At 45.8% G+C, this 144,179-nt stretch overlaps 2 protein-coding genes across 2 annotated transcripts; both read left to right on the forward strand.

Moving 5' to 3' along the window:
• The first annotated feature begins 13,317 nt into the window (after positions 1-13,317).
• LOC144095670 (uncharacterized) lies at positions 13,318-17,149 on the forward strand. Its single transcript, XM_077629339.1, has 3 exons — positions 13,318-13,854; positions 14,435-14,674; positions 17,006-17,149. Exons 1-3 carry the CDS (start codon positions 13,318-13,320, stop codon positions 17,147-17,149), a joined length of 921 nt encoding a protein of 306 aa, XP_077485465.1.
• A 7,615-nt stretch (positions 17,150-24,764) lies between these two features.
• Positions 24,765-100,553, forward strand: LOC144095149 (scoloptoxin SSD976-like). Its single transcript, XM_077628945.1, has 2 exons — positions 24,765-24,854; positions 99,526-100,553. Exon 2 carries the CDS (start codon positions 99,552-99,554, stop codon positions 100,446-100,448), a length of 897 nt encoding a protein of 298 aa, XP_077485071.1. The 5' UTR covers positions 24,765-24,854; positions 99,526-99,551; the 3' UTR covers positions 100,449-100,553.
• The last annotated feature ends 43,626 nt before the right edge of the window (positions 100,554-144,179 follow it).

Below are 144,179 nucleotides of genomic sequence, written 5' to 3' on the forward strand. Positions count from 1 at the left end.
ATGAACCGCGACTTGGCGCTGGCGTTGCTTTGGTGGAAGCGACGAAAGAGAGCCAGGTGGAATTAGGAGTGGAGAAAACTGCAGGAAGACGATGGTGGTCTCCAGTCCAGAGCCTGAAGAACTTGGCAGCGGCAGGAAGCACGTAGCCAGGTCTCGTCGACGGCGTCACGAAACGCCGGTGGCCTAAAGCAGGCTATCCAATAGTGCCTCTCGGCAGCACGGACCCTCAGTCCGTTCGGCTGCCATCTTCACGCTTGCAAGTAACGCAGTAGGCTCGCGTCGGTGATCCAATGGAGGTCACGGCAGCACGGACCCAACGTCTGACGGCCCCCACCTACGCGCTTGAATCACACGATCTCCGCTGCGCTGTCTTCCTTTACATCTCGGTGTTCGGACACGTCAGCCCTCCGCTCCTTGTGCTCGCCACGCTCTTTGTCGCCGTTTCCTCGCACACACCTTTCGCACGGACACACGCGCAACGCTGGGCTGGCACGCGCAGCGCTCTGCTGTCCGACGCAACACTGTCGACAGACCGCGCTCACAAATCCTCCGAGGATCTTTTGTGCACCTCAGTATGCCCCCCCCCCTTCGAAATAGTTTTTTTCACATTAAAAAAAAACTGCCGTTGTTGCACACAACACTAATGTTCACGTGGTAAACGTACAAGTTAGACGTCGTTGATGTCACTGAAGGCACTTTACACCGTGACACATAGAGGCACATAGTGACGTACCAAGAGAGAACATGGGGCCCAAGATTCTACATATGGCACAAGAGAAAATATAGAAACCTTACACATCATTGGACACACACTTTCTACACGTCCGTACCATAAAGTTTAAATTTACACAATAAACAATCCATAACAGAAAAACGAAGAGAATTAAAAAACTCTTAGACACTCCTAGACTACATTTGCACAGGTAACCATTGCAAACACACGGGATAGCAGCACTGTACATTGGGCATCACCCTCCGGTTATTCACAAACAACTCATGCATTTGGCGCCTACGTTTTCGGTGCCCTTGATGTACTCTACACGAAAAGTATACTCTTGTAATGCTAAGATCCAACGTACTACCCTGCTTTTCAAGTGTTTTGCCTTTGTTAAATATTGCCAGGCTTGGTGGTCAGTCTGAATGACGAAAAACGTCCCGTACAAGAATATGTAGAATTTCTCAACAGCGAGGCTATCGCCAAGCTCTCGCGTTTAATCGCTGAGTAGCGAGATTTGCGAGGTAACCACTGTCGACTCGCATATGATACCGGATGGAGGATTCTATCACGCTCCTGCAGAAGAACGGCGCCCATGCTGACCTCGGAAGCATCTGTGCGAAGCACGAACTGCTTACTGATAACACGAGCTCTTAATAGGAGCCTTGAATTTAACGCGTACTTGAGCTCGTCAAAAGCGGTTTGCCGCGGTTGTGTCCAAGAGACAAGGTTGCGTTCATTTTTGCATGTCATCTCCGTGAGCTGTTGGACTGTGTCGGCATATCCAGGGATGAAATCGCGGTAGTATCCGGCAAGTGCTAAGAAGGAACGCATTTGTCTCTTGGTCTTTGAAAACGGTACGTTGACAAGCTTTTCCACCACCATTTCAAACGATCGGATGGTTCCTTCTCCAAGCCAGTGTCCAAGAACGGAGACGTTAGTGGCTCCAATTTCACTCCTCTGCGGCTTGATCGTGGCGCCGGCCAAAGTGTTCCAAAGGCGTTCGTCCCAAGAAGAAGTCGCTAAGAGAAGATCGCAGATGTAATTAACGACGTTGTCCATGAATTGTAATAGAATGCTCAACAGGCACGTAAAGATAGCCGATGCTGTCATAATGCCGAAGGGCATATAGACAAACTGATAATGAACGAACTGGGTAGAAACCAATATTTTCGGTCTCGAAGCTTCCTTCAAGGGTACTTGCTAGTATCCTTTTGCAAGTTCAAATTTTTAAAAGTATACATTGGTTCCGACCTCAGTAAATATTACATCTGTCCTTGGAATGGGCTCTGGATCAGACAAAAGAACCTCATTGATGCGTGAAAGGTCTATGCAAGTCCGATAGATGTTGTCTTTCTCTTCAATCAGAACGAGAAGGGAGTTGTATGAAGATTTGGAACGCTCAATGATCCCTAATTTGATCATCTCGTCTATTTCCTTTTTGACCACGTCCATGCGAAAAGGCAACGGGCATTGCGGGGTATTCACAACTTCAGAAGTCGAGGGCCTAAGTTGACACTACCCTAGATTAGTCTTCCCGAGAATCATGAAAAATATGTCTGCATACGTGTCAAAAAAGCTCCCAGTGTCCTGCTGTTTGTCGTCATCGAGCTTGGTGGAGATCTGCACAGCTTCAATTCGTTTACCATGGTCCATGCTGAGCGTAGGCAGTTGTTCTTCTGAGCCACCTTCTTCGATTACGACAAAAGATGATGCCTGCAAGGTATCTCGGGTCACATACTCTTCGTGCCGTTTGAGCATATTGATGTAGTATAGCTTCTTAGTGTGGCCCAAGGCGATTTAATTATCCACGTCGTTCTTTTTGCCAAGAACCACGAATGGGCCTCTCCAATGCATCAGGAGTTTATTGTGGCTACTCAGTAAAATAATGAGGGCCCGATCTCCAACCCTCACCTGCCGCTTCTTGTTGTTTATGTCATAGTATCTCTTCGGAGACTGTTGGGCACGCCGCTGATTTTGATGAGTCGCTCTCACAGTTTGCTCGAGACGTTCTCTTAGATCGAGAACGTAACCATATCTTGTCTTCGTGTCTTCTCCGAGCTCTTCCTTTGTCCAGAGCGCTCTGAGGACTGCGAGCGGTCCTCGTACATGTCTTCCAAATATCAGATCAAACAGATAAAACCTTAAACTCACCTGCGGTACCTTTCTGTATGCGAACAGAAGCAGGGCGATATAATGATCCAAAGCTTTGGGCTGCTCCTGACTGAACTTCCGCAGGATCTCCTTAAGTGTTCCGTTAAATTTCTCCACCATTCCATTCCACATTGAATGGTAAGCGGTCGTGCTGAGATGCTTCACCGCGAAGAGATCGTCGAGCTCTCTCGTCATTTCGGAAGTGATACTGGAGCCCTGGTCACAAAGGATCTCTCTCGGAAAACCTATTCGCGAAAATATCTCCACCAAACCCTCTGCCACAGTCACTGAATCTACCTTTGGTAGAGCCACGGCGTCTGGATACAGCGTGGAAAAATCTACGAGAGTGGCAATATATCTATTTCCTTTCACCGATGTGCTCGACAGTGGACCGACAATATCAACAGCGACCTTTTCAAATGGAATGTCGATAAGAGGCATGCGTCCCAACGGAGCTTTCCCTACTTTGCCTTTAGGGCGCGTCCATTGACAAGTCTCACGACCTTACATACCTCTTAATCTCCTACTGCACCTCTCAGCCAGAAGAATTCTTCCAGAACTCAATCTCTAGTCTTCTTAATGCCCTGATGCCCCGCCAACGGGCTATCGCGGGCAAGCTTTAACACCTGTGATCGGCAAGGCTTGGGAAGTACTACCTGTCGAACCTCTCTGCCAAAGGCGAGATGATAGAAGCGGTACAGCAAACCCTTTGCGACAGAAAACGAGTGCGAAGTGCCGTGCTTGCCAAGGAACACTTTCCCTACTTTCACCCAACAGGCCTTCAATGACTCATCGTCTCTTTTCTCTGCTTCTAACATTTCCTTGGATAAGCTCATAGGACCAACACTTAAAGCAGTACTTTCCATTCTTCGTCCAGAAACTTCCTTCCCAGCCAACACCAATTTTGGGCCCTCGCTCTCTACATTTTCACTGGCTACCCTGTCATTGACTATGTCAGAACATAATTTAGCAACGTCCTCCTATTTTTTCCAATTAATATCTGGATTTGGCGGCTTACGGGCTTCTGGTATATTTCCTATTATGACATCGTACAATGGCGTCTCCATGCACTTTACCAGGGCTGTGCCAGTGAAATAAGGGGAAGCGATATAGACTTCTTCCTCGGGAATTTCCAGACTACGGCCATCAACCAGGAACACCGTAGATCTCGAACCAGTGAGAGCTGAATCAGGAACTAAGGCTCTGCGCACCACCACTGTATTGCTCCCCGTGTCCCGTAACACACGTACAAGTAAGCTCGGAGCTCGCCCTCTAGTACAGGCAGCTGTTGGGCGTCTGCAGGCTTTTTCCGGCCAAGTCCAACCGCCACCTTATCCTCAGCTGGTTCAATTCTATCTGCTGTTGTGGACGCAGTTTCAGGCGCCACACTCTGGCTGAACAGAACAGGATGACAGCTTCTGTTTTGCGTGATTTCTTGAGCAGGAGCTTATATCGTGCCCTATTTTTCCACAATAAACGCAATAAAGCTGTTTTGGCTTAGAGCGACAGTCGGGAGCCTTATGTACAGGTTGATTACAAATGAGGCACCTTCCTAAATATCTTCTTGATGGAACATCCTTCTCCCTCAATATACCCACCTCAAACGATTCTATGAACAAGGACAAGTTTCTTTGTCGCTGGGCCTCTAGAAGGTTGTCTGCTGCCTCAGCCATTTTGTCCAGCATCTTCCACTCTCTTTCTCGAAGAAAAATCGCCAGACGACTATGACAGTTCCTGTTCGGCCACCACCAAGTCACGTAAAATCACTGTGCGTTGTGGCTGTTCCCGACATTTTGACCCATCGATCAAAAAGACTGTGCAAACGTCCTCCGTATTGTTTTTCTGTTTCTTTACCTAGCGGCGTACTTTTATAATAATAATAATTGGATTTCGGAGAGAGGAAATTGCGCAGTATCTGTCTCCATATATCGTTGGACACCTGAACCGCGCAATTAAGGGAAGGGATAAAGGAGGGAGTGAAAGAAAAAAAAGGAAGAAAAAGGTGGCGTAGTGGAGGGCTCCGGAATAATTTCGACCACCTGGGGATCTTTGACGTGCACTGACATCGCAGAGCACACAGGTGGTTTAGCGCTTTTCCCCCATAAAAACGCAGCCACCGCGGTCGGGTTCGTGCCCGGGAGCTCCGGATCAGCAGCCGAGCGCCCTAACCACTCAGCCAACGTGGCGGGTGGTGTAAGATGCCACAACGGTAGGGTATTGGTCAAAGTTTTGTGAAGACTCAAAGAAGAAGGCCTCAGAGCGGCTTACTTTCACGAAACTTTTCGCGATAACCTTCTGCTGTAAACCGAAAATGTTGGAGCACGGCTAATTTTGCCTTATCTTAGTCTATTGAATCTGTTGGAGACAATCGACCGAACACACTCAGAGCCTCCCCAGTCAAAGACATACTCAGAGCTGTAGCCTATTTTTCCCTAGTGCAGGTGTGCCCTTCTGCGATACGCTCAAAACGTTTGAGGTATGCGTCCAAATCATCCCTACAATCGTCGTAAGGCTTCATCAATTTGTGCGGGCTAACTACTGCTGATGGCCCCGATGAGGATTCACGATTACCCTCATCAGCTTCTGCGAGCCTAAATTGGAGCTGCAATCTATGCTCTTCAGCCTCTGCAAGCGATTTTGCATGCTCGCGTTCGGCTTGTGCTTTACGCTCCTGATCCTCTGCTTGTGCCTTGGTGTGCTCGCGTTCGGCTTGCGCTTTACGCTTTTTAGCCTCTTCTTGCGCCTTGGCGCGCTCGCGTTCGGCTTCTGCTAGTGCTTTTGTAGCGGAAGCTACACTAGGCTACCAGTCGAGCATTTCGCGGTACATGGGAGAGGCCAGTTGAGGGCATGCGCTGTAACCATGGCAGCTGAAGAGGAGCAGAGGGTGCGCCGCGCGCTTGCGCGCTTCGCCGTCGCCGCGGCCGCCCGCCCGCTCCACCGTCGAAGGTGAATGTGACGTCACGCGGATGAGCAGTTATGCACATGCGCCGATACTATCGTAATCAGAGAGACCCTACAGCTGTGCCGCGTTCGTCACCGCCGCCTTGCCACACGCCGGTCTATCACCCGAACCGCGCGTCGTCGCATGCGCAGCACTGCGTATGAAAGGTGGAGATGTAATCGGCGGCTGTATCGCAACGCTTGATATGGATGCACTGAAGGGGAGTCCAGCCGCTGCTAAAAGGCGGTAGAGACAAGAGAGCATTAACTTTTCGAATCATTAGATTGTCGCCTGGCAGTTGGCTTGAACCAAATGAGAAAGCAGAGTCTGGATGTACGTTGAACAAGATATCACCGCTGTCAGACATCTCCCTTCATTCCATGTGAATAGTGGTGAAGCCTGTGTTCGGCCTCTGGAAAGCGGCATTATCATTCAAGGAGACTACGTGGCACTGGGAACATCTGTCAAGCAGAATATTCATGTAGCTGATACGTGTATACCAGCCTACAGCACAGTTCCATATTTGTGTGCGACATTGGGAGATTTCAACAGGAAACAGGGCTCTCTTAGTCAGTGTATGCGAGAAAAGCTTGACTTTAATTTAGCTTCCGACCAACAAGGGCGGACTACACAATCGGAAACTACTGTAGACCTTGTATATCAAAGACACTACCAAATCGAAATACTGTATAAACAAAATTGTGACCGCTGCATGTTACTTCACAGATCATCGGGCAGTTTTCGTCTCTGTCAAGCAAGATGAATACAAGAGGTGTATACCCAATGTCTCTCATTGCTAAACATAGAATGACAACAACAAGCTCAACCAGGGAAACGTACATCCCGCTGTATATCCTAGTATAGCGAAGTTAAGCCACTGTAAATTTTTTCATGCTCGCGTTGAGCCTGCTGTTCGGCTGCACGTGCTGCGCGTTCCTTGTCTTGCTCGGCAGCCACCCACATGCGCATCTCGGCGTCTTTCAACCCCACGTGTTCACCCAACTCGACCAAATCCTTTTGTGTCGCCATCATTTCTTTTTACGGACCCAGGAAAGGAAAAAAAACAGCTTCGTCCTGTCGCGCAGACGCCAGTTGTCGCGAATTGGTAGCCCGTCCCCGACTTCACAAAAGGGAACGCTGTCGCGTGCAGGTTCGAACAAGAGACCAACACAACAAAGAGATTAAAGAAAACAAAACGAAGCAGTATTTATAAATTAGAGGAAAAGGGGCCAGTAAGAAACGAACAAGAAAACAATTAAAACGCACTCAACAAGCGGACAACACTACAGAATAATGGAAAGAGTTCTCCCGGTACTGACCGTCCCAGGTGATGCCCGCGAAGCGGGCATACCTTGTAGACAAGACGGAACGCTGGTTGATGTACTGCGACGGGTCGCTGGCGTAGCGTCGGCGGAAGCGGCGAAAGAGAGCCAGGCGGAATTAGAAGTGGAGAAAACTGCAGGAAGACGCCGGTGGTCTCCAGTCCAGAGCCTGAAGAACTTGGCAGCGGCAGGAAACACGTAGCCAGGTCTCGTCGAAGGCGTCACGAAACGCCGGTGGATTAACGCAGGCTGTCCAAGAGTGCCTCTCGGCAGCACGGACCCTCAGTCCATCGGCTGCCACCTCCACGCCTGCAAGGAACGCAGTAGGCTCGCATCGGTAATCCAGGGGGGGGGGGGGGGGGGGGGGGTGACGGCAGCACGGACCCAACGTCCGAGGGCTGCCACCTCCGCTCTTGAATGACACGAGCTCCGCTGCGCTGTCTTCGTTTACACCTCGGTGTTGTGACACGGCATCTCTCCGCTCCTCGCGCTCGCCACGCTCTTTATCGCCGTCGTCTCGCACACACCCTTCGCACGCGCACCCGCGCAACGCTGAGCTGGCAAGCGCAGCGCTCCGTTGCCCGACGCAACACTGTCGACGGCGCGTGTTCCCAAATCCTGCGAGGACCTTTTATGCAGCTCACTCATAGCAACAGTTTCCTCCTTCCTTTTGCAGTAATTCGTCCTTCGTTGCGGTGTAGCTCGGGAACTGCTTAGAGACAGCGGACACGTATTTTTTCCGATGTCGTCAAAGCCCTGCTCACCCAGTGCACAATCGAACGACCGCCGCCTACCATCCGCAAACCAACGGCCTCACCGAGCGATTAAACCCACCCTCGACGATATTCTCCCTATGTATTTCACATCCAGCCAATCTAATCGGGATCTCGTGATTCCTTATGTAACTTTAGTATACAACACCGCTCAGCAGTACACTTACGGCTTCTCTCTCTTCTTCCTTATTTACGGTCGCCATCCGTCTGCTACAATGCACACTATTCTACCCTACCAACCTGACGCCTGCGTGTACACCCTGTTTCCGAAGCCACGCAACACGAATAAGATTGTCGCCAAATCGCACGGTCATTCACTGAAACCCGGCATCGCCAGAAAGTCCGCAACAATGACCCTCACACCACATCGCATTTCTCTCCTGCCACGCTTGTGTGGTTCTGGATACCATCAAGTAATCCTGGACTACTCGAAATTCCTCGCCAAGTACCACTGCCCCTACCGCGTCCAGGAGCGCACATCTCCTGTTAATTACACCGTCGAACCCCTCATGCCATCTCCCAATCTCCGCTGCCGCTGCCCCGAGACAGTTCGCATCCAGCGTCTCTCAGCGTTGCTACAAACCCACCATATTACAGTCGCTGTAGGTCGCCAGGATGGCTCCTCTTCTCCCCGCGGACGGTTGTAAAGAAGATGACAAAGACGCCCCGAATGTCTATGCCCAGCCTGGCTGCCCTCAGACCGTTTTAACGCGATAGTGTTGTAGCCCGAGTCTCAGAAAAGCCAATGTCGTCGGCGGCGTTGGCCGTGAGCGGAAAAATTCGTCACTGGCTTAGCTCAGCTATGCCAGGAGATACGTAGCGAGAGCTGCAGTTGCCCATGGCCACGCATGTTGTCGAGGTGTTTGTTAATTGTTACTGTAATGTAAAGAAGTGCAGACGTATTCGGTGAAGCACGTTGATTATTTATCTAATTGTTTTGACATAGATAAACAGTGGCCGATGATCGTTAAGGTAACACGCAGTTGTCTCAATGCTGCTACACAGTATTGATACCCCCTGGAGACCGACACTCGAACCGCGGCCGTAAGCGAAGGAAAATGAAAGGGAAATGGATCTTAAGGAACGGAAATTAGAGGTTTTTCGCAGAGGTCAAAGTGGAATAGCTTGCACAGGTCATGAAAGTGGGCTCTGCCGTGGTGGCCCAGTGATTAGGGTGCTCGCCTACTGATGTGGAGTTCCCGGGTTTGAACCCGACCGCGGCGGCGGTGTTTCGATGGAGCGAAACGCTAAGGCGCCCATGTGCTTTTAGATGTCAGTGCACGTTAAATATCTCAGGTGGTCGAAATTATTCCGGAGCCAACCACTATGACACCTCTTTTTTCCTTTCTTCTTTCACTCCCTTTTTATCCCCTCGCCTACGGCGCGGTTCAGGTGTCCGCCGATATGTGAGACAGCTACTGCGCAAATTCATTTTCCCCGAAACAAAATTTTCATGAAACGTCAGTGAACTTTGATGGGTCCAGCGGAACGCTAGGTGTGATCCATGCGACACCTGCCGTGGAGACTGACACTCGGACCGCGGCCGTAAGGAAAGGAAAATGAAATGGATATTGGTTTTAAGGAAAGGAAATTAAAAATGTCCCACCTGTCTCACATATCCCGGTGGACATCCGAACTTCGCTGTAAGGGAAGGAAGGTGAAATGAAGGTTGGTTTTAAGGAAAGGAAATTACACCTGTCTCACATATCTCGGTGGACACATCAACACGTATAAGCTAAGAAAAATGAAGTCGTGCGCCGCGCACGTGCTGCTTCTCTCTGGTTTCGCGCATGCGCGCTATTGACCTCCCAGGCTCACGACGAAATGCTCGACTGGGTAGCGTAGTGTAGCTCTCGCTACAAAATCTCAGAGGCATTAATAGATAGAGCCGAGTAGGAAATTGGACGAGATGAGGAATCGAACCAGGGCCTCCGGAGTGCGAGACGTGCACGATAACCTCTGCGCCACGCCTGCTCTTTTTTTTTCTTTATAGCATGGAAATTGTGCCCAAAAAAAAGTCTAAGCACGCTTACGCCAGAAAACACCAGGCCACGCCAGCTCAATGGTTTGGAATGAAAAAAGGCGCTTTTACTGAATACAGTGTTTTCTTAGAAGGGTGCTTTAGAGAAATGTACTGTGGTTTGTATTAGTAAATAGGAGCACGAAAATTACAGGAGTCGTAGGTAAGCGAGTAACAAAGCACGTTTCCGCAACTTTTTCCATCTTCGCTTGGCGCGCACGTAGCGCCATCAGGCGGCGCCCAAAAACCACTCCCTCCTCCTCATCCTCGCAATGTACGTCACTGCCCCAACAGATAGCGCGCGACGGCAGCGCTTCCCGCTCGTCTCGTTCGGGCGCAGTGTGGCCATGCGGACACGCAGGAATCACGCGGTGAGCGGCGAAAAACGCAGCGCACATCCAAGGCATCCAAGGCGCGTTCACCACGAAGCTTGAGGCTTGCTTCCCGTTCGTTCGGCGCGGAAGCTGTGCTGGCGTTCGTGGCATCGGGTTTGTCAAGAACGATGTGCCGACGAACTACGAGTGCAACTTCAGTAACGCGCGTTTCGCCAAGGCGCTTGGCAGCGCTTCTGCGTGGTTCGTGGCTCCGCGCGTCCGTTTCATCGTCCGTTTTACTTTCACTTTCGAATAAGAGACACATGGTACAGGAAAGATGATAACACAAAGGAGTGCCTTGCGGCTGGTTACAATCATCTTCACTACACTTGCCTTAAATAACAAATATCACTACATGGCATTTGCGGCCCCAAAAGACGACGCTTGTGTTGTTACGAGAACATTCTGCAAGAAACTGATCAAGGTGAAAGTCAAATGCAGATCCTGTGACCTGCACCTGTTTAATGATGTCTTCATATACAACGTGTTCATAATTATATTTTAAAGATCTTTCAAGAAAATGTACGCTGTACGCTAATGCCGCTTTTGCATGTTGGTAATGCGGCCAGGCAGACACGAATTGGGGTAATCATTGTCCCCGTAAAATCAGAAATTAACTAAAATTCATTAATTCACTTTTTATTGGCTAAAGTTAGCGTGCATGTTTATATTTGAAACTTGGAGGCAGTTGCTTTTGAGATCTATTCCATTTTGCACAATTTTATTAACGCGATTGTGTCCTGAGAAGCGCATGTCTAAAATTTCGTCCCAGTTAGTCTAATTACGCATGCCAGACGGCGGCTCTCAGCGTGAAGCGCCTCCCTCGTGTGACGCAGCTGTTGCGTATGGCACACCCCCTTGCAAGAGTGGGCAGCGAGTGGCATCGCGTCTTTCTACCGGCTGTAGATGCGATCGCTTAAAGAAATAGCTCTACCTTATCGCCGACTCAACACTGTTTCATCGGTTTCGATAACCACGGAAGAAAATGCTGGTCCAGAACGAAAAGTCATCCGTGTCGCCGCTCGCTGCACGATCTTGTAAGGTGGAGTACCACACGCAACAGCTGCGTCTTGCGAGGGAGGTGCTTCACGCCGAGAGCCGCTGTCTCGCAGGCGTAATTAGACGAATTGGGACGAAATTTTAGACGTGCCCATCTCAGGACACAGGCGCGTTACTAAAATTGTACAAATTGGAATAGCCCTCAAAAGCAACTACCTCCAAGTTCTCAATATAATCATGCACGCTAACTTCGCGCAATAAAAAGTTAATAATGAATTTTAGTTAATCACTACATATATGGGAACTGTTATTACCCCAATCTGTGTCCGCCTGGCGGCATTACTAACGTTGAAGAGTGGCATTAGCGTACGGCGTTTCACATTTAAAAAAAAATCAGTAAAATCTAATTTTGAACACGCTGCGTATGTAAACACACACACATATATATATATATATATATATATATATATATATATATATATATATGTATGTGTGTGTGTGTGTGTGTGTGTGTGTGTGTGTGTGTGTGTGTGTGTGTGTGTGTGTGTGTGTGTGTGTGTGTGTGTGTGTGTGTGTGTGTGTGTGTGTGTGTGTGTGTGTGTGTGTGTGTGTGTGTGTGTGTGTGTGTGTGTGTGTGTGTGTGTGTGTGTGTGTGTGTGTGTGTGTGTGTGTGTGTGTGTGTGTGTGTGTGTGTGTGTGTGTGTGTGTGTGTGTGTGTGTGTGTGTGTGTGTGTGTGTGTGTGTGTGTGTGTGTGTGTGTGTGTGTGTGTGTGTGTGTGTGTGTGTGTGTGTGTGTGTGTGTGTGTGTGTGTGTGTGTGTGTGTGTGTGTGTGTGTGTGTGGAAGCAATGAGGGGGAGTTTGCTGTCCCCACGCCCTGCAGACTTCGTCCTCTACAGTGCTCCCCGTCACTGGGTTTCACAAAACTTTACGCTCCTGGTGCAACTTTTCAGCGCTTGTAAATTTTGTGCGGGTTCAGGAGCTTTCAGCCGTTTGTGACAAACTTGGAGTAAACAAACGTACGGCGATGAATAGGCAGGTGGTTTTGTCTCGTTAAAAGACACTTTACTGCAAGTTTAGCAAAGGGCTTTCTAGGTGCATGGAATATAAATGTGCCGACGGCCGGTCCTAATGTAAATCTAGATATGGGATATGTACGGCGGAAATACACCCTCCGGCTGTGCATGGGTGGTGGTGGCGATAGATGTTTTATTAAAATAACAGTAAAAAGGAAGGAAAAGATTTTTGCTAGTCTCGGCATCTGCCATCAATACTGACGCACCTGAGCTGGGGCAGCGGAAATAAAGGATAGCAGGCAGAATGGAGAAATGAAATGAAAGAGGTGAGGGGACAGGAAGAGAGGATAGGGGGAGAAGTATTATGTACAAACTATTTACACAATAAGAAATGTGTCCTGGTTGTGCCCGTGATTAGTTCATTTTAGAGGAATTAAAACACACGCGCACAGCACTGTATTGGCTACAACTAGAGTGGGACGTCCAGTTATTAATCGTTCAAGGTAGAACTCGCGGAGTGTTCGGTCATTGCCTGTAACTACCTGACCGAGAACAGACGGGACGTCAAGCCCGTGTGTTCGAGGAATGCACAGAGGTTCACCAAAGGTGCAGTGGAAACACTTGAACACCTGCTCCTTCACAGTGCTGCGTTCGCCGATGCTCGTCGCTATATGCTCGCGACCTATAGGGCGCAGGGCATACTACTAGACTCCATCAAGACGCTACTGTGGCCACAGGGTAGTGCGCGCACTCGTGAACGAAATTTGGTGACCCTGTGCATGGGTTCGATATCGGTGGCGTGTGTTATTTAGAGCATCCTGTGGTATACTGATAGCGCATGTTTTAAACTGCATTTTCATGTATCGCTTATCAGCCACGCAAGCAGTCGTCGGCAGATCACATGTTCATCGGCCTATAAAAAGGCACTGTCTCAATAAACGTTTGTTCAGTTCCAGCCTGGCGTCCGTCTGATACACAACAGTTGGCGACGAGGCAGCGACGGCGATGGCCGTCGGCAGGATCGGCGAGTATCGTCTCGGCACGAACGCGTCATGGGACGAATACGTCGAGCGCCTGGAAATGTTCTGCGAAGCGAACCAGATAACGAAAGAAGAGCAGAAAAGAGCAGTCCTGTTGAGCAGCTGCGGCGAAGAAGTGTACGGGCTCATCGTAACTTTGGTGAAGCCAGAAAGACCGACAGCAGCAACCTACGAAGAAATCAAGACTGCCGTTCGCAAGCACATGCATCCAAAGCCTTCGGAGCTGTATGCAAGGTTTTTGTTCTACAGGCGAAACCAGGCTGCCGAGGAATCGGTTGCGGACTACGTCACGGCGCTTCGGAAGCTAGCCGAAGACTGCGGTTTTGGCAGCGCCCAACTCCCGTTGGACGTCATGATCGAAGGGGTTCAACAGCGACTTCTCGCAGAACACAGCCTTACGTTTAAGGTTGCGTATGACTTGGCCACAACTGCAGAAGCAACCGCTAAGCAACAGCGAGACATACGCAAACACGGTCGATACGAGACGGACTGCCAGGAAATGGTACAAGCAACCCGTGCGAAGCAAGACACCCCAGCGGAGGGGTCCAGCTGTTACCGGTGCAACGGTAAGCACGCTCCACATTTGTGCCACATGCTTCAACTGCAAAAGGGTTGGACATATAGCTAAGGCTTGTCGGTCGAAAGACGACAGTAGAACTGCTCGGAAGACAGCGTATGAGCAAAAGAAGAAAAGAGATAAGAGCAAGGGCGTGTACGAAATGAGTGCGTTGTTTTCCCTGTGCGAAGTGAATGAGCAAGAACAGAAGTTCATGGTTCAAGTAACGATTGAAGGGCAAGAAGTTCCGATGGAGGTTGATTCTGGCGCATCGTGCTCAATTGTGAGTGAAGATACGTTCAGGGTTGTTGAAAGGAATCACGGTAAAATACCACTGCAAGATTCTGGAACAATTATCGTAACCTGGTCAAAGGAGGCGTTACCCGTGCTGGGTCAAGCAAGTGTCTTGGTGGAATTCAAAGGCAGGAAGGCAAAGCTACCTTTGCTCGTAGTACAGAAGCAAGGCAACAGCCTGATTGGGAGAAACTGGTTTAACCCGTTAGGTATTGGCTTGCGGGGTATACAGCAAGTAAACGTGGAGGACGTGCCTTCGCGATTTCCCGAGGTGTTTCGCAGAGACCTTCCTGGCTTCAACGGACCGCCAGTTCACATCGAACTGAAAGATGACGCCCAACCGGTGTTCCTCAAAAGTCGACCAGTTCCATTGGCCCTCAAGGACGACGTGGCCAACGAAGTGGACCGCTTGGTGCAACAAGGTGTATGGGAGCCCGTCAGCTACTCCAACTGGGCAACACCACTGGTAGTGGTAAGAAAGAAAGATGGAACTTTACGTCTTTGCGGCGACTATCGCAGTACCGTAAACAAAGCTATTAAGAGCAGTGGATACCCCTTGCCCACTACAACGGAAATGCTCACAGCTCTAAGTTCAAGCAAGTTTTTTACCAAGTTGGATCTAGCCCAAGCTTATCAGCAGCTTACGCTAGACGACGAGACGGCTGAGGTGCTCACAGTTAACACGATAAAGGGACTGTACAAGGTTAAGCGGCTGCCGTTTGGCATTTCGGTCGCACCTTGGGTTTTTCAACGAGTCATCGACACGCTGTTAGCGGGCGTTCCCGGAGTGAAAGCTTATCTGGATGACATATTAATTTCTGGATGTAACGCCGAAGAGCACGCCGAGAGATTAGAGACTGTGCTATCGCGTCTGCAGAAGGCACAGCTACGAGTAAACAAGGACAAGTGTGAATTTAACCAGACGAGCATCGAATTCTTGGGACACAGGATTGATGACTCAGGAGTACATCCCAGCCGAAGCAAGACGGACGCCATCCAGCAAGCGCCTGCGCCCGCAAGCAAAAAGGAGCTGCAAGCCTTTTTGGGATTGCTGAATTTCTACAGCAGTTTCCTCAAGGGCAGGACGGAAGCGGCCGAACCGCTTTATCGACTGCTAGACCGTGACCACGAATGGAAGTGGACAGGTGAGCATCAGCGGGCTTTTGAGAGACTGAAAAATTTACTCAGCTCAGACGCCGTACTTGTGCCCTACGATTGCAAGCGTCCTTTAATTTTGTGCTGCGACGCATCGCCTGTGGGGGTGGGGGCAGTGCTAGCCCATCGTGCGGATGACGGGAAGGAGCAGCCCATAGCTTATGCTTCTCGCACTCTTGGCGTCAGTGAACGCAACTATGCTCAGATTGATAGAGAGGGTTTGGCTGTGGTCTTTGGCGTAAAAAAGTTCCACCAGTACCTAGCTGGGCGAGAATTTACAGTGATAACAGACCACAAGCCGTTACTCGGCCTGTTTAACACGGACAAGCGAGTGCCCGAAGTTGTGTCACCCAGAATGCTGCGTTGGATTTTACTGTTGTCTGCGTATAACTACCACCTTGAGTACAGACGAGGCCAAGACAACTCCAACGCCGATGCACTCAGTCGTCTACCAGCCCCGGGAGACGAGGACGAGCCAAGACCGCCTGGGGACGTGCTCTTGTTGGAAGCGGTCGACTTCGCACCGCTGCAAGCGGCGGACATTGCTGCGCTGATCAAAAAGGACTCGGTTCTATCCCGGGTAAAGGAATGGCTACTCAGTGGCTGGCCGTCAACACAAGTGGACAGCAAGTTTGCGCCTTATGAGGTGAGACGGTCGGAGTTGTCATTGCATCGTGATTGCATACTGTGGGGGAATCGCGTCATAATTCCAACCGCAGCAAGAGAGAATGTGCTGCAACTCCTGCATGCAAATCATCCAGGGATGAGTGCCATGAAAGCATCAGCTAGAGGGCTCATGTGGTGGCCGAAGATGGACCACGAAATTGAGGAGTTTGTTCGGCACTGTCATCCGTGCCAGAATAACCGGCAAAGTGATGCCAAGGCTCCAGTGCATTTTTGGATCAAGCCAGATCAGCCTTGGAGTCGACTGCACATTGATTTCGCTGGCCCAGTCAAAGGAGACGTTTTCTTAGTCGTGGTAGACGCGTACAGCAATTGGGCTGAAGTCGAAATCATGCCATCCATGAAAGCTACGGCTGTCGTCAACAGCTTAAGGAAGATGTTTGCGACACATGGTGTACCGGACGTTATCGTTTCAGATAACGGCACAGCTTTCACTAGCACAGAGTTGCAAATGTTTTTGAAGTGTAATGGCGTGCGTGCAATTTTCACTGCACCTTATCATCCAGCCAGCAATGGTAGGGCGGAGAGGATGGTAAGAGAAGTTAAAGAAGCATTGAAGAAGCAGCAGGAAGGTTCGACACAGTGCAAGATTTCCCGGTTTCTGTTTAAGCAACACACGACGCCACATTCGGTCACGGGAAAATCGCCAGCAGAGTTAATGTTCGGACGAAGACTGAGGTCAGCGTTAGACAGACTCCATCCGGACCGGCAACACGCGCCTGAGTTACAACGGAGACTAAGAGGTTTCGTGTCGGTGACGCGGTCTACGCTAAAAGCTTTTGCCCAGGTCCAAGGTGGAAGGCTGCCAGTGTTGTGGCAGTCAGAGGTCCGGTGTCGTACGTGGTACAGCTAAACAACGGCGAGCGTCATCACAGGCACCGCAACCAGTTGAGGAGCGCCTGGACGCGGCTCGTAGTTGACCCAGTCACAAGTGAGGACTACCACGTCAGGCTTCCTCCTACAGCCAGGCAGCCACAGCCGCTGTCTGCTAGCCCAGAAGCAACCCCTGGGGCGAGTCCAGGCCAAGCCACCCAAGTACCGGTCGAGCCGCGAAGATCAACGCGTGTTCGACGGCCTGTCCTGCGTTATGGCATTAATGGCTAGCTAGTCCGTTTTGGATTGTGCAAATCTTAGGAGAAAGGAGTGTGGTATACTGATAGCGCATGTTTTAAACTGCATTTTCATGTATCGCTTATCAGCCACGCAAGCAGTCGTCGGCAGATCACATGTTCATCGGCCTATAAAAAGGCACTGTCTCAATAAACGTTTGTTCAGTTCCAGCCTGGCGTCCGTCTGATACACAACACATCCTAAATCACTTGAGAAAGGACTCTCACCTGAAGACACTTTGTGTAACTTGGCGTACTGCTCTGAAGCTTAACTCCGCAGATACAGCGCGTTGAAGACGCGGGCATTCTCCTGAAAAAGCCAAAATCACAAGTGGTCATATCGCAAATCAAGCGCATGCGCGTCGCATTTAGGCATTTAGTGAGAATGCTTTGAGGTTTATTATAGGTGACGCCAAAGCGCTGCAAGATTTAAAACACAGGGCTAAGCTCTAGAAACCGCCTTTTATCTATATATTTCTGCTTCCTTAGCCTGCACTAATCAATTTCGAACATACTGCCGCCAATATTTGCAGTGTTTGTTCGTTTTTCAAATCTGCCGCGACACCACCTTATCGCTTTGTTTGCGACACAAGACGCGGCTAGATTTATCTCGATTGATCGCAGCCAGGCACAGCTGATTCTACCTTGTTCCGGAATGTTCTAGTAACTTTGCGCCCTTTATCTCGAATGTTCGCTATCAGCTTTAAATTGAGCACGGCCGACAGCGGCGGGCATTCTGTTCGACGACCGCCGAGCACGCTTGTCGCTTCGCCGCCGCCGAGTGATTCAGTCCATTTTGGGTGCAAGTCAGCCCCATAAACTGTTCTTTTAGAAGATCCTTTCGTCCGTCTTCATCGCTGCTTCGACTGCCGTCACCACTACGTGACATCTGGTGGAGGTGCGGGGTAGCCTTCCATGTTCCGGACGCCCCCTTCAAGTCGTGAAGCCAGCCCTGAGCGCTTCGCACCTGAGGACGAGCCAGCAGCTCAGCGAGCCAGCCGACGTCTCCAGGGAGAGGAGCCTGAGTTCGGGAAACTGCCGGACCGCACCAGACAGCGAAAAGACGCGGCTACGAGCACCGCAACCTCACCGAAGATGTCGACACCGATCATACTGCAGCAGCCGCGGGTGCCGCCAACATTCAATGGATCCCTAGGCGAAGACCCTGAAGAATGGTTGGACCAATTTGAGCGCGTGGCGTCATTCAACAAGTGGGATGATGCGGCAAAGATTGGACACGTTTTTTTCTCATTGGATGGCTCCGCACGCACGTGGTACGAAAACTACGAGTCGTCCCTTACGACATGGGAGCTATTCAAGAGAGAACTATTGAAGGTATTCACCAGTGTCGTCAGGAAAGAAAGAGCCGAACGACTCCTCGAGTCCAGGATTCAGCTTCCGAATGAGCCCGTCCGCAGTTACGTCGAGGAGATGAAGCGCCTATTTCGCCGCGCCGATCCCGGGATGACCGAGGAAAAGAAAGTTCAGTTTTTAATGCGCGGCGTAAAAGAACAACTCTTTGCAAGCCTCGTCCGCCAGCCGCCAAAAACAGTCGAGGAGTTTATGCAAGAAGCACGCACGATTGAGAATACCCTCGACGTTCGAGCTCGGCGGTACAATCGCCCTTCCTCTGCCTGTGCAATCCGTTCGGACACGCCGGCCACCACCAGCGACAGCTTGCGGGAAGTTATCCGCGAAATCGTCCGAGAGGAGCTACGCCGATTACTGCCATCTTCCCCACAGCCACAAGCAGCGACTCTGATGGATGTGGTACGGGAAGAAGTGCAACAGGCACTTGGCACCTCGACGGCCACAGAACCCCAGGCCATGACATACGCCGCTGCAGTATGTACTGCTCAGCCCCAGCGACAACCCTCACGTCCTCCCCGAGATGAGCCAATCGTTCCACAACGCCGCCTCCCAGCCCCCGCCCGCCCAGCCTATGACCGACGCTCAAGCCCCAGGAAATGCGACGCCTGGAGGACTTCCGACAACCGGCCGTTGTGCTTCCATTGCGGTGAGGCCGGCCATATTCTTCGTCACTGCCCGTACCGACGTATTGGTCTTCGAGGATTTGCCGCTAACGCCCCACGACCACGCTTCGGACAACGTCCGCACGAAATCGACGAGTACCTGCGTCAATAAGAGTACACGCCGAACCGCTTTTCGCGCTCACCATCGCCGTCAACCTCGCGCTTTGCGTCGCCACGCCGCAGCTACGCAGCCGCGGTACGAGGAAGGTCGCCCAGCCCCCGTAGGGGAAACTAAAGGCAGCAACCTCTGGAGGTGAGGTTGCTCACGAGCTAAATGCCGAAGATCCTCCACCTACCACGCCCCATGAAGACGCTGCACCCGCGACGCCGCATGAAGAACCGACACTCGCTGCACCGACGCCGCACACAATGAGAACCTCGACCACGACGCAAGCTACCTTGAAATCGACGCCGCCACCCAGAGGAGCTTCGACCACACGCCCAACCCGTGACTCGCATACGCGACGAAGCCGTGACCCGACACCGAGAGCGACATGCAATGCAAGAGCCAGGACCTCCGACTTAGAAGGGACTATCGGCGGCCGGAAAGTTACTGCTCTAGTCGACACAGGAGCCGATTACTTGGTGATGAATGGAACATTCGCTGCGCATCTGAGAAAAGTCACAACGGCTTGGGACGGCCCACAAATTCGCACCGCTGGGGGCCACCTCATTACGCCATCAGGACGATGCACAGCGCGAGTGACTGTCAAAGGACATACCTATCCTGCGACCTTTGTTGTGCTACCGCAATGCTCCCGCTCTTGGGTATGGATTTCCTTAATGAGCATCAGGCGATCATCGACCTGCGATCCAAGCTGATCACGATTTCGACGGACGAAGACATCGCTTCGATGAAAACTCGGGAAAATCACGTTGCCTTAAGTGTCCTGGAGGAAGAAGTGAGCGTCCCACCCCGTTCAAGCGTTATCGTGACCGTAGGCGCCACGAAAGCCATAAACACTGAAGCCATCATCGAGGGGAACATGCAGTTGCTACTAGACCGAGGAATCAGCATCGCAAGAGGCATCGCACATTTCCGCAATGGCCAGGCCGAAGTACTGCTGACTAACTTCAGCGAAGAATACCGGCATATTAACAGAGGAACGACGATTGCTTTCTACGACGAAATATCTGACGTACGAGATTCCTTCGCCCTCTCCGACCCCTCCGCAGAAGATCCGCCTGACCAAGAGAACTCGCCCACTTTCGACATCAACCCAGCCCTGCACCGGAACAGACAAGACCAGATCCGCAATCTGCTTCAAAACTACAGTGAGTGCTTTTCGACATCGCCGAAGGTGCGACAGACGCCAATTGCCAAGCATCGCATTATAACGGATCAACACGTCCGACCTCTCCGTCAAAGCCCCTACCGTGTGTCTCCGCGAGAACGACAAGCCATCCGGGACCAAGTCGAAGAAATGCTTCGCGACGACGTCATCCAGCCTTCAAACAGCCCATGGGCGGCACCGGTTGTTCTAGTGAGAAAGAAAGACGGCGCACTTCGATTCTGCGTGGATTACCGCCGCTTGAACAACATAACAAAGAAGGACGTCTACCCCCTCCCCCGCATCGACGACACACTGGACCGCCTCTGCAACGCCAAATATTTCTCATCGATGGACCTCAAGAGCGGCTACTGGCAAATTGAGGTCGACGAAAGAGATCGCGAGAAGGCAGCATTCATAACTCCGGATGGGTTGTTTGAGTTCAAGGTGATGCCATTTGGTCTCTGTTCCGCACCAGCGACGTTTCAGCGAGTAATGGATACAGTGCTGGCAGGCCTGAAGTGGCAGATTTGTCTGGTATATTTAGATGACGTCGTTGTCTTCGCCTCGAACTTTGAAGAGCACCTCAAAAGACTTCGAACAGTACTAGACGCAATCAAGTCGTCTGGCCTAACCCTGAAAGCAGAGAAATGCCACTTTGCCTACGAAGAGCTGCTGTTTCTAGGCCACATCGTTAGCAAGGAAGGAGTACGCCCAGACCCGCAGAAAACAGCTGCTATTGAACAGTTTCAACCGCCGGCCGATAAGAAAGCAGTGCGCAGATTTCTCGGACTATGCGCATATTACCGACGATTTGTGAAAAACTTTTCGCGCATCGCCGAGCCCCTGACCCAACTGACGAAGGCAGACGTGCCGTTTAAATGGGAAGCGCCGCAAGCAGAAGCCTTCAAGGAACTTAAGCGTCGTTAAGTCCCCACCGATCCTTGCGCATTTTGATGAAAACGCTGATACTGAAGTTCATACCGACGCAAGCAGCGTGGGACTAGGCGCCGTTCTCGTTCAAAAAAGTGACGGGCTGGAGAAGGTCATCGCATACGCTAGCCGTTCCCTTTCCAAGGCCGAGGCTAACTATTCGACCACTGAGAAGGAGTGCCTTGCCATCATCTGGGCTACGTCGAAATTCCGCCCCTACCTCTACGGACGGCCGTTCAAGGTGGTCAGCAATCACCACGTGCTCTGCTGGCTTGCCAATTTGAAGGATCCCTCTGGCCGACTCGCTCGATGGAGTCTGCGTCTCCAGGAGTTTGACGTCACCGTCATTTACAAGTCCGGACGCAAGCACACTGACGCCGATTGCCTCTCACGAGCCCCTGTAGATGCACCGCCGCTGGACGACGATGAGGACGCCTTCCTGGGACCCATCAGCGCAAGCTCTTTTGCTCAGCAGCAACACTCGGACCCCAACCTAAAACTCCTCATCGAGTACCTGGAAGGCAAAGTTTCTTCACCCCCCGCTTCATTCTAGCGAAGACTGTCTCCTTTCTGTGTGCAGAATGAGGTCCTTGTGAAGAACTTTACAGCGAACAAAACAGCCTACCTCCTTGTTGTACCTACTTGTCTCCGCGAAGAAATTCTACAGGCTTCACACGACGAGCCGACAGCTGGACATCTCGGGTTTACTCGCACCCTCCGCCGCATTCAAGACAAGTATTACTGGCCCCGACTGTCTGCCGATGTCGCACACTATGTGAAAACATGCCGAGATTGTCAGCGACGAAAGACTCCTCCCACACGACCAGCAGGATTTCTGAACCCCATTGAACCTCCCGCAAGACCCTTTCAGCAGATTGGCATGGACTTGCTTGGCCCTTTTCCAACGTCAACATCTGGAAATAAGTGGATCATCATAGCGACCGACTACCTGACCCGCTTCGCCGAGGCGAAAGCCCTACCGAACGGAACAGCAGCAGAAGTGGCCAAATTTTTCGTGGAGTGCATTCTTCTTCGACACGGCGCCCCCGATGTGCTCATCACGGACAGAGGAACATCATTTACGGCGGAAGTCACGCAAGCCATCCTGCGCTACAGCCAAACCAGCCACCGGAGGACAACTGCATACCATCCGAACCAACGGACTGACCGAGCGCCTGAACAAAACCATCGCCGATATGCTCGCTATGTATGTCGATGCCGAACATAAAACCTGGGATGTCATCCTGCCTTACATCGTCTTCGCCTACAGCACCGCAGTGCAGGAGACCACCCAGATGACGCCTTTTAGGCTCGTCCATGGCAGGGATGCCACGACCACGCTAGACGCCATGCTGCCCAACGTTACAGAAGAAGAGAACGTCGACGTTGCCGCCTACCTTCAACACGCAGAAGAAGCTCGAAGGCTTGCCCGATTACGGATCAAAGATCAGCAGCGGTCCGACGCCAGACGCTACAACCTACGAAGAGACCAAGTCTGGGTGTGGACGCCCATTCGCCGCCGTGGATTGAGTGAAAAGCTTTTGCGCCGCTATTTCGGCCCGTACAAGGTTCTTCGTCGGCTGGGTGAACTGGATTATGAAGTCATCCCTGACGCAATGACTGCATCCCAGCGACGCCGTGTACGACCAGAAGTTGTTCATGTAGTCCGTCTGAAGCCGTATTATGCGCGCTAAAGGCCGCTGCATTTCAATGCTCTATTTTCGCAAGATCCCTTTTTTTCCCCTACTAGTCGCATTATTTGTTTTAATGCATCGGGTCGATGCTTCTTTGAGAGGGGAGTAATGCCGCCAATATTTGCAGTGTTTGTTCGTTTTTCAAATCTGCCGCGACACCACCTTATCGCTTTGTTTGCGACGCAAGACGCGACTAGATTTATATCGATTGATCGCAGCCAGGCAAATCTGATTCTACGTTCTTCCGGAATGTTCTAGTAACTTTGCGCCCTTTATCTCGAATGTTCGCTATCAGCTTTAAATTGAGCACGGCCGACAGCGGCGGGCATTCTGTTCGACGACCGCCGAGCACGCTTGTCGCTTCGCCGCCGCCGAGTGATTCAGTCCATTTTGGGTGCAAGTCAGCCCAATAAACAGTTCTTTTAGAAGACTCCTTTCGTCCGTCTTCATCGCTGCTTCGACTGCCGTCACCACTACGTGACAATACTATCCCGTAGGCAAACATCAATGAGTTCAAGCATATTTTCCAAGTTGATTAATCCATCTGACTTCCAACTGATCTTAATAATGTTTTAATTCTTTAAGTATGTGCTCTAGCACTCTAGATGCAAACGAATTGCACGTCCTCGGCAAAGTGTACACCGCTTTTTAAATCCTCTGAAATATTATAAGCTTCTGCTTCGTCTCTATAGACGCTGCTTTGATGCTCTTCAAATCCGAAAAAATTTACGGAGGCACTTAAACTCCGCTTTAAGGGTATGACGCGATAGCGTGGTGGGTGAAGTTTTATATATGCAGAAGGTCAGCCTCTACTTTACATTCATACATCCATAGAAGTCGTTGTGCCCCTCCTGGCGCTGTGGTGCACTGGTTAAGCAATTCGCTGCCGGCATTGTTCTGGCGGCAGGTATTCCATGTGTAAACTGCAGGAACTGAAGTGATTTCGCTACGAAAGTGGTTGAATTAAACTTGTAAGTAGAGAGTTCAAGGTAGTGTTGCGGTTATTAGCGGAATGCACTTTGGTGCATATCATGCCAGATTTTGTTAACCTACGGCGACGTTGATCAGCAGGCTCTGTGATTCATAATAACCTCACTCACTGCCCACTTCATTACTCAGCCATTTCAATGTGTTCCCTTTCTTCTACCGAGAGGGGGAGTGCACTAATCTTTCACTTGATCACGGGTAATTTTCTGGGGTGATGCGCCTTTTGCAGGTTGAGAAGGTTTCATAACGGTGCACAGTTAGGAATTGACGGAACTGAGTCCCTCGACTACGTAATCTAAGGATTGCACTAATCTTTCACTTGATCAGGGGTAATTTTCTGGGGTGATGCGCCTTTTGCAGGTTGAGAAGGTTTCATAACGGTGCACAGTTAGGAATTGACGGAACTGAGACCCTCGACTACGTAATCTAAGGATTGCGATAGGAATTTGACAAGGCTATACAAGCGTCGCACTGCCTTGATAATTACATTAAATAATCTTTTCAAGTTGTCCAAAAGAGCTACATTTTTAGCTATAGACAGTATGATCTTTCCTGCAGGCTGTGCTCATCTTCACTGAAGAGCAAGAAGAAGAACGCCCTGTAAGAATTACTTGAGGAGAAGAAGAAGAAGAAGAAGAAAAGGAAGAAGAAGAAGAAGAAGAAGAAGAAGAAGAAGAAGAAGAAGAAGAAGAAGAAGAAGAAGAAGAAGAAGAAGAAGAAGAAGAAGAACAATTGCGCCACGTGCAGGAACGCAAGGGACAAACAAACGGCTTTTTGTCGTATGAGGTAAGAACGCCTTTTTTTATTCCCTCAACAGTCTTTCGCCAGCAACTTCCACGCATAGCACCTTAACGCGTACATCCCATCGGTGGTTTTTCTGCGGCGCACTGCTTGTGCATCAGCTCACGGAGAGCAATCCAACGCTGCTTGTTACGGCGCAGAAATATAGGTGCTTGTTTTAAGCCTTTGACATACTCGCCTAGTCTTAAGGCTATGTGCTTTTGTTTTCTCCACTAACAATGAGTTCTAGTGGTCTAGGTGTAGTCAAACTAACTAAAAATTGGTGTAGATGTACAATCACATGCACCTGCAGAATTTAAAACAGAATTTAGACGCTTCAGTGAATATATCACCAATTGGTGTGGTGTTGGCTAGTGTGACAAAAGCTTAAGAAGGTAGTTTTCAATTTAGAAACTTCAGTGAAGATTGATTTTCTAAACAGCTTGTTCAGCAGAGCAGGACCGGTGGCTTGGCTTTTCGCTGAGAGGTCACAACGCTGAGCATTGCGCGTCATTTTTTCGATATGGAAGACAATCACAGGCATCAGAAGCATAAGTAGCGTATATATATGTCTTCTTAAGGACTGTAGTGCTCTCGCGTCAGATGGACGTTTTAAGTTTGTGAGCTCAAGAGGAGGGAGAAAGGAGTGTAACACGCAAATAGCAACAAGGGATAAAAATTGAAAAAAAAATAAAGATGGGGGTGCGGGGAGCAGACAGGGACAATATTGGGGGAGGAAGCAAAAAAATAGAAATAAAAGAAAACCTGGAGGAAAACTAGTATATTAAGGAAGGGTGCGGTACAAAAGGAGATGGCGAAACGAGAGAAAGGGAGAGGAAGACGGTGCGGGGGACATGGGCAGCACGGCAACCACAGGCGTACGGAAGCAAAACGTGCAAACAAAACACACAAACAAAATGCACAAACACAAAGGGCGCCGCTGCAGATGCGTGGCCAAAGAGGAGCCGCTGCGCAAATGACGCTGGCAGTGACGAACAGGCCAAACCAGGCGCCTTTTGGGGGTCTCACTGATTTCCGGTGAGCCGAGGGCTATAACGTTAAGGAAGGAGTGGGCTGCGTTAATGAGCACATGTCTAAGAACTTACTCACGGGGTCTGGGTTTCACTGAACGGTGCACCCCTCTCCGTGGGTGGGTCGTTGAACCGACCTCGCCGGGAATACTTGTTTTTAGGGGAGGAGGGCTGGGCTAGCTGTGTGCAAAGATATCAAATTGTCGGAAAATGTAAGGAAAGAACGTCAAAAGCTTATCAATACTGCACGAGGCAGGATAGTGTAAGTAAGGAGGGGTATGATTGCTTGGGATATACACTAGGAGTTATAAAAGGTATATCTGAGTTAGCCAATTAACGAGAAGTGTAGTATTAATTCGTTTGGAGGTCGTGAATAAAAGAAAGGGTACCAGGCTTTTGGTTAAGACCTTCATTCAAGAAGGTCTCATCAAACATTATTTACTTTCTTGAATGCACTTTGTGTAACCAGCAATACATAGGACAAACTCTGCATTCCGCATTCGATTTAACAATCACCGCGCACACGCCAAGTCTCTCCCAAACCTTCCCCTATCCAAGCAAGTAAACGCAGAAGGACACCCATTTGACCAACTAAAAGTAACAAATATATTCAAGGGGCATTCAAAAACAGGCGAGAACGTGTACAGCGTGAATCTTATATTATCCACAAGTTTAATACTATTCAAGAAGGTCTTAACGAAAAGCCTGGTACTCTTTCTTTTATTCACGACCTCCAAACAAAATAATACTACACTTCTCGTTAAATGGCTAACTCAGATATACCTTTCATAACTCCTAGTGTATATCCCAAGCAATCGTACCCCTCCTTACTTACACTATCCTGCCTCGTGCAGTATTGATAAGCTTTTGACGTTATTTCCTTACATTTTCCGACAATTTGATATCTTTGCACACAGCTAGCCCAGCCCTCCTCCCCTAAAAACAAGTATTCCCGGCGAGGTCGGTTCAACGACCCACCCACGGAGAGGGGTGCACCGTTCAGTGAAACCCAGACCCCGTGAGTAAGTTCTTAGACATGTGCTCGTTAACGTAGCCCACTCCTTCCTTAACGTTCTAGCTCTCGGCTCACCGGAAATCAGTGAGACCCCCAAAAGGCGCCTGGTTTGGCCTGTTCGTCACTGCCAGTGTGATTTGCGCAGTGGCTCCTCTTTGGCCACGCATCTGCAGCGGCGCCCTTTGTGTTTGTGCATTTTGTTTGCGTGTTTTGTTTGCACGTTTTGCTTTCGTACGCCTGTGGTTGCCGTGCTGCCCATGTCCCCCGCACCGTCTTCCTCTCCCTTTCTCTCGTTTAGCCATCTCCTTTTGTACCCCACCCTTCCTTACTATACTAGTTTTCCTCTTTTCTTTTTCTTTTTTTTCTATTTTTTTCTTCCTCCCCGAATATTGTCCCTGTCTGCTCTCCGCACCCCCATCTTTATTTTTAATTTTTTCTCAATTTTTTGAACCGTTGTTGCTATTTGCGTGTTACACTCCTTTCTCACTCCTCTTGAGCTCACATACTTAAAACGTCCATCTGACGCGAGACCACTACAGTCCTGAAGAAGACCGCACCGCGGTCGAAACGTTGATAAATAAAAGTGTCTTTGTAGAAGTGCCCACTTCTCTTAAATCTTTATTCTGCGGAGCCAACGCAACCTACGTTCGTAACACACACACACACACACACACACACACACGCACACGCACACACACACACACACACACACACACACACACACACACACACACACACACACACACACGCACGCGCACACACACACACACACACACACACACACACACACACACACACACACACACACACACACACACACACACACACACACACACACACACACACACACACACACACACACACACACACACATATATATATATATATATATTAAAAAGCAGAAAGTAGCAGTTTGCCACTTTATGGAAGGTTTAACATTTTTTACAAAAGCAACAGATTATCGACAATTAGTTCCATATTGTGCACACGCGGTTAAAGCTTCATGGCGGATTTCCCACCAAATTGTCTTGCCATCAACGGTATGAAAAGAAAGATTGCTTTGTAACCTTTTCACGCGTAATGAATAAACATATTGAACAGCTGCTTTGTATATTGTGTTAAGAAAAGTTATAACCTACAACAATTTATTTTTAAGGAGCATTGCGGTATTTTGCAGCGCGTTTCATTTATGTTCCTAAATGGAAGCAATAGCGTAAACCTGTAGCACGCGTGCCGCTTTAGCAGTGGATGGCACTAAGTTTTTAATGGACAATCTGACAAAAAAGACGGCTCGCCATAAGTTTTTGGCGCTCAAGGAAGCGGTTAAAATGGTCCTTAACGTTGATTTGTCGAGAAAAGTAGATATTGTAATCGTGCTGGCGAAAAATGCGGATGCTATACTTACAGATAAAGAAGAGAGATGCTGACCACAAACTGTTCGTTTATATTGTTTTGAGAGATGAACAGATGACCCTGAGGGCAATCTGCATTTAGAGGAGAACGGGGTGACACGAGGAAAATTGAATTGTACGGAAGCGAAAAGCAGGCTGTTCAGACTCAGAGTGGTGTGGCCCATTGTATTTATGGCGCCGCATGGCTACACTCAATGGGTAATGCGTTGTTTCGAAGGAGCTTTTTGCCTCGTGACCTTATTTTACCCTCACGTCATGAAAACTGGTCGCTGTCGGTGTGGACATATGGACATGAACGGCGGACGCTTTCTGACGAATGCGGTTTGTAAACTTTTGACATCAGCACAGCGTCGTATGGTCCTGTCGCGTACTAAGCCGCTAATCAATTTGAAGATAAAAGACGTTCTTGTGATGATATTCGGTAACTCTCTACAATTTATAAATTTTTTTCTTAATTATTATAAGAACTTACAGGTGCTTTCAGCGTGACTTATCAAGATTCAGGATACCAGCACCGGGTACACAATTGTTGCAAAGATTTCGATATAGTGTTTCGAATGTTAGCTTGCATTTTGGATGAGCTTCACTTTCACCCGCGTTATCGGTTAAGTAACGAGAAGCAAGATTCAATTCGTTGTAGTGCCTTTCACGGCGTGAGCTTATGAGTTTGAACATCGAAGGGTTCTACTTGTGAGGCCAGTTTTAACAACTGTGAACTTCAATATCATTTACGTAATTTAATGTGTACAATAAACTGTGTTCATATTTATTTTTGCATCTCCGTATTTATTATTTTGTTAATTTATCAAAACTTTCTCTTAAATCAGATTTCGATTTCGATTTATGGGGGTTTAACGTCCCAAAGCGACTCAGGCTATCAGGAACGTCGTACGTTAAGGCACCGGAAATTTCGACCACCTGGGGTTCTTTAACGTCCACTGACGTCGTACAGTACACGGAAATCTAGAATTTAGCCTCCATCGAAATTCGACTGCCGCAGCCAGGATCGAACCCGCGTCTTTCGGGTCAGCAGCCGAGAGGCGTAACCACGGAGCCACCGCGGAGGCTACTCTCTTAAATTCAAAAAAAGTTGTCCGCAGTTACTTTTCTGCACTTATTTCGTACTGCAGGGTGATATTTTCTCCTACTTCATAAAATGACCTGATTCTAAAACAAGAGATGGCACAGAATAGGACCAGGCATAACGTAAAGATGACTGAATTGGGACAGCTTGACAAAGTAAACAATTTTGTGGAGGTAAGCAAAGGGGCTTAGCGCTTTTGTCAGCGTTAGCTAATTGCCATTAGCAGCAGAAAGGCCTTGAATAGCAGACACTACGACCGCCTAATGCTTGCCCACAACTATGGTGGGAACAGAGGCGGCTGGTTTTGTCCCTTCCGCACGCTATCTTCAGACGTCTTCCGCATGACGTCTTCAAAACCCAGCGCACACCACGTAGAGCAACCTTGCCGAAAGCGCCCACACTGCAGTCCGGCTGCTAAATCCCGCGTTCGTTCAACAGATTCGAGGTCCCTGGTTCTTCAGGCATCCGCTTCTATCCACCCACAAGGCACGTGGCGCTTACTCGGCCTGGCCAGGGAAGAAGGCGCTCAACAAAACACAGCCGCGGTGGTTACGTCGCTCGGCTTCTAACCCGAAAGACGCGGCTTTGATCCAAACCGCGGCGGTCGAATTTCGATGGAGGCGAAAGTCTAGAGACCCGTGTACTGTACACGTTAAAGAACCCCATGTGGACGAAATTTCCGGAGACCTTCACTATGACGCCTCCCGTACCCCGAGTCGATTTCGGACTCCAAGCGCTCTAAACAAAGTGTCGCGGTAACGCAGCCACTGGCACGCAATTGTTGTAGTATTCGGGGCGTGGGAAAAAATTGTGGCTCCAGTCAACGCTATGAAGGTGGTTGGACAACGAAGCTATACTGTTTTCATTCAATTTTTAGCATGGCGTCTTTTGCTTACCGCAACCACACGACAACGCAACCGCAATCATTACCGGGAAACATACGCGCGGAGAAGGAATGTCCTTCGCATTGTTTGCAGGCGCCGCTATAATACATTATGCGGTTTGCACGTCACACGAGGGCATCGAATGACGTCAACCCCTTTCGAAGCAACTGCCAACCCATAGTTTTAAAAAAGCCTAATGTTTACCGGAACACGCAGTTATAATTGTCGGCACCGCGCGTCAAAAATATTCGCTCCCTTACAGCGTGGTTTGAGTGTCCACTGAGATATGTTAGTCAGTTCAATTCCTTTCCTTAAATCCAATTTTCATGTCATTTTCCTTGCCTTACGGGGCGGTTTGGTTGCCCACCTAGATATGTGCGACAGGAGTCATTTCCTTTCCGTAAATTGCCCTACGGGCCTGGCGTCGCGCCAAATGGATGATGGCGCTTCGTGCGCTCCTGACAACGATGCTTTTGAAAGTTTTTAGCTTGTTTTAATTTGATTTTTTATTTCCTTTTTATTTTCGTTATTTTACACTTTTTTGATTGTTTCTACATTGCGACTCCTTTATGATAAGTCTTTAACAGCGGGACGCGACAGCGTGTGGCGGCATTGCCAAGGAGTCCACGGAACGCAATCGTCTGCCCGGCGCAACACCTAGCCGTTGTGACAATTTAGGGAAAGGAAAAATACCCGCCGCGGTGGCTCGTTAAAGATCCCCAGGTGGTCTAAATTATTCCCGAGCCCTCCACTGTGGCACCTCTTTCTTCTCTTAGTCGTTCCTTTATCCCTTCCCTTACAGCCCGGTTCGGTTGTCCGCCAAGATGCAAGACACACTGCGCCGCTTCCCTCCCCCAAAATCCAATTTACAGGGAAAGCTTTTTTTTGCCTCCACTATGGCACCTCGTCTTTCACTCCCTCCTTTATCCCTTCCCTTAAGACGTGGTTCAGGTGTCCACCGTTATGTGAGACTGACACTGCGCCATTTCCTTTCTCCAAAAAACAATTTTCAAGGGAAATATTCGGTTTTGTTTGATGGGAGTTTAAAGTCCTAAAGCGACTCAGGCTATGAGAGACGCCGTATAGAAGGGCTCCGGAAATTTCGACCACCTTGGGGCCTATTCTCGACAATTCGCCATTTTGTTCAAATTGTGACGTAGGCGTGACGTAACCATCCAGGTGGTGCCAGGATACGTACCCACAGAATCTGATTACGTGAGAGGGAGAAAAAAAGTAAAAATTGATCTAGAAATAAATGCCATCGTCTGCTACTATTGGCGCCAAGTACGGAACAGAACGCCGCTCCGGAAGCTTGCGCTGAGCTTCTGCGTTGCAATCTTCGGTGCATACGCGTCGAGGGGCAGTGCGAAGGAGTGAAATATCTTGCGACCTCTTGCGTATCATGTCGGATGCCCGGCAGCAGCTAAGGGCAGGCTACTCAGTGCGAAAAACTCGCACCTCGGTTGTCAAAGGATTCATCGAGTTCGATGCTGTGTTGCGAGCGAGGGCACAGCCTAGACGACTTTTCAGTCGAGGTGAACTGATGGCATACCCGCGTGTCACGAGCGGCGTCACACGCGTGCGTACTGTTGCGCAGAGAAGCTGCCGAACATTAGGAAGGGGGCCAGGGTATTCCGTGCCGAATGGTATTCCGTGCCAGGGTATTCCGTGCCGAACCTGCCGAATGGGAGCGGAAAGTGAAAGCTTTGGCCGGCATGATGCCTTCATGGAATTGCTCCTCATAACAATCTACGACAGCTCCGCACATTCGCTTACCAGCCAAAGTTGAATGCAGGAACTGAGACTAAGGCAGTTTTCGGGGGGAAAAGTCATCTCGTCCGGGACAGGAAAGGAAGCAACGAGAGCTATATTTTTAGAGTGTTGGCGCGCCACTGCTGAAAAGGCGCCCGAAGCGGCACCTAAATCCGCGCAGGCCAGCATTCCCTGCCCGAGGACAACGCTCGCATACTGCTTAGCGTTGTAAACTCTGCGGAAACCCACTGTTTCCTAGGCGCCGCGTCAGCTACCGTCATGTCAGCAAGGGTGCTAAAGCTTTTAATCGCTACGTATCGGCTTTAACAGAGAGCGGGGTGCAGCGGAGTTGTATCTATGTGCGCTTGGAAGGCCTCCAAGATGTGTTTAGTGCTGAAATGCATGCTTGGCAAGGCAAGCCGATGTGTACATTTTATGCAACGCGTTGCAGCAGACTCTGTTGTTAGTCAAGTTTGCATGCACCCGCGAACGAAACGAAAGTGCAAAGCGCGGAATATCGGAGTAAATCTCGTCAAGGAGAACGCACTGAGTGCGCATCCCTTATTATCAACTTAAATGTGCAAAACCGGGGAAAAAATTCTTTTCTTGCATTAATAAAAAACAACATAAAACAAAGCGAACGCCCCCCCCCCCCCCTCACACACACACGCACAACATAATTTGAATAAAGCGTAACTTCACAAAATTCAGTGATGTACTCATATTTTGCTTCGTAAGCCTGCACGCATGCACTTTTGTGATGTAAGTGGCACATATATTACTTCATAAAAATGACAAATGCTGTCAGCAAATTTGCTTGCTTCTCCCTTCCTAGAAAGGCAAATTTTTTCAACTTGTTCAAGTGAATGCGTAACACTTACTACCACCACACAGAAGCAGCTACACTATATGTGCGATGCAAGTGCGCACAACACTCTGTGGGGTGGGGCAAAATTATTTTCTTGAGCACTTACAGGCCGCCTCACCTTCCTTGCTGTCCACACAAGCAACAGGAGTCAGGCAGCGTCTTGAAGTTTCTTCGTTGTAGAATAACAGTTATGCAACTACCATAAAATCAAGCAGCTCCTTTAGATGCCTGATCAAGTACAGTAAAGCAAGCTTCCTTGTAAGAGAGAAAGATATATGCCAGAAAAGGTGGAGAGGTCGGATAAGGAAAAGTTCCTTCACCTGTTATTCCACGAAGGGGCAGGGGAGTAACATAGATGTAGAGAGTAAATATCGGTGGCGACACCATATTACGGTAAGACACGTGCACTGTGCAAGATACTTGCTTTATTTGCTTGGTTTTATGGGGTTTATGATCTCAAAGCGACTCAAGCTATGAGAGATGCTGTAGTAGAGAGCTCTCGATAAATTCGACACCCTCGGGTTTTTTACCGTGAACTGGCATCGCACAGTACACGGGCCTCTACCGCTGCGGCCGGGATTGAACCTGCGTCTTTCGGGTCAGCAGTCAACCACCATAACCACTGAGCCACCGCGGCAGCTTTATTTGTGTGATGCAAGAAACTTAATTTAATGTTCATGTCTGCACACTCATTACCTAGTACACGTCACACAAATCCCGAACATGTGTTTTGGGGCCAAGCATTCAAGTTGGTCTTGCACGCAGTGTTTAAAGAGACAACTAAGTGGCACCATGAGCCGAAGAGCTGAAGAAGAAAACACATTACAGTAAAGTTAATATCACTACAGACAAGGAGGAAATTAATTTATTTCCATACTCTGAAGGCCCGTAGGCATACAAAGAACAGTGGGGGACACATAAAATTGGTAACCGCTTTTTCGAATTTAATACCGCCAGATATTGTAGCAATAGAGGCAGGAACATGGCAGGAAAAACAAAAGCATAAGATTAGACAGAAAATAGGCAAGACATTCAATGTTGATGTCGCCCACAGGACAACATATGGGAGGCACCAATACAGACAGCGGTAGTGTTCTGGTTAGGGTACTATTAAGATAAAGGTCTCCAGGATGCACAATAAGCTATCTAGCCAGCGACGGTATCCACTGGCTTTCGGTAGGTTTTTTTAATGTGTGGACCACGTAGGATGTATTCATGATAATTAATAAACCACAGGAGATTGTTCAACACGACATAAATTATCCTCACAGGACCATACAATACACAGCTAAAAGGAGAAGTCAGCAGTAGGAATTGCAACGATACCATGCATGTACACCCTTACGTGAAGGCTTCACGCCACAGGGTTCACTTTTTAGCTGTGTAGTGGGGTATTCAAGGCACCCACCATGCTGTAAAATTCTGCAAGGTGAGGAAAACCCTTGTTTTAGCCTTTCAAGGCCCTTTAAGTTTCAAGAACACTGAGTGTTGCACTTAGGGGATCAAAAGTAGACCATGTGGCCTGAAGACTTTTGATTATAACCCTGCAAATCATTACAGTTAAAGACAGCTGGCGCACCATTAAAAACCAAAACAGAAATGCCAAATACGAAGCAGAACAAGCATTGCAATTTTTGATCTAGGTATTGTTTGCAAACATACATACTGGAGCAGTTGCTATGCTGTTGTATTCTGCCAGAAAAATATGTGCTGCAACCATAAAATGCACCCTATTTAGAGGGCGATGGATGCTAAATTGGATTGAAATAAATAAATCAGTGACAATTAAAGCAAACCCCGAGAAAAATGAGTTCGTAATGTACGCTGTTGAGTACAAAGTGCCATAAAGGGTTGAACGCAATTTTCTCGTGCATTTAGTCATTTGCATCTTTTTTTTTTTGCCGAACATCAATATAGCCACGCATGCACAGATAACTTTACACAGAGGTGGGATTAGACATTGGTGCACTGACACAGTTAATCGCAAGGGAAGGCCTGAGTACTGGTAAAGTAGACGGTAAACTGGTGATCAGGATAGATGTAAGTGAAACTGGTGCATTTTATTGACTGAACAAATCAGCTGTAATACAAAGGCAGAGAAAACTGCAATATGTTAGTGGAAATTGAGTGCACTGGAAAATATATTGCGCAAAATTTGAGCCCCCTGAAATATTAGCTTGTTCTAGAAAAAATAAATGCTTTGCGGCCAGTTTCTTTTGAAGCTCAAGCAAAATTCCGGAGCAAGTCAGCTGTAGCACAAACTTCCTTTCTGCAAAGTATCACAACAAACACATTTGTTTTTGATGCACAAGATTTCATGACTGCTGCAGGACATGTGATGGCAATGACAGTAATGAGCCGACTGCTGCTGCCACACAGCAAAAGTGGCAAACTCCCGCACACTTCAGGGTCACAGAGGCATTTTTCTCCGGTAACAAGACAAGTTGCAATGTGTGAAAGAAGGGTGATGCGGTATATGTGCTCATTGATAATGTCCATTTCACGAAGTGCCAAATCCAGCAGATTCCTGTGTTGAATCAAAAAATAGCAATGCGTCCAGTGATGCCCCAGTGATACCAAAGAAACATATGGTGAACAGATTGTCTGGAATTTTTGGCAAATTCGCCTAACAGCATTAGCAGCAGCCAAGAACCAAAGTGCAAGTAACAAGGCTGGTAAAAGCAGGGCCTTACAGAGCGAAACTGGTCGAACCAGCAGACAGCCGCCTTGTCTTTCATTCGTACAAGCTTGGCAGATGGAAAACATGAGAGAGTTGCCTCACTTTTTGCTCACAGGAAAACTAGTGTATTGCTGTATCACTACACATAGCATTTAAAAGCAACAGTAGAAAACAGACACAGAGGCAAAGAAATGTCAGGAGACAAATCTTGCTTTGCTGTGTGAGCACACACAAATGACACATTAGGGACCTCCCATCGGACGAACAGTTGCCTACAAAATCAGACTGCGCCCTGAGCAAGGTGTGATAAATGACTGCATACACATCCCCATGTTTTGTGCATATCAAGAAATTTCAGTGAAGCAGTAATCATGTCATGGATCACAAACTTTTAACAGAAATCAGAGAAGTACTGGTTCAAAGCTCTGCTGGCAGGAGAAAAATATTTTCGTGACTTCCTCTGTTCCACTGCACTAAAGCACCAACATGCACATTATGCGTAAAGAGAGCACACAGCACTTCAGTACATCAAGATTTAGCAACTGTTCCGTAGCGTTAAAACATGTGTTTAAGCACACATTCGGCCAATTTGCAGATGGTATGAGAAAAGTTCCTTGGACGCTTCCTGTCACGTGAATAACTGCAGCACTAGAGAAAAGCCTAGACTACACCTCAAACGCACCTGTCATTACACACTCTAGTGACAAACTGAAAGTAAAATTTGGTCCTGTTTAAAGAGCAGCACAAAAATCATAGACTTGAACAGCTTTCTTGCTGTGTGCAATGAAACTTGCAGCATAAAAAATGTTCACATAGGCTGATCATAGCATGACTACATGTGAAAGCTATGGCAGTGAGTCCTGTAGCTAAGTGCGGATGCATGGAATGTGTCGCACAGTGCAAGTTGGTATCGCCTTTGAAAAGAATCCTGTTCCATATGTACAGCACTTGACACCTGTGAAGACATCCAATGCAACCCTTCCAAAGAATGATTCTTTGCTTGAGAAGCACTCTAGCTGAGAGGTGGACGATGTTGAACCTTGAAGCAGCATTCCCCGGCACATGCCTTCCTAGGATAGGAATGATGCATCGAAGAGGCACAATATACACATGTCGCCTGGAAGGCAATCAACACTGTCTTCAGTGCGTGAGATTGAGTTCAATGCAAGTTTCATACACACAAGAGAAAAGGCTTTCAAATACGTGACATCACAGGGCTGTAATTACCAAATTAAAGTTTCACGTATGACTGTAACTACTACTCAAATAAAGTGCTTTTGTAACAGTTATATTTTATTGGTCATCTCTATCAAAATGATGGAGGAAGTAGAACAGAACTGTGAAAACAGCTTGACTACGGCCAAACTGATGGGTATAAATAATTATTACATATTCATTTTGTTGTGTTGCAGTGAAGGCAACTGCTACAAGGCACATTTTAGGGGAAAGCCCAAGGTTAACTTTACCTCAGAATATTTAGCTGCATTAAAATCTCACTACACGAATGCTTTTGCAACTGCATTTATCAAAAGGCAGATTCCAAGCCATTGTGTTTGTGTGCAACGAAATAAAACCATAGATATGCAGACGCCCTACGAGCCACCCACATCCGCATATTGTGGTAATCTGAAAACTCGTTGTGTGTTTTGCCTTACAGACAAGACTATTTTTAAATGCTGTTTTTATTTGCACAAGGCTTCTTCTCTTAATACGCTACTCATAAATGTGCCATGTGATTCATAGCTTTTAGCAAGTGATAAAAAAGGGTAGGAACATAAGGGACTTGTTATGACACACCCGAAGAAAGCTACCAGCCATCAATATGAATAACCGTGCATGCAGCCATCTGAAGAAAGTCAACAGCAATTTTTCGTTGCTGTTTCCCTTACCTCATCGATGCTCGAGACGATGTACCCGGCATATGTACGCTATTTTGCTGACACCGCTGTCTTCAGAAACTGCCCTTATGCACACAGACACTAATGCACACAAATTATGCACATAGATGATGCACTGATGAGCACAGTCCCGCCGACAAGCCGAACACATTCTGGAAGCATGTTGCTCAGCCGGCAGACAACCTTTTGTGCCACCCTCTCATCACTCACGCAGTTGAATATCAGGTCAGCGACAGCGTGTAAATAGAGGCAAACACTGGACTAATTGGTGTCCAGACGTTCACAGCTACCGATCGCGCCTTGAAACACACAGGATCAGAGTAACGGCCGGAGCACCTACAATCCCATGTTTAAGGCAGACCAAGGTACACACGCGCTGCCTCTTGCCGCAAAGCTTCTTGCACAGCCACCACACCATATATCTCTGGCCAGGCCGTCAAACTCACGAACCGTGCAGTCCTTCGAAAACACTGAGGCGCACTCACGAATGCCTCGCTTCTCGCAGCGCGTGCCAACGAACGACAGCTACGGACGCCGCCATATCCGCGCTACAGTGCTCTAGAACCTTGGGTTCTAGAGCATGGTTTCTAGAGCACTGTATCCGCGTTGTAGCAACTGCGACCGCGCGGACTGATAATTTCTTAGCATGAGAGAAGCGTTTGAAACGGGAGAGCAGTTAGTCCTCACGCGGATGTAAAATTACGCTGTGATAATTAATGCTCTAAAGGGTTGCTTAATTAAGAGGAACCACTGTAACGCCGTTTCAATGCTTCTACATTCAAAACAATCATGTTTCTGAACATTTTATTACTTCACTTAAGCGCCTACCAAGCTACGGGGAGCTAACAGCCGTATGAATCAGTGTGGTCATAATTCGACTATGTCCACCATAATTCGACCGTCTTGCGGCCGTCCCAAAATACGGCGGCCAAATGTGGCATTTTCCAGCAATGGCAGCATTTCATTGCGTCACGAAACGTCATTTTGACTTCACTGAATTATGCTTGCGTATCACGTGATTCTCGTGACATTCCCCCAGCCAATCACATTCTAGGAGGCAACCCTTCACACTACGAAGTTTATTTTCTCAAAATTGCTAAAACGAGTCAAGTGCTTTCTTTCCTGCCTGCTGTAGCTTCGGATCCCCTCTACAGACACATAAATTTACCAACCTGGCACCAAGTATAACTGTGCTAAAAATCAGTCTTCAAGGACACGTCTTTTTGACGTCACAGCAGAAAGCGATTTCGAAGCCTGACGGTTTCACGCCACAAATTTGAAACTCGTGACTAGCACGTGATCGCCCTATGAGCCAATCAGAGAGACAATATGGCGCCGAACGGCGGCCATGCGTGTCGAGAATAGGCCCCCTGTTGTTCTTTAACGTGCACTGACATCGCACAGTAAAATTTGACACCCACAGCCGGTTGCATGGAAAGGTAATGACGCCTGTCACACGAATATTGGTGAACACCCAAACCGCGCCGTAAGGGAAGGAATATGAACTGGTGGTGGTAGTGGTTTTTTATCAGAATAACAGTAAAAGGGAAGGAAAAAATTTTTGCTAGCCCCTGCATCTGCCATCGATACTGAAGCACCTGAGCTGGGGCAGCGGAAAGGAAGGATAGCAGGCAGAATGTAAAAATGAAATGAAAGAGGTGAGAAGACAGGAAGTGAGGATAGAAGGAGAAGTAATATATACACACTATTTACACATTCACAAATGTGTCCAAATTACGCGCGTGATTAGTTCACGTTGCAAGAATAAAAACACACGTGCACAGCACTCTGTTGGCGACAACTGGAGTGAGGCGTCCAGTTATTATTAGTTTAAGGTAGAACTGGCGGAGCGTTCTGTCAATGCGTGTAACTACCTGGCGGAGAACAGACGGGACGTCAAGCCTGTCTGTTCGAAGAATGCACAGAGGCTCACAAAGGTTCGCTCATGAGTGCGCGCCCTGCCCTGCGGCCACAATAGCGTCTTGAGGGAGTCTGGTAGTATGCCCAGCGCCCTATAGGCCGCAAGCATATTGCGACGAGCATATATATGAACTGGAAATTGGTTTTAATGAAAGGAGACGACGCCTGTCTCAAACACATATCTTGGTGCTTTTCCACTCCTGGGTTTTGCCTACGACACCAAAATTTAGGTGGGCGGTAGAGGTATTTCGTATACTGCTTCGCTGCAAAAATGAAGTAAATAAATATCAAATAACGAGAAACAGCTAAATAAAGCGTCGTCAAGGGTCCCACGCAACGTCATCGTCCGTTCGGTGTGACGCCAGGCCCGTAGTACAATTTAAGGAATGGAAATAACGCCTGTCGCACAGCATATTTGGGTGGACACACAAACCGCGCCACAAGGCAAGGAAAATGAAATGAAAATTGGTTTTAAAAAAAGGAAGCGACGCCTGACTCACATATCTCAGTGAATACCCTAACCGCGCTATAAGGGAAAGAATGAAAAACTTTATTGGTTCCTTTAGGAAGTAGTAGCGGTAGAGGACGAAGTCTTCGTCTTGAAGCTTGGGTCCTCCTTGGCCGTGGGTGGGCCCCTAGTCTAGGGCTCCACTGAGTCGGGCCACCTCGCTTGCATGTGCTATGAGAGCCCTTTGGACCCCTAGCTCTCAGCTGGTGAGCCGGCTCTCCCATTGCTCCGCACTTGGTGTTTTGTGTTTGTGGAATGCTTGATTTCTTCCGCACTCCCATGTGACATGATATAGTGTTGGTTTTGCTCCGCACCACGGACAGTTGGCGCTAAACTGTGTGGGGAACATCCTGTTTAATATGTATAAGTTTGGGAAGGAGCCTGTTTGCCGTCTTCGCCATCCTGTGGCTTCCTCCTTGGATAATGCTTTATGTGGGGGGGGGGGGGGGGGGGTATTGGAATCTTAGCCCCTTATATAGGTTTAATAATTCCGAATAGCTGTCCCCGCAATTAATCTGGGGCCTCTCCGGGGTTAATGACGTTCCTGCTCGGCTGGTCATTCCTCGAGCTAGGTTGTCTGCCCCTTCGTTGCCCTTGATCCCTGCGTGACTCGGTATCCAGATTATGTTGTGTATTGGTCGCCCCTCAGGGAGCAGAGCTTTACTGAGGATCTTGAGTGCCGTGCTGCTAATTCTGCCTCTAGTATAGTTCCGGCACGCCTCTTGTGAATCCGTTAAGATGTTAAGGGACCTCCCTGTCCTATATCCTTCATTCGCTGCCAGGGCGACAGCAATCTCCTCTGCCTCCGTTATGTTAGATACTTCGGCTGTGAGGCTTGTGATGTGTTCTCCGTGGTAATTTACAACTACTGCTACCGCGCTATTTTTGTGTGTTTGGGGGTATAGGGAGGCATAAGTGTAGACTGTGTTGTCCCGATGCCCCTTGTTCCTCTCATAAAATTCTGCCCTAACCTGGCTCCTGTTAGCATGGAGGTTTGGATCCATGTTTCGGGGGATAGGTTGTATGCATAGCTTCTTTTTTAGCGGGTCTGGTATTGCGACCCTGCTATATTATGGGTTTTCTATTTCCCGACCTAGCTTTGTCCGAAGCGCCCTTCCAGTCGTTGTGTTGCTAAGTATTCGTATTTGTGCCTTGAGCTGGCATTCTCTTAATTCTCTTACTTCGCCTTGAGTTCTTCAGCCGGGGTCCCCGGGTCCACTCCATGGATGACCCCGCGCAGCGTTCTCTCCGGCGCCGCTACGTGTGCGTTGATTCCGTAGCTATGCTCTCCAAACTTCAGTTGCGTGATAAGCCTGATTTTTGAGCAGCGCTTTCGTTATCGGTACTGATTATTATGATATTCGAGCCGGTGCGCAGTCGGATGATGAGATCGTCTGCCTTGCATCCGTGTCCGGTAGCCGCGACCACCGCCCGCGCCACTTGGTGCGTCTGCAGGTTCTTCACTGCCAGTCCTTTCGGCCGAAGGACTACTTTTAAATCATCCCTGGGAAGCGGAGGCAGCCTTCTCCTCGGCGCTCCTCTCTCTCCTTGTTTAGGTGCAGCTGGCGTGCCACCTGTGCTCTTCGCCGCGCCTAGGGAATTTTCTTTCCCTAGCGCTTTTCCCGCCAAATCTCCTGCTTGACTTCCACGTTGGCGTTTCCTTTGCCGCTTGGACATGGCTATCTCCCAGTCCGCGTCCAAAACCTTGTTCTGACTTGCCTGTAGCGTTGTTGTCGCTGGGGTGCTGCTTTTTAGGGCTTGAAAGGCTGTCGCTGGTCCGTAGGCGAGGGTCTCCACGGTAGCGTCTTGATAGTCCTCGTCCATATTTTCTTGGGTTTCCGTCATAAAATTCGTCTGGTCTTTTAGCGGTGCGCGTTCTACGCTGGGATTTAGTGCATGGGTCATCGCTCCGTCGCCTCTACCGCTGGCCGAGGCAGGGAGGGCCGCAGATCCCCGCAACTGTGTTAGGCCTAATAGGCCTAACTTCTGTCGGCCACGCGGGAGATCTTCAAAACCGTATATATCCAAAAATATTGGACCCACCGGATTGAAAGAGGTGTCCTCGTGGCCAGCTTTGCTTTCGGCGTCGCCTCCCACCAAAATTTTGGCAGTCCAGTCGAGTTAACCGGTTCAAAAGTCCCGAAAACTGCAGAGCGCATGTGAAGTGCGTCCGCTCTCCTCGGCTGCCCGCAGAGCCCTCTCCTATAAGGGAACGAATATTTTTGACGCGCGGTGCCGACAATTATAACTGCGTGTTCCGGTAAACATTACGCTTCTTTAAAGCTATGGGTTGGCAGTTTCTTCGAAAGGGGTTGACGTCATTCGATGCCCTCGTGTGACGTGCAAACCGCATAATGTATTATAGCGGCGACTGCAAACAATGCGAAGGACATTCTTTCTCCGCGCGTATGTTTCCCGGTAAAGATTACGATTGCGTTTTCGTGTGGTTGTGGTAAGCAAAAAACGACAGGCCAGAAATTAAATGAAAACAGCATAGCTTCGCGGCCAAACCACCTTCACAGCGTGTATTGGAGCCACAATTTTTTTATCCCACCTTTAGTCGCAGCACCACCACCATCACGTACATATCTCAAAGCGCGACTGAGATGCCCACTGACCCAGGAAGCCACTTTTGCGCCACTCTTTTCCTTAAATTCATGGGAGTATGGAACGCTGTCAACGCCAACGCCGATGAACACAACGAATGCCGAACGCTCATAATTTGTTTTTCAAGTTTTTACGGAAAGCAAAAGGCGCAGTATCTGCCACATATCGGCGGACACCTGAACTGCACCATAAGAGAAGGGATAAAGGAGGGACTAAGAGAAGAAAGAGGTGCCGTATTGGAGGGCTCCTGAATAATTTCGACCACCTGAGGATTTTTAACTTGCACGGACATTGCACAGCACACGGGCGCCTTAGCGTTTCGCCTCCATCGAAACGCGGCCGCCGCGGTCGGGTTCAAACCCGTGTACTCCACATCGGCAGCCGAGCGGCTTGACCACTGAGCCACCGCGGCGGGTGCTTATAGATTCAGTGCAGCGTTTCAGCCACAATGCTGTCAATGCTATTAATATCGATGCTATTAATATTGTCGCAACACGCTTTCCTTCATCCACATTATTGTTATTGTTCTAGTAGTAGTAAGTGTTTAATGTAAAATAAAAACGAAAGGTAGGTAAAAGATTTTTGCTAACCCCGGCATCTGCCATCACTACGGCAGGGGTACCTGACCTGTGGCAGCGGAAATAAAGGACAGCAGGCAGTTTGAAGTGAAATCATAGAGGTGAGGGGAAGTAAGCAAGGATAGAGGGAGAGGTTATAAATACGCTACTCACATAACAATACATGTTTACAAGTTGAGCGCGAGCAGAATAACTATTCTCATGTGCAGATTTCAGTTTTTTGCGATTTGAATTTTTCGAACATAACATGAAATACCAACGGAACCCGTGTGCTGTGCGATGTCAGTGCCCGTTAAAGATCCCCAGGTGGTCAAAATTATTCCGGAGCCCTGCACTACGGCACCTTTCTTCCACTCTTCTTTCACTGCCTCCCTTATCCCTTCCCGTACTGCGCGGTTCAGGTGTCCAACGATATATGAGACAGATACTGCGCCATTTCCTTTCCCGAAAAACCAATTACTATTATTATTATTATTATCGCTTCAAGCTCGCGGGTTTTTAGATGTCAGCTCAGTATTATCGCTACTGCAATTGTGTCCACAAGCAACTAGAATAACAGACAGCGCGGCTAATACACTAGATTTATTCTTGACAAATGATCTTCCTTTTATTTATTTTATTTATATACAATACTGCCAGTCTCAGAGACCGTAGCAGGTGGGCGACCAGTACAATATAATGTTCAAAACACAAAAGAGAATTTACAAGCAGATCAACAAAAAGAGGACTCTTACAATACGTGTTACATAACTACTAGTAGACAGGTTACTAAAGAATACCTTTAAGAATCAGAACTGTAACAAAAAGAAAACAAGTACAGCAGTAGTCATTCATGCCATCAAGCATGCTAGTATTCGAAATATTTAACAATAGGAACTTGAAGAAAGCGAAAAAAAGGTAACGGGTGGCAATAGACAATGCAATCATCCTTAAAAGTAACATAATATCAAGAGATGTAATTGTTGGGCAGTCATCTGGTGAGATGTGGGACTATTGTCACATTACTGATTCTTGTTACATTCTACTAATCTTGAAGTGAAGGAAGATAGTGAGTCCGACATGGTAATCGATGGATCGAGTCGATTCCATTCGCTGATGGCTAATGGAAAGAAAGAATGCTTGAGAGTGTTCGTTCGGCATGAGTATTCAGTTAGCGTGTGCGCATGTTTGTGCCGGGATTGTCGTGACTGTGAGAAGCATGCGTATTTAAACACATCTATACTGTAGTTGTTGTGTAGTAATTGATATAAAAACTTCAGGCGGGATTCTTTTGCCCTAGATGATAGTGATGGAGGGCCAGATGATGCGGCAAGATCGGTAGGTGAGTCAGAGGGTTTGCATTTGTTATGAATGAACCTTACAGATTTTCGTTGCACCTTGTCAAGCCGAGTGATGTTAGTGATTGATTGTGGGAACCAAACAGTGCTTGCGTATTCTAAAATTGGCCTTACGAGGGTAGTGTAGGCATTAAAAAGGCGTTCGATTTCATACAATACAACATCTTACTGCACAAATTATCTATGTACGGTGTACGTGGCGTTGCCCTGCAACTTCTATCTTCTTATCTTTATGATCGATATCAAATAGTACTCATTAATGGCTCAAGTTCATCACAGTTAAAACTAACTCAGGGTGTCCCGCAGGGAGCGATATTAGGACCGTTGCTCTTCCTCGCGTATATTAATGATATTGTGAAAATACCTGAATCACCAGAGATCATTATGTATGCAGATGACACTAATATTTTTTTCACATCGCATGAGATAACAGCACTCGAAACCAAAGTAAATAACTATCTAGTGCACTTGTCCAGCTGGCTGAAGGAAAATATGCTAGAACTGAATTTAAAAAAGACAACATTTATCGTATTTCGCCCAGTTAACAAACCACTGCACAAAAGAATAACACTTAAGTTTGATGACCAATGTCTTTCCTTGGTTAAAGAACAAAAATTCCTTGGCGTATGGTTCCAGGAAGAATTGTCATGGACGCCACATGTGAATCATGTAACAAACGAACTAGCACGAACCGTGGGATGTTTATACAAAGTAGGGCACATAATTCCTCTATGGCTAAAACAATTGTTGTACAACTCCCTGTTCTATTCAAAACTAATATATGGGATGACTGTGTGGGGAACCACAACAAAGGGCAATTACAATAAGCTCATAATACTGCAGAAAAGGATATTACGTTGTTATGAAAATTATTATGGACGTTACCAGCTCCTACAAACTTCTCCTTTGTTCTTAAAATATAAAATGCTGAGGACTGACCAGCTATACTACTATAAACTACTTCAGTTCGTACAACTCCGGAAGCTGCACATTTGTGACAGGGAAGAAAACTCCACTTATCCTTTCCGACACAATAAAAGACGCATACCAAAAACTAGAACCAATTACGGTAAACAAACAGTTCCTTATCAAATGGCTTCGATTCTTAATAAACTGGAAGGTAACTTGAATTTCGCATCTAATATTAGCACATTCAAAAAGCACATTAAAGATGTCCTAATAATATCAGGTGTTTTGTACGGGGAGCGACGAGTACATATGACATGCATACTCAGGATGTATTCTTCTTTTGTACTATGGTTTTTCACTTTATTTTTGTAATAAGTGTCCTTCAATGTATTGTCTACTGAACAAAATCTCTGTATAATATCCTTGCATTTTTTTTGTACTTATCATATTGTGTTAATGTTGTGGTTATAATAGCATAATTTACTCACATTTGTTTTAATTATGTGACTTACCTTCTTGTTATGCTCAAATTTGTATTGCACTTCCGTCGACTGCAGAGGGACAGAGGCCTCGTCAGGCGCCACAGCCTTTAGCCTCTGCCCCTGCAGCAGATGCTGTAACTGCTCTGCTGAAATAAATCTTTCTTTCTTCTTTAAAAAAAACAGTTTGGTGTTTTGAGGGGCCAGACGTAGGCATCTTCTAAGAAAGAACAGCTTTCGCAAGGCAGCAGAGGTAACATTGGCTATATGTGCGTCCCATCTTAGGTCAGAAGTTAGAGTTAACCCTAGGTATTTATGTTCAGAAACCCTTGAAAGCGTTGATTCCTTGATTCTCTAGGCATAGTTATATGGCTGTTTTTTCCTGGTGACTGTCATGCAAACGGATTTTTTATTGTTTAATGTCCTCTGCCAAGTTTTACACCATTCAACAATTGTGTTAAGAGAGCTACTTAGCATAAAGTGGTCTTCAGGATTTTTTATCGTTTTGTACAGAATGCCATCATCGGCGAAAAGTTTTGTGTTACACTCAATATTGTTGCTATATCATTGATGAAAACTAAGAACAACACTGGTCCTAGGACAGATCCCTGCGGGACTACTGATGTAACGGGAACTGGTCTTGATTGAACTTGTTCGAAAGTTACAAATTGTGAGCGGTTCGTCAAAAAATCTGTGATCCAGTGTAACACTTGGCCATCTCGAATTGTGATGCGTAGTTTTGTTATTATTTTGTTGTGGCTTACACTGTCGAATGTTTTAGAGAAGTCTAGTAGTATTATATTTGTTTTGACTGCAGTCGTCGATACTAAGGGCTAGGTCATGCACAACCTCTGTTAGTTGGGTGACAGTTGATAAGCCACGACGAATGCCATGTTGATGGGGTGATAATAGGTTTTCCGTCTCCAGAAAGTGCTTTAAGTGTTTTGCTATAATGTGCTCCATGATTTTGCACCACGTACTGGTGAGGGAAATGGGTCGATAGTTAGAGGGTGAGTTTGTATCTCCGGATATATGAATGGGTAGAACCTTTGCTTTTTTCCAATCGTCGGGTAGCTTCGAACTTGATAAAGACTTGCTAAAAATGATACCGAGATATTTACTGCACCATTCTGCATATCTTTTAAGGAACTGATTTGAGATGTCGTCTGGACCACTTGCTTTCTTTATGTCTAGGTTTAGCAGCAAGTTAAGAACACCTTCATCTGATATGTGGACAACACCAACACATGGCGTAGGTGTGCAGGAACTGTTAGGGAGAATGCCGTCATCTTTTGTAAAAACAGATTTAAAGAAATCGTTTTGCATGTTAGCTTTCGTCTGTTTTTCCTCCATGGACAGGTTGGATGTGGCTGTTTTATCTTTGCGAAAATATTTTCAGAATCTATGAGGATTATTCTTAAAAAGTGTAGGGAAGGTCACGTTAAAGTACTGTTCCTTTGCATTCTTTGATACTCCTTTTAGCCTTGCGACTGCACTGGTTAGTTTCAATGATTTGGTAGCATTTTGCCCCTTTTCTTTAATTGATCTGCGGAGCCGCTTGACTTGCCGTTGTGCATGAATGACGTCCCTTGTAATCCACGGGTTGTTTTTCTTAGGCTGTTTTATTTTTCGCGGAACGAATGCACCTACACAGTACGTTACCGCATTTCTAAACTGCTCCCGCAACGTGTTCACTTCAGTGGTCTCACGCGAATCAGTGTCGAAAAATGATTGTAATTCGTGCGCTAGGTATGTTACAATACTAGTGTCGTCCGCTTTAGCAAAATTAGTTACGATTTGTATGCTTTTCTGATATATTATACTGCTCTGTAACGGTAATCGGTAGGTAGGTATACTGCAGTCCAAGAGGCCTTCTATGACGTCAACCTGAGCACATGTTTCAGGAAAGTGATCACTGGTTAGTATCAAATCTAGGATATTACCAGTTGTTCCTTGTGTACGTGTGGATGTTGAAACAATTTGATGAAGATTAAATTTGAATATTAAATCTATGAGGGCCTCTGCAGCTGTTGATGTATATTGCATTGGTGTCCAATTTATGTCGGGGAGTTGGAAATCACCCATGATAATAATTCGTGAATTTCGGGAATGGTACTGAAGGAATTCCTGAATTGCAGTTATGGCTTCATGTCCGGTAGAAGGACTTCTATAAATGCAGCCGGTAATTATGTCTGTACATTTACAAATAATCTTGCAGAAAACAGCTTCTGCGCAGGGAACTTCAGGGAGAATAACAAAAGGTAGCTGCCTCCTAATCAGTATCGCCACGCCCTCTCCTCGTGAACCACGGTCTTTTCTGATGACGGAGTAGTTTGGTGGAGCGATTTCGTACTTGAAATTTCCGGTGAAAGCCATGTTTCGGTGATTCCAATTACGTCTGGTTCATGACAAAGTAAGAGACTTTAGAGTGACTGCGTTTTGTTCTTTATGCTTCTTGCATTTATATTTATGATGTACAATTCTTTAACTGAGTTTTCTGACGAGTCACTCGAGGGCTGAATTCTGTGTCCTTTTTTTGCATAGGAACTCTGCTATTTCTTTTTTCGTCCCAAAAATAAACGCGCTTATTTATGATCAGTTTGTCAAAGGACAGCGCAACCTTTTCTTTACTTTCTCGTTCTTGTTTGGCGCTCGCCCACAGTTTCTTTCTAACATCTCGAACTCTGGCAGAAATATCTTCACTGATAGCGTATTTTGTGTCTTTTAGTTTGAATCCGTTTTTCAGTATTAGCCCTTTTTGTCTCGAATCTAGCAACTTCGTAATTACTGGCCTAGTCTTGTTTTTTTCCTGTCTACCTAGCCTGTGAATTCGCTCAATGGCGATAGCTTCTAGTTCGAGGGTATCTTGTACTATAATTTTGTTCACTCTTTGGTCAAGACTTTCATTAGTTCCTTCTTCCTCCTCCGGCAGTCCGTATATAATAAAGTTGGACCGTCTGCCTCGATTTTCAAGCTCATCGATTTTCTTTTCCATTGTTTCAATTACGCGATCCATGCGTGAAATTTCGTTTTGGCAGGTGGCCAGTTTCTTTTCAAGCTGTGATAGGGCATTAAGCTTCTGTCTTTATCAACGAGGCGTACTTCCTTTTTGTCTTTTATGTAGCTAGCGATATCTTTGAGTTGTTTGGCAATATCGGTTAGATCCGGACCTTGATTAGTTTCAATATCTCCTCCTAGGAGCAACAACCTGCGCAATACCACAGCGATAAAGACAATTGCTGCGGGCACGGCAGCACGAACAAGAAGGGGTCACTTGAGCTGACACATTTACCAAATAGTTTTCTCACCTGCACAATATAGAGGAACGGGTTATTGCTCCGCATCCTGGTAGTGCTGCCGTGCCCGATACTACCAGATTCTTCGTAGCGCGTATATATATGCCAGTTTGGTGGCGCTTGCAGCAGGTCATGTGCTCCGATGAACACACTTGTAGCTGTTGGCCACTGGAACGGGTAATCTTGTGCTGTCAGCGATGGCAGATTGCGCACGTGGAAGCTGGTGGTTCCGGCTGACTGTGCTATAATCTTCACGGGTCCTTCGTGGCTGGGGGTGCTGACTGGAAGCAGTGCACCGAAAACGATCTGCACAATATAGAGGAACGGATTATTGCTCCGCATCCTGGTAGGGCTGCCGTGCCCAATACTCTTGACGTACGAATAGAAAGAAAAAATTATACGAGACTACAACAAAGCAAAATTTCAGGCGCTAAATAATGAACAGTCTTCTTTTCTCGATTTTTCCTTGAGAGCTTTGATAACCGAAACTAACTGGATCATGTTCACAACTAAAACTCATTGAACAATACATTCCTCAACGCACTGTTACCACCCACTCAGACGCTTTCTGGTACAATTATCACAGTAAGCGATTATCTAACGAAAAGAAATGCCTCTACCTTATCGCAGAGCTCTCGTCAACTAGTGAGTGATGGGCTTCGTATACGGCTGCTTCCAACACGTATGTTCAGGCGCGGATTTTTAGATGTCTGCTCAGTATTCTCGTTACTGTACATGTGCCCACAAGCAACTAGAATAACAGACAGCGGGAGATTTAATCTTGCCAAATTCATCTTCCTTTTGACATGCAAATAGAAAGAAAAAATTATACGGGACTAGAACAAAGCAAATTTTCAGGCGATAAATAATGAACTGTCGTCTTTTCTCGATGTTTTCGTTGATAGGTTTGATAACCACAGTGTACATACTAACTGAATCATGTCCACAGCTAAAGTCTCCCAACTCACAAAAAATACATTCCTCACCGCACTGTTACTAGCAACTGACACACTCTCTGGTACAATAATTACAATAAGCGTTTAGCTAACACAATGAAACACCTCCACCTCATCGCAAAGCTCTCGTGAACTAGTGAGCGATGGGCTTCGTATACGGCGGCTTCCAGCACGTATGTTGAGCCGCTCAAAGACGCTAAAAAGCATTCCCACTCGCATGCTCTGCCTTCTACGTTAACAACCAATGTAAAAAATTCTGAAAGGTCATTAATCCGTTCACCAATGATAGCATCGCTTTATCTTACCCATCGGGCGACTCCATTCCTTCCGACACTTTGCCGCAATTCTACACCCTACATTCATTGATAACTTTGGAGTCATGTCTTATGTAGATATACCTATAACCCACAACTTTAACCATGTTTTTATGCCTCCTATAGCTGTTGTTACTCCTCGTGTCCATAAACTTATTGATGGACTCAGTGTTCATTCCGCTCCAAGTTATGACTGCATTAGCCCAAAGTTCTTAAAAAGCACCTCATCTTATTCTTCCATTATACTTGACCAATCAACGCTACCTTCTGTGTGGAAAATGGGAAGGTGGTTCCAGTCTACAAACCCGGCAGCAAAGCATCCCCTAGTAATTATCGTCCCATGTTTTATACCAGTACTTGTTTCAAAATGCTTGAAGATATAATATTCACCAACGTTGTTGATTACCTCGAATCTACCTTTCTTTTTTACGACTGCGCAACGTTTTTTTTTCGAAAATTTTACTCATGCAAAACACAGTTAATATGGTTTACACATGCATTGCATCGTATTCTAGAACTATAATCAGTAGCTGACTGTATATTTCAGATCTTCAAAGGCTTTCGACAACGTATGCCACCAAGTTTTACTTCTTGACCTAAAACAACTGATTATTGACTCATAACTTACTGAAACGGATTGAATGTTTTCTACTTAATCGCTCATGATTTGTTTTTGCTAGCGGTTATAACTCCAGTTTTACCGAGGTGTCGTCCGGGCTTCCACAAGGTTAAGTTCTTCGACTCCCCCCCCCCCCCTGTTTCTAATTTACATTATTGATCTTTCCTTACCTGTGAACTCTCATCTTCACCTATTCGCTGATGATTGCGTCACTTTAGAGAAATAACCAACGCTGACGACTTAACACTGCTTCAGTTAGATCTCAATACAATAGGGAACTGATGCAAACATTGGTTGATGCAGCTAAATATTAAAAAGTGCAAATTCGTTCCTGTACCTAGAAAAACTTCCGCCCCCCCCTCACTACTACATCAATAACATTTCGTTGGAGTCAATCCCGAAATACAAATACCTAGGCGTTCACATTTCTCCAAATCTTAACTGGTCTCTTCATACCGAGAACATAATTATACTAATCGCATGCTAGACTACTTACGTGCCAACTTTTTAATGTTCTTTCGAATTCGAAATTATTGCTTTATAACACACTAATTCGATCTAAACTCGAGTATGCAACACCTGTATGGGAACCTGCTCATAAGAACTTAATGATCTTGAGATGGTGCAAAATAACTCAGTAGGTTTCATCCTTACTAACTACGCCGTACAGCAAGTATAACTGCTATGAAGTCTAATCTCTGCCTCGCAACGCTCACATCGCGTAGAAAAGTTTTGTATAGCCCTATTCCGCAAGCTTTATCATAATCCCGCTCGACGTGATCACCTCATCCTCCAGGCAATTTATGTATCCCGCCGCACCTGAAGGCCGCCCGCAATGCTTCTGCGTAAATTTAATTAATTTAGGCCTTCACAGCAATAAAAACATTTCACTAACACATTCATTAGCTGCATAGGCCCATGATGAATAAGTGGGCAAGCTATAACTGGGCTTGCGCTTCTTGATGCTACAGAGGCCGCATATTGGCGCTGCTAGGGCTAACGCAGGCCACTTTCCTGCATTCAGGCGCTGTCGATCTCTTGTTGGGAACTTGAGGGCAGGTATTTTGTTTGAAATGAAATAACGCAGAAAAACATACGAAAAGGCTGAGGAAGACAAGGTCACGCGCTATGATTAGCCTACATTGGCAGCCAGGCAGCAAATATATGTTATAGGAAAATCATGAAAACAAAGATATTCGCTTTACTGAAAATTCTGGGTGTACTTAAGTCAGGTTACATGGAGGAATGCAAAAGCACGTGTTTTGAGGAAAAGAAAGGACGCAGTAGCTCTCACACCTAGACATCTCAGTGGACACCTCAACTGCGCCTTAAAGAAACGGTGACTCCCATCCACACTGTGAGGGTGGTTGGACAGCGAAGCCGTAAAACTACTTGCGACGTGACTTGAATATTCACACATGGCGCTATAGAGAGTGAATCCAGAGAAAAGTGAAATACAAAGTTGAGCTCTATTCTGTATGCCTAATTTCAAAAAAAACATATGCTGTTTGCATTCAATTTTGGCGTTTTTTGCTCGTAACAACGGCAAGAAAGCGCAACCGTAACCTTTACCGGCAAACACACGCGGGGAGAAGGAGCGTGCTTCATTTTGTTTCCAGGCGCCGTTATATAGGATATGCGGTGTGCACTTCACACGAGGGCTTGGAATGAAGTTCGAAGCAGCTGCAAACCTAATGTTTACTGGAACGCGTCGGACAGTGTTCCCATTGTTCACACGCGCCCTATCATCCATCATGTGCTTTTGGTGCTTGTTTTGGGGTATTTGTTATCCTGTTTATTTTTTCATTGTTTATTTTTGTTTTTAATTTTATTTTTTAGGCACCTTTATTTTTATATACCTTTCATTTTTCATTCCTTTGTAACCCTTTGCACTGATTTTTTTCATATTTTTCATTTTCTAATTTTTATGTGAATTTGTATTTTACAATCTTTTTTATTTTTGGTTTGTTATGTAATTTGTTTTTTGGCGCTGTTCATTACTTTTCTACTTAGAGTAGCATTGAATTTATAGCCTGGTGTTTCTTACTCGCGACCACAGGATTTTGCTTATGAGGACTCGAAGAGAGAGAGAGAAAAAAAACGTTATTGGCGCCAAAAATTGGTCGATTCAGCGGGACCCGGGTGTCTTAATGTTGAAGTTCCGTGTCTTCCAGGGGTGGTGCCATTATTCCAGGACCCCACTGAGTCTTGCTACCTCATCCGCATGTAGAAGTAGTCCTTTTTGGACCGCCAGGACTCGAAAATTTCCTTGGATGGCAGAGGTATACAGCTTCGCTGTAATATGCAACTGAAGGTTCATGTCGCCTGCCCGTACCCTTGTCGCAAGCTAACCTCTAACTTGACTAAAAAAATTAAGCTATGCTCAGAGAGAGTTGCTACGACGCCACCCGGAATGCTGTACGACGGACGGTCACTCAAAATTTTGATGCGAATGTAATCGGCAATGCCGCCACGAATTTGACGTCAGCCAGTGATGCCGACCCTGAGATTTGATATAATGAAAATTTGTTCTTGAGCAAGGAAATGGCGCAGTAAAAGTATCCTATATCTCGATGGACACACGAACCGCGCCATAAGAGAGGGATAAAGGAGGGAGCCAGAGAAAAAGGGAAGAGGTGCCGTAGTGGAGGGCTCCGGAATAATTTAGACCACCTGGGACCACCTTCATGGATTGTGGGGTAGGGATAGGGGCAGGTGGGGCCTTGGTATGACATTACATTCCATCTTTGTCTCGCGACTTAGTATGGCGTCATTTTGCGTCGTTGTCACCTGACATGGTATGAATTGATGCTCATTTGAAGTTATCACTTATTATACAAATAAGTCTCAGCGTTAAGTAATTACATATTGCCGCATGCAAGAAGACGCCAAAGATGGACTTGGTCAACGAGCGCGAGGCAAGAAGAAGAAGAAGCTGAAGTGCGCAGGGACTTTTTCTGGTTAACCAGTAAACCGTTTTACCTTCAGCTCTCCTCGGGGTTCTACCGAGTCTTAACACTGGTGGAGCAAGTCCCGGACATAGACACGCCTGTCCATCGCGCTAGCCGCCGACGTCTAGGCCTTTCCCCGGAGTACAACCATCTACCGGGCGACTCTTCAAACGTCAAAGTTCGCCGGGTCTTCCAGGCCATGGCACCTCCCACCCCTACGTCGGTGACTCTTCACAACACCAAGGTACCCGAGTGCTTCCGCGGGAACGCGTTTGAAGATGTGGAAGACTGGCTCGACCAGTTTGAACGAGTGGCTAAGTTCAACCAGTGGAGCGCGGACCAGAAGCTTTGCAATGTTTATTTTGCACTTCAGGATACTGCTAGAACTTGGTATGAAAACCACGAGGCCAGCTTGTCCACATGAAATGACTTCCGCCGCCAGCTGGTGGACACTTTTGCCACTACTGATCGACGAGAGAATGCGCTGCGCCTGCTTGAAGTGCGCGTCCAGAAGCCGAATGAAAGCGTAGCTATGTTTGCGGAAGACATGGCTCGACTTTTTCGCCCTGCCGACCCCGATATGACTGAGCAAAGGAAGCTACGACATCTCATGCATGGCGTCAAGGAGCAGGTGTTTGCCGGCTTGGTGCGCAACCCGCCTCAAACCGTCAGTGAGTACGTCAAGGACGCTACAGCTATAGAGCGAGCCCTCCAAGAACGGTGCCGCCAGTACGACTGACCCTTCATCGGTGTTCCAACGACTCCGGCGGCACTCACTCCAACCGATGGGAACACTATTCGAGACCTCATTCGAGAAATTGTCCTTGAGGAGCTGCAGCGAATTACTGCTACGAGCTTTCAGTCACCAGAGGCCGTCGAAGCAGCCGTTAGGAAAGAGCTCCGGCATGCTCTGTCACCGTCTGCACCATACCACGAGTCTCATCCAGTTGACAGCGCGGCAGCCGTTTGCGAACCATACCACGTGCCCCAACCCAACAGCAACACGGCCGTCCACACGGTGCATTACTATGAGCCGGAGCCGCAACCCGCGAGCTATGCGGAAATGCTTCGTCGTCCGCCGCCAGACCACGCCCCACCGAGCTAAGCGAGCCGTCAGCAGACGCGGTTCTTCCAGGAGCCTCAGTGGGCACGTCCCGGCCGCCCTCAGCCGCGCCTAACTGACCTGTGGCGCTCTTATGACAGCCGACCACTCTGCTTCTTCTGCGTACAACCTGGCCATGTGTATTGGTACTGCCGCTACCTCCAAGAGGGGCAGGCCTTTCCGCCTGGTTCTGCTCGACGCCATTTCGACGCTGGCCGTGCCCAACTCGAGGACCCGCCGCTCAGCAGGGAAGCCGACTCACCGGGCTTCCGCCGCCGCTCCCCATCTCCACGGCGTTATTCTTCACCGACGCGTCGTAGCGATGCCGACGTTAGCAGACGGCGGACCCCGAGCCCTCGCCGGGGAAACTAACCACCGCAACCTCGCGAGGGGAGGTTGCAACTAGTCGAAAAGTTTCAAAGCCCTCACTACCGCCGCAACTGCCGACCGCAACCCATAACTGTGACGCCTCTGTTCACATTGACGCTGCCGCACCACCACCGAAAATGCCGCCTACATTAGCGCCGAACATGCCGAACCAGATAAGCAGCCCCGTCGACGAAAATGACAGCGCCGACCTTACCGCACTTCCGCCGCAAATGCCGAGAGAGACGAGCAACCCAGACGACGTTGTTAGCGCTGACCTCGCCGTTTGCATTGATGGGCTGGAGGTACACGCTGTGGTGGATACCGGGCGGATTTTTCAATCATTAGTCGAAAACTGGCTGACAAGCTGCGCAAAGTAAAACCGAATGAACTGGGCCAGTAATAAGTGCTGGGGGTCAGCTACTGGCACCGACTGGGAAGTGCACTGTTGTTGTTGTTAGCCTATTACCCGCAGAGGAATTGGTAACTCAGTGTTCGTTGGCAGCTTCGTTATCCTCTCAGACTGTTGCAAAGACCTCATCTTGGACATGGACTTTCTGCGACTTCATGGCGCTGTGATCAGCTTTCGAGACAACGTCGTTGCCTTCACCAAAAATTATGGATTCCTTGGTTTTGCGCAAGTACCACTGATGCCCTTAAGAGTTGCCAATGTGGGGGTGACATTACCTCCGCGATCGTGCTCTCTTGTTGAAGTGAAGTGCGACGTGGCGCATACCGGCGATAGCGTCGCCGAACGGGCCGTCACCCTGATACTCAGCCGAGGTGTTTCTATAGCTCGAGGACTAGTCAGTTTGGCCAATGGGCACGCCGAAGTGCTGCTGACAAACTTCAGCGACGAGCGTCGGCAAATTCCGAAAGGCACAACTGTGGCCTTCTTCGATAGCGTCCCAAGTGACCAAGACTATTTCGTGCTGCAACTGGAAGCATCAGTGAGCAAGGCGCCCGCACCCATAGTCGATGTGAGCACAAATCTGTCGTCTTCAGAACGGGAACGTCTTTTGGATCTTATAGATCACTTTCGAGACTGTTTTGCTTCAGAATCGCGGGTTGACCAAACACCTTTGACCAAACATCGCATTATCACGGATGACGCAATTCGCCCGATTCAACAAAATCCTTACCGTGTGGCTCCGAAAGAGCGCGAGGCTATTCAGCGTCAGGTGGCCGAAATGCTTCGAGACGACGTTATCCCGCCGTCACAGAGTCCTTGGGCTTCCCCCGTGGTACTTGTTAAAAAAAAGGACGGCAGCTTACGATTTTGCATTGACTACCGCAAGCTCAATCAAGTGACCAAAAAAGACGTGTACCCCCTCCCTCGCATCGATGATTCCCTTGATCGGCTACGTAATGGACGTTACTTCTCTTCAATGGATTTTAAAAGTGGATATTGGCAAATTGAAGTCGATTAGAGGGATCGGGAGAAGACAGCATTCATCACTCCTGACGGATTGTATGAGTTTAGGGTTCTTCCATTCAGTTTATGCTCGGCACCAGCAACATTTCAGAGGCTGATGGACACTGCGCTCTCAGGACTCAAGTGGCAAATATGCCTGGTGTATCTTGACGACGTGATCGTGTCTTCGGCAACCTTCGAGGAGCATCTAGGCCGTTTGGTAGCTGTTTTTCAGGCCATACGATCTGCGGGCCTCACACTAAAACCCGAGAAGTGCCACGTTGGTTACGAGGAGCTGCAATTCTTAGGACACGTTGTTAGCCAAGAAGGTGTCCGGCCTGATCCCGAAAAGCTCTCCGCAGTCGCCAAGTTCCCAACACCTACGGATAAAAAGACGCTTAGGCGCTTCCTGGGGCTTTGCGCCTATTACCGTCGATATATTGCTGGCTTCTCACGAATTGCCTGGCCATTACCATCACTGACACGCGACAACGCTGTCTTTCGCTGGGGTGAAGAAGAGCACCAAGCTTTTAATGAACTCCGGAGACGCCTACAGATGCCACCTGTCCTGGCGCACTTTGATGACGACGCCCCTACCCTGCTTCATACCGATGCAAGCAATGCGGGTTTAGGTGCTGTATTGGTGCAGCGCCAGGATGGTGTGGAAAAAGTGATTGCTTATGCCAGCAGGACTCTGTCTAAAGCTGACGCGAACTACTCGGCAACAGAAAAAGAATGCCTTGCAGTTGTATGGGCGGTTATGAAATTCCGCCCTTACTTGTACGCTCGCCCCTTTCAAGTCGTTAGCGACCATCACTCTCTCTGTTGGCTGACGAACTTAAAGGACCCTTCAGGGAGAGTCGCGCGCTGGAGCCTTCGGTTACAAGAGTTCAACATGACGGATATTTACAAATCCGGAAAGAAGCATGCGGATGCTGACTGCCTTTCGCGAGCACCAGTCGGACCCTCCACAATGACCGATGAAGACACTGCTTGTTTAGGAGTCATAGATGACGCAACTCTTGCCCAACAGTACAGAGAGAACCAGGAATTTTTCCCTCTTATTGGTTTCTTAGAGAAGCGAACTACGGATGTGCCTAAGATTTTCGCCCGCAGCCTCTCGTCATTCTTTCTTCGCAACGACGTAATTTACAAGAAGAACTTCCGTCCTGGGGGGAGCAGTCAACTACTCGTCGTCCCAACAGCTCTTCGCACGGAAATCTTGCAAGCGTGTCATGACGAGCCAACCGCCGGCCACCTAGGCTACACCCGCACGTTGGCTAGAGTACAGTGCGGATACTACTACCGGCGACAGTGAAGCACTATGTACGGATGTGCGTAGACTGCCAACGTCGTAAATCACCTCCTGAAAAACCAGCCGGTCTACTCTACCCTCTTCAAGTGCCAAAGACACCTTTCAAGCAAATTGGCATGGACCTCCTGGGACCATTTCCGACGTCTACTGCCGGGAATAAATGGATAATTGTCGCCACCGATTATTTAACTCTCTACGCGGAGACAAAGGCTCTGCCCAGGGGTACCGCCGCCGAAGCAGCTCGGTTCTTCGTTGAGAACATTGTCCTCAGGCATGGCCCTCCGGTACTCAATATATCTGACCGAAGAACTGCCTTTACGGCCGAGCTTTTGGAAACCGTTCTCCGCCTCAGCGGTACCAGTCATCGTAAAGCGACGGCTTATCACCCCCAGACCAATGGATTCACGGAACGCCTCAACAAGACAATCGCAGACATGCTCTGCATGTACGGGGACGTAGACCACAATAATTGGGACGAAATTCTTCCCTACGTCACGTTCGCCTACAATACGGCACAACAAGACACCACTCGCATGACGCCTTTCAGCCATCTTCATGGCCGACCAGACACAACTATGCTAGATGCCATGCTGCTCCCGAATGCCGACGGCGACGATGTCGACCAGGACGCCGAGGAATTCGCACAGCGCGCAGAGGAAGCTCGCCAACTAGCGCGTGTGCGCTTCAGAACTCAGCAGGAGGCTGACGCACGACGCTACAATCTTCGCCACAGACATGCCATGTATGAACCTGGCGACAGTGTGGGTCTGGACGCCTATTCGCCGTCGTGGACTCTCCGAAAAATTATTACGGCGGTACTTCGGGCCCTATGTTGTGCTGCAACGTTTAACCGACGTCACGTATGAGGTGGTGCCGGACGGGTTATCGACATCCAAGCGACGCCAGCAACAAGTCGACGTCGTCCATGTTGTACGTATGAAGCCGTACTACTCGGACCGATCTTGACCTCCTACTTCCTTTTGTTTCTACTTCCATCGAGACGATGTTTCCTGAGGAGGGGGGCAAATGCCGCATGCATACAAAAGCTAGGTATGTCAATTAGCATCCATGAAACAATTATGTGATGTCATCATCTCCATAACGTGCCTCGCCGTCTTACGGCGCCATATGGTGCTATTTCTTGCAGAAACTTTTTTCGGAGATCAACTTGAGAGTGAGCCGTCTTAATTGATAGAGCAACTTTTATTGCCATTAGAAACGACGTTTTCCCCGCCCCTGGCACGTAGGCCTAGAAGACGGGGGCTTGGGTGTCCGCGGTTAGAGGCTCGCTGCTATGAGAATTTTGCTTTCGAATAAAAAACATCGCTCTCTGAATTTGAGGACATCTAGCCGTACTCTCACACATTTAACTTTGCCTGGTTTCGCGTGTAACCTGTGGACGGCACACACGTCGCTTTCACGCAGGTCAGGTAGGTCAACTGTGGTGGTGCTCTACGTAAATGTGCAGGTTGGATTGACCTTACAGTGGCCAGTCGGCAACTGCTCCACCTGAGTCGCTGACTTAGGTTATTGCGTCTCTACCACTGTTTGATAAAGTCAGCGTCCTCCCAAATCTTCAATAGTGATTGTGACACTAACCACCGCTCAAGCCACCGCGGTGGCTTAGTGGCTATGACACTCGGCTACTGGTCCGAAAACGTGGGTTAGATCCCGGCCGTGGAGGTCGAATTTCGAGGGAGGCGAAACTCGAGGTCCGTGTACTGTGCGATATCAGTGCACGTTAAAGAATCCCAGGTGGTCGATATTTCCGAAGGTCTTCACTACGGCGTCTCTCATAGCCTGAGTCGCTTTCGGACGTTAAACCCCCATAAACAAGACCGTAAATCAAACTAATCGCCGCTCAGTTCCGAAGCCCTCAGCGCACAAAATGCATGAGACGTCGTACATTTAGCAATAATGTTCTCCAGTTTTCCAGGACTCTCTCACACTCGGCACTAAACCCGGTCACGTCAATTGGAAAAGGTTGACACCACCCGCAACATCACAGTGTACACACATAGCTATATGAGGTGGCGCTTTGAAACCTGAGCAACGATACCACCGTTTAGGCACAGTTCGTGCGCAGTAAATACAAGAGAGTGACTTTATTGCACAGCAACTCTCGCGTAACGCAAGGGAGGTGAAAAGGTATGCCGTAGTGCAGAAACTTTTGGCGCCACCAGCTGCCTTGCGATGTTTCTGTCCCTTGGGACACCCACTGAAACTAGACAAGACGGGGCTCCTACAGCAAGAAGGTCTGTTACCGGGTTACCAGCGGCTTTAATGAGATATGGTAGCAACTGAAGAAAAACTATAAATCCTTGTGACCGTCGCTTCCTCGGCCAGATGAGCCCACAGAGGCAAAATTTTTCTTAGGTAGTCGGCCCTTGCAGACGCTGAAATCTAAACTTGGTGCCAGAACCACGGCTGTCTGTGGTCCGCAGAAAGACAGGCGCTTAAGCGACCTATGAATGGGCAATGATTCTGTCGAAGCGGATGATACTGCTCGTTGCAGGCGCCCAGGCCAATATATTTTAAGGTTCGGCACTAGAATTCCGGCTTGGCAAGTCTGTTCATGCCTGCATGATCATAGAGCCATCTGTGTAAACATAGGTGACCATCGTGGATGTTCAAGAAACAACGATCATACTTCTGCCAAAAGTAGCAATCGTTTGGTACTTAAGTGTGGAATGTCGAGGCGTCTGTGAATGCCATCATAAAATCTCGTTAGGTTCTGCCGACACTTCTGTCGCCTAGGTGAAAATCTAGTGTGATTAGGGCGTGAAAGGCTGCGGAGAAGTGAGATTGGATCCTAGCTCGTAGTCGACAAAGCAGCACCTGACCAGTCCATGTCTTTCCGAGGTGAACTAATTGTAGAAGTTTTTTGGAGGCCTGCATACGTAACGAAAGGCAACGGGCTTCTTTTCAGACCTTGCTAGAAGAAGCCTGGCCTGTAAATCCCAGCGCAGTCTTTTGTATCTCCCTGTTGGAAATCTCAAAGCGCTTATACTGACTGTTTGATGGCGACAGGAAAGGTCGCGATAAAAAAAATTGTTGGGGCATATAGCCGAATGCAACTATAGCAGGGCAACGCCCTCACTTTGCACCTGCGCAAGATTACAGTATGTTTATTCTTGGCAGCAAGGAGGAAACAATGCTATTCGCCGCTCTCTTTCACTTCAGACGCGAGTCAAGAGTGACGCGTAGTCACCTTGCATGACGTGGTTTAACGATCTCGGTTCCTTGCATTCGCAGGACTAGCGTATGCAGTTGCGAGTCTCTCTCGGGAGCTGCACGAAGCAGGCTTATCTGCTGAAAGGGGAGACGTAATGTGCCCAGATGAGTTTGCATTGCAGAAAGAGACAGCTTTGCTGTCATCGCTAGACGCTTATTCTGGTAACCGGTTGGACACACACACGCACATATCGAAAGCGTAAATGGACATTCGTAGCGGTGTACGACCACATGGTAAGGCGTCCGGTAGATATTTATCGCAATGTTAAGGAGCAGTGGCGATAGCATACTTCTTTGCTTGCTCACTGAGGCAGTATCATTGTGCTCCTGAATGTTTTTCTAAGTTTGTTTTGGATTCCACGATTGCAGGGAATTTTTTGAACGAAGCGTAATATGCCTTGTCGCTTTCATGCGATATAGCGGAGCGACAAAACTTGCTTTTGTTATAACGCGCGCTTGAATTAGCGTTTCCTACAAGTTCTCGTTAACACTTCTATGTCCGTGATTTAGTGTTCATTGTTCGCTTAGCCATTCGCTCCACATGAATATATTCTATCGATGAGTTTAGAATCTAAGGTCCCTTTTCATAATACGTGTAAATGCACTAAGCATTCGTTCCTTTAAATACATGAAATACTGTTACATGATTGCGCAGAAATTTTCAGAAAGAAAGCAGAGAAAATCGCCGTAATCAGTTGCTAGAACTTGTAATCTCTGCAGAGGCTTATGGAACGCAGTACGCGGGGAATCGCAAGCAGTTCATACCACACCTATCAAGGTCGAGCTGAACGAGTCAGACATTCCAAACTCTGCAATACACACGTCTCTCTTTTTTTTTCTTGTTCAGGAGGTTACTCGCAATAAAAATAATGCAGATTTAAAAATTATTGAAAAGAATCGGCTTCATACATGCATAGTAAAGGCCGGAGAAAGGGGACGCGAACCAGGATTCCGCCGGTGGCGCCACCGCTGCGTCATGAAGAAAGGGCGCGCGCTTCCCCCGCCGGTCAGCACACCTGCCAATCCAGACAGGGTAACAGCCGGCTGTGAATCAGACTCCGCATTAACTTTGAGACGCACAGGCTAAGCGACACCGGTCTGTACGAATAAATATAAGCTGCGTCTTTGTGGGGTTTAGGAAGAGGAACCACTTACACTGTCAGCCACCTGACGGAATATCTGCTGTTTCACAAATTATGCTATTTATTATGTATTTAGAAATACTGTCAATCCCCGACGGTATTTTTACAGGCTGGGAAGAAACACATACCGCGCAAGAGCACCTTGAGTCTCAAGGTGATGGTGCATGGCGCCTCCGCGAACCCCAGCCCCCATGCATATCGAAGCTGTCATCCGCACCATGGCGCTGGGTTTTACGGTGAAAGGTAGAAACCATGAACGGTGGCGGTCCGGGTCGTGGTCAAGCTCCAGACGATGGGCTCTCTGTCTGTCTAGCACTCGGAGGCTGAGGGACATTCCTGTGATTAAGATGGTGATGCACAGACGACATTTTAGGAACCGTCAGCATACCCATATCGCATGAGTACTTCTAAAAACCTGATCGGTCTCTGAAAAGGAGCAGCACCGATCAAACCGCTATTAGTGCCCGATCTGACTCTGACCACTTTCCTTCCTTCTAGATTATATACTCCCTCGTTGATAAAGACCAAGTTGCTGCAATGTCCGTTTTTGATATTCTTACAACCACTCAGAAAATGATACAAAAAGTTACAATGAAAAACTTGCCGGTGGTTTAGATCAGTTTAACCCTAGTCGAAAGGGAAAGTCTGCATCTCTCTGGATACGTTTGTGGTCGAGCGACGGGCGGCTTACACAGATAGCCATACTGACACTCGCGCACAGTAGTAGGAATTTTTTTTATTAAACATCAGGTTTTCTTTGAAACGACATTAAAGGTGCTCACACAAGACAGTAAATGATGATTGGTTTTAGAAGAAATGAAATGGCGCAGTATCTGTCTCACATCTCGGAGGAGACCTGAACCGCGCCGTGAACGAAGGGATAAATGAGGGAGTGAACAACAAAAGGAAGAAAGAGGAGCCATAGTGCAGGGCTCTGCAAAATTTCGACCACCTGTAAGAGAGGCATCATTTCGTTTCCCTAAAGCCAAGTTTATTTCACTTTCCTTCCCTTATAGCGCGATTCGGTCGTCCACGGAGATATGTGAGCCAGGCTTAATTTTCTTTATTAAAACTAATTTTCGTTTCGTTTTCCTTCCCGTGCGGACGCGGTTCAGGTGTCCACCAAAATATGTGAGACATGCGTCATTTCTCATGGTTTGACCTGTACCTATATTCGAGATGAGACTTGCGGCCACACAGACCTATAGCTATATTCAAGGTCAAATTTCTGGCCCCACTGGGCTCGAATAGCTGGCGTAGTGAAGTTTTTCGCTCCAAAAATCTTTTATCTGGTGACCTTCTTATTTAAGTGTCCCGGAAAGACTATTCTGGCATCCTTCTTAAGCAAAAACAGTTTGCTCACCTCCTGGTGACCATCGCTCCCCACCGCAATTTAAGCACAGTGCAAGGTGTCATTTCAGAACGATCTGTTCCAAGAAACGGCGACTGATCTCCTGGAAGGCTTCCGAGATCAATGTGTCATTGTCCTTCGCCGCATCACCGTAAGGCGGACCGGTGAAGAGGTGGTGGCACCCCGTATCTTCCTAACATTTAAATGGTTCCGCCTTTCAGATGCTGTGAAAGTAGAGTTCACGCACTACACTGTTTGTGACTATATCGATACCAAATGCGAAAAGATGTTTAAATTGTCAAAAGTACGGACATAGATCCAGAACATGCTGCGAAAAACTCACCTGTGCAAAGTGTGGTTCCCATGAGTAGCCAACCGATAACCGCAGTGCTGCTCAAGTAGAATGTCGGAACTGCCACAGGCCACACGCCACATACTCGCGAACATGAAACTTTCCACAACTAGAAAAAGATCATTCAACTGAAAGTCACAGAAAACATCACATTCTCGGAAAGCCGGAAGAAGCTCTCGATGTTCTGTCTGGAAGATCCTATGGTGACGCAGCGCGACGGTGTGCCGGGCGGTGTCTCGTCATGGTGGGCGCGCAATACAGCATCGCTAACGCGCGCGAATCTCGGCTTCTCACCAAGTAACCGCCGGCTGCACCAACATTCCATGCCACAGAGGTGAACTTTTCACGGACACCTGGAAAAACACAGACGAGTGAGGGGGAGTCTATCTCTTGACAAATCCACATCTGGTTCCCTGTCTCCACCAGAAGCAATAGAGTAGACATTGGGATTCTCTGCGTCAGAGGCACTGAGGGAGTCCCCCACACAGAAGTGGCGTTTCCTAGACTGCCTTAAAACTAAAAAGACATCTGCCAGTCAAGCCGCCTGATCGAGGCAGCGACATCTGAATAACTCGCACTACTCTTCGCTTCTTCACTAAGAACTATGGCTGTTGAGAGCATTAACAATTTGGAACTGCCGACGTCTACTTAAGAACCCAGATGAAATATATAAAATACTTGCGCAATATTAACCATTCCTACTTTGCCTACAAGAAACGCACTTAAACCCAATGCATACAAATTTTCTAAAAATATGTAGTATACCGGTAGGACAGGCAAGGCAGTGCGCACTCATCAGGTGGTGTTACAATTGTGATGAAGAATTCAATTCGCTCTCAATGGCTTCCACTGCCTACTGAATTAAAGACAGGGGTAATGTGAGCCCTCACTTTTGGCAGAGCAATAACCGTATGTTCTTTATATATCCCACTAGATCATCGCCTATTCACGGATCAACTCGAAAAACTCATTGATCAGCCTCCCGAGCCATTCATGTTGGTTGGTGATTTTAACGCTCACCACCCATTATGGGGAGGTATAAGAACAGATTTTCGAGGAGCGGTAATTCGAAAATTTCTGTTGTCGTCTGCCTCATGCATATTCAATAAAAGAGAACAACATAGTTTAATGCAACACATAACTCATACGCAGCGATAGGCCCTCCTATTCCCTCTTCGTTGCTCTTGGCAGCCACCGAGTGGGCTGTTATTGAAAATCTGTAAGTCACCACTTTTCGATTTCTTTAAAATATATAGAAAATATCAACCCTAGGGTAAATAATCCTCGGACGTTTAAAGAACAGATTGCTGATTGGAAGTCATTCCGGAAAGTATCAGCATTGCCCTGTTCATCAATTACGGACCTAGGTTTAGATGAATCTCAATTCCTGACCACAGTGCATATATTAGACAGAAATTCATTCCACAGACATCAAGCAAAACAGAAAACAAACGAAGACCATGTTGGTTGCAGAGTGCAAGAAAGCTTGTCAGGACGAAAATAATGCATGGTCAAAATTCCGCCGTTATCCTGCGGTTGACAACTTCAGAAACCTTTAGCGTGCTATAGAAAACGGCAGGCGTACTCTACGTATATACAAATGGAAAGTTGGCAATCGTTTCTCTCCTCTGGAAATTTCTTTCACAGATACGCATAAACAGTAAAGTAGAATAAAAGCACTGAAAGGGCATTGTACACATCCAATTCATCTTGCTAGCACAGCTGGTGATACATTGGAGCATGAAGCGAATGCACTAGGCAACCACTTTGAATAAACTTTTAGCTCGGCGCATCATACAGATATCTTGCGATACAAGCTAGCTGGGGAGGGGAAACCAGCAGTAAAAAAGGCCATCTGTGGGAGGATACAATAGCCCATTTAGTTTACAAGTGTTCAAGTTTGCCTCAGGCTCATGCGGCAGCTCAACAGCAGCAGGCCTTGACAGGGTCATAATAATAATAATAATAATAATAATAATAATAATAATAATAATAATAATAATAATAATAATAATAATAATAATAATAATAATAATAATAATAATAATAATAATAATAATAATAATAATAATAATAATAATAATGTTTTATTTTGTCCAACTGTTTACAAAGCGTACATTCCCGCACCGCTTAAGCACTGTTGTGCTTGTCTGCGGTGCCGGCAGCCTGCGAAATACACGTTTTCTTGGTACCTTTCTAGAACTAAATCACTGGCTTGACAATCTTATCAAAGTACAACAAAAAAACAAGAGCACATGTTACCGTCGTCGCTATCTGGACAGCGGAAATTTTTGATTAAAGCACAAGATCATTCACAGTTTTTGTACACAAGCGCGACATGTCATCATCGTTAGTCTGTGGACAGATTGAATTTTGTTAGTAACTAAAGAATTGGGCAAGCATACACAGATACTGCATCTTCTCTACGACACGGGGAAATTCCATAAAAAAAAACAAAGTAAAAAGGCTAATATATATAATTACACATCTAGACACTTGAATAAAGAAAATGAAATAGTGAATGTGGAAATATACAACGTAACACATATACAGCATGTAATGTTAAGGTGCAAACCTTTTTATAGATTTTTAAGGAAAACATCCTTTAGTACTCGCTTTACCTTTTTTATCGATGTATGGCTGATCTCGACATCGGATAGTTTATTGAATAATGCAGGCACATAGTAAGCTCTGCACCGTTTGCCATAATTCCTATATATTCTGGGGACGCTGAATCGTTCTATGTTTCTTAAGATGAACTTGCTTTGAGGCTTCTCTGACTTAAACATATTGTCGTAATAGAACCTGGTATAGATAGTATATCTCTTGAATTCTTCAAATGGTAGTAGGTCTCCTGCTCTATACAGGTCTTTTTTCTCTTTACCCTCTAATAGCACACCATACAAAACATTTTGAACACATTTATAAATTACGCTGGTAATTTTCTTTTTTAGTGTTTCTGAGCAAAACCCGTAAAGTGTAATGCCATGCCGTAACTGTGCTTCCCCCAAGGACTGGTATACCATTCTTCTTATGTTGACAGTTGTGCAGCTTTTTATATGATACATCTGTGCTGCAACAGTTCGTAGCTTTTTACAAATAAAATTCACATGGTTGCTCCACGACAAGGTAGGATCAAATTCAATGCCTAAGTACCGGACATTATTACTGTATTCAAGTGGGACACATAGACAGTTGTGGCATTTTTCAACGTGTAGAAATATTGGCTGTAGCACATCCAGTTTTTTGTGGGGATTGTGAAAACACATGAGCTTTGTTTTTGAGCTATTTGGAAAAATGTAATTATTCTTGTACCAGTTCATAAACTTATGAACATCCGATTGAAGAGCGAATGAGGCTTCTTCCAAACTGGAATGTGCCATTACCAGTGCGGTGTCGTCAGCAAATTGGTACAACTTGGAGTTTAAATTTAGGAATCCGAGGTCGTTCACGTATAAGTTGAATAATAACGGTCCTAGAGAAGAACCTTGAGGTACACCAAATTTAGTGACTATTAATTCACTGTATTCGGTATCAATTTTCACCGTCTGTTTACGGTTCGTGAAGTAATTTTGAAACCATGCGGCAAACGGCCCTCGGAAACCCAACTTTTTTAGCTTATCTTGTAAACTATTGCGATCGATTGTATCAAATGCTCTGCTCAGGTCAAGAAATAAGCTCAGCACAATTTCATTTTGGTCAATTTTTGAGTGCACAAGGTCGCTAAAATCTTCTAACAGCATAATCGTACTTCGACCGGTTCGAAAACCATACTGACTTGTTGTAAACACTGAGTTCTTCTCGCAAAATACAGTCATTATCTTCGCTATATATTTTTCCATTACGTATGCAAGGACAGGTAATATTGATATCGGTCTGTAATTGATGCAATCATTTTTTTTACCCTTCTTGTATAAAGGTCTGACAACTGAAATTTTAAGTTTTTCAGGAATTACTCCAGAGTTTAAGGCTCCATTTATGATTGTTAGAATAACGTTCTTCAGTTCTTTAAAGTTCCTCTGAATGTCCCTTGGTCTAATGCCATCTATTCCTGCTGGCTTATTAACCTGTATTGAATTTATTATGTTCCACAAGTCATTTTCTGTTAATGGGGGTAAGTAGGCCGATTTCTGTAGCGAGTCTATCTCCTTTGTTTTTGGCCGTGCCTCCTGCACAGTATCTCTCAAGCTTTCAATTGATTTTACGAACTGGTCATTAAATCTGTCGGCAAGTTTCTTGACATCTGCATCTTCTCTAAAGTTTGCTTTAATGGTCTCGTCGATACCTTGCTTTGGTTTTTTACACAAAACCTGGTTCACTAAATTCCATGTGCCTTTTGTATTTCCTTTGCTGTTTGAAAATTTGTTTAGAAAGTATCGCTTTTTCGCCAACCTTAGCTTTGCTGTCACCTTATTTCTCATCCTTCTATACTCTTCTTTCAGCACCATGTCGTCTGGTTCTCGTTTGCACCGTTCCCATATGTGGTCCTTCTCCTTGCAGAGTTCTAATATTTCGTGGTCAATCCATGTGTTCTTTGGATTTCTTTGCTTTAAAACCTTTTGTTTAGTTGCTTTCAAATAGATGACCGACATCTCTTTAACGAACTTCTCATACATTTCCTCGTGATTCTGGCACATCATCGCATTCCAGTCAAATTCTTTAATTAGTTTATCCACAGTAACGGTGTTTATGTGCTTTAGAAGTTGCACGTCGATTTCGTTGCATAAGTCCTTCCCTTTTAAATAGGCTAGATCTACAAAATAATGGTCAGCTACCTTTTGTCGAATCACCCCAGCAACTGATCGTCTGCTCGTTGATGCGACAATGTGGTCTATGCTTGTCTGTGTGAAGCAGCTCCCCTTCCATTCCTCTCTAGTGAAGTCCTCAATCATATTTTTTAATCCATATCCTGCAAGTAAATCTAGGTAGTCCAGAACGTTCTTGTTACCTTGCTTTGCCACATCAATATTGATGTCACCTATTATTAACGGATTATTACTGTGAACTTTCTTCAGCCACACATGCAATTCTTTCAAAAAGTCATTTATATTGTTTCCAGGAGGCCTGTAAATGGCACTTATGACGTAGTTCTCTGTTTTCGTATTGAGCGATATCATGACAGCTTCGGCTGAAACTAAGCTGTACTCAATAATTTCCGATCTATGTTCAGATTTGACGAACACCATTATGCCACCCCCTTTGCGTTCCTTTCTACAATAATTGTACTGGTTGTAGCCGTTCAAGTTGTACAGGGAGCATTCAGCATATTGTAAGTTTGTTTCACATAAAACAATAATATCAGGAGAGACAGATGCCTGCGATAAATATGAGTGGAGTAGGTTCCAGTGTTTCTTTACACTTCTCGCGTTGATCTGAAGAACAGTAATGTCAACTTCATGTTTAGGATTTGCTTCTATTGTTTCTTGGACATATGCTTGCCATTCCGGAAAAGACAAAAAGGTCTGAGACATCTTAAAGAATCTTGTCAAGGTCACTGTCGTGCTCCACTTGAATCACTGTAGCGCCAGGTGCTTTCCTGGCCAGAATTTTGCCATTTCTGGTCCACACGAACTGAAAACTGTTCGCTTTTGCAGCTGATTTGGTTTTCCAAAGAAGGTTTTTCATTCTTGGTGTCAGGTTTTTGTTGATATAAATATTATCTAATCTCAATGCCTTCCTTTTCTCAATCCACTGGTCCCTTGTCTTCCTGCTAGTAAACCGAGCCATGATCGCCGGTGTCTTTTCTTCTTTTGCTCGCAACCTGTGTACGGATTCAATTTCCGCTTCTTCAGGGACGGGCAGCTGTAACTTTTCCGCTAAATCTTGAACAACTGACACTAGATTTTCAGTATCCTGTTTTGGAATGCCTTGTATTTCAATGTTGTTTCGTCTGGAATACTGTTCTGTTCGATCGACTGCCAGCTGTAGTTCCTTAATCACGGTCTCTCGCTCCGATATCATGGTTTCCAAGCCCCCAATCTTGTCTTGCATTCCTTCGATTGTCTTGCTCTGATCGTCTACTTTCTGCAGCATTTCGTCGTACTGCTTTGAAATGTAATTTACAGACCTCTCAATTTCTTTAGTCGTTTCCACTGCCGTATCTAGTTTAGTTTCCAGTGTGTCGGCCTTTAGTGCCTGCATTTCTAGAACCTTCTCTATCGCATTCACCTTATCAGTTATCACTTTGACTGCTTCGGCAAGTTTTCGTATTTCCTCAAGAACCTCAGATCTGATATGCTGTCCCTTTTCAGCACTCTTGTCTGCTTTTTCCGCTGAATACTGTCTATCGCTGTGCACTCGGCACGTAGAACAAATCCAGTCTGCTATTTCTTCGGATTTCATTGCCTTGAATGCGGTTTTTGTGACGCCTGAGCATTTCCCTACATGGTATTGGTTTGTACACTCGGAACATTGCATTCTTCCTTGCTCAGGAGATAAAGGTTTCATGCACGCCAAACAATCAACTTTCGACATCTTTTCACACACGTAAAGAGGCAGTCCAGCGGTATGGAAAATACAACTGAGGAAAAATGCACCGTTTGAAAATGTCCGGGTTCTTACCTAGTGAAAAAGAACCAGATGCATGTTACACGTATGTCGTGCACCGCCGGACTGCATCTGTTGTCTGCCTCGTCGCTGCTTATAACTTTTCCATGGGTGTGACGTATTGAGAATCGCCGCTGCTGATTGGTTGACCGGACGATGAAACTCGTCGTGCGCTTCCGTAGTCCGTCTTTACGCTCCTTCCGAGATACCGTCTTCAGCCTAGTGAAAAAGAACCAGATGCATGTTACACGTATGTCGTGCACCGCCGGACTGCATCTGTTGTCTGCCTCGTCGCTGCTTATAACTTTTCCATGGGTGTGACGTATTGAGAATCGCCGCTGCTGATTGGTTGACCGGACGATGAAACTCGTCGTGCGCTTCCGTAGTCCGTCTTTACGCTCCTTCCGAGATACCGTCTTCAGCCTAGTGAAGAAACCCTTGAAACGGTCCTGTGCCTGTTTAGTAAGATAAGGTCTGCTGGGCGTCTTCTAAAAGCCTGACAGAAGCGATTATAAGCCCGGTATTAGAGCAAGGCAAAGAAGCCACAATTGCGGCGAATTACCGGCCTAGTTGTCTTAACAGTTGTTTGTGTAAGATATTTGAAAAAATAATCAATCGTCGCCTAGTGAATTTTATTGAATTCAAAGGTCTTCTTGACCAGCACGAAGCTTGATTTAGGGCTAACCGGTCAACCACTAAACAGCTCGTTGCCTTCGAATCTTAAAACAGCACTGCGTATCTGTTTTCTTTGATCCAGAAAAAGCATGCAATACCACATGGCGCTATGGTATAGCCCGTGACCTGTTCGTCTTTGGGATTTCAGGGAACATGCTGGCTACCATTCAGAGTTGTTTCTTTGAGCGAACATACAAGGTCCGTGTAGGAATTTATTATCGAAGCAGTTTACACAAGAGAATGATGTTCCTCAAGGCAGCGTTCTTAGCTAGCTGCACTCTTTTCATACTAAAAATGAATTCATTGAAGAGCGTCCTGCCCAGATCTATATCCGACTCTATGTCGACGATGTAGAAATAAGTTATAAGTCACGTAATTTGTCCATCAGTGAGCGGCAAATTAGGCTAGGAGTGAGCAAACTATCAAAGGTGGCAGATGAAAATGTACTTAAACTCAACATGGAAAAGACAGTCAGTGTGCTCTTCAAAAAACAACGTGGTGTTAGACCTAAACTCGATATCACACTCAGAGGGCAAAGTATTGTTGTCGAAAAAGAGCACAATGTTCTTGGCGTCATGGGCGACGAAAATCTTGCATTGAGTACACACGTTAAGCACTTAAGACTTAAATGCATGAAATAAATGAACCTTCTAAAGATCCTCTTTCACCAGTCGTAAGGTACAGATCGAAACGGCCTGCTGAGTCTTCTAAATAGAGTATTTCTATTACGTATAGAGCACGGCTCAGCAGTTTACGAGCCAGCACGGAAAAGCACCTGAAAAATGCTTGACGCTGTGTACCATCAGGGTCAGCGATTGGCTATTGGTACTTTCCGTACAAGCCCAATTGCCAGTTTGTACGTTAAGGCGGACCAATGGTCACGAACGACGGTGGAAGTGCACAAGTATAAAGTAGGCTACGAAGGTGTTATCTTATGTTGACCATCCACGCAACGCACTGTTGTGAAATTCAACCTGTAAACTGCTGTTTTCAAACCGCCCGCCTGAAACCCCACACTTACCCATGAGAGTCGTCACACTTGCCCAAGACATGAACATACCAGTTACCCATATTCGGGTGACTTCTTCTAAATACGCAATTGCTCCCTGTGGAGTGTATCCACTTCACTGCGACACATTTTTTCGTGACGTTGTCAAGGATGGGTCGCCAATTGGCATTTACTGTCCCCACAAGCAAAATATCAGTGCACAGAGTTTTACTCAGATGCCTCGAAGTCTTCCTGAGTTTCATGCTCAGTTAACGGCTATCAATTTTTGAAACAAAAACAACGGATAGACACACAAGCATATTTACAGAAGAAGCTGATAGGATTTCAGCATCAGGTGCCGAACTGAGAAGGATGAATACACAACTTCCTTACCAGGACCTCACGCCACAAATTATTAGGACTGCACTCCGCAAAGAGTGGCAGCAGGATTGGAATGAACAGACAAACTGCACACAATAAAACCAAGGATTTGGAGGTATGCCAACGAAAAACAAAACAGGTTCGAAGAAGTTGCTCTCTGTAGAATAAGGATAGGACATACATGCATCACGCACTGACATCGTTTAAAGGATACTGTGACACCACAATGCGAGAGGTGTGAGGTGGTTGTCCACACATTAACAATATGCCCCAGAATGGATACACAAAGAAGAGCACTTCCGTAAACTGTACACATTTAAAATACTAGTGCACCCTTCATTATTTTAGGTGATCACCGGATGTTTTCATTGGATAGGCTTTTTAAATATTTAACTCTTGGAGGCTTCCTACAAGATATCTCTTATTTAAAATAACACCAGCACCTGCTCATTGCCGAGAAAGATGCTGAGGTTATTCATACCTGCCAGATGTCTCGCTCTTCTTGCTCAAGCAAGGACTCTGGTTGAGGCTAACTGGCTTCCTGTTTTATTTATAACACCTCTGAAAGCAATTTTAGGCACTCTATACTATTTTAGCCTCTTTCATGAGATTTACACACCCTCTTCAAACACTATTATCATGCACATACTGCCCTGAACTGTTGGTTTTTTCATATGTGCATATTTTAGCCTTAACCGGCCAAAAACCTCGTGTTTGGAGCTTTTCGGCCTTAGATGCCCTTGCGCCATAAAAAGCAAGCATAATCGTTATCCTCTTCATCAGAAACACATAAAAAAGTGAAACTACATTTGGAAAGAGTTTTGCCGCAAGAACAGTAATTTCTAAAAGAAAGAACATTGCAGTGAGCAATGAACGAAGAAAGAAAATTTTCAGTCTTAATAACCATAATGAACCGCCGTCAAGTAAGAAACTACAACTACAACAGAGAAAGTACTGATATATATCAATGGAAGGTTGCCATGAAACGCTATCTGAATAAAAATACATAAATTGTGCATAACACAGAAATATTCAGTAAAATTTTAAATCCATTAATGTATGCGATTAAAAATACAGAATGTGACATTCAAGAAATTGTGTGCCTGAAGTCCTCCACTAACTTAACCAACTGATCGAGTGTTGAACTGTGCGCAACAGACGGAATTAAGCTGTTGCACTCCTTAACTGCAAAAGGACACATGGGTGTTTTAAATAATCAGAACGGAATTAAAATTTATGTAAAATGAAAAAATGTTTATGACGCGTGAGGCTTACATCTGCGATGGTGAGGTTTGTTGACGTGTCTATATCAAAGTTGTGATGCACAAGTAGGTAGAAAAATTTCACGCGCGCAAGTACGGCGCGTTTTTGCATGCTTAAAACACCATCTTTATTAAGTAGGTGAGTTGGTGAGTTAGACTTTTTTATATTTGTTAAAAAAATATCTGATTTCCTTCCTTTGTATCTCTTCTAGTTTGCTTATGTTTTGTTTCGTTCGCGGGAACCATACGACGCTCGCATATTCTATTGTTGATGGTATGAAGGCATTGCTAGGTCGCAATTTAGTTTCGGGTGGTGCCACTCGGAGAGGTTAAATGAGGACACTTACGGGTAGCAGCTGCTGTGATGTTATTTACGTGCGTCTCTTATCTGAACTTGTGCGTAAGTGTCAAATAAATTTAGCGGATAACATAGTCTTTACTCCCAAAGAATATGATCACTTTGGTTGCTCACTGCTTCAGGACCCATTGTGCATCGTTTCCGTAGTCCTGCAAGGGCAGTTCAGCACTCTGTTATTAGGAACAGAGTTTCATTGCAGTCATCTTCATAACCACACAAAGAGCGGCAGAGGAATAATATTGTCCTTGAGTGTAATAATTTTTGCAGGCTGTGCGCTAAAAAAAGACGTTCACAGGAGAAAGGAGACAACAGGAAAGAAGCGCAACATTCAACTGTAATGACGACAAAAGAAGCCAGGCGCACTTATATATCACCTGTTATCCAGAGATAAGCTGCATGAGCTAGAGCGTCAACCTAATCACCAAACACGAGAAAGAGCAAAGGGGGATTTTTCAGTGAGATTAAAACCTATGAAGGTGAACATATCAACACGTGCCGAGGTATGGGCTAACAACAGTGCATTACAACGTGAGAATACAGATCTGGATGAAAGATGTTAATGAAAAAGAAGACGTGCGTAACAACATGAAAATATGAATAACAAAAAATTCTGACAAACAAAGAAAAGAAGAGAGACGGGGGAAAAACGGTATAAAGGGCGGCAGAAAAAGTTAAAGGCACATTAAAACTTCTAAAACCAACTAAAATACATAGGAGCGAATGGTTTGAGAGATTAGATATAACCATCCAAATAGGATAGTTCATTCCTAGAAAGGTTAATAGATGGAGTGCTAGCGCACTTGTCTTACGTCAATGAAAAAAGCCTCAATTACTTCTCTCTCAGTCTTGTCTGGGGTCTTAGCTAGAAACTTTGTTCCATTAAACTTGGGGTAGCAGTTTTTGCAATTGTTACAGTGTAACGGAAGGTTACCTCCAGATCTGTTCTTCATGGTGACGTTGTGCTTGCGGGCGCGCTCATTAAAACATTTCCCGGTTTGCCCCACATACACTTTGCCGCACGTCAGGGGGATCTCGTACACAACATTGGCAGTGCATTGGGTGTATACAGTGTGATGTTTGATATTATATACCTTCTTAACAAGCTTCTTGGTCACCATCGGACATAATTTTGCTGGTTTTCAGGGAGCCGAAAAAACCAGCTTAACCCCGTGACGAGACGCAACTTTCTTCAAATTGTGCGAGAGACTGTGCAGGTAAGGCACTACCTGCACAGGTTTCTGTTCTGTGGTTTTAGCTTGGTCTGAATTTTTTATCTTTTTCAAAAAGTTTTCAGATATGCCGGTGACCGGGTGGGCTGGGTAACCTGCAGATAAAATCCGGTCAATCTGGGACTAGAAACTTTCCCCTATATTGTGGGCGCATGATTTTTCTAATGCGGATTTCATGCAAAGGGATATTATGCCACGCTTGACCAGCTTGGAGTGGCCACTGTTATAATTAAAAAGTGGTTTCTTTGAGCGCCGCGGCTGATAAGCCCAACAAACATGCGCATTTGTAAATATAAGTTGAAGGTCCAGAAACTGGAGTCGATCATTTTCTGCCCGTTCGTGCGTGAACTTTAGGCCCCTTGATAAAGAACCAAAGGCCGTGAGAGTTTGATTTATAAGTGTATCTGCAGCACAGTGTGTAGGCACATTAAGAAGGATAAGATAGTCGTCGACGTATCGGAAAATACGTGCTACCCCTGTTTCCTTCAAGCTGGCTTCAATGCGACGGTCAAATGAAGCCAGAAAGATTTCACATAGGACCGGAGCAACTGACGAATCTATACATATTCCCGCCTTTTGTAAGTAAAATTCTTCCCGGAAGCAAATAACAGTAGAATCCAAATAAAACTATAGGAGGTCCAGAAATTGAACAGTTGTGACACTAGTGGAATTCTGAAACCTGACTTCGCTATATTCTTCCAAACGTTCTCGAACAGCAGCAAACAAAGCGTCGTGAGGCACAGAGTAAAATAAGTCCTCAACGTCAATAGAAAACCCGGTGGAGGCTGACACCTTGCCTCCTTCCAGGACCTGCCCGACTTCCATTAAGCTTCGAACGCGGTAACGATCACCACCAGCTATCCTGTCCAGCTGGCGCCAAAGGAAGTCGCTCACCACTTTTTGCCACGTATCTCCACCGGGGTTTCTATTGACGTTGAGGACTTATTTTACTCTGTGCCTCACGACGCTTTGTTTGCTGCTGTCCGAGAACGTTTGGAAGAATATGGCGATTTCAGGTTTCAGAATTCCACTGGTGTCACAACTGTTAAATTTCTGGACCTCCTAGAGTTTTATTTGGATTCTACTGTTATTTGATTCCGGGAAGAATTTTACTTACAAAAGGCGGGAATATGTATAGGTTCGTCAGTTGCTCCGGTCCTATGCGAAATCCTTCTGGCGTCATTTGACCGTCGCATTGAAGGCAGCTTGAAGGAAAAAGGGATAGCAAGTATTTTCCGATACGTCGACGATTATCTTATCCTTCTTAATGTGCCTACACACTGTGCCGCAGATACACTTATAAATCAAACTCTCCCGACCTTTGGTTCTTTATCAAGGGGTCTAAAATTCACGCATGAAATGGCAGAAAATGATCGACTCTAGTTTCTGGACCTTCAACTTATATTTATAAATGCGCATGTGTGTTGGGCTTATCAGCCGCGCTCAAAGAAACCACTTTTGAATTATGACAGTGCCCACTCCAAGCTGGTCAAGCGTGGCATAATATCCCTTTGCATGAAATCCGCATTAGAAAAATCATACGCCCACAAAATAGGGGAAAGCTTCCTGTCCCAAATTGACCGTATTTTATCTGCAGGTTACCCAGCCCACCTGCTCACCGGCATGTCTGAAAACATTTTGAAAAAGATAAAAAATTCAGACCAAGCTAAAACCACAGAACAGAAACCTGTGCAGGTAGTGCCTTACCTGCACAGTCTCTCGCACAATTAAGAAAGTTGCGTCTCATCACGGGGTTAAGCTGGTTTTTTCGGCTCCCTGCAAACTAGCAAAATTATGTCCGATGGTGACAAAGAGGCTTGTTAAAAAGGTCTGTAATCTCAAACTTCACATTTTATACACCCAATTCACTGCCAATGTTGTGTACGAGATCCCCCTAACGTGCGGCAAAGTGTATGTGGGGCAAACCGGGAAAATGTTTTAATGATGATTATGGATTTTTATGGCGCAATGGCAGCTATGGCCAAAGAACGCCATGTCACAAGGTATTTTTGGATTACAGGCGCGACAACAGACAGACCACAAGGTAGATAAACGGGACGGAGCGCCACTCACAACTGATTTATTCAGAGGCACGACAAACATATATATACCAGCTGACACGCAAGGAATACTATCATGTTCCAATCTGATATGACAGCGAACGCGTGAAAAAATCGTTCTCTGCCCTATACAACGATATGGACGTGTCGCTGACACACATGCTTCTTTTCTTAGCAATAAAGAATGCTTCGATTAATTCCCTGGCTTTTGTGTCTTTACTTCTTGATAAAATTCGCACACCAGAAAAACATGGCTCACAAGAGCGTGACGGGCAAGACCTTATATGCTTAGGCAAATTTGGCCCTTCCTTATTTTGCTCCACATTTCTTTCATGTTCCCTGATTCGCTCATTAACGCAGCGTCCAGTTTGCCCTATATAGGAGCGGCCGCACGAGAGGGGGATGTCATAGACCACACCTTCGGTGCACTTCATGAACGATCGCCCATGTTTGGTGCCACACCCTCTCTCATCATTTCGTTCTCTTTCAATGCGAGAACAAAGGCTTCCGAGCTTTTTTGGGGCTGAGAAGACAAGCGGCACACCATGCCTGCTCGCAACCTTTTTCAAATTGTGGGATAACTTGTGCACATAGGGCACCACCACAGGTCGCACCACCTCTTCTCGAGGGACATCTTGGCCAGCTCTCACATCCTTTCTTTTTATTTTCTGTAGTAGGCTTTCTGCGACCGCCGTTACGAGCGAACCAGGGAACCCGGCTGAAGACAGCCTAGCCAATCGGTTTTGGAAACTTAGTTGCATCTTGTGAGAGCATGATTTTCTAATGGCGGATTCGAGGCAGAGTGTAGCAATCCCCCTTTTTATTAGCTTGGAGTGAGCAGAATCATATGGAAGAAGCCCCTTTTTTGCGCGCGGAGCATACGCCCAACAAACCTGTTCCTCACAAAAATCAAAACTAACATCTAAAAATTGTAAACATTACCTTCAGGAACTTCACAAGTAAAACTTAAGCCATTTCCATTTTGTCTAAATAAGGATAACACATCACGCACACTTTCTTCGAAGTTTAAACTTCCGTCCTTGGTAAGAATGATTAAAAAGTCGTCCACATATCTGAACACTTTAAAAACTTTGCTGGCTGGTAAAACCTGGTTCAAAACTTGATCCATTTGGGAAAGAAAAATATTACACAAAACCGGTGCAACACAGGAGCCTATACATATGCCAGCTTTTTGCAGAAAACACTGCTCGTCAAAAGTTACGAAGGTAGACTCTAAATAAAACTGTAAAAGGGTTAAAAAGTCATCGATGGATACACCCGCAGTATTTTGAAAGGAAATAGGGTCTTTACTTTCAATGCAATCTCTGACAGCAGTAAACAAGGCTTCGTGAGGAACAGAATAAAATAAATCCACAACATCTACCGAAAAGGCGCGTCCAACATCACGATGCGATTCAAAGAATTCACACACTTGATCGGACTTTTTGGTAAGAAAGGGGTCTTCTATATCAAGCTTACCCAACTTATCTAACAAGAACCGGCTAAGCAGCCTCTGCCATGACCCCTTTTCAGTAACGATAGTTCTAAAGGGCATACCGTCGCAGAAAGCCTACTACAGAAAATAAAAAGAAAGGATGTGAGAGCTGGCCAAGATGTCCCTCGAGAAGAGGTGGTGCGACCTGTGGTGGTGCCCTATGTGCACAAGTTATCCCACAATTTGAAAAAGGTTGCGAGCAGGCATGGTGTGCCGCTTGTCTTCTCAGCCCCAAAAAAGCTCGGAAGCCTTTGTTCTCGCATTGAAAGAGAACGAAATGATGAGAGAGGGTGTGGCACCAAACATGGGCGATCGTTCATGAAGTGCACCGAAGGTGTGGTCTATGACATCCCCCTCTCGTGCGGCCGCTCCTATATAGGGCAAACTGGACGCTGCGTTAATGAGCGAATCAGGGAACATGAAAGAAATGTGGAGCAAAATAAGGAAGGGCCAAATTTGCCTAAGCATATAAGGTCTTGCCCGTCACGCTCTTGTGAGCCATGTTTTTCTGGTGTGCGAATTTTATCAAGAAGTAAAGACACAAAAGCCAGGGAATTAATCGAAGCATTCTTTATTGCTAAGAAAAGAAGCATGTGTGTCAGCGACACGTCCATATCGTTGTATAGGGCAGAGAACGATTTTTTCACGCGTTCGCTGTCATATCAGATTGGAACATGATAGTATTCCTTGCGTGTCAGCTGGTATATATATGTTTGTCGTGCCTCTGAATAAATCAGCTGTGAGTGGCGCTCCGTCCCGTTTATCTACCTTGTGGTCTGTCTGTTGTCGCGCCTGTAATCCAAAGATGTACCAACTTGCCCAGCAAGACGTTCTTTTAAGCTATATTTCTAGTACAGTGGGCCTGTCTGTGTGTGTGTCGTCTCCATGTTTTATTGACCAATGGATTTCATGTTCCGTGGCTACCACCTGTCGTGCAAGGAATATTGCCTTCTGTATCAAGAATGGACTGGTGCCTGCTGAAGTAAGTGCCCTTTTCCGGCCTATTCTACCCTCCTGGGGGCATGTGAAGCGGATAAGTAGGATCCTCAGGTCTGAGTTATGGCGTCAAATCCGCCTGCTAAATGATCTTCTACGTGTATCCTGCCAAAAGAAATATCCTACCTGGCTCGCTGACAGAAATCTTCGCTCCGTGAAGACGTTAGCTTCCCAAATGACTGAACAACTTTGGGTGTGCATGTTAGACAAGCTGCTAAAGGAAAGAAGTATGAAGAAGAAGAATTGTGGGGGAGGTTTAGTGGTTGTGGGGGACATTCATCTGCCTGAGGAAGTGTCATCAGTGCTTCAAAAGGGGCCCAAGTTTGGACTGGAACCACAAGTGCCGCCTCAAGAACTGATAGCCATCAATCGTCGAATCGCCAGTAAGGCCAATCCAGAGGAGCATGAAAAGTGTCTACTTGAGGGCGTGGACTGCCTGCTAAAATCCTGTAACCGGGTACCTGTTCGGCATAAGGGAACTTCACCCCGAGCTATTGTGTCTTTCTTTAAGAACAATAACCTAAAGCTTTTACAAGCAGATAAAGAAGGTGGATTTGTAGTTTTATCGGAAAATAATTTCTCGGAAAGAGCAACCCGGGCAATTGATAAGAATTTTTCGCCTGTCAAAGTGAAAGCGACAAAAGTTAAGAACAGAGCTGTTGCAATGTGTGAGCAGCTCGGTTTAGTCCAGTTGAGCAAACAGATTGCCAAATGCAAGAATAATGCATTAAATGTGTTCTTTTCAGTAAAAACGCACAAGCAAGGTATGCCCTTTAGAACTATCGTTACTGAAAAGGGGTCATGGCAGAGGCTGCTTAGCCGGTTCTTGTTAGATAAGTTGGGTAAGCTTGATATAGAAGACCCCTTTCTTACCAAAAAGTCCGATCAAGTGTGTGAATTCTTTGAATCGCATCGTGATGTTGGACGCGCCTTTTCGGTAGATGTTGTGGATTTATTTTATTCTGTTCCTCACGAAGCCTTGTTTACTGCTGTCAGAGATTGCATTGAAAGTAAAGACCCTATTTCCTTTCAAAATACTGCGGGTGTATCCATCGATGACTTTTTAACCCTTTTACAGTTTTATTTACAGTCTACCTTCGTAACTTTTGACGAGCAGTGTTTTCTGCAAAAAGCTGGCATATGTATAGGCTCCTGTGTTGCACCGGTTTTGTGTAATATTTTCCTTTCCCAAATGGATCAAGTTTTGAACCAGGTTTTACCAGCCAGCAAAGTTTTTAAAGTGTTCAGATATGTGGACGACTTTTTAATCATTCTTACCAAGGACGGAAGTTTAAACTTCGAAGAAAGTGTGCGTGATGTGTTATCCTTATTTAGACAAAATGGAAATGGCTTAAGTTTTACTTGTGAAGTTCCTGAAGGTAATGTTTTACAATTTTTAGATGTTAGTTTTGATTTTTGTGAAGAACAGGTTTGTTGGGCGTATGCTCCGCGCGCAAAAAAGGGGCTTCTTCCATATGATTCTGCTCACTCCAAGCTAATAAAAAGGGGGATTGCTACACTCTGCCTCGAATCCGCCATTAGAAAATCATGCTCTCACAAGATGCAACTAAGTTTCCAAAACCAATTGGCTAGGCTGTCTTCAGCCGGGTTCCCTGGTTCGCTCGTAACGGCGGTCGCAGAAAGCCTACTACAGAAAATAAAAAGAAAGGATGTGAGAGCTGGCCAAGATGTCCCTCGAGAAGAGGTGGTGCGACCTGTGGTGGTGCCCTATGTGCACAAGTTATCCCACAATTTGAAAAAGGTTGCGAGCAGGCATGGTGTGCCGCTTGTCTTCTCAGCCCCAAAAAAGCTCGGAAGCCTTTGTTCTCGCATTGAAAGAGAATGAAATGATGAGAGAGGGTGTGGCACCAAACATGGGCGATCGTTCATGAAGTGCACCGAAGGTGTGGTCTATGACATCCCCCTCTCGTGCGGCCGCTCCTATATAGGGCAAACTGGACGCTGCGTTAATGAGCGAATCAGGGAACATGAAAGAAATGTCGAGCAAAATAAGGAAGGGCCAAATTTGCCTAAGCATATAAGGTCTTGCCCGTCACGCTCTTGTGAGCCATGTTTTTCTGGTGTGCGAATTTTATCAAGAAGTAAAGACACAAAAGCCAGGGAATTAATCGAAGCATTCTTTATTGCTAAGAAAAGAAGCATGTGTGTCAGCGACACGTCCATATCGTTGTATAGGGCAGAGAACGATTTTTTCACGCGTTCGCTGTCATATCAGATTGGAACATGATAGTATTCCTTGCGTGTCAGCTGGTATATATATGTTTGTCGTGCCTCTGAATAAATCAGTTGTGAGTGGCGCTCCGTCCCGTTTATCTACCTTGTGGTCTGTCTGTTGTCGCGCCTGTAATCCAAAGATGTACCAACTTGCCCAGCAAGACGTTCTTTTAATCACAAGGTATTGTTTCTTTTTCCCAAGGTGGGGTCAGAGACCCATTTCCCAAGCATTTCACCCTAAATAAGCCGAGCACCAGACCAGGGGAAAGCTTGTACCCATTGTATCACCGGTGGGTACCCGGCGGCACTGGGGATCGAAAATGTTTTAATGAGCGCGCCCGCAAGCACAACGTCACCCTGAAGAACAGATCTGGAGGTAACCTTCCGTTACACTGTAACAATTGCAAAAACTGCTACCCCAAGTTTAATGAAACAAAGTTTCTAGCTAAGACCCCAGACAAGACTGAGAGAGAAGTAATTGAGGCTTTTTTCATTTACCTAAGACAAGTGCGTTAGCACTCCATGTATTAACCTTTCTAGGAATGAACTATCCTATTTGGATGGTTATATCTAATCTCTCAAACCCTTCGCTCCTATGTATTTTAGTTGGATTAGAAGTTTTAATGTGCCTTTAACTTTTTCTGCCGCCCTTTACACGGTTTTCCTCCCGTCTCTCTTCTTTTCTTTGTTTGTCAGAATTTTTTGTTATTCATATTTTCATGTTGTTACGGACTTCTTTTTCATTAGCATCTTTCATGCAGACCTGTATGCTCATGTTATAATGCATTGTTGTTAGCCCATACCTCTGCACGTGTTGATATGTTCACCTTCATAGGTTTTAATCTCACTGAAAAATCCCCCTTTGCTCTTTCTCGTGTTTGGTGACTAGGTTGACGCTCTAGCTCATGCAGCTTATCTCTGGATAACAGGTGATATATAAGTGCGCCTGGCTTCTTTTATCGTCATTACAGTCGAAAGTTGCGGTTCTTTCCTGTTGTCTCTTTTCTCCTGTGAACGTCTTTAGCGCACAGCCTCCAGAAATGAATATGTACCAACTAGCCCATCAGAAAGTCTTACTGAGTGTAATAATAGGCACATTCTTCGGCAATACATGTGATACCTCGCTGTAGATGTAAGGCCAGCTTGCGCAAATCGTAAACCTGATACTTTTCCCAAAACGTGGTTTGCAAGAAGGAATAAAATTGGCCAAATTTGCGTGAATGTGCTTAGATTAGCGCAAAACCACTGTTCACTTCTAGGCCTTTCTGTATACCCTCGAATGGCCGAATTCAGGCGACTGACGTTTTACAACCCGGGTTACCCTTGCTGCGCGTCAGTAACCACTCTGCCTTCCGTCTCACAGCGCAGACGTTTTTCAACTTGAGGTTTCGCAGTTGGGGAGATGCAGGCAGCTTAAACGCCACAGCTGCAGTGTCGTCACTCTTTTTCATCTCGGTAAAGTTGTCAGCAGGAAGTGACTTGATCTAAACCATGTATTGATCCCAGTAAGTCACTCGGCCTTCACTTATTCACACTGTCTTGACGCCAGTAAGGTCAATAAAAATGGGGGAGTGATCACACCTCATTGTATCAGGGAACTTTGACCACGATGGCAAAAATGTTTAGGGCACATAATGACGTCTATGGCGCTGTACAATTAAGGCGGACAGAAAGTCTGCGTTCCGTCAGTGACGACAGACATCATTAGGTGAGTTCAGAAAATACACAAACTCGCTAACACGAAGGTTTTGCTCTTGCCTGCCCACATGGTGTGCTGAGCGCTGAAGTCCTCATATGAAGTAAGGTTCCGGGCAGCGAGCACATGGGCTAATTACAAAAGGTTTCATATAAACCTCAACTTGTGGATGCACGTAGATAACTGACATTTCAAAAGTACCCATTTCGGCTCCCGTGCGCTTTGCGTAGATACTGACGCGGCATGTCACTAGAGAAATAAAACATATTTTTCTTCATGTTTCGAAACACAATCTTTTGCGGTCTTTCTTATTATCGCATTCTATCCATTTAATCGGACCACGACTTCTACTTTACCATTTAAAGGCGCATTCACACTACACAAAATTTTCGGCGACTGAAGCAAATTTGCCCTTATTCGGGACCCATTTTCCGCCTTCGCCGGAAACGACGAATGACCGCTGACGTCACTTACGGTGAAAATCCAGTATGGCGGCAAGCATGGCAGCAGAACGGGCCGGCGCTTTCTCTGTGGAGATGCTACCTGATGTCATAAAGGAGCACCCAATACTATACGACAAGCGCCATTCCAATGTCAAGAACATGACCCACAAGGAGGAGCTGTGGAGAAAAATCAGCAACGAACTAAGGGTGACCGGTACATATACTTGCTTTTATATCTTGCATCGCGCCGATGCTCGCGAGGACCGTTTTTTTCGGATGCCAGTAGGCTACCTTTCGCGTCAATCGCGCGCCACTGCTAGCTTTTATCTCATGCATGCATGTACGACGCATGAATTAAGTACTGCGAAGCCAGCCTACTGATCATTTCGTTTGTGCCGCCGTTTCTTTTGTTTTCGAGTGCCAGTACAGTACGTTTCGCGCTTTCGACCTGAAACGGGATGGATGGTTGTTTTCGAAGCTATTCCAGATACTACCGACGTTCCTAACAATGCCTGAAGGCAAATTGTTTTGTTGAAGGACAAAAGAGCAAAACATTTTAGCCCTATGAACCCATTATGCTACCCCGGAGCTGGAGTGGCACCACTGTAGAACATTGAGCTCCCGAAATAAAGGATCTCACGGGTGGACGTTACAATGAACGGACGGAAATGAAAACTTAAACTGGGCAGAATCGGTTTATAATATCAGCACTCCACGATTTTTGTACTCGTTATGAACTGTTAACTAGACATGACAATCAAAATAAAATATGAAACGAACAGTACTGAATCTCCTCCATAGAGTAATATAAAAATTACACATCACTTGATAACCTGCTCTAGGCGGTTATCTACAGGTATCCACTGACTATAATCGCGTGTTTTTTTCTGAATACGAGGACCTCTACAAGGGTGTCGAAGCTTTTCGGTAACATGCGCAAGTAGCTGCCGAGAAAAGAACCAGCCAGTGGGGTGACAGCCCTTCGCATATTAAAGTCGCAACGAAGTTCACACGAACTTGTTCTCTATAATACTCCACGTCCAGGTCCCGAAGCAGCGGCAGGACTTTGCAGTCTTGGCCCAAACGGGCGCGTTGCCGCAAAGGTGGGTGCACCTGCCACCGCATGCGGCGCGTACTGAGCTTTCATCTGCCCTTCGGAACTCTTCCATCAAAGCAATTATAAAGTCTCGGAGGAGAATCGAAACGATATCCTTCTTCCTCTGAAATGGTCGCCATTACCTCTGCGCTTGAGACTCACACCTGGGATATGAAACGAGGACCGCGATAAAACTATACAGTAGATAAAACGGCGCAAGCCAGTGTAAAACCATGCAACCGACGACAGAAAAGCGTGCGGTGCTCACGCGCGCTCTCGCTTCCTTCGCGAATTGCCAATATCGGAAAAGAGCCTGCCGTCAGATATCGCAGCTTTCGTTAAAAAGCGAGAAGCAGCCACAGTTACGCGTCGGTAACGCCATCGCAGTTGGTGTAAAAGAGAATAGGCCCCCTTTTTTTTTGGCGAAGCGAATCCGCTTCGCTCGCCAGAAGTTTTGAGTACTCTGAACGCGCCTTAAGTAGTCGTCATCCAACTCAGAAATGTCGCTCGTCTAAGGCGTGACGAATGCCATGTACCAAATGTCCAGGCATCGAAAAATGCTTCACCCTTTCCCTCAGCTGCCGACTAAGTTACGCCGGAGCCATCTTTCTATGTGATACGCGTTGCCACATTCAGACCATTCCTGTACGCGCCATTTCATAGGATTCGCTCTCGGACATGCCAGGCAAGGTTTTATCCGGGCCTACCATGTCTCTTGAAGTGCCGGCGTGAAATGGTAAGAGACAGTGAAAAAGTAAAATCAGAATGCGTGGCACTTTTGCAGCGTCTGGAGCATAGTAAAATCCAGAGTAAGGAAGGCATATGCAAAACAGCTAGCCTGCAACCAGTTCAAAAGAGCAATTAGGCTGCGAACTTCTTTCTGCCACCACCGCTGCCGAAGTTCAGAGTTTATATTTCGTAAGTTTCAATCTCGCTTTTCTTCGCATGGCTTTAATGAACACAAAATATTTTGTTATGCTTCTTCATTTCTGGCATTCTGAACATTTCGCTTCCCTTAGTGTGTGCGAGGGATCTATCAATGACACGCGCTTCGTGACGCGACTGATGGGCGCTCGCTTCTGGCGCCATTTTCTCTCTTCGCACTCGGCGTTGCATTGTAGGCATCACTGTCTTTGCTTCTCCACATCCGCCAATTTCTCCTCTCTTCTTTCGTTGAGTGAGGGGGGAAGTGTTTTCGTGCTCGACTCGCTACAGGCCCGCAGGCTTCACTCGGCAGTCGAGCAGGGACACACCAGGTGACTTTCTCTGAATAGCACTCATGCTCTTTACGATAGAAAACCTTTAATAACTTCACGTTAAATAAACAGGTGGAGACAAGCCATGCGATTTAACCAGGATAAATCCCGTGTATTGAAATCTGCGGCTGTAGCACCTGAAAGAGAGGAAGGCGGCCCCAGATGCTGCTCCTTCAACAAAACGTACGGAAAATCTTTCTCAAACTGCCGCGTGGATACGGCGAAGTGAAAAATGAGTGAGGCAGGTTAAGAACATAGCTTACCAGGTGCCAACCGCTTGTGTAATAGGAAAGAATCGCTCTTGAAACCCGCAGGGCCTGGGCATAAGCCCAAGCTGAAAATGAAGACGAAGGAGTCAGAGAACTGTCGGGCTGTGCCCGCTCGTCTCTGCCACTCTTCAGTGCTGAGCATATATGTTCAGATAACCTGCACTGCTATATCCTGGTGTGATTCCTGCGGTGGGTGCGGCTCCACCAGTGCCACAGCCTGGCTCAACACCTGACTGTTCACCCGGCATTCTGTCGAGCCTAGCTGAGCAAGCCATACCTGCTGTGCAAGCCCTACCTGCTGCCTCAAACCTGGTCTCTTGCAATCACTCTTCTGCTCCAGCTGCATCAGGACTAGTACTTCCAGATCCTCATGAACAACACACCCCTTATGCTTACATCTCAAGCCGTGATCTGCCAATACCTTCAGGTCAGGACGATTTTTCTGATTTGTCACATTCCTCTACTGTCACCTACATAGACACTACTGAGCAGTCCGGAGAAGGTTCTGAGAGATTTATTCATGTACCTTCAAAGCGCTGTCGCAGCACAAAGCGGTCATTTATGAGTGCATATACTCCGAAGGTACCTCAAACTCCTAAGCACAACTTAACGTTATTATCAAGCCACTTGATTCCGGGCACCGCATTACCTGCTTTAATGCACTGATATTGAGGCAATGTTTAGAATCTGTGGCTCATTGCGGCGTTCTTCAACCTCGTCCCGACAAGCGCACGCAACTGAACCTTTCTTGCAAATAACAAGCATAGCTCGAGCTGCAGTTCAAGCCTACGAGTATCGCCCAAGCACCTGCGGCGTGGGTATCATTAAGGATGTCGTCCTGGTACTTTCTCAATCAGAGATCTACTCAGCGCTGCTATAGAAAGCTCCGATTAAATCCGTCCGCCGACTGGGAAACTCATAAAATATACGCATTGTATTTGCCACAGAATCTACCCCACAATACGTTATTCTCTGATATACAAAGTACCGTGTGTAAGAGTACATTCAAAAACCACGGCAATGCACCAGATGTCAACGCTTCGGCCATGTTCCTTGAGCTTGCCGAATTGCCTTGCGCTGCTGGCGTTGCGGTGGCAGCCATGACCGAAATGAATGTGCAAGTGATAACCCGCTTTGTGCTAACTGCGGTAGACAGCCTGAGGCGACGTTCTTCCGTTGCACTGCCTACCAAAAGGAGAAAACTGTTTACACGTACAAGAACTGAAACAATACAGAATATAAGTCGGCAAAAACTGCTCTACTTAAGCAAAACCTGTAACCGCCCGTGCGAAGGATATATTCGCCAAAACTCCGATAGTACCACTTCCCTACTGTGCTCGCTTGTTGAGGCTGTCCGCGCTCTCCTTACAACACACTCCTCACCGGTAGCGAAGGACATCCTTAAAATCATTGATTTGATTGCGTCTATTCTTGCACAATTGCGGTAGCACTCAATAGACCAGCTACTCTCCTTAGCGTGCAAAGCATCAGTAACAAGGCCCCATCTTCCAATGGAATGCCTGCAGCCTTCGCCCACGCCTTTCTTATTTACGACAATTTGTTTCGAAGCACCGTTTTCTGATCATTGCCATCTCAGACTCCCGTCAGCGTTCTACTATCCGTCTTTCAAGCTATACCGTTGTGAACTCGATGACAGATGCTGGCATCAGCAAAGTTCTTTTAGCTGCTCAGAAAGACGTCACCTCCGTTCCACAACCCATATCTACCGACTCACGGAATGAATATGTTGCAGCCACTGTCAAGATCATAAACCTGTCCTTCACAGTGATCGTCGGGTACATAACCCCTCCTGGCAACTTCAATGTCGACCGCCTTCAGGGTTTTTTTGTACGCAGTACCCCTGCGCCGCACATCATGACGGAAGATTTGAACGCACATCATTCTTCTCTAGGAGGCTTCAGGTAAACAGCCAGAGGACGACTGTTTTTTGAAAAAGGGAGGATTGTTGGGCCAGTTGGTTCATTATTCAAGACTGAAAGCGGCGCGAAAAACGGGACAAGATATAGAGAGAAGCAACACACACATCACCGAACTTACAACTGAGTGTATTTCATGCGAAAGCGCAATAAATACAGGAATTACACATAAAAAACTAAAAGAACACCATAATATAAGATTGATACTATTGCAGGTCAATATATTAAAAGGCTCTCTTTTTTCGATAAGACAAGAGACGGCACGCTCAAGCACTTGTCACCTCTCGTGTGGATGACTAAAGCTTCGTATATTTCTCGTCTTTGTTTCCTTGCATACGTGCGCAACACTTTGCTTTTGTTGAACTGGGGAGTGCATTTTCATGTTGTCACATGCTTGGCGACTGTGATCCGTCTGCCTACACTGACATCATTAGCGTGATATTTTAATCTTTCATTTAAGCAGCGGCCAGTCTGGCCAACATAAGTGGCACCGCATTACAGAGGGATTTTATAGATCAGCTTGCTTTGGCAGTCAACATATTGCGTCACGTGCTTAATGCTGCAGGATCCTCGCTTTTTCTTTGCCCCGTTTACTTTCCTGCACAACCTGCGCAATTTGTTGGGTGCCGAAAACACTACACGCACACCGCCTCGTCCCCCAATCTTTTTCAATCAATGGCTGACGCTATGGATATAAGGGATGGCCGCAGGAGAGGTGACAAGTGTTTGAGCGTGCCGTCTCTTCGCTTATGGAGAAAAGAGATAGCCTTTTTAGATATTGACCTACAATAGTATGAATCATATAATGGTGTTCTTATAGTCTTTTATGTGTACTTCCTGAATATATTGCGCTCTCGCATGAAATACACTCAGTTGTAAGTTCAGTGCTGTGTGTTGCTTCTCTCTATCTTGTCCAGTTTTTCGCGCTGTTTTCAGCTTGACAGTTCTATGATTTCGCACAGCGCAACAATTTCACTTTCCTCAACAACGGCCAGGCAACTTTTTATCAAGGTACAAGATGCAGTACTCTTGACATTTCGATGATTTCTGATCATCTGTCGTCTTCAACAACCTGGAATGTTGACATAGAATCTCACGGCAGCGATCATCTACCCACGTACGTACATTGATGTTGGTGGTGCTCTCTTAAGTTCACATCGGCGTGTGTTACGCTACACGGTTTGGGAAGTTTTCGCTGACACAGTGGAAAGAATGGACCTCTCAAACCTCAATTACGAAAGCTTCATCGCTGCTGAAGCAGGTGCTAAAACGTCCAGCACTAAGGTTGCAACTCTATCAAAAGTGACTCAACTGCATATGCTAAATATGAATATGCTGAATATGAGCAACTCGCCGCAGAGCAGAGAGACGAGCACGCAGAACAAATTATAGAGAAGACGTCAGGATTGCTAGGCGCGCACAGAAATATGTTCAACGTCATTTGGACAAGCTGAAAAAATGTGAATGGCGATCCTTTTGTGCGACGGTTCATCCCAGAAAGCCTCTTTCTAAGGTAAGGAGCATTTCATTGCACGCAGCCTCAGTAGGGAGCCCGCCACACTAAATTCTTTTGACTGCGTTGCTGTAAATGCAAATATTTCACGTCTCAATGCAGGAGAGGCTATCTGTTCTAAGATCACTGCTCAATTAATAGCCATATCGGTGCCTTTGCCTCTCCAAAGCTTTACCCTTTCACCTAATACTGCCCTCATTGATGATCCGTTCACTATGGAAGAACTTCTTGCAGCTTTGGCAGCTACGAAAAAAAAATCGTGCCCAGGATCAGACTGCGTACGCTACACTTACCTTTCTGACAGGAGAAGTAAGGCCAAGGTTCAGCAGCTCGCAGTTTATAACACCTACTGGGAAACCGGCAGCCTTGAAACGTGGTGGAAGCGTGCGCGTGTGCTACCTGTCCTCAAGTCTGGAAAACCATCATTTAACTTAAACGCTTACCGTTCCATTGCGCTTCTAAGCTGCGCCGGAACACTGATGGAGAAAATGGTACACTGCCGTTTTACCTGGGCCCTGACGAACAAGGAAATATACCCTTCGGCCCTGTCTGGTTTTCGAAAAGGACGCAGCAGCATTTACAACGTTATTGCCCTCACAAATTGCATCAAACGCAGCAAAACAGAGCGGTCTATGCTGATTCCTGTGTTTGTTGGCGTGCAGGGAGCCTTTGACAACGTCACATATTTATTTATTTATTTATACATACTGCAGCGCAATTATATGCGCTATGGCAGGAGTGGGAAAACACAAAAATGCAAGGAAACAAAATGCACCAAAATGTACAAAGTGAGCACTACAAAAGGTAAAATCACAAATGCAATATCAAACAAGGAAGGAACTGTTAACGACAGGGTAAGAATACACAGCTATTATGCGTCTTCAACGGCAGTTACAAAGTTTTGAAATGCACAAGAACGAATGGACCCGGGTAGAGAACTCCAGGCTTCTATTGAACGGGAAAAAAAACTGAATTTGAACAAATTAGCATGCGCAAAATACGGTATCAAATTAAGCTCGTGATGACTTCTTGTAGATGATAATGGTGCAAAGTTAATGTAGTGGTTAGCTGACAGCCTTACTGAGGAATTGACGACACAATGTAAGAATTTTAATGATTCAGTGTGGCGACGGACAGACAGCGTGGTTAAATTCAATGAGAGAAGTGTAGAAGAGGGTGAGAAATCGCGATAATAACGATGACGTATAAAACGCACAGCTTTCTTCTGGACTGCTTCTAACATGTTAATTTCGAATTGCTTGTACGGGTTCCACACTACAGCTGCGTAATCAAGAACAGGGCGGATTAGAGATTTGTACAACAGTAGCTTTGTGTCTTTTGGTGAATTGGGTAGCGTGCGTCGTAGATAACCTAGTTTTTTTAGTGCTTTATTACATACGTAATCAATGTGTTTAGACCAAGACATGTTATGCGTGAATATGACACCATGATATTTGTACTGCGAGACCCTATCCACCACACGGCCATTGAAAGAGTAACTAAAATGGGAAACGGAAGATTTGTTACAAAAAGACATGAGGACGGTTTTGTCGAAATTAATTCTCATTTGCCAGGTACTACACGAACTACAAAACATAGCAAATGACTCTTGGAGGTGACGATGATCATTAGGGTCATTAATTACTTCGTATAAAACGCAGTCATCAGCGTAAAGACGAATGTTAGAAGAAATGTTATGCGGCAAGTCATTTATATATATTAAAAATAGTAGTGGTCCAAGGACGGAGCCTTGAGGCACACCTGACGTTACATCAACAGTAGTAGAATGAGAAGAATTATAGGATACGAACTGGGAACGAGATGAGAGAAAGCTAGAAATCCAATCAACCAAGTGAGGATTGTTTAGTATAGCATTTAGTTTAGCAAGAAGCTTGGAATGTAGAACACTATCGAATGAATGATGTGTTCCAACATTTTGCATGACTGTGATGTCAATGAAATCGGTCTGTAGTTCGACAAGCACTGTCTATCACCAGATTTGAAAAGAGGGAGCACTTTGGCTAATTTCCAAGAAGAAGGAACTGTAGCGGATGATAAGGACTTGTTGAATATTATGGTCAGATATTTCGAAGACCACATGGAGTAACGAACCAGGAACGCATTATGTATTCCATCTGGGCCGGTACATTTCTTAACGTCGAGGTTTAATACAAGATTTAGGATGCCATCAGTGTTTATGACAGCATCACTGATTGCTGGAGAAGAAATTATATTAGTGAGTGGCGGAATGACGTTGTTATCCGGAACGAACACCAAGTTAAAATATTTGTTGAAAGCATCAGATATTACAGCAGGCTCACTGATGACGTCATTATCTAATCTGAACGAAGTGGATGAAGTGTCACGAGGTAAGATGGATGACCAAAATTTTCGGGGGTTAGTTCTTAACAGATCGCGCAGGTGGACATGAAAAAAGAAATCCTTGGCCATGCGCAACTTAAGATTAAGTTCTTTTTTTGCCTTGTGAAATCTATCTAAGGTTATGGGATCGTTGCTTCTTCTCGAACGCCTTAGCCTACGAAGGCGACGAGATAAATGCAAAATGTCTCGAGTCATCCAAGGAACATTAGTATTTCTTTTCTTAGTTTTAATAGGAACAAAGCGTTGGACACTATCCTTGACAAGACATTCAAAGTAATTAGTAAGAAAATTTACGTCGTGGCTTGCTGAGAAAGCAGAGAATGTATCGAAACGATCAGCTAAAACCTCAATAATGGAATGGTCGTCAGCACGAGTGAAGTCAGGAAAAGTAGTAAACAAATAGGGTGATTTGGAGACTGGACAAGAGAGTGAAACTAACACGCCTTTATGGACTGAGAGCCCATCAATTACTTCACAAGAGAAGTCATTTTGGGCCAAAGTAGAGTTTAGAAAAACTAAGTCGAGGATGGAATTCGCCTAGTAGCCCTAGAAACAACCTGAGTTAGTCCAAACAATAAGGAAATGTTAATTAGTTCTTTACAAATTGTAATGTCACGACCAAATGCAGACAACGATGGCCAGTGGATGCAGGAGTGTTGAAGTCTCCCAAACAGATAAATCTTGATGAAGTAATGTTGATCTTGGTCATGAAATTTGCGACAGCGTGAAGGACATCAACGGAAGAACCAGGTGGACGATAAATAACACTGATTAGAATACTATAATTGTTTAGATAAACTTTGCACCACAAGGATTCTGTATCAGGGGGAGAATGCAAAACTGAGAATCGTCAATCCGATCTGATAAGCAATGCCACACCGCCGCCGATACTGCAACTTCTGTCTAAGCGCACAGTAACAAAACCTGGTGGGGTGAATTCGGAGTCATAAATTCCACTATGCAGCCAAGTCTCCGTTATGCCAATAATATGGGGGGAGTGAACAGAAATAAGGGACAGTAAATCTGGAAGTTTTTTAACAATGCTGCGAGCGTTAATATTTAGAACAACTAGCTTATCAGGACGGCCAGAGCTAAGTCAGGGAGTCGATGATGCGGCAGTCAAGGACACAGGCGCAGAACAAGCAGGATCATTGTATGCTTTTACCAACGAGCTATAACTTTCATCCCAATTGTAACGAACCTTGTCAATGAAGGCATGATCGAAACTTAACCTCACGATAGAACCGTTGTCACGAAAAGACACTGATGCGTCCCATATTTTTTTCCGAATGGACCTAACCCTTGCAGAAAAATCTTCTGTAATGAAGAAGGCAGAGCCCTTGAGTTTAGAGACGTTTTTAAAAACCACACTTCTGTCGTTGAAGCTAGAAAGATTTAGGATAACTGGACGAGTACAACCTCTGCGAGCTGCACCGAGCCTGTGGAAGCGCTCAATACTGGGACAGCTAATCTTCAATTTATCAGTAAATACAGATGAGATGCTATCCAACAATGTGTCAGCGGTTTCATTCGGGTCTTCTGAAACGCCGTGTATTATAATGTTATTTCTTCGAGAGCGGTTTTCAAGGTCATCATTCTTTTGCACCAGCTGTGTTACTCTAGAATTTAAAGAGTTAATTTCAGCGTGTAAATCAGAAATTAGATTGGAATTTTCGGGCGGGGGCAAAGACTCTAAGGCAGCCACGCGTGACTCCAAAGCATCGAAGAGACAAGCAAAAGGTTGCTTAATGTCGGCGATGTCACGGGCCAACTGATTCTGCCCTGCTAGTATTCTAGAAAACATGTCAGACACCGAAGGATTCGAAGAGATTTCGCAGTCAAGATTTACAGCGGAAGAACTCGCATCGTCAGCCTCCCCGAGAGTGAGACTGGAACCACTCACAGACCGGGTTAAAGGTCTGGTACCAGATGCACTGCTTTTACTGGAGTTCGCTGACTTTGATGGGGGGCCTGGATTGAGTTCCACGTCACCACTCAGGAGGAGATGACTTGCGCAATAAAACGCGTGTACGCAGCAGGACACAAGAGTACGTGGGCAAGGGTACAGCAGCAAGTATCGATCATCAGACCGGACGCACTCAGAGTCAGAATAGTAACATACCTGCATGAAGAGCAAGCATCGATTTAACATGACGCCGGTGCCGCTGCAGCCTAGCCCACTGAAGAGCCGATCCGCGCACATGGCCTTTATATCCTTGGCAGGTGACGTCATAGACCAGCAGTGCAGCGAGATTGGCTGACCTAACGAGAAGTTGGCGAGATGACTGGCTTGCAGATATTGGAAGAAAGCGGGAAACCCGAAGCCATCACACAGGGTATCAGCAGGCAAGTCCAAGGGTAAGCACACGGTGGTATCCACGTGTCCATCCAGAAGCGAAGAAGTCAAGCCAGACGAGACGATTCCTCAAGGGCCGTGGTCAGCAAAACAAGCGATGAACTGCATGAAGAGCAAGCATCGATTTAACATGACGCCGGTGCCGCTGCAGCCTAGCCCACTGAAGAGCCGATCCGCGCACATGGCCTTTATATCCTTGGCAGGTGACGTCATAGACCAGCAGTGCAGCGAGATTGGCTGATCTAACGAGAAGTTGGCGAGATTACTGGCTTGCAGATATTGGAAGAAAGCGGGAAACCCGAAGCCATCACACAGGGTATCAGCAGGCAAGTCCAAGGGTAAGCACACGGTGGTATCCACGTGTCCATCCAGAAGCGAAGAAGTCAAGCCAGTCGAGACGATTCCGCAAAGGCCGTGGTCAGCAAAACAAGCGATGAACTGCATGAAGAGCAAGCATCGATTTAACATGACGCCGGTGCCGCTGCAGCCTAGCCCACTGAAGAGCCGATCCGCGCACATGGCCTTTATATCCTTGGCAGGTGACGTCATACACCAGCAGTGCAGCGAGATTGGCTGATCTAACGAGAAGTTGGCGAGATGACTGGCTTGCAGATATTGGAAGAAAGCGGGAAACCCGAAGCCATCACACAGGGTATCAGCAGGCAAGTCCAAGGGTAAGCACACGGTGGTATCCACGTGCCCATCCAGAAGCGAAGAAGTCAAGCCAGACGAGACGATTCCGCAAGGGCCGTGGTCAGCAAAACAAGCGATGAACTGCATGAAGAGCAAGCATCGATTTAACATGACGCCGGTGCCGCTGCAGCCTAGCCCACCAAGTAATTCACTCAGTCTTAGAATCAGTTGGCATTGGTTGACGAATGTATAACTGGCTGTGCGATTATCTGCACGAAAGATCGATTTTCATGTCAACAATTGAAGGTGACACAGCTCTGCGTCAAATATCTCGCGGAGTGCCTCAGGGGGGGGGGGGGATTTAAGTCCCAACCTTTTCAATATCTCACCTGTTGGCTTGGAAAAATGCTGGCCTCCTACAGTTGAAATCTTCTTCTACGCCGATGAAATCTGTACATGGTGTCCCGGACGCAGCAGGCGCATTCTGCTTGCCCGATTACAGACGGCAATAGGCTGCATCGAATGGTTGTCAAGCAAGCGCGGTCTCCGTCATGTCGCCAGATAAAAGTTCAGCAATTGCATTCTCGAGGCGCGATCTATCACGCTACGTGCTGAAAGTTGTTGGTACCCCAATACAATACGTCATGAGCCATTAATTACTAGGGGTGACTTTTGACAGGTCACCGTCATGGTTCCCACAGGTACAGCAGCTTATAACCAAGCTATTCTTTCACGCCTCTATCTTTCGTATGCTCTACACCACCAGAAAAGGCTGGTCTACACCTTCATTACTACGGCTGTATTTTGCGCTCTGTGAAGGCCTCCTGCGCTAGTCTCCCAGCTCTTCAGGGTATCTGACAAATAAATATCAAACTTCTTGAAGCTATGCAAGCTAAGGCCTTGTGAATCTGCCTCGGCCTTCCTAGTAACACCTCGACAGTGGGTCGTCTACCGGAAAGCGCGCGTCTATCTGCATCAGTGCTATTAACCCAGAAGTTGCTTCGTGCCCAGATGCAGGTCGTGGCTTCTGTACCTCATCATCCTCTCGCAGCGCACTGCATAGAAGATGTTTCCGACCTTCTCTTTGCACACTCCCAGCGCCCTGTCACGACTTGCTCCCACCTTGGAGGTACACAGCATGGCAAATCAAGACTTAATAGTTACTGACATCAAAAGAAAAACAAACGCCCCTGGTCCTGCACTTAAATATTTTGCTCTTGAACACATTTCTGGATGCTACATGGCACACCGTCACATCTACACTAATGAGGCTGTCACATCCGTTTCATCAGCGATTGGCGTCTGGGTTCCGTCAACGCCCACCACAATTTCGGCGTTACTCAGTCACCGCACCTCGACTACTGCTACTGAGCTGGCTGCTCCGCGAGCAGCATTTATTTACAATCTTCAACAACCGCCAACAGCGTGGGTTATTTTCAGTGACGCTCAGGCTGCATTACAGTCAATAAAGTCATCATTAAGCCTTCAGGAGCCGATCGTCGGTGACTTAAACAGATTCCACTCCGAGGCCTCTGAGCTTGGCCACCGTGTTGTGCTGCAGTGGTTACCCGCTCAGTGTGGCCTTGGAGGCAACGATCACGCTCATGGTGCAGCGAGGTCGGCGTCTGGCTACATAACCTCGCTGCTACCTATGCCATTTTCTCTCAGTGATGGCGCGAGACTTCTAAGTATAAAATCGTGGCAGACGGAATGCTCTTTGTGGTGTGATCCGAAGCATCAATATAGACCCCTTCTACGCATCGACCGCACATTTGACTTCCGCATGCCACACAATATAGACATACGTGATCAAAATTGCCGCCACCGAATTCGCCTGGACGTTGCCTTCACTAAATCCTATTTACATAAAATTAGTGCGGGAAGTAGCCCTATGTGCCCCACATGTGGTGCGCCTGAGGATCTTCCACATTTGATCTCCCGCTGCCAAGTGTTCAACAATCATCGCAAGGCACTTTTAAATGATTTAGTACTCCGACAGGACGGCCCGTGCACCTGGAGAATGTCCGTGGACCCTAGAGGGACGCGGCTTGGGTGTGCGCGGGACGAAAACATTTTAGTGTTTTTAAGAGACGTGGGTTTGACGGACATTCTGTGACAATAGTATATGTGTGTGTGTGTGTGTTTGTGAATGCGTGAGTGTGCTTGATTTCACCATTCTTTTTCTCCTTTCCTTTATTCCACCATCCTCTTCTCTACTATTCTCTTTTTTCACCTTCACCTGCAGTAGCATGCCAGGCCGACAATCAGTTCGACCCCTCTTGTTCCATTAAGTCCTGCTCCTCCTCCTCCAAGCTAAAAATAACGCCAACGAATGCCGAAAGCGTTGACGCGTTCTTACCACTGATACAGGGCAACGAAAGCAACATAGCCGCGAGACATCTCCTATAGTATGGCTAAATTCTACCTGCATAATATTGTTCGTGTGGCTCCGGGTTGCTTCTAGCATTTTGTGCCTTTCCACGAAGCTTCCTTCTCATTACAATGACAACCTGCGCTCCGATTACGAAGCCTCAATAGTCAAATAAGTTTTTAACCACTCGCCTTTTCGTTCGATCTGCGTCGACCTCAGACAGCTGCTGAACTGGTGAGCGAACGACCCAAAGAAAACAGTACATACCTTTTTCTTCTCCTTTTTCATTTTGTTGCTTCTGTTGGGTTTTGCTTTACTAATAAATGTTAGCAGCCGAGCTCGATACGTGCCTTCACTTCATAATATGTTGAGTTGTGCCAATTGAATTTGTGTCTTTTTTTCGCTCTAAGCCGGTCAACGCGTCTATTTTCGCTCTTTGTGAAATAAAATCGAAAGTTTACAGTCATTACCGTGTTGTTCGCCTTCCTAGTATCGTGTGTCGCACTATTTCTCAACATGACCCCAGCTGAAGTTTGATTTTTGTTCTCTACTAAGTTAAACTGAACTAGACGTCGCAAGTAGAATTTATGGAAAATCTTGCACGTTTAATAGGAATCACATTTTAGGTGGGCGGCCGGAATAATGCTACAACGGCTGCAGTTGCATAAAGCGCCGCGCTCTTTTATTCTGCAATCTGATATTAAAGGTCCCAATTCGCTGTGTATAGCAAGGCGGAGCTATGGATAGTGGGATTATGGCCTCAGCACATGAGGAGAAGCACAGGCTGACGTTGCGGACAGCATATTCTTATCGTATTTCAGTCTGCGCAAAGTGTGTGCATGTGTATGTGAATTTTTCACTGAGCGGGGGAACACACCCTCTGCCCGAATGATAAGCCAGTGCACTGTGGGATTTTCTGCAGCGGTCGTTTCCTATTGCTATGATACGAGTTTTCTTTTAAGTCGGCCATGATAGGCTGAAAGGCTGGTATTATAAGTTCGGCTCACCATAACAAATAATTACTTCCGATGTTTTGGAGCTATTCTGTTTCACTCAATTCTAAGGCCTCCATTAGCGGATTGCGCCGTGAAAAAAAAACTTACGTGCACCTCTTCTCTTATCGCAGGCCACGTCTGGGAGAAACAGCACAGCATGCGAAGTCATCTTCTTGTCTACCATCTGGTGCCTGCGTTTTGGCTAAGCATTCACAGCTATGGGGACGACTATACTTATATGGCTAGGATCCCTACACCAAGTACAATCTGTCGACGAATTTATAGAAAAAAAAACCCCAACCACACTACCTGTGATCCTTCAATCAAATATGTAAAATTTGCTTGTTTTGATGTTACGAACTTCAAGGAAAATGTTTTGGAATATTTGAATAATTACAGGAGTCGAGTGGCACAGGGTCAGACTGCCGACTTTCCTCAAGCTTCTAACATGCTTCGTCTTGAGTGGGACGATGAGTTGATGGTATCCGCCTACGCGCATGCACATATTTCCACGTTCAAACCTGTACATCCTCTGCACGACAGAGTCCAAGACCGGTTCACGTCCAGATTTCCCGTGACGGGCCAGAGCGTCTGTAGACTACCGCCAGGTAGCCCAGTAGAACGCCTTTTCTGGGAAAAAGCGGTAAAGACATGGTTCGACGAGGTTGTCGCCTTCCCACCCGATCTGATAAAATCCTACTCTAAAGAGCGAGGCGAAACGGAAAACTTTACGCAAATGATATGGGCTTCCACTCGCTTTGTCGGTTGTCACGTGGAATGTGTACGTGGAATGGACCAACGCTACGTGTGCAACTATGCGCCACAAGGCAACGTTCAAGGCCAGCCAGTGTACGCAGCGGGCCCGCCCTGCAGCCGCTGCCCCAGCGGCACCGCATGCGTGGAGGGGCTCTGCACCATCTCCCAGGAGCCATCGCCGTGGCCTCCGGTTCCGGACTACACCGAGTACGACGGCCCACATGGTAGCGCCCGTCCAGTGGCTGCAGCGGTTGGCATGATCTTCAACTGCCTGCTGCAGCTGCTGTGCTGCAACTGATCAAGCTTTCGCCTAAACCCAGAACACTTCTGGTAAATGTGCGGACGGCGTTTGGCACTTGTAGTCTAAGACTAATATATTTTCTAGGGCTTAGTGCCAATGTCACCGGTCGTTAGTGGTGTATGTATAGTGGGCAAAGAACAGGAAATGGTTTGTCTTGCAGATAAGAAAACTAAAGTAAACGGGTGTTAGGATGCAGCATGATTTTTTACATTCTTGTGGGCGTGCTCTTATTATTTACGCTTAAACATACCATTTAGAATGCGAAGAATCTTCATAAGGGATCTGCGCGGTTCAGCTCAACATAAAAGCCAGGAGAGGTTGAATGACGCTTTGACTCTTTTCCGGATTACCCATCAAGAGGTCTATTTCGGCGCGAGTGCGCTTTGCGCAGACTCACAAGTAACACGGTGACCGAGAAATAAAAAAAACGTAGAAGTTTTCTTTTGAGTCATATCTCAAGGTGCGATAGCGCCGGAATGAAACGCCAACACGCGAACGCGTGACTTTCCGTTAATTCTGGCGCAGTGCGCGCCGTCTAGCACCCTATGCGATAAACGGCTGACGTGTGCTCTGGTTTCGTCGCTCTGTCCCTAGCCGCCCTATGAGAAGCCATCGCTCGGCTAGCCGCAATACAGATCCGCGTGTAGCGTCTGTACACCGATCCTCGCCATGTCCACACTCCGGGCGAGCGGGGTTGCGTTGCAGTTTTCTCCCTTTTGAACAGTGAGTTAACTCCCAGTGCGATTTGAAAGCTTCTATTGTTTAAATCGCTTGGTTATCAGCGTGCAAAGGACAGCCGCTTCGGCGTAACGTTAAAGGGTCAAGTCGATCTTTCTTCTGCATATGCGAAAAAAAAAACCCCGTGTGCTCTGGTTTCGTCGCTCTGTCCCTAGCCGCCCTATGAGAAGCCATCGCTCGGCTAGCCGCAATACAGATCCGCGTGTAGCGTCTGTACACCGATCCTCGCCATGTCCACACTCCGGGCGAGCGGGGTTGCGTTGCAGTTTTCTCCCTTTTGAACAGTGAGTTAACTCCCAGTGCGATTTGAAAGCTTCTATTGTTTAAATCGCTTGGTTATCAGCGTGCAAAGGACAGCCGCTTCGGCGTAACGTTAAAGGGTCAAGTCGATCTTTCTTCTGCATATGCGAAAAAAAAAACCCCAAATGAGTTTGTTCCGAACCGAAGCATGGGCTATAATGGATGCCGAGGCGAAGGGCTCCCGATTTGAAACAGCATTTGGCTTTTGTTTGGCCTCCATCTAAACACCGCCCCTGCGACCGAGATCGAACCCGCGACGTTAGGATTAGCTGCCAATCGCCAAAGCCACATGAGCCACCGCGGTGGGCATGTGTGTTCAGCAATTTCATTATTTTGTTTATTCCTACAATAACCGCAATTCACAAAGGCATTGCAGTGGGAAGCACGAAACATCATAAAACAAATCCACTGTTTTGTGGAAAACTAGATCTTCTGGTAATACGTTCTAATCGTTTATGGTACGCTGAGGGAGTTTCGGAGTGCGGCATCCTTCCCTGGCCGGCGAGGCGCGCCTGGGAGACGAAAAAAAATTGGCGGTGGTTTAGCTCTGGTCGAACATGCACTCTAAAAAAAAGCTTAAGAAAGGGGTAACTTCAAATTTTACCTCTTCTAGGCAGGCATGGAATAACTTTGCACCCTTGAAATATCTGCTGCGAGACGTTTATTCTGTTTCGTGAAAGTTGCACCTTTTTTATTCTTTTTTGTCAGTGTTGAGAACTGTGTTTCGTTTTTTGTGCCAAATATTGCGGAAAAAATGCTCTCCGGGATTTTTCCTAGGGGGAACTTTGAGTTCAGTGACTGAAACGTTGGAGGTCAAAGGAATACTGCGGCATTGTTTGCACCTGCGCAATATGTCCATGCTTGCGGGGTTTTTTTATTAAAAAACGCAGTTTTATTTTTTATGCGAACTAAGCTCTGACCCGCGGCAGTTCCAGTTGATCAAAAACACATCTTTGCTCTATGTGGAAGTCAGAGCAAGATGTCTAATAAAAAGAAAAAGCTCTTTATGGAAACATTGCTGTTTATATCCTCCCACAGTTGCTGATCCTAACTTGTTCGAATCAAGCTTTTTGTATTTCTTCATTTCTCAAATACGAGGTGGCACATTATTTTACTGACAGCTTTAAGATGGTGTCGTAACCAACGTTGTTTGTAAAGCACGCCGGATGAGGGCTGTTGCATGAACGCGTCCTTGAAGCAAGTTGTTCTTAAGCGTTGAGCACCTTCAGCGATGTAAAGCTGGACCCTTGCGGTAGTACGCGGGACGCGTTTATACTCCGACGTAACGCACCCGCGCGGCACGGCGACGTCACGTTGGCCACAACGAGACCCTCTACACTCCAACGGCGTTTGACCACCGACGCGTTCAGCGGGTTCGGCGCACCTCGACCACACCAGCGGCAACTTGGAGTGTGTTTCGATTTCGCTCCGAGCGCGTCAGCTTCCGCCGGCCCGGCCAGACCGGTTCCGCCTCTCGTCGAGGCGGCATTTTCCCGTTTTCCAAAAATGATGGGAACCGTCTGGAGTGCAGGTTTGCACAGATTAATGTGAATACCCCTCTCCATTTCTGAAAAGTTACAATGGAGGGCAACTGACTCATCTCTCTTCACACTACCCCGGTTCTGGGTAGAGTAGGAAGTGAAAACCAGTCTGTGAACGAGGGTGTCTGTCAGTAAGCAACTTCTTTTAAGTCAGTTTTTCTGGAATTTTGAAAGTTGAAACCGCAAATTCTTCACGTGAATATAGCCTTTTAATTTCCTGCTCTGCTAACAGAGGGAATGTGAGTCAATCGCCTTCCATTTTATTCTTATTATAAAAGGAGAGAGAGTGACAGCCCTTAATCTCAGTTAACCTGAAGCCCCACAGGTTACCACCAACTTTCGAGTTCGAGTGTAAAGGGTGGTTCACATGAAAGCGATTCGGCGAATAGAGCGAACAGCGGCGCGGCGCTACAAAGCGTTTCGCGAGCTTTCGGTTCACATTCGTCGCCACTGCGCGTTTCCCACCGCTGCAGTGGCTAGAATTCCAGCCACAGCACACCTACAGCGAACTAGAAGTTTAACTGTTGTACAACCGCTGCGAAAACCAATGTTGCTGGCAAAAGTTATGCGCTTGCAACCGGTTTTGGTGCCCTGCAAACACAAAAAATCGCAATATATCAGAACAATTTTATCGTTTATTTTTATTGTTTATTTGAACAAATATAAATCTCGTTTTAAGCATTGAACACCACTTTATATAATTTCTTTTTTTAAACAACACAAACACTGGTCTATGCGCATGCTTTCTTGCACGATGCCTTTACTGGTCACGTGGCAACGCCGAGCCGTCATTGGTTGAGATGCGGTGCTGCCACGTCGCCACCTCAAAAATTTCCATCTTGCCCGAACCTCACCGCTCCAGCCGCTGGAGCTTCCTTCGCCACTTGAGAGGGGTTGTATGCGCCGCGGCGGCGGGATTCGCGAGCGGTTCGCATACATGTGAAAAGGGCAGTCGCCGAAGGCTACTCTGTTGCACCGTAGTACCTGTTTCGACCTGCTCCTCGCGGTCGTAGCCATGCTTTGCACACAAAAGAAGAGAGAGCGAGTATTTATTGTGGATAAGCTAGAGACTAGTGCTGGTACAAGAACGGAACTTGTCGCCCTATAGTCAGTGGAAATTTTGAATTCACTGGAATATTTGGCTACTCACTGCGTCCTTTCAAATACTCCCCTCTCATACAGATAAAAAAGCATCTTCCCTCTTCCTTTTCGAACAAGAATGCGGAAATGTGAACAAGGGTTCTCGTTTGAAAAATATGTGCTATATTGCAGAGGATGTTACTATAAATTCGGCAAGTTGTCAACTGACCACTTGCGGATACCAGTAAATCTTTTTCGGGAAGCTTGTTTTCCAACTAAATGGTCTCGAACCCAAACGACAAACTCACATTCTTCTTGAGAAGTAAAACTCCGGATGGTCGCGCGCTGTATGCGGCAGAGGCTAGGCAGATAGAGGAAAATGCCTCCGTCGCCGTTCTGGGGTGTGTGGGTTGTTCATTTTTCTGGCTACAGGTGCAGAGGGGTGAATGGAGGAAGTTAGAGCGCCGGAAGTTAAAGCAGGCGCGATGAATTTTAGCGCCAGGTACAAAAAGCAGTACAGCCAGCAATATGGCGGTACGTGGAAACGTGTATAGCAAGAAGGAAAAGAGAAAGAAGGGCTTTAGGAGGAGAGAAAAATCATGAATGAGAAGTGCACCCTTCCTTGCCTCTCAAAAACACCGCTCCTATTGCTGACATGCTGACTTGGAATCCCTTGGAATGCAGCCCTTTTTAAATGTGTTGCCTTTATGGAAGCTCCTTTCCCGATGTTTTCACACTGCACTCCTCTCCGGGGGGTAACAGACGAGTTGGTACCTGCTTATAATGGCTTTGTCCTGTGTCTCGCTGCATGTTTCATTAGCTTCTAGTTCCTACATCCCTATTATTCTTCACAATACAGTTTTCACCAACGTCCTAGCGGCCGCCACCTCTCGGGCTAGTTTACGGCGGTGAAAGGCAATCCGTTTTCCGTAATCTGCTTATCGCCAACCTTTTTCCGCGTACGCAGCGGAAGGTAGCCTGTGCGAACAAAAATGGCTCCCGTGACGTCACGGCTTCTTAGAAAAACAAAATGAGGCATTTGTTCTCGTGTAATTGACTGCTTTCCGTCTTGTTAACAACTGCAGTCTTTTAACGATTATTTCTACTAATATTGAGGCATATTTTCTTGCTTTTCATACTCTCGTCCAAGCTGATGTCAGTGGAAACCACTTTACAAAGAACTACATCACGAGAGCGTCCCCAACACATTGAGTCGCTGTTCAAGAGTATCAAAACGTAGTTCAACAAAGCTGGCCCTCGTTGCAGAAACTGCTTTATTTTTATAAAAGTTGTGAACACGAAATAATAGTAGATCTACGCGACGCAATTTTTTTCGTTGCTGTCCATCGCGTTTGAGAGATGCCTTCAGAGCGATGAATTCGGATAAGGGCAGGAGATAGATTTCAATCATGAAATTGAGTAGCTTCCGATTTGCTGAGGACATAACTCAGGGTCTAGGGAAGAATGGGCCATGGTGTAACGCCAGTATAAGCACTGAGCACAGAAGGTTCGGAGCAAAACTAGATGAGAATAAAAGTTCTTATCAACTGGCCGGGAATCGCAAAATAGTTGCACGGCCGCAGGTCCGGACCACAGGCATGAAATCGCTAGGAGAATATGAATGAGGGAGCTGAAGAGCACTGACAGGCACTCTAAGGTTATGTCCAGACCTGAAACAAATCTTGCCACACATCGATCAAAAACGTCAACGTTAACGAAAAGGCTTCAAATTGAAATGTGGAAAACAAAGATGTCCATTTGAGTGTTTTAAATAACGCGGCAATCTGGACACCTTTACCAGACATACAGTATCCGCTATGCATGCTTTCAGGCTCTGCACAATGACATGCAGCTAGTTAGAACAGCCACGCGTTTTTTTTTAGCACAGCAGCTGCGTCAAACCCTCACTCTGAGAACGCTTTGTGGTTCGTCACGCGTAACATTGGTGCACTCTTCTGAAGCAAGGCAGCCGGAATCGAGACGGGCTCCCTAGGCACCATTATATCACGTTCAAACACGCACTGACCGTTTCCAGTAATGGCAGTGTTATTACGTGCAAGCCCGTGGGTGCGTTTTTTAACTGCATAAAATTTCGGGCTGATGTCTTTGTATTTAAAACAGCGTTTTAAACACCAATTCTCGAATCCCCATATGCATTTTCCCAGCTGAAGCACAAGCCATGAAATAACATGGAATCAATTTTAACGCAGCAGCACCTCTCCCAACTTCGGCACACGCAACCAGCTTCCAGGCGCCCTCTGCAATATGCTGGGCGATAACTAATTTCACATAAAAATAAATTGGAAGCCCCTTTCACGATGAGCCAGACCGTCACGTAGTACTATTTTAAATGATATATTTCTGGGTACTTAAAAATGATGAGCACTTTTCTACACGTATTTTTATTACGCAGCTATATATTATAATGTCCGGAAATGGCAATATTTAGGCCATTTCTCTGGCGCTGCTATCTTTATTGGCCGGAGCACGCTGTGAACATCGTAGGTTAATGGTGCAAAGCTTAAACTGTTAATAGCGCAGATTGGTAGTTTTCTCGTGGTGGAGCGTTAAAAGCCAATTCCGAACGTGGCTTTGTGGCGCCAGTAAATTCCGGAAGTATACCTTGGGCATCGTTTCATCGAATCACATATATATATAATAGAATTCGGATATCGAACCGAACTTCATTTACTTAAACGATCGCAACTACAGCAAATGAATCAATTTGCTACTTTTGTCACAATACACAGAACGGTGGCAGATAGCTTAAGCCATGTTAGATCATTCAAGCTTATGGCAGGCTAATATGCGAAATAAACTGAAAAACTAACTTAAGCTAGACTCGAGCTAGTTAGAAAGGACTTAGAAGCTAGCTAGCTTCCACGCATTTTCACTCGCCCACGTGATCAGTGGATATAAGTGTTGCGTTATTTGCTTTAGAACCTCGGGCCCCCTATGGCTCTGCAATTGAACTGCAGTTGTTGTAATTGCGTTTTACCTGTGTTTCTCGTTTACTGGTCCATGTTCCTTTTGTGGATGTTCAGTCGGGGACAAAAGTCTGGAGACCACATGTTCCTCAAACGAAGCCAATAGCTTTGATATTAGCCGGCGGCTGGAGACTACACTTGTGGAGGTGAATGTCATAATTTTGTTCTTTCATCTCCACAAAAAATAAGTGCGGTCTCCAGCCGCTGGCTAATAATAGAAATATAGGCTTTGTTTCAGGAACGCGTGGTCTCCAGACTTTTGTCCCCGGCTGTATGTTCTGCACATATGTGTTTCGAGGGCGGGGAGGGGGGGAGTATGCATGCGTTTTGCAATAAGAATAATATTGTCGATTAAATTTTGTTTCACTTTAATTCCTCATATGACATCGAGCCGGCGCTTTCCTAGAAATAGTACCGAGCCACCAGTGTCGCTAAATTATTCAAAAACAACATAAGCAGCGCACCGTTGCACAGAGGCAAAGTTTGAAGCAAAAAAAGGTAGGAGTCGGAGGAAGAGTGATTAATTAATATAGGAAGTAAGCCCATCGCAGCGGCGAAGCGCTAGGACCGAAATGTCCCGCTCTCAGCACAGAGATGAAGAGAATTATGGAGACTACGATTTTCAGAAGAAAACGGAAATACAAAATGAGCGATAGCTCTAGGAACCAGTAATGGGAGCCCTCCTTTTCGTGATTATTTTCTTGTGCTCATTAAAAAAATTATTTTGGGCTATTTTCGTGATACACGTCATTTTCACATTTGGCTACATTTCGGTTACTTTTTCTTTCTCTTTGGCGTTTAGTGCTAGGACCCATTTGACAGCTCTGCTTAAGGCGCATCCACATGCTTAGCCGCGTGCGCCTCGGGCTGAAAATTCTCTCGGGACTATGCCACCGCCTGTGTCGCAAAACAAACGCGGACTCCCTATTCTTGCCCTGTGGGTGTTGCTCAACGGAAGTGCACTCTTTTCTTTCGAAGCAACCTCGGTCCAGTATTTGGGTTTGAAGGGGGCTTGCAAGCAAGTGTTTTTTTATTTTTCAGGCACACACACAGCACACGCACACTGACCCATAACACCCCCCCCCCCAAAAGAAAAAACAAGACCGCAGCTGCTTGAGTCTCTTCGAAACACGTAAGCATGGTTTAGCCAGCCACGTGGTTTGAGTAAAGCTGCGTTTACTTGATATGTACTATTCAGCCGAAACATGTGAAGAAAACAAGTAGTGACTCGTTTATACGACCCCCGTTGATATGGACGACTCGAATTAGGGACAATTTAAAAAAATGGCTTAACTTGGTTAAGCCCGGCAGATGCACACACACAAAATAAGTAGGCATATTTGGCGCCGTTCCTTTCTACCCCTATGCAAAGACTGCGGGGAGGGAGCACTGATGTGCCGACATCGCCTTGAAAACAACCCGGCATGCCGGCCCGAACCGCGTTTCCTTCTCTCCTTTTCTTTCGCCACGTGCGCGCGGACAGCTGCGGGCACTGCTAGAAAAAAAAGGAAGAAAATAAAAAAATTTTTCGTCACGTGACCGAAGAAGCTGGATTTTGGCGGCATTAGAAGACAAAGCCGAAGCCGAAGCCGAAGGCAATCTTTGCCGGTGGAATGGCCTGCATGGTCGCAGTAGCCGCGGTACGTTAGGATGTTGGGCACAATTCGGCGTTTGCACGGACGTTTGTCTGCTGCCTGTAGCTGCTTCGAGTCCTATCGTGTCTTTTTCCACTGTTCCCTCTGTGTTGAACGTGTTCAGTTCAGGATGCTTGCTACGAAGACGGATTTGGGTTGCAACGACTTGGCGTGTGCGACTTCGTGAGGCCACCAGCGAGGGCGGATCGAGCACGCGAGAAGAGTGGAGAGTTGCTTCCATCTTGACTGCGTCGATACATGTAAGTCATCAAGCAGTGCATGCACAAGCGTAGAAAGTTGGGCTTGTTGACGTGAGTTCGTCTTGTAAACAGCGCTTAAGATGGACAACACGAGCGCCTTCGTCTTTCTCGTCCCGTTCAGCAAGGCGAAAATTTGGGCGAGTTGGTAAGTATTCATCATTTTAGCTCACAGCGCCACAAGAACGGGACACGAGGCTGAAGACAAACACAAACAAGCGCTGACTATCAGCAGTTTTTTTTTATTGAACGAAATGCTTATGAAGCCGCCGCAGTGGCTGAGTGGTTATGGCGGTCTGCCGCTGGCCCGGAAGACGCGGGTTAGATCCCTGCCGCGGCGGTCAAATTTCGGTGGAGGCGAAATTCTAGAGGCCCGTGTACTGTGCGATGTCAGTGCACGTTAAAGAACCCCAGGTGGTTGAAATTCCGGGAGACCTTCACTACGGCCTCTCTCATAGCCTGCGTTGCTTTGGGACGTTAAACCCCCATAAACCAAACCATGAAATGCGTATATATACAGACAATAAAGACTTATCCAGACAAGAAAAGTTATCTGGAAGGCACGTGGGTGGTCAGATAACTCAATTCCCTCTTGGACAATGTATATATGTACGCCTTTTGTTCTTCAATAAAAAACCAGTGAATAGGCAGCGCTTGTTTGTGTTTGTCTTTCGTCTCGTGCCCCGTTCTTGTTGCGCTGCGAGCAAAAATGATGAATATTTCTCGTCCCGTCTTTCCCGCAGTTATCAAGACGAAGCTGGGTGATTCCACGCAAGATCAAACTGCCAAAATATTTCATATTTTAAGTTTTCTTGATTCAGTAGGCCACAGTGAATTTCGTTTTGTGAAAGTGGTAATATTTTAGAAGAAAAAAATTATAAACGGCGCCGTGGCAGTGGCAGCGTTTTCAAGCACAGCTCCTTTTCGGAATACTGTTATGACTTAAAAATCTAGTTATGAAAGCCATGGTGGATATATTTCTCGTGCTAAATTTACATGTGAGAAGGAATATGTCAGGCTTGTTTCCGCATTTTCGAGGAAGTTCTTTGCTGGAAAATATTTCGAAAACGAGACGTCTCAAAACGAGACTATTTTCAGGAATTTTTTTCGGCACAAATATTAAGCACGTTTCCTTCAAATTTGTACAATCGATAAAAATTGAGGTGCTAAAATGGTGTACCGGCTTTCATTGTTATATAATATAGGGAAGTGCAAGAAATATTGCCCTAAATTTAGCATTTCTAAACATAGTAGTGTTTTTCAAAAATGTTTTCAACAAAAAACTGCATCCCCAATTCTTCTTAAAACTGGAAACACGTCTCGAGAACGAGGTGAGAAAATATGTATGAAAGAACATGTTGCATTATTTTGTTTCCAACAATGTTATCCTAGCTCAAATTTTTAATTTTTTAGAGTCAGCAGGAGCGCCTAAATAAGGGGACGGAAGCTGCAAACACGCCCTCCGCTGCTCTAAATTTTCTCCACATCCCAATACTGAGACCTTTTCCATCAAGAGAGAGCATACCTAATACTTTTTGAGGACAGACACTGATCTGTGATGTAAGAAGGATTCGGTAGTGCCGTTATGGCCAGGTGCAGGTAACAAGTGGAGTGCGGCCCATTGAAATGCATCTAAAGAAAAATTTTGTATGTAATTTTATTGCTGCACAGTACACCTATGAAGCTGTGTGTGTCCCCAGGCCCTCGCTTCGTAGTTTGACTGCAGGCATACTGTGGGTAATTTTCTTTTCTAATTCGCGTTTGATTTAAAAATACATTTTGGTTTCTTTTTTAGCCGCTGTTAATATATTTGGATTGGCTATGCTGGTATATCCCAGATTGGTGATAGCTATGCTACAGTAGGCATTCGTTCAACTTATGAACAATTTTCTTTAAGCTTTTGCTTATCACAGAGCCTCCAAAATGCCTGTGGTAAAATCTATGGCACATAATGTGGATTTGTAAAGCACCTCTGGCAAGCACATATTGGGATGTTTTTTTTTTTTTAAAAAGCATTGACTTTGAAATGATGCTGTTTACTTCCGCGTTCATTTCTACGGTTTAGTTGGTTTTTTTAATGAAAGACAACCTTATAGGGGCACTGTGCAGTCAGAAAATTACATTGAGAACTTTTGTTTACCTGCACTCTGTGATAGCAGTGCTACTGAACTCTGTTTATGTTACAGATCGGTGTCAATCCACAAAAAGTATTAGGTATGCTCTCTCTTGACGGAAAAGGTATGTCTTGGGATATGGGGAAAATTTAGAGCAGCGAAGAGCGTTTGCTGCTTCCGCCCCCCTCATTTAGGCGCTCTGCATAATGCTTAAAAAACTACAATTTTGAGCTTGGATAACATTGTTGGAAACAAAATAATGCAACACATTCTTTTATACACTTTTTTCCTTCTAGAGGCTTGTTTCTTGAGTTTTTATAAAAATTAGAGATGGGGTGTTTTTTCCTTTGATTTTCGAAAAACACTACAGTATTCAAAAATGCCAGATTTACGGCAACTATTCTTGCACTTCCAAATTTTATGTAACAATGAAAGCTGGTGTACGTTTTTAGCACCTCAATGGTTATTAATTGTGCAAATTTGAAATATACGTGTTATATGTTTGTGGAGAAAAAAATGAAAATAACGTGGTTTCAGACTTGTGTCGTTTTCGATATTTTTTATCAGCAAGCGACAACGTCCTCAAAATAGCGGAAATAAGCCCACATATTCCTTCTCACCTGCACATTTAGCACGAATATTATACCATCATGCTTTCATATCTAGATACGTCATGGCAAATTAGCGAAATTGAGCTCTGCGCGAAAAATGCTGTTTCTGCCTTGATATCGTTTATAAATTTTTTTCCTCAAATATTAGCATTTTCACAACGCAAAATTCACAGTTGGCCTACTGAATAATGTGCGCATAATAATTATAATAATAGACAAAATTAAAAACGAAATATTTAGGCAGTTTGATATCTCATATAATCACCCAGCTGTCAGAAGCGATAAGAAGTGCGTCCTAAGTTATAAATATATGACGCTTACAGCGCAGTGATTAACCATCGACCGTACTCGCTGCCATAACCTGGAACCGAGGAAGCGTGAGTACTGCCTGTCATGTTTATTTGGCATCATGTACAGTTGCAATCAGCCATGTTTTTCTGTGAAGTTAAAAGTTTGTTCTTTGTTTTGTACGGTTAGTTTTACTAGCGGAAACATTTTTCTTTTGTTTGAACCTTATGGTTTATGCTTCATGGGGCTTGACGTTCCAAAGTGACTCGGGCTATGAGGGACACCGTAGTGGAAGGCTCTGGCAATTTCGACCACCTCGGGTTCTTTAACGTGCACGGACATAACACAGTACACGCACGCACCACTCAGCACTGAGTGCATATATATATTTAGAAGTCTGTGAAACTAAATTCTGAACACTCTGCATATTAAAATTTATGCCTGGTAATAATAATAAAAATAATTGGTTTTGGGGGAAAGGAAATGGCGCAGTATCTGTCTCATATATCGTTGGACACCTGAACCGCGCCGTAAGGGAAAGAATGAAGGAGGGAGTGAAAGCAGAAAGGAATAGGTGCCGTAGTGCAGGGCTCCGGAATAATTTCGACCACCTGGGGATCTGTAAGGTGCACTGACATCGCACATCACACGGGCGCCTTGGCTTTTTTCCTCCATAAAAACGCAGCCACCGTGGTCGGGTTCGAACCCGGGAATGCCTGATGATGCAGACAGTTTGTCTTTCCAAATTTGGGACATTAGGTAAATTTAGCATCTTTTGCTGCTAAAGCAGTGCTAGCATCACTCCTCCCCCCGCGGCATTTATTTGTTATGTATGATGCCTCAGCATGTAGTAAAAACATTCCTTAGAGTAAAAGCATCTAAGTAATCATCGAGGGTAAATCCAACTGCTTTCACTTAATTGTTGAATCAGATGTCTGATTATACCATAATTTCTCTCATGCCGTTCATTTTAAATGCGGTGCTCTACACGTGGTATGCCCAAGAAATCAAAGAAATAAAGAAAGGGCTGAATTCTGGTTTATTAAAAGTGCTCTAAGCAGTGTTTAACACTGGAAAAATTTAAGCTATGCATCTTCACGACTTTGGGTGCTAGAGTGGCTTATGCTTTCCACAAAAAATACAAGCGTGCTGTGGCAATAAATGCTGCAACCCCAGTTTCCACTTGCTCGTAGTGTTCTTGGCATCGAGGCTCTACCTTCTACTCTCTTTTAATGTGGCCCAGGATATGAAGTACACGGTTAGAACGCACTTCCAATAGGCGAAAGCATTCATTAAAGACTATTGCCTATCTGGGCTCTGTGATGCCTAGTGGGCTCAGCTGCCGCGCTGTAGTATGAAAGAGAGCAGCAGCGCTTCTTGTAGCTTTCCAGAGCGTAACGGGCTGCCGGAAAGGTAGATGCGCCTTCCCGGTCGAGCCACTGTAATATATTCTAGTTCACTATAATGATATCATTCTAACTGTTACAATGCTGCCTGTGAAATAAAATGCTGTGGCTTCATAGACAGTACTTATGTGCAGTAAATTTATATGAGGATGCCGGTTTGCATTAAATTGTTACATATTTATGGTGATAAAAAGATGCTATGCATTTTTCAGAGGATGACCTACATCATCGTGTTCATATTTAATGCAGGTTGCCAGAAGCTGGTTTTGCTACTTGCCCTACAAGCAGTGCCACTGCCACAACTGGTCCAGGCCCTGCCATTTTTTGCGCTTTGAGAAGCTGGGAAAGCTGGAATTTCTTCAGTGAGTGCATCATTTGGAACTTTCTTATAGATTTCTGAACATATAAGATGTCATTAACACATTCAACACTTTGCTTTTGAAATGAGCAGTGTTCAGGTGTTTGTATGTGAAGACTTGTGCTTGCAGATTTATTGTAGAAGATGCCTCTGTGAAATGCTCATTGGACTACACAACCCAGCAGTCCTGCTTCCCTTTGGTCAGAGTGACTGAAAAGCTATTGTTACTGTTGTTGCTATGTCAGCAGAATATGCATTAGAGCACAGGCTTGCGTTACCAGCTTGAAACAGCTGATGGAAAGTTTTCAGTAGCAGTACCAGTTACTCATTCACTGTAATTTTTTTCGGTCCTGTAATGTACTCCCAAATACCGTGGTCTAATGGAGGATATGAACTCATAGCAGTGTGAACTAATATTCTGCACATAGAGACTAAAAACTGTTTGTGTTCTGTCATTCACAGTTTATGAATATTGGATCCTTCTGCTTTTTATGCCGTTGTGATTGTGAAAATGTTCACTTAAGCATTATAGGGACACTCACAATGGATTGAAGTTTACGTGTATCAAGTCTATGTAATTCTAAACACAACGAGACCACTGTCACCAAAAGTGAATCTTTTGTAAACTAGCGATGACCAAACAACAAAATACAAGTGTTACCATGGTTAGCCGGGCTAGCAACTGCACGTGTCTACAGTAAATTTTTGGCAGGGATAGCAGAGGCTTTGCTACACTGTTATTCACTTGAGAATGGTGGCATCCATTCCTTGGGTGTGTATGTCAGGAGTTTGAATTGAGTATTTGAATCACGAGTTTGAATCAAGCATTAGGAAATATTAAAATTCAATTACCTCAGTCCTAAATTGGTTCTGGCTGTCATACAAACATTAATGTGCCAAGAAAGAGCCAGAGAGTGTACCAAAACACTAATTAGATTATAATTAGCATGACTGGGTAGAAGTGAGATATATGAATTCGTCACTCCACTCCAAATGTCCCACATATTGCGCTCAATCATATCCAGTTTGTTGATGAAAATTCATTCAAACTGGTCGCAGCGTGCATTATCTAAGCTAAATAATTTTGCCAAAAGATATTTGCGAGGTAATGTCAATTTCAACATTTCTGAAAGGCGTGAAACCAGCCACTCCTCATTAATGATCAAAAATCTAAATTTTTAGAAAACACTGCACAAACTTTCTAATGACACTTGCACATATTCTGGTTTTTGATATGATGCAGATCGTGTATTTTTGTACGGTATAGGTAGTTGTAAGTTTAAAAAAAATTTATAAATTTACTATTTTGACATCTAAAAGAAATATCACCTTCCTCTCAGAATGGCCTTCTTGCCTACCTAGATTTCTATTACTAATAAAAGATGTTACAGCTGATGAAACTGAATGCGTCGAAGCGAATTAAAATACTGAAGTTGGAGAAAAGTGTATCGGAACATGAGTAAATACTTTTTTATTTCACCTTGAGGTGGTCAAAGTCAAAATACAGACGATGGTGGGTTTAGTAGAACAATTTATTGGCTTTCATGTCGGAAGTTTTAATTGAGGTGGTTTTTGTTCAAAGCGAGAAAAATATTTTTAAAGTCGAGCACTCGTGCTGAAAGTTGCGTCATCTTTTAACGCTTCATCGAGTAACACAGCACCTGTCATGACACATTTATGGCCACATAACCACTTCAGTTTACCCTCACTCACTGTAGTGCATGTTTAGGGCTGGAGCGAAAGCAGGTATCGCCTGACATTAAGCGTGTGGTATACAATATGCGAGTTTGTTTTCGCTTTTGAATTTAAAACGAACCCACTATGGCATAAGGCAGCCAAGAGCAGCAAAACTATGGCTTTCAGTGTGCTGTCTCGCTTGAGCCACAAGGAAGGAACGACCACCTGGCACTATCGTAACACCAGTCCTTTTAATGTCCGAATAAGATCATGGAAAGCATGTGCCCCGAAGCGCACGTGACGGTACGAAGTCTTCACCATGGCTTCTGGTAACGCGAGGCACGCTGGCGCTGGCACGGTCCGATCGAGTGGAGCTGCCTTGCTCTCGAGTGGTCGAACATACTGCGACCGCGGCACCGGCATGCAGTCGCCTCCTCCTTGAATTCTGTATACTCTTTTTCTTGCATAGCAAGCAACGCTGCCAAAGCTAGCACGCCTTTTTGCAAATGTCAAGTTCGTACCCAAAATGTAGTTCACCATGCAAGCACGTGACCCCATGCATATTTCGTGCATTAAATCTCAATTACCGTGAGTTACTGCCTCCTTCCCTTCATTTTACCTCTTGCCACAATTTTGTCCTGCGGCTCGAGACTTCGAGAAGTAAAAATGACATGTGCTGATATGATATGCATCTCATAGGGCGAATCGCATATACACCATCTGTGCCTAAAAAGTAGTCCTCACTCAGTGAAAATTGTATCCAGAAGTACACACCACTAAGCGCCTCACTGCTTTTATCGCGGTTTTCAGTGATGCCAGTTCATTTTATACACCTTTGTTTTCATTCAAACACTCAGCGAGGCTTTGAGAAGAAGAGATGATATGTGGTGGAGTAAAATGGTTTTGCGAACACACTACATCCGCAGGGTTGCCTGATATGTCTGTCATGTCTCTGACAACAGGGACTTAGTGTGGCATGAACAAACGGAATAACAATCTCACTGGTGCAAGTGCCACCCCGGCAGCACAAAGAAAATCTTTTCCCACAATTATCAGTTCATGTACCAAATGTTCTTAGGGTTGTGCTGTGCTTTGTGTTGAAGAGGCGCAAAGAGACGACGCAGCTCGCGGCAGACGAGGTCTGCTTCAAAAATTTTATTCTCGCTTTAAACAAAAATCACCTGGATTAAAACTTCAGAAATGAAATGCAATAAATTGTTCTATTAAACTTGCCATCGCTGGTAGTATTTTTATTTTGACCACCTCGGAGTGAAATGAACGAGATTTTATGGTCACAAACGCACTTTTCTGCAAATTCAGCATTTTATTTCACTTCGACTCATTCAATTGTATGAACTCTAACATTTCTTATGGGTAATAGACATCTAGGGAAGCAAGAAGTTATTTCTTAATTTCCAAAAAGGAGTTGATATGTTTTAAATGTCAAAGTGTTGGAAATTTACATTTTATTTTAATTAAAAAAATAATTATACCGTTCAAAAATACAAGACCTGAATCATATCAAAAGCCAGAAGCTTTGCAAATGTCATTATAACATTTGTGGTGTATCTTCTAAAAATCTGGATTTTCGGTCGATCATAGAGCGATGGCGGTTTCACACGTTTTCTAATTGTTCAAACTGCGCTCGCCTCATAATTAAATTTTTTTGGCATCTGGCTTAGACTTCACACAATGCAAAAACTTTACATTAATTTTTTTGAACAAATGGGTTATGGGTGAGATTAATTCTGGGATGTTTGGCTTGGAATGACCCATCATTGACTGAGTCAAGGGATGATGTTTTGGGCGAACTGTGACTTCTTTCACACTTAGCTTTCCTGATTGTGACCAATGTTCCCACAGTGCTTCTATCTCTTGACGTTGTTATTTGCGTTTGAATTTTATTTCTGCCCAGTCATATTACCAGTCATAATTTTTTCCCGAAAAAAACCTAGCGTTTCTGGTGAACCAAAGCTTTGGCACTGTTACTCTAAAGTGATCACTGTAAAGAGAAACATAGTACCTTCGTTTTGACAGTGACCAGTGCGGCTGACTGCAAGTGCCAGTGGGAATAATAAATATTGCAGTCAAAGCTAAAAAAATAAAAGGTGAGAGCAGTATCTTTCTATGGCCTGCTCCCATTGAGTGCACACACCCTATAACATTTGCTAAAGCTCCCCCCCCGGCTGCATATAGCTTAGGCCCACGTGCTTTGTACTAACATTGAACAGTAGGTCAGTGCAGGCATTATCAACGGAAGGCCTTAACCCTCGTTGAGGTGGAGTTCCAAGTGTGGGCTCACTGAGCAAGAAAGTGCACTACAAAAAAATCATCATAATGCTGATGTTTTGTGTGGTGTACAAAACTGGAGTAACACAGCACTGCAACATCAAAGTGAACTAGCTACGTGATGGCACTAAGACGGGGTAAAACCTCTTGTGCAGTCATTTCACTGCTGATGGCGGCCCAGCCATATGCAGATGTTCTTTAGTGTGGCAAGCACACCAAAAGAATGCCGCTGATTGCCATTTGATGCTGATTTATCGTGATCTGGCTCATCACTACCTCCTTTTTTGCAGCCTTTAGTTGGATATAACCCGAGAACGAGGAGGCAAATGCTCGTTAAAGAATGCCCTCCATCCAATGGCTTCGACCAATTCTCAAAGTGTTCTGGTTAATCTCCTTAGACCTGCTAGTGTGATATCACCATGGGGCGGCAGATGAAGCGCGATAAACCAGGGCTTAAATCAGACAAACCATGACATCCGAAGTGGTCAGTGCCATTGGTTGAAGGGCCTTTTTTGAGAGGCATCTGCTGCTTTGCTCTTGAGTTGTTTCTGATTGTAGCATGCTCTGATGGAACTCATGTCACTTTTGTGTTTTTGTGCCACACATGCTCATGCATATTATATTTGCAATGCAGAAGCCCCCATTTAGCTGTCATCTTAAATGATTAAATTAAATTCTGTGTAGCTATTGCAAGAAGGTTATGGTATATATTGGCATCGGAAAATGCTCTTCTCGAGACAGTGCCATTGCTACTATATACAGCCTTAGTTAAGGTTTTGGTTCACATATCTAGTAGCCTCAGAGCATGAAATGGTTTTCACCTACTTGTAGCGGTTGATGCCATTTTGTGATGGTACCTTAATTTGGCACAATGCTGTGGCACATGGACCTATCTGCCTTACATTTTCTGGAAACAAGGAATTGTGAGAACAATTTTTTTTTGCGCCGGTTTATTTCTTTCTTGTTTTCATGTAAACACTTGAGCACAGATTGTTTCATGAATTTTGTAACTGAAAACTTCAGTACATTTAAGTTACTGTACTACAAAATCTCTCGTCCTTCTATGCCTTTGTGTGTTGTCTAAGTGTATTAAGTGCGTGTGTATTTTTATCTGCTGCCCAGGTCTCTCCTGCTGTCTGGTCCCCCAGGATAAGAAATAGGTGGACTTGTGAGCAGTTTGGCCGTAACCTTATTTAAAATGAAGGCCATATGTGGCATGTTTTCTTTTCAGTTGTGAAAAATCTTGTTCTGTTATTGCACTGTGCCTAAACCAAAACACGCAACTACTACACATTATACATACCTGCTTCTTGTGTACACGTTGCACCACTGCTCTGCATGATTAGAAGGCGAGCCATTGCATTGTGGAGAGAAATATTAACCCATAGCAGCAAAGCTTTATGCTGCGGTGGAAGTAAATTATGTTGTCTGGAATAAAACATACTCGTTCTCAAAAATGTATCAATACTCCTAGACAACCTAACGTTGCACTGGTATTGATGACATAAGTTTACGCTGCTATGGGAGTAGGAGTTAACCCCTTTGGACTAAAATATAGTCTTCCTGAAAAGATGTAACTAAAATCTTGGGCAGCATAAACTTACACTGCCTTTCAGGACATAACTTTACACTAGAGAGAGTCTAACGTTTATACCGTTTGTCGTGCACTAAAACATAGTCTTTCTGAAAACATGTAACTATAGTCTTGGGCAGCATAAAGCTACACAATATTTCAGGGTGTAACTTTACACTAGAGAGAGTGTAACGTTTACACTGCCGTAGACTATAACATAGTCTTCCTGAAAAGGTGCACCGATAGTCTTCGGCAGCATAAACTTGCACTGCCTTTCAAAGTGTAACTTTACGCTAGAGAGAGTGTAACGTTTATACTGTTTGTCGGGGACTAAAACTTTAGTCTGGAGCAAATAGCGTAACATTACCCTACTAAAGGTGTTAGCTCAGCGACAAGTGGTTTACCCCCCAAAAAGACTAAAATCACACATTTCTTTAGAGTGTGCGTGCCCGCACAGCCTCACTGCGCCCGAAAGACGAGCGGGAGGCGCTGCCGTCCCGCGCTATCTGTTGGGGCAGTGACGTACATAGCGAGGAGGAGGAGGACGATTTTTCTGTCACGGCCAACGCCATCGACGACACCGGCTTTTCTGCGACACAGGGCCCTTCACGCTGCCGTGTTAAAATCGTCCTGGCAAGTCCTACTGCCCGCTGGCAACCTGAAACCGCCCAATCAGAGAAAAACGAACGCGTTCTGGGCAGCCACCGGAAGTGCGCGGAGCAGCCCGAGAAAATCAAGCGTCTGGCTCCGCTCTCTGGCAGCCAGCGGGCAGCCAGAGGCAGGTAATCGAAGAAGCACAGTGTCGGCGTGTCGCCTCCGAGGGAGCGCCTGCACTCTGGCCTGTCTTCTGCCTCCGTGATGATCGGGGTGCATGTTTCGTGGAATTGGTGCCATCTGCATTTTCGTGCGGAAAGTGGGCGCCATGGGCATTGGTCCGAGTGATGTGTGGTGTGACGGGTACACAACACTGTCGAGGAGGGCTCTGCCTGTGTGTGTACTTCAGTCAGTTATTCGGCTGAATTGTGATTGCCTGGCTGAAGCAGGCGTTGCCTCGAGGCGTGCGGGGGAGTGCGGTGGCCATCTTGATGGCCGATCGGAGGAGAGCGTTCAAGAGTTGTAGCTTGCACGCGTGAATGTACAGTAGGGCGTGTGGCACGTGAGGCGGCTGACGACGAGTGCTTCCATGATGCGCAGTTTGTCCGTCTCTTTGAGGCCGCCAAGACGGCTGGATATTCCTAACGTAAATGGGTGTGATCTGCATGATATTGTTACGTGGCGGCCAGCCGAAAAAGGAGACGCTATGATCGATGGCAATGAGATGATTTAATGGCCGCCGGCCTAGCGCGAGCGCTCCTGCCCGCGCCACAGCACAGTTTGTCGTCTTCTTCGTCACACTACCCGGGGCCACCGAGCGATCGTCTCGATCGGTGACAAAGAGACGAGCGAAGTGATGAATGGCTTAAGAGGATGGTTGGACAGGAACGAGAAAGGGGTGAGGTGCTGGCCGCCACGATGAATAAGACGGCTGAATGATTCCTGGCTTTGAAGCTTCCGGGCCGCAGGTCGCCAAGAGCTGACGGTCTAGTTCCCAGGACGCGCCGAACGGCCTGGGCAGGGGATCGGTGTCTTCAGGTGTAAGCGCCATCTCGGGTCGGTGGGGTCGATAGGTCAGGTCCTTGCGTCGGGTTCAGTTCGTCGTGTTGTGTGGTCGGGGCGGGGGACGGGGCGGGGGGAACAACGGCGAGGTCGGTTCGGGTCTGAAAGGCTGGGGCACGGCCGAGCGACGCACGCCAAGAACTCACGGCTGACGACCACGGCTGACGCAGGACGCCGAAGCTCCCCGGACCAGGATGTCGATGGTACCCCGCACCTCCACCAAATGTTACGTGGCGGCCAGCCGAAAAAGGAGACGCTATGATCGATGGCAATGAGATGATTTATTGGCCGCTGGCCTAGCGCGAGCGCTCCTGCCCGCGCCACTGCACAGTCCGTCGTCTTCTTCGTCACAATATGTTTTTGATAGATGTGTATCGTGAGGGTGGCCCTGCCGTTGGCCTGGAAGGAGAGACAAAGGACAAGGAGACGTTCAACTTGCGATATTGGTATCCCCTACAGGTGAATAACAATCGCTGGGAGCCCGTCCCAGAAGATGCCCTCCCAAAACACATGCAAGGAACAATACACAAAAGCCCTATTTATAGTGCCACATTATTTTTTGTCCAGGAGACGACAGGTATATATTGATTGGTTTATTTATCAATTTAATAATTTATTTATTTATTCATATACTTAAGTATTTGGCAGATACTGCAATCTCAGGAGACCAAGCAGGTGGGCACGTACAGATAAAAATTTTAGCATTTTTATTTACTTATTTAGGACAACAACACATGGTGTCCACGGGGAGAGGCTAAAGGAGACTAAGATGTCTCCTCAAGAGGCGTAACACCCTAATTACACGTCGGTGCAGATGGTACGGAGCAACATATCAGCAAGAACAGTGACACATCAAACAAAGCGAGACAGGAATTCAACATAAGCAATTACACAAATACTGGTCAGGCAGAAAATAGTACTTAAGAAGTCATCAGCAACGAGTGATAGTAAGTGGTGTAGAAAAGAAAACACATTCGCACAGAACAGTAGGAATAACAATGAAATGGAGCAGGAATGCATAACAAAATTTCACATGGCGGTGCTGAAAAGATGGCTCATTTTCTTCGTGCATTGATGAATGGTGACACTCTCCTGGGCACAATTAATGTTGTATATCTGTAGCATAAAACTGTTATTTCGGGATCTGTAGTCCGGGTGCCGTAATTGGTGCGAGGCCTAGAACCAATCAAAGAAATTGTGCGCTAGGTATGTGTGATTTCTCTAGTCAAATAAGAACGAGAGAAAGATTCAGTCATGTATTATTTTTTGATAGATTAGGAGTGCCAAATAGTATTTCTAGCATAGAAAAAATGGTAACACCTTAAAAGAGGTAAACAGGCCATTAGTACTAAGAGTACATCTACCCAAAATGCGCACGGCTTTCTTTTGTAGAGAGAACAACCTATGCGAGTCAGTTTCATTACATGTTCCCCATACTAAGATACTATACACAATATGAGAATGAATAAGAAAAAATATAACCATTTTTTTAATACTATGAAAGAAGATAACAAAGTTGTTGAATTAACACAATTGATCATGATATTCGTAACCGCAGACTGTTGACGTGATCTTACTCGTCCAAGTCACTGCGGAAAAGAACTCCTAGAAACTTATCAGAATTCAGATCTTCAATTTCTGTGCTATTAAAATATAGTCGGGTATTATGATCAAGAGGCTTATTTTTAGCGCGGAAAAGCGCATATTTAGTTTTTAATATGTTTAGTTCAATCTTATTGGCATCAAGCCATGTCCACAGTTCATTGAGCCAGGTATTGCATCGATATTCAAGCAAGCTACGGTTGGGACCAGAAAAAAAAAACATTGATATCATCAGCGTAGAGGACCATATTTGAAGTTCAGTGTATATTTACAATATCATTAATATTGCCACAGTGTTAGCCATTTAATGGCGCCGCCATGCGGTGGGACAGCACCCGCTGGTCTTCCTTGTCTTCCCCGGCTCGTGCGTTCGTTCTCTGAGTGTCTGCCTGGCGTTCGGCGGCTTCGGCGCACCCCGACCACAGCAGCGGCAACTAGGAGCATGTGTCGATCCCGCTTCGATCGCGTCAGCCTCCGCCGGCCCGGCCAGACCGGTTCCGCCTCTCGTCGGGCTGGCGTTTTCCCGTTTTCCAAAAATTGATGGGAACCGTCTTGAGTTCAGGTTGGCACAGAATAAGGTGAATACCCCTCTCCATTTCTGAAGAGATTGCAATGGTGGGCGACTGATACCCTTGTCACACGAGCAGCCTTAACCGCAGTATAGCCTAACTGCAGTTACCAGACTTAACCACTGTTACCGCAAACTGAATTGCGGCGCTGCTACACGCTCTCAAATAAAGCAGCAAAGACGATCACGTGGTCTTGATGTATTCGCACTTCTTCCTCAAGTTTACAAACTTGTAAACATAAAAAAATAAGAGCATTCGGCTGGAGTTGTTACATAAATGCATCAACAAATAGTTTTCTTATGTCTGAAATATACCTGTGTGATTTTGCCGCCTTTAGCGAGAAACATATAAGCAGTCTTTAAGCAGTGGTAATTGTTGGCTTCGTAGTCATATTTTTAGCCGCAAATAGCCCGAGATTCTAGTCCACTATAGCCGAAGAGCCGGAGTTAGTTGATTGTGTAGGCCGAACGGGTGGTTCGAGGCAACGTGCTGCAAATGCGATATTACCCTTGTGGTTCTGCATCAATGGCACAGTGAGCGAAATGCGCCTCGGCAAAAATTACAGAGCGCGCTGGTGATTACCAAGTTGGTGAGACCGTACAACCACACCTCTCACCGGGCAGCTTCGTGAAAATCGATGGCACAGCGTAGTTGTGCGGAAACTGGATATGATCAGGACGATATCATGGCTATGTTCTCCATGCAGCAAGCGGCGCTTCGTCAGTGTCGCATCCAGCAGTCGCGCTTACTGGAAGAAATCGACGCAGCAGAAGAGGAGCGTGAACACGCTGAAAGAATGTGTCGCCGCACCATGGCGATAGCGGCGCGACTCTGTTCCTCCGAACGTCGGTCATGGGCTTATCCGCGAGGGCAGTCTTAGTACGTGACTACGGTGCCACACTTGCCAGCCAGTGAGTTAAGGGCGCATTTCAGAGTGACCCGGAGTACTTTTCGGTACCTCCTGAGTTTGTGTGAGTGTATGAAGCGGCAAGATACGACCATGCGACGAGCAATCCCCCTGGACAAGCGTGTGGCTATATCGTCTCGCGTCCTCTCCAAAAGAAGGAACAATCGCAAATGCTTTTGGCATCGGTCGGTCTACTGTCAACACTATATTTTGTGAGTTTTGCGCCGTTGTTTTACCTCAGCTGGGCGCAAAATTGGTGAGCTTTCCCAAGCAAAGTGAGTTGGCAGAACACCTACGCCAGTTTACTGCTGTGACCGGCTTTACGCAAGGTGTGGGAGCCCTCGACGGCTGTCACATTGAGATGTGCCCGCCAGAAGAGCACGCCGCGGATTATATCAACAATAAAGGATGGTACAGTACCATCCTTTTGGCTATCGCCGACCACAACTATCGAGTTCTGTATACAAATGTGGGTTTTCCAGGAAGAAACCACGACGCCGGTGTATTTGAATGCTCAAGCCTTTCCGATATACTCGCCAGTCGTCTTTTCCAAGTTTAAGGAAAAGGTGTGGCAGGAATGACAGTGGAACCGCTTTTGCTTGACGATCAAGCGTTCCCGTTACAGTGTCACATCATGAAGTCGTTTCCAAATCCAGGCCCACCAGGTTCACCTACTGCAGTGTTCAATTACCACCTATGCAGAGCTAGACGCATTGTTGAAAATGCATTTATCAGGTTAAAGGCTCGTTTACGTATCCTACATAAAGGACTTGAGTGCGACATAATCAACGTCAACCGTGTAATCCGCACATGTGTGATACACAACACCTGTGAGGAAATGTCCGACCGCTGTGATGCAAGTTGGTTTGATGAGGCACGAGCTCGAGACATTGGCCGACCTCAGCCAACTTGTAACAGCAGCCGGGCAGAGCCATCAGGTGTTGCAGTACAGAATGCCCTAATCAATCACTTTTCCTCGAGCTGAAAATTGCCTAAATCCTTTCGCTACAGCTATTTTATTTGGTAAAATGTACTGGAAGTGCTTTTTATTTTTACTATGCACAGTATAATCACTTCTACCGCTCTCCTGCTGCTATGAAATATTTTGCTCCTTGTCTCTGAGTGCTTACACTGCCAAAGTTTCACTGTGAGTCATGCTGTATTGAGTGTATAATGACCCGAGAACCATAAGTTGAGAAGCAGACCTGGAAAACAAACTTTCATTCCATTCATTTAGTCGCCTCTTTATGCGTATGTCTCTTTAAGCATTAGCATGGCTTTATTTTATGCAACAGACAGGCAGTGTACCATGCAGGAAGAATCACGGCTACTTCACGGATGCCAATACATTTCCACTGCCTTGCCTAATAGCTGCCAATTCAGGCTTTTTGGAAAAGTCTTGGCTGCTTCGGGTGATGCTCTTATCGGAGAGAATACTTGTGCGCTTTTGTCTTGTGTTCATTTTGAGAAATAAAAATGATTGTTTTAACATGTGATTTACAATGGAATTGAGGCAACCATAACTTATATTTCGGCTAGTTCGCAAGAAGGTTGCTAACCAGCCGAATTTTAGTGTTATTGTATACGTTGGGCTACACCTTGTGTTCAACTCAAGTGCCATTTTTTTATTTCGAGCGAGACACTAAATGAAACCATGCCATTTTAGACAAAATAAGGCGTCATAATATCCTGCACTGACACAGAAATATGTTTTCAGATTGCCATTCCGAGTTCTGCAGCTGATACTGTTTCATTTAGCGCATAAAGGTGAAGATGGAAGGGAAATTTATTCATCTTTCTACTTAGATGCAAAATACGACTGCATCGTCTTGAGCATATCTTTTTGAATTGCATTAGATTCTCTATTCAGCTCGATCAGTTGCTTCTTCAGCTCTTTTCGTGGTTACTGTACTTTCTTACAAAGATCATTGAGGAGTTGCAATTTCTTAAGTGTACAGAATAATGGAAAAAAACAAATTCTCCTAGGAGACGTAGAATAGCGGGCATATATTGCAGTCATTTACTCGCCACTTGAGACGGATGAAAGTCTGCAAACTGTGGTGGCGCCTTGTTGTAAACATGTCTATTCCAGCAATAGCAGGGCTTTTCTCTTTCTTTGACAGGCAGTGATGACAGGCACTGCAGCATGCAGGAAGCATCAGGGTTACCTTGGCTGCCAGCACGTTTTCACAGCCCACCACGAGACATTCACAGCGCATTTTTTGTACAGCTAGCTAAGCGGCAGTTCACTTAGGTTCAAAAAGTGAAGTGTCTCATGCCTTTCTGTTTTAATATAAGATGTTGAATGTATGTATTCATCTCATGATCTTTTAAAGAAACTTAGAACAAGGATTAGCATGGTTTTTGTGTGCGACAGGTAGTGGCGGCAGGCGCTGCAGCATGCAGGAAGCATCAGGGTTACATTGGCTGCCAGTACGAGACAGTTACAGCGCAATATTGGTACAGCTGGCTAAAATTCAGTTCATTTAGGTTCAAAAAGTGAAGTGTCTCGCGCCTTTCCGCTTTAATAACAAACATTACATATATGTATTTATCGCATGATATGCTTGACGCATGCTTTACAATAATTTGCAACTGAACTGACTTTAACTTGTGGTTGGGCTAGTTGGTGGGAAGACACTACATAATAAGGTGTTTGTCTGGCCTAGTCGGTACATGGTAATAACTGAAGGCACAGCGCACGATGGACGGGACAAGAAAGAGACAAACACAGCGCTGACTTACGACTGAAAGGCTTTATTGCTCGCGCGCAATAAATAGGCGAAAAGGAGCACAATCAAAAGAAGAACATCAGTGATGATTGTCAAAAAACACACAACAACAAAAGCACACAATCGCAACCTACACAAGCGAACTTAACTGTTAAGATAGTCAACTTCGTTTGTGTTAGCGCGACGGAAGGTTTGCTGACGCAGTTGTCAATCACCGGTGAATTAAAAGAGCTTCCACGATTTCCCGCGTACGTTTGTCCTTATGTTTATATAGTAGTCTAGCACGGCCGAAAAAAGGAGTGCGTTGACAGGAAAGCGAATGTATAACCAAATTGTTTCTGGGGGGTGGTTATAGGAAGCGTTTAAGCTCACTTAGGCGATCATTGAGGCAGCGCCCTCTTTGGCCAGTATAAAATCGCCCACAGGACAGCTCTATCTTATAGACAACATTTTTACGGCACTGCACATAGGGTGATTCCTGATTTTTTCCGCATTCGACAGGTGGAGGTACTTCACGGTTTACGGTTTTACACAAGCGCTGCAGTTTGTTTGGGGCAGAAAAGATCACTCTGACACTGGCTTTTCCTGCATTTTTTTTTCACGTTATGTGATACCTTGTGCACATAAGGGATCACCGTAAAGTTTCGGTTTTCTGCTGCGAGCGGACTCGTTGTTTTTGTTCTGAATTCGGCAAGAATTTTCTCCGCTACAGCACGCAGGACGTGGTCTAGAAACCAGCCTTTTTCAGCCTCATGATCTGGCTTCTGAAGCTAGATTGCATTTGATGAGAACATGACCCGGAAAAGGCATTTTTGAGGGCGGCTGTCGCGACGCCTTGTTTTACTATTTATGAATGAGAGGATGAGTATGATAGAAGCCCTTTTTGTGCTCGGGTTGAGTAGCGCCAGCATACCCCTTCGTCGCACATCATCATCTGTAGGTCCAGAAAGTGAATTCCGTCATGATCCGGAACTTCCATCGTTAGTTGAAATGATTTTATATTAGACGTGAACAATATGAGGATGTCCCTGGTTTGATGTGCAACACTGCGGCCACTCCTTAATCTAAAGATCTCCAGAAAGTCGTCAACGTAACGGATTACACGTACCACTGAAAATCCAAGTAAGGCTTTTTGCAAATTTTGGTCCAAGGAAGCTAGTAGACAGTCACTGAGGAACTAAGCGAGGTCCGAGCCTATTATTTCCCATCTGTTGCCTCCCACCTAATTGGACCGTTCTCACCTTCTTTAGGCCATGGCTTACGTGTTTGCCGCATTGCGCGTACTGAAGCGTGGAGGAATGTTCGACTGTTGAAAGACTGCCTGCGCGTCGCCTGTTGGCGGATTGCCCGCCCCCCCCCCCCCCCCCCAGGTGGTGCCTCCCGACGTCTCAGCCAGGAACTGCGCGCAGCTTCACTCGGCACTGAATGGCTGTGACGGCAAGTCTGGGCTGCGCTCCAAATGAAAGAGCGACAGGCACAAGCGGAACAGACCGTTCACCTCGTAGGAAACCCGAACATCCACGCTGACAATCTGAAAATACTGCAAAAAGGACCGAAGTTGTGCTCAGCACACTCACTAAGTAAACCGGAGCTACTTGCCATGGCAAGAAAGACAGCGGGAAGAGCAAAGGACGAGACAGATGCCGCCCGGTGCATCCTAGACTCAGTGGAATCCTTTCCCGCCACAAAGGTAAAAAAAAATCATTTGGATCTACACAGGCTGACCAGTGCTCTCACAAATGCCGATCTCAAGCTAGTCCTGGCCGATAAAGAAGGTTGCTTTGCTGTCCTCCCGTCGGCTGTTTACCACAAGAAAGCTCAAGATGCTTTAAGTGAAAATTTTCATCTTGTGAAGAAATTCCGCCCGAATAAGGCAAAAAAGGAAGCACTGTTCAGATGTGAAAGGCTTGGCTTGGACAAGCTGGCAACCAATGTAAACAAAAGCACCGGCTCGAGTCTGCAATGCTTTTTCTCAGCCAAAACTCACAAAAGGATTGTACTTTGCTGGTCATTGTAACCGAAAAGGGCAACTGGCAACTTGCCTTCGGGTCATACTTTCAAAACTGTTTTTTTTTTACAACTATCAATGACCCTTTCCTGGTGCGCCGCCCAGCAACTGTGTCGGAATTTTTCCAGGAGAAGCCTTTGAAAAATGTCAGCGCTTTGTCTGTAGACATCAAGGACATGTTCTATTCTCTCCCTCGAGATGCCGTGCACATTGCCGTGAGTCAAGCGATTGACCTGTACGGTGCAACCATATTCCAAAAACACTGCGGTATTGACGTTGCCAGCCTCCTTCATCTACTAGATCTATATCTGCTCTCGACGGCCGTGCCTTTCAAATTCAGCTACTTCACGCCCAGAAGGAGGGCGTCTGTATAGGCTCGGGCCTCGCTCCGTTCCTCAATGACTGTCTACTAGCTTCCTTGGACCAAAATTTGCAAAAAGCCTTACTTGGATCTTTAGTGGTACGTGTGTTCCGTTACATTGATGACTTTCTGGTGATATTTAGATTAAGGAGTGGCCACAGTGTTGCAGATCAAGCCAGTGATATCCTCACATTGTTCAGGTCTAATCGAAAACCATTTCAACGGATGATGGAAGTTCGGGATCATAACGCCATTCGCTTTCTGGACCTACGAATAATGATGTGCGACGAAGGGGTATGCTGGCGCTACTCACCCCGAGCACAAAAAGGGCTTCTATCATACTCATCCTCTCATTCAAAAACCGTGAAACGAAGCGCCGTGACAGTCGCCCTCAAAAATGCCATTTCCAGGTCATGTTCCCATAAAATGCAATTTAGCTTCAGAAGCCAGATCATCAGGCGTAAAAAGGCTGGCTTTCAAGACCACATCCTGCGTGGTGTAGCGGAGAGAATTCTTGCTAAATTGAGAACAAATACAACGAGTCCGCTTGCAGCAGAAAACCGATACTTTGCGGTGATACCTTATGTGCACAAGGTACCACATAACCTCAAAAGAATTCCAGGAAAAGCCGCTGTCAAAGTCATCTTTTCTGTCCAAACAAACTGCAGCGCTTGTGCAAAACCGTAAACCGTGAAGGACTTCCACCTGCCGAATGTGGAAAAAATCAAGAATCACCCTATGTGCACTGCCGTAAAAATGTTGTCTATAAGATAGAGCTATCCTGTGGGCGATACTATATTGCCAAACAGGACGTTGCCTCAATAATTGCCTAAGTGAGCATAAACGCTCCCTGAAACCTCCGCCCAAAAGCAATTTGGTTATACAATGGTTTTCCTGTAAATGCACTCCTTTTTCGGCCGTACTAGAATACTATAAAAAACATAAGGATCAACGTATGCGGGAAATCGTGGAAGCTCTTTTAATTCACCGGGGACTTGACAACTGCGTCAGCAAATCTCCCGCCGCGCTAACGCAAAAAGAAATTGACTATCTTAACAGTTAATTAAGTTCGCTTGTGTAGGTTGCGATTGTGTGCTTTTGATGTTGTGTGTTTTTTTTAGAATCATCACTGATGCTGTTCTGTTGGTTGTGCTCCTTTTCGCCTATTTGCTGCGTTCGAGCAATAAAGCTTTTCAGTCGTAAATTAGCGCTTTGTTTGTCTCTTTCTTGTCCCGTCCTTCGTGCGCTGTGCATTCAGTTCGCACTACATAATGCTCATGGTGTCTTCATTTTGTTACACTTTTTGTTGTAGCTACCACTGTTACATTTCCTGTACACAGAGGGTGACACATAATACACTGACTCTGTAGGCAAAATAACATCTCCGTGCCCTCGTGTGAAATAGAGGTTCCGACATCGCTATTTTGAGGGCCGCTCCTGCTAGTGTGTCATCTACCACATAAGGTGTACTCAAAAACAGAATGTATTTGTCTTTCTGTTCGGATTGAAAATATGCCTGCATAATTTGCACCCAAACATAAAGACAAATAAATTCTGTTTGTGAGACCACCTGCTGTGGTAAACCATTTACCACAAAAGGTGGTCTCACAAAGAATTCATCTGTCTGTCTGTTTGGATGAAAAATAATCCTGCGTAATTTCCAGCAAACGTTTTTGCGTCGCGTTGGATTCGCTCAGCTGCACGAGCTCCTTTCTTAATTCAAGGCTGTCACAGGCAGCCTTGGCTGCACGCTCTTCGGCTTGCTGATGCAGCGCCATCAGGCCGCTAAATGCCGAATTAGAAGAGCGCGTCCTGCTACTTCTCTTAACGCTGTTGCTAGAACCTGGGCTGTTGGAAGGGTTCCCCACTGAAGAAGAAGCTTCGTCTGCATTGGATCCTTGGCTCTCCATTTGTACAGGATCACTTGCAGTCGGAAAGTCCATATCGCTTGAATATATTTGAACTTCACTTTCTTCTGGTGGGAAAACTACTACTGGCAGCTCTGCAGGACAAGAAAAAAGGCTTGTAATTTTAAAAGAGGTCACAGGGCAGAAGTGGACGGAAAATGCAACATTGACATGTGAAACAAAAACCCTTCACATAAAAGTTTATCACATGAAACGTGACAAGCAAGTAGTGTTCAACACACTGTACAAAATATGGCTATAATTTATATGGCAGTCATGCAGAAGTACAAGTGAATATAACCAGCTTAGCGTGTTACACAGAAGAAATCACAAAAGAAAAAGAGAAGGTGTGTTTGAAAACACAGTAATGTTTCAACAACTTTCAGCGTAGTGCTCTAAGGACATTACAAGATATCTGTTAAGCATGCAAGCTTATCATGCACAAAAAGCAAGCCTGCAGCAAAAACTGCGCCCTGAACAGCTCTAGTGTCCTGGTGAGAACAGCTGATTACCTCCACACTTTCCTCAACAAGGCCTTTGTCATTGATTGGCAGTGATCTGAGGAAAGAATGAAGCTGCCAGTAGAATGGCCATTGGATTCATTTTGCATCTGTTGTGATGCCACAATGCCTAAGTTTCCTGCAAAGAAAGTTTTATTGTATGCATGAGGTTCTGCACCATGAAAATATGAATACGTGCAGTGTTGCTTCCTTTATGGTAGGCACAAACAAAATAAAAAACAGGCTACCATTTGCACTAGAGAGCAATGTAGCACTCACCTGTCACTTAAGAAAATGTCACAATTTTTTAACGGACTCTACGATACATGAAATACACAGTTTTCGCATGGTACACTGGTGTAGTAACTTGTACACTAGGCGCTCACGCGGCTTTTAACTTCAGCGAGCTAAATGAAGGCTGTCGATAAAACAGTGAATCACACGCGGAGTCCACGCCGACATATGATCGCGCAAGGACAAGAACAATGCCAGTTCTTGAAGACATTCCAGAAACGCTGCGTATCTTATGTCGTTTACAACACGCCGGCGCGGTGTCGCGACTGCGGACAAGGCCTAAATGCAGCAGTGCTAACAGCGCGGAGTGCCTCTCTTGCGCGTCAGTGCTGTAACATCACACAAACTTCCGTCAGAATTCATCGTTTCTTTACTAGGAATGAAGACTTCCACTCATCGATAGTGCTTGTTCAGATTTTCAAGCTTTTGCCTAACTTGCTTCGCGGTGTACGGGCCTTCCCCCGCTTGCAGGCCCTGGTTCAGCTTTTCTACCATCACGCGATATAGGCGCGTTTCGTGTGTTTGAGCCCAGAGCCATCAAATTGTCTTCCAAGATGCGTATTAACGCCTCTGTTGTCGCTGCGGTCCAGATAACACGCTTTTGTGAGGCTGTTTCGTTGGGAGCCGAGCTGCAGGCGTCGGACATGGGGGCGGCCATTTTGCCAGTTAATACGCTTTACTTATGTAGCCAACCTCAGTTTGAGGTAACCATGGTTAGCAGAATAACTGTGGTTACGTTTATCGTGTGAATGTGCGTAACTACGGTTATCCTTAACTGTCGTCAAACTTAACCGCCGTAAGGCTGCCCGTGTGACAAGGACATGACTCATCTCTCTTCACGCTAACCCCGGTTGTGGGTAGAGCAGGAAGTGAAAACCAGTCTGTGACACCACCAGTGGTGCCTGACATGTTTTCTAGAATACTAGCAGGGCAGAATCAGTTGGCCCGTGACATCGCCGACATTAAGCAATCTTTTGCTTGTCGCTTTGATGCTTTGGAGTCACGCGTGGCTGCCTTAGAGTCTTTGCCCCCGCCCGAAAATTCCAATCTAATTTCTGATTTACACGCTGAAATTAACTCTTTAAATTCTAGAGTAACACAGCTGGTGCAAAAGAATGAAGACCTTGAAAACCGCTCTCGAAGAAATAACATTATAATACACGGTGTTTCAGAAGACCCGAATGAAACCGCGGACACATTGTTGGATAGCATCTCATCTGTATTTACTGATAAATTGAAGATTAGCTGTCCCAGTATTGAGCGCTTCCACAGGCTCGGTGCAGCTCGCAGAGGTTATACTCGTCCAGTTCTCCTAAATCTTTCTAGCTTCAACGACAGAAGTGTGGTTTTTAAAAACGTCTCCAAACTCAAGGGCTCTGCCTTCTTCATTACAGAAGATTTTTCTGCAAGGGTTAGGTCCATTCGGAAAAAAATATGGGACGCATCAGTGTCTTTTCGTGACAACGGTTCTATCGTGAGGTTAAGTTTCGATCATGCCTTCATTGACAAGGTTCGTTACAATTGGGATGAAAGTTCTAGCTCGTTGGTAAAAGCATACAATGATCCTGCTTGTTCTGCGCTTGTGTCCTTGACTGCCGCATCATCGACTCCCTGACTTAGCTCTGGCCGTCCTGATAAGCTAGTTGTTCTAAATATTAACGCTCGCAGCATTGTTAAAAAACTTCCAGATTTACTGTCCCTTATTTCTGTTCACTCCCCCCATATTATTGGCATAACGGAGACTTGGCTGCATAGCGGAATTTATGACTCCGAATTCACCCCACCAGGTTTTGTTACTGTGCGCTTAGACAGAAGTTGCAGTATCGGCGGCGGTGTGGCATTGCTTATCAGATCGGATTGACGATTCTCAGTTTTGCATTCTCCCCCTGATACAGAATCCTTCTGGTGCAAAGTTTATCTAAACAATTATAGTATTCTAATCAGTGTTATTTATCGTCCACCTGGTTCTTCCGTTGATGTCCTTCACGCTGTCGAAAATTTCATGACCAAGATCAACATTACTTCATCAAGATTTATCTGTTTGGGAGACTTCAACACTCCTGGCATCCACTGGCCATCGTTGTCTGCATTTTGTCGTGACATTACAACTTGTAAAGAACTAATAAACATTTCCTTATTGTTTGGACTAACTCAGGTTGTTTCTAGTGCTACTCGGCTGAATTCCATCCTCGACTTAGTTTTTCTAAACTCTACTTTGGCCCAAAATGATTTCTCTTGTGAATTAATTGATGGGCTCTCAGACCATAAAGGCATGTTAGTTTCACTCTCTTGTCCAGTCTCCAAATCACCCTATTTGTTTACACCTTTTCCTGACTTCACTCGTGCTGACGACCATTCCATTATTGAGGTTTTAGCTGATCGTTTCGATACATTCTCTGCTTTCTCAGCAAGCCACGACGTAAATTTTCTTACTAATTACTTTGAATGTCTTGTCAAGGATTGTGTCCAACGCTTTGTTCCTATTAAAACTAAGAAAAGAAATACTAATGTTCCTTGGATGACTCGAGACATTTTGCATTTATCTCGTCGCCTTCGTAGGCTAAGGCGTTCGAGAAGAAGCAACGATCCCATAACCTTAGATAGATTTCACAAGGCAAAAAAAGAACTTAATCTTATGTTGCGCATGGCCAAGGATTTCTTTTTTCATGTCCACCTGCGCGATCTGTTAAGAACTAACCCCCGAAAATTTTGGTCATTCATCTTACCTCGTGACACTTCATCCACTTCGTTCAGATTAGATAATGACGTCATCAGTGAGCCTGCTGTAATATCTGATGCTTTCAACAAATATTTTAACTCGGTGTTCGTTCCGGATAACAACGTCATTCCGCCACTCACTAATATAATTTCTTCTCCAGCAATCAGTGATGCTGTCATAAACACTGATGGCATCCTAAATCTTGTATTAAACCTCGACGTTAAGAAATGTACCGGCCGAGATGGAATACATAATGCGTTCCTTGTTCGTTACTGCATGTGGTCTTCGAAATATCTGACCATCATATTCAACAAGTCCTTATCATCCGCTACAGTTCCTTCTTCTTGGAAATTAGCCAAAGTGCTCCCTCTTTTCAAATCTGGTGATAGACAGTGCTTGTCGAACTACAGACCGATTTCATTGACATCACAGTCATGCAAAATGTTGGAACACATCATTCATAAACACATCATGCTTTTTCTTGAATCCAATAATTTGCTATCTAACTTTCAGCATGGGTTTAGGCGCGGTTTTGGTACGGTAACACAATTAACAGAATTTGCTCATGATATATTACATAACCTCGATGTCGGTAACCAAGTTGATGCCATTTTTATAGACTTCTCGAAAGCATTCGATAGTGTTCTACATTCCAAGCTTCTTGCTAAACTAAATGCTATACTAAACAATCCTCACTTGGTTGATTGGATTTCTAGCTTTCTCTCATCTCGTTCCCAGTTCGTATCCTATAATTCTTCTCATTCTACTACTGTTGATGTAACGTCAGGTGTGCCTCAAGGCTCCGTCCTTGGAACACTACTCTTTTTAATATATATAAATGATTTGCCGCATAACATTTCTTCTAACATTCGTCTTTACGCTGATGACTGCGTTTTATACGAAGTAATTAATGGCCATAATGATCATCGTCACCTCCAAGAGTCATTTGCTATGTTTTGTAGTTGGTGTAGTACCTGGCAAATGAGAATTAACTTCGACAAAACCGTCCTCATGTCTTTTTGTAACAAATCTTCCGTTTCCCATTTTAGTTACTCTTTCAAAGGCCGTGTGGTGGATAGGGTCTCGCTGTACAAATATCTTGGTGTCATATTCACGCATAACATGTCTTGGTCTAAACACATTGATTACGTATGTAATAAAGCACTAAAAAAACTAGGTTACCAACGACGCACGCTACCCAATTCACCAAAACACACAAAGCTACTGTTGTATAAATCTCTAATCCGCCCTGTTCTTGATTACGCAGCTGTAGTGTGGAACCCGTACAAGCAATTCGATATTAACATGTTAGAAGCAGTCCAGAAGAAAGCTGTGCGTTTTATATGTCATCGTTATGATCGCGATTTCTCACCCTCTTCTGCACTTCTCTCATTGAATTTAACCACGCTGTCTGTCCGTCGCCACACTGAATCATTAAAATTCTTACATTGTGTCGTCAATTCCTCAGTAAGGCTGCCAGCTAACCACTACATTAACTTTGCACCATTATCATCTACAAGAAGTCATCACGAGCTTAATTTGATACCGTATTTTGCGCATGCTAATTTGTTCAAATTCAGTTTTTTCCCCCTTTCAATAGAAGCCTGGAATTCTCTACCCGGGTCCATTCGTTCTTGTCCATTTCAAAACTTTGTAACTGCCGTTGAAGACGCATAATAGCTGTGTATTCTTACCCTGTCGTTAACAGTTCCTTTCTTGTTTGATATTTCATTTGTGATTTTAACTTTTTGTAGTGCTCACTTTGTACATTTTGCTGCATTTTGTTTCCTTGCATTTTTGTGTTTTCCCACTCCTGCCATAGCGCATATAATTGCGCTGCAGTATGTATAAATAAATAAATAAATAAATAAATAAACGTGGGTGTTTGTCGGAAAGCAACTCTTTGTGAGTCAGTTTTTCTAGAATTTTGAAAGGTGAACCGATAATTGGGGGTTGGGGTGTCCTTCACAGACAGCCTTTTAATTTCCTGCTCTGCCAACATACGGAAGGTGAGTCAATCGACTTCCATTTTATTCTTTTTATAAAAGAAGAGGGATTGATGCCCCTTAATCTCAGTGAACCTGAAGCCCCACAGGTTGCCACCAACTATCGAGATCGAGTGTAAAGCGCAGCGGCCGAAGGGTAGTATGGTGCATCACTGTACCTGTCTCGACCTGTTCGTCGCGTTCGCAGCCATGCTTTGCGCACAAAAGGAGAGAGAGCAAGTATTTATTGTGATAAGCTAGAGACAAGTGCTGGTACAGGAGGCGAACAGGAGAACTAGGAGAGTGCGTAGAAATTTTGAATTCACTGGAAGTTTTGGCTATTCATTGTGTCCTTTAAACAACTTCCCTCACATACAGATAAGAGAACATCTTCGCTCTTCCCTTTTGAACAAGAATTCGGAAATGTGAACGAGGGTTTTCGCTGAAAAATATGTTCTATATTGCAGAAGGTGGTACTATTCTGCAAGTTGTCAACTTACCACTTGATACACCAGTAAGTCATCATCCCCGGAAAGCTTGTTTTCCAACTAAAAGGTCTCGAAGCTAAACTACACCTCAAAATCTTCTTGAGGACGAAAACTCCGGATCGTCGCGCGCTGTCTGCAGCAGAGGCTAGGCAAGAAGAGCAAGGGGCCTTCGTCGCCGTTGCGTGGTGTGTGGGTTGTTCATTGTTTGGGCTACAGGTGCAGACAGATGAATGGAGGAAGTTAGAGCGCCGGAGGTTAAAGCGCAGGTGGATGAATTTTAGCGCCAGGTGCAAAAAGCAATCCACCCGGCAATGTGGCGGTACGTGGAAATGTGTATTGCAAGAAGGAAAAGAGAAAGAAAGGCTTTAGGAGGAGAGAAAAATCATGAATGAGAAGTGCCCCCTTCCTTGCTTCTGAAAAACACCTCTCCTACTGCTGACATACTTACTTGCCCTTGAAATGCAGCCCTTTTGGAATGTGCTGCTTTTATGGACGCTCCTCTCCCGATCTTTTCACACTGCGCTACTCTATGGGGGGTAAGAGACGAGTTGCTACCTGCTTAGTGGCTTTGTAGTGTGTCTCGCTGAATGTTTCATTAGCTTGCAGTTCCTACATCCGTAGTATTCTTCACAATACAGTTTTCACCAACGTCCTAGCGGCCGCCACATATAGGCTAGATAACGGCGGTGAAAGGCAATACGTTTTCCCTAATTTGCTTATCGCCAACCTTTTTCCGCGTACGCAACGGAAGGTAGCCTGTGCGACCAAAAATGACTCCCGTGACGTCACGGCTTATGAGAAAAACAATATGAGGCTCATTTTTCACATGTAATTAACTGCTTTCAGTCTTGTTAACACCTGTATTCTTGTAACGAATATTTTTACTAATATTGAAGCATATTTCCTTGGTTTTCATAATCTCGTCCCAGCTGATGTCAATGGAAACCACTTTACAAGGAACTACATCACGAGAGCGTCACCAACACATTGACACGCTGTTCAAGCATATCAAAGCGTAGTTCAACAGAGCTAGCCTCGTTGGAGAAACTGCTTTATCTTCATAAAAGTGGCGAACACGAATTAAAAGTAGATCGACGCGACGCTATTTTTTTCGTTGCTGTCCATCACGTTTGCGAGATGCCTTCAGAGCGATGGATTCGGATAAGAGCAGGAGATAGAGTTCCATTGTGACAGTTTGAGTAGCCTCCGATTTGCTGGGGACAACTCAGGGCCTACAGAGGAATCACCCTTGGTTGAACGCCCGTAAAAGCACTCAACACAGAAGGTTCGGAGCAAAACTAGATGAGAATAAAACTTATCAACTGGCCGGGAACTGTAGAATAGTTGTCACAGAATACACGGCCGCAGGTCCGAACCACAGGCGTGAAATCACTAGGAGAATATGAATGAGGCAGCTGGAGACCACTGATAGGCACTCCAAGGTTATGTCCAGACCTGGACCTAAATCTTGCCACACATCGATGAAAAACTTGGACGTTAACGAAAAGGCTGCAAATAAAATTGTGGAAAAGAAAGATGTCCGTTTGAGTGTTTTAAATGACGCGGCAATCTGGACGCCTTTACCAGACATACAGTATCCGCTATGCATACTTCCAGGTTCTGGACAATGACATGCCGCTATTTAGAACAGCCACGCATTTTTTTAGCACAGCTGCGTCAAACCTTCACACTGAGAACGTTTTGTGGTCCGTCCCGTGTAATATTCATGCACTCTTCTGAAGCAACGCAGCCGAAATCGAGACGGGCTCTTTAGGCACCATTACACCCTCTTCAAATACGCACGGACCGTTTTCAGTAATGGCTGTTATTATCTGCAAGCCCGCGGGTGCGCTTTTAACTGCGTAAAATTTCGGACTGATGATTCTGTATTTAAAACAACTTTTAAACACCAGTTTTAGAATCCTCATGTGCTATCTTACAGCTGGAGCACAAGCCATCAAATAGCATGGAATGAATTTTAACGCAGCAGTATCTCTCCTAACGTCGGCACACGCAACCAGCTTCCAGGCGCCTTCTGTAATATGCTGGGCGATAGCTACCCAGTAAAAAAAAAACAAAAAAATACAACAAGAAACAAACCTGTCGTATAATGGTGTCTTGTTGTATTGTAATGTTCTGTAGTTTGTAGTATTTCCTTGTGTTGTTGTTTGTTGTGTTGTTGTTGGTTGTATTGTTGTTTGTCTTGTTGTAGTTTGTCGTGTTATAGTTTGTCGTATTGTTGTTTGTCGTATTGTTGCTTGTCGTATTGTTGCTTGTCGTGCTGGGTAGTTTGTAGTAGTGTCAGTTGAAGCAGTATGGAGCCCACAAAATCCTTTTGCGCGCTGTCTCTCACCCTCCATTCACCTTGCATTCAGTGCTGTTATGCCATGCATACTAAAACGGTAGCATTTAGGTTGTTCTCACCAAAATATCCGGCTTCTTTGTCACAAAATTCCTCAGGCGGTCGAAAGAGGTCACATGACACTGCGACATCATCCCAACCTCATGTGCACTGTGCGTTGTGAGCCACCTTCCCCCCATGGTGCATGACAATGAAAGTAATTAAAATAAATGCAACGAAATTTCCACATTAAGCTATCACGGGGGTACACATGAGCCTTAATAATGGAAGCTCAGGAAAAGCAACCTGGTTCCCGCAAGCCGCACTGGTGGCTGAGCCACCTACCTAGGCACTGGCGCACTGCTTGCTCCACTGTGCCAGGCAGTGGTGCGACGACTCCCCACAACCTATGAATTCGTTTGAGAGATCTGTGACGTCATCAACACCTTGTGACCACTAGTCTCGACTTATCATAGAGCGCTGCCAAATTTGAAGATCTGAGGACCACTAAAACTTCCAAACTCTACAAAATTTTGGAAGGAGGCACACTCCAGAAACTGGATTATGGTGGATAAGTGGATCGGGTTAGTACAATTACATATAATCCAATACAGAGTACTCATACATTCTAGAAGGCGATAACTCATGCATGCTATATAAGGGCAATGGAACAGATTCCAGCCAGATGCTTGGTAGGAAAATGCGCTAAATGTGCTAAATGTGGACACCATTGCAGGCAACCTAAATGCTATCGCAGTTTCTTCTATAACAATGTGATAAAAAAGGCCCTTAAACTTATGGGAAACTTTTCTGTTTGTGCACTGTGCTGCAGCAGACATATGGTTTAGTAAAACATGCAAAAGGCAGCCTCAGAACTGCCTTATCACCGAAAGGACGACACGCATGGAAGGATCGAGCTACTTAGCATTCGATGATTTATTTGATGGTGATGGTTGCGCTGCCTTGAATTCACCATCTTGTGAGCCTGCATAGGACATAAGATTTGATAAGTAAATTCTGTTGTTGGGTACACACAATAACTCTTGCTAAAACACATGTACTAGTGCTATTAAAGTCAAACCACATTATAACTAGCACAGATATAGTGAGCTGACCGATAAAACGAAGACCACAAAAGAGCATCCACGTCATCAAAACAGCCCACATCACCGGCTCATACGTCAAAGGTGCAAATGAAATGCTGGCCCGCCTATTTCTTTAGCAAGGATTTCAGATTCGTCACATATTGCCAACCCTTAAGCGCTTAATGCCTTACTCGAAGCACCGTGCACCAAAGGAACGACCATCCGGCATCGTCTACAAAAAACCCTGAGCTGACTTTCCTGCCAGCTACATCGGCAAGAGAGAGAATTTTCCTCAAAGGATTTATCGGCATAGCAACCATGTTTGGAGCTACGACTGAGAGCAAAGTGCAAAGCACTTTTTGAAACATAAATCACCAGCACATGTGCCTGATCTGCACTACATCACAAAGCCTGCCCCTCGCTGCCCCATGATGAGGCACTGTTCACACAAAAACTCATCTCACAGGGCAGTCACTCCTCTCTGGCGACGGCATTGGTCTTTTGGGTACATAGACACTGACTCAGGTGACTCGCACGATTAACCCCCAAACATAGGTCGCAAGTAGGTTAAAAAGCAGCACGTCTTTTCCTCCAAACCCAGTCAGTCGTGAAGGAGCAGAAACGTCGGTTGCTCAAAAAAAGAAATCACTTGAGCTGCACCAGAAATCAATACTGCGAGTGCTTCGAAGCCCAAAATACCGTTCCATGTTGCATTATTGAAAGCACACACAAATGAACATGCATGCATACCCCCGCCAAAACATTAAGTGCCAACAAGATACATACTTATATTCACCCTAATGGTTTCTAAAATGAGTTGAGGAACACCCCCGCCATTCCGTATCTTGGCATTGCACTCCTTTTTGCCTCGCATGGAAGCAATAAAAAGGGGTATGCGGTGCACAGGTCTTCAAAATGATGGCTAAACCATTTAAGATTGGGTTGTGTAGTAAATGCTGGCTAAACGTAGTCGCAGTATATCCAGCTCCAATATTAAGTGCGTAAAGAAAAGGTAGTGGATGAGGTATGCATTGGCATAGATGCTTGAGGAACTCCACAGAGCACTCCAAGGACATAATAAAGGTCGGAAACTGCCAAAACCAGACAACACGAGAGGAAACCAGGACAGAGCACCTGTTGTTCCTGACGAGAACAACTGGGGCTCTGGAGGCCAGGGGGTTCTGCAGAAGCCAGTTGGAGAACCCCTGGTATGAACCGCACCTCATTAGCGCCGCAGATCAGCACACTTTTGTGCCAAGTATCGCACAAACTGCTTGTGGCGTTTTCCAACCTCCTCCTCGGGGCACCCTTTCTCCTTGGGGAAGTGAGCAAAGGGAGGTAAACAAAAAAAAAATAAACCAAGTAATTGACAAACCTCAATGCTGAAGACACATTCCGGCCTATGTGCATAATATATATGACAGCATTTAGCCTCTTTCTATATTTAGTAACAGTAGTGGCTGCAGCACGAGAGAAAATGAACAGATTTATATTTCGCACTTAGACTTACCCTAAATGTATGTGAAACAAAAGTGCAAAGCAGAGTACCTGCGATAAATTTGTTACACTCTAATAGGCTACAAAATTGAGCTTTAATATATAATGTTATGTACAGCAGTGAACAAATGAAAAGCGAACAGAATATCATGTAAATTTCAACTTATAGAAAAATTTTATAGACGAGGCGAAATAATTCCACGCATCACTTTATACCACCGAAGAAGGAATAAAGTGAACTATTATCTCATCAATTTTGATTGAAATCTTATCGTTTCGCTGCTCAGGTCTCAGCACTCCTGTTTGTGATTGACACTGATTGTACTTTTGTGCTGCATGTTTTATGTCTAGAATGTTCGTCATCCTACAGCTGCGGAACAAAAACAAAGATAATCATAACAGACTGCTGCATCTACTACACCCCACAAAGCAACAGCGAGGCGCTTGCAAAATGCAGCGTCTGTGGTCTGCATCATCAGTGCCACCCGCACGTCTGCAGTCACGTGCACACCATTCCCGAGCTGCACCTGCAAATAGCTCAAATGACACCAAAAATGAAAAGGGCAAAATAAACATTTGGTGAAACACTACTGATACTTAGTTGTTAGAAATACTCAACTATCCACATCATTCACCTTGCTAATGCTCTTGAGGGAGTTCAAACGAGGCCAGAGGATTAAAATGCTTGAGTTACTCGCACATTAAATTTTTTTAAATATCAGTTTGATCTACCTTACCTCAATCTGTCATCACACTATCTATCAAAAATATTACTCCACATTTTGTCAGGAAGCATAAGTATGAGCACTAGCTACACACATATCGTACTGGATTACATAAACAATTCAAACCTTAGTGCCCCCATCAATACTACCACATTTTCAAACGTAATTGTTTCTAATGTGCTCGCTACGCACCTTGCTCAATTACTGCTGCCCCCACCCGCAGGCAAAATAAAGGCAGCTAAGCAAGGCTCTTGAATGTATAAAAAGCATTAATACAACTACTCTTCACGCTTCCATACATACGTAGGCACCCTATACAGAACATACCTTCCCTTGCCTCCACGCCCTTACCTACACCAGAAGGGACAAATCATCGACATGCCCAACTCAACAGCTGGAAAGTGGTCACGCTCCCATACCTCCAATGCACCTTTCTCATTTAGATGGATACCCTATCCACAGCAGCCATTTTTCTTCACTTACCCTATGGCCACGACTCTCAAAGCATGCCCCTACATACTCCCCCCCCCCCTCCATACCACTCACACCCTAGAAGCCCCCAAAAATTCAAAGAGGCCAACGCATACTCGCCCTACACCCAAACCCACACTCAAGGTCTCTCTGTGCACTTCATACTGCTAATAGAGTGGTTGCAGATGCCACATTCACGCCACTGGCTTGCCTGTACTAATCGGCACCGAGTGCTGGGTTACCACAGACAAGCTGGCTCCAGCAATGAATGTGTTAAGGGCTTGTAAGCATACTGAGCGGATTCATTGATGAACTTACAGCCCACAAGGCAGTACAAAGAAAAGTGACATACACAGCCCTGAACTCACAAACTTTAATCAATGTAAGACAAAGGAAGAAACATCGCTCACCAGTTGTGCAGGTTCATGGTTTATAGGGTTTTAACGTCCTAAAGCAATTTAGACTATGAGGAACGCTGCTGTGGAGAGCTCGAGGAAATTTTGACCACCTGGGGTTTTTAATTCGCACTGACATTGCACAGTACACAAGCCTCTAGCATTTTACCTGCATCAACATGCGACAGCCGCAGCTGGGATCAAATCGAGTTCTTTCGGGTCAGCAGCCAAGCATGATAAGCACTAAGCCACCACAACGGCTCAATTGTGCATGTAACAAAGCATCTCATGAGCAAGGAAAGATACTGTGTACACAAAATTTACAAGCAAGCAAAACGGATAACAAGACTGCAACAAAAAGGCCCCATGATTGCAAGAAAAACCTGTAAAAAAGCAAAAGCTAAGTTCTTTTATGTTGTAGGCTTAACGCCTCAGGAGCGAAGGAAACGAGACCACTGCTACGAGCCGACACCAGAACAGAACTGCCAGCCGTGGCTGCACGAGCCACGACCAGGTGCCGTCTTGATTCTCTTCGCAGTGTAGCACGCGCTAGCCGGGTTGTCGGCGCCGCCCAAGAGAGGGTGCTACAGGGCCCCCCGCCTAGACTGGAAGTCGAAACGAACGGAGGGCCAG

The sequence above is a fragment of the Amblyomma americanum genome, chromosome 6 (assembly GCF_052857255.1).
Source record: "Amblyomma americanum isolate KBUSLIRL-KWMA chromosome 6, ASM5285725v1, whole genome shotgun sequence".
In the NCBI taxonomy this organism is placed as follows: domain Eukaryota; kingdom Metazoa; phylum Arthropoda; class Arachnida; order Ixodida; family Ixodidae; genus Amblyomma; species Amblyomma americanum.

What these genes read in the sequence shown, in the direction of transcription:
- LOC144095670 (XM_077629339.1), top strand. Translation starts at nt 13,318, where the DNA reads ATGGCCGTCGGCAGGATCGGCGAGTATCGTCTCGGCACGAACGCGTCA. An exon ending in AGACGGACTGCCAGGAAATG is followed by an intron (nt 13,855 to 14,434) that starts GTACAAGCAACC and finishes CGGGGTATACAG; the next exon opens with CAAGTAAACGTGGAGGACGT. An exon ending in GGGCAACACCACTGGTAGTG is followed by an intron (nt 14,675 to 17,005) that starts GTAAGAAAGAAA and finishes TTCCTCCTACAG; the next exon opens with CCAGGCAGCCACAGCCGCTG.
- LOC144095149 (XM_077628945.1), top strand. Translation starts at nt 99,552, where the DNA reads ATGCGAAGTCATCTTCTTGTCTACCATCTGGTGCCTGCGTTTTGGCTA.